Below are 144,179 nucleotides of genomic sequence, written 5' to 3'. Positions count from 1 at the left end.
TGGTTTATTAAATGTCCATAAACCAACCAGGAAAACAAAACATAACAGCCTTTTTCTGGCACAAAAGGTATAACAGAACAAAACTCAAAATAACCCGTCCATATGCCGCACGGCTTCAGCCGCTTAAATGCAGATGCCTTTCTCTGCCTCCAGCAGACTCTGAGCAGCACATGTAAGGTCTGCTCACCTTGCACAACACACAGCACACTGAGACAGGCGCAACTGTCTTAAATCAGGCCTTCCAAGACCTGGACTGGAGGTAAGTGAGCAGCTGATCCCCCCCCACCCCCAGCTCTTTCAGCTGCTCGTAAAACCCGACCCCTTAATCTGGGTCCATTAACTCCATCTCCGCACTATGTGTGCTGGAGCCTGCTTCTCCGGGTCCTACATCACCGAAGGTTGGTACTTCAGGGACACATACCTCCCGTCCACGACCTGTCCGGCAGCAACCTTACAGCGCACAGATATGCACACCTTGTACACACACGGCTCTGCTCAGTACACCTCGCACACACGCGGCTCCGCTCCGTACACCTCGTACACATGCGGCTCCGCTCCGTACACCTCGTACACACGCGGCTCCGCTCTGTACACCTCGTACACACGCTGCTCCACTCCATACACCTTGTACGTGCGTGGCTCTGCTCTGTACACCTCGGACGTGCGTGGCTCCGCTCCGTACACCTCGTACATGCGTGGTTCCGCTCCGTACACCTCGTACATGCGTGGCTCCGCTCCGTACACCTCTTACGTGCGCGGCTCCGCTCTGTACACACGCAGTTTCGCTCCGTACACCTCGTACACACGCGGCTCTGCTCCGTACACCTCGTACACACGCGACTCTGCTCCGTACACCTCGTACACACGCGGCTCTGCTCCGTACACCTCGCACACACGCGACTCTGCTCCGTACACCTCGTACACACGCGGCTCTGCTCCGTACACCTCTTACGTGCGCGGCTCCGCTCTGTACACACGCAGTTTCGCTCCGTACACCTCGTACACACGCGGCTCTGCTCCGTACACCTCGTACACACGCGACTCTGCTCCGTACACCTCGTACACACGCGGCTCTGCTCCGTACACCTCGCACACACACCTCGTACACACGCGGCTCTGCTCCGTACACCTCGTACACACGTGGCTCTGCTCCGTACGCCTCGTACACACGCGGCTCTGCTACATCCACACTGTAAACCCCTCCTGACCCCACACATAAACTTCAGCTCATCCAGCACCATGACAACCAGCACAGCAGAGTCCTGCATCCACTGAGGCCCCTGATCATGTGACCCCTGACTCCTCCCCTCCTGTGACCTCATCACAGCTCCTGTGCGCACAGAGCAGCCATATATGTGGTGGCGGCTCTGCAGGTGGAGGTATGTGGAGACCCCCTATTACTGGGCGCAGGGGGCATTAACCCCTTCAGCACGGAGACTCTTTTGGGGTCTTGTGTTGCCCCTTTATAAGAATCATAAGGTTTTTGTTCTGTTTCCTGTAATAGATACATACGACCCAACTATAGAGACAGGAAGGGAGGAAACGTATTGTTCTCATAGTACAGGACCCCTTTACTGCCCCAAATTGTAATGCCCCCATTTTGCCCCTTATGCAGGATGTATGATGGCCCCACAGTGTAATGTCCCCCTTATGCAGGATGTATGATGCCCCCCACACAGTATAATGCCCCCATTTTGTCCCTTATGCAGGATGTATGATGCCCCCCACACAGTATAATGCCCCCATTTTGTCCCTTATGCAGGATGTATGATGCCCCCCACAGTGTAATGCCCCCATTATGTCCCTTATGCAGGATGTATGATGCCCCCCACACAGTATAATGCCCCCATTATGTCCCTTATGCAGTATGTATGATGCCCGCACACAGTGTAATGCCCCCATTATGTCCCTTATGCAGGATGTATGATGCCCCCCATACAGTGTATTGCCGCCATTATGCCCCTTATGCAGTATGTATGATGCCCCACACAGTGTAATGTCCCCGTTATGCACTTTATGCAGTATGTATGATGCCGCTCACAGTGTAATGCCCCTTATACAGTATGTATGATGCCCCACACAGTGTAATGTCCCCATTATGCCCCTTATGCAGGATGTATGATGCCCCACACAGTGTAGTGCCCCCCGTTATGCCCCTTATGCAGTATGTATGATGCCCCACACAGTGTAATGACCCCGCTATGCCCCTTATGCAGTATGTGTAATGCCCCCATTATGTCCCTTATGCAGTATGTATGATGCCCCACACAGTGTAATGCCTCCATTATGCCCCGTATGCAGTATGTATGATGCCACACACAGTGTAATGCCCCATTATGCCCCTTATGCAGTATGTATGATACCCCACACAGTGTAATGCCCCCATTATGCCCCTTATGCAGTATGTATGATGCCCCACACAGTGCCATGCTCCTTATGCAAGATGTATGGTGCCCCTTATGCAGGATGTATGATGCCCTCCACACAGTGTAATGCCTCCATTATGCCCCTTATGCAGTATGTATGATGCCCCCACACAGTGCAATGCCTCCATTATGCCCCTTATGCAGGATGTATGATGCCCCCACACAGTGTAATGCCTCCATTATGCCCCTTATGCAGGCTGTATGATACCCCCACACAGTGTAATGCCCCTTATGCAGTATGTATGATGCCCCCCCATTATGCCCCTTATGCTGTATGGATGATGCCCCACACAGTATAATGTTCCCACAGTACCGCCTGAGGTCCTGCAGTTGGAATAAGTCCTGAGGTTTTACAGTTGGATTAATCCCTCTGGAGTTGGTTTTCCCTCTGCCTGCTCCCCTCCATGTATACTCTCGAGCATGTATACAGGCATGTAGGGGAGCAGGCCTTACTAGATATTGAGGCTTTGTACAGTAATATATCACATGAAGATGATATCAGAGGAGTAAGATGTTTATAGAAATCGAGATCAATAGAGTGTAGCAGACATAATGACTTCATGGAGGATCTTCTAAAATTCACTCTTACTCATAACTTCTTTCTTTTTGACAGGAAGTACTTCCAACAGCTCAGGAGTACTGCGATGGGGAGCCCCTGTACCCCCTCATTTGCTAATCTATTCCTGGGCTGGTGGGAGGAAACCAAAATGCTCAGGGATGATTATAAGTGGTGGCATCCATATATTGGGGCATGATATAGATATATAGACAACATTTTTATCATCTGGTCAAGGACGAGTGAGCAATGTCTTGAATTTGTCAGGGAACTCAATATCCATAGAATGGACCTTATATTTATATCAGAGTTTAATTATTACTAGTTGCCTTTCCTTGATGTACCAATCAAGAAAGTACGGGATGGGAGCCGGGGCTGTGGAGTCGGTAAGCCAAACCTTTGACTCCTACTCCTAAATATCCATGACACCGTCTCCGACTTCACGACTCCGACTCCCTCATACATGGCTCATGTTTAAGTGATAAATTTACAATAGGACACATTTTTCTCAGCTAAAAGTCTAGACCCTTAGATCAGGAATAGGAAAGACATTTATAGGACATTTCATAACTTTCCCAAATTCTTATGAAAAAATATTCCTCACAAACTGCATTGAACTATTGTACCCAATTTATTATATATTTTAGGCGTCTGTGTGGGTCCATTTTATACTGACTCCAACTCCGACTTCAGCAAAATGGGCACCGACTCCGACTCCACAGCCCTGGTTTGGACCCTAGGGACACTCATCTACCATAAACTATTAAAGTGGGATAGCCACCACCGCATCCTACCAAAAAAAAAAAAACAATATCCAAGGGCCAATGTTTACAGTTGAGAAGAAACTGCTCTAATGTCACAGATATTAATATACAGGCAATAGACATAAACACCAGATTCAAGGAAAAAAGGTACCCACAGTACATTTTGGATTCCGCACGATTGTTTGCAGAAAAACAGGAGAGAGAGACACTCCTACATACCTAACCAAGACACCAAGAAAAATATGGGATAACACAAGTAATAGGTGTAGCGCCGGCGTCCCTGCCCTCTGCTAGGCAGGGACGCTGTTCCCCTCACCTCTCTGCTCCGTGCCCGGCGTCCTCCTCCCGCTCTGCTGGCAGCGCGCGCTCCTTCCCGGCCACTGTGCTTAGGGCGCGCGCGCGCGCGCTCTCCCTCCCTCTTAAAGGGGCCGCGCGCGCCGTCCTAAGGAGTCCCCGGCCAATGGCCGGAGGACTTCACCATATATAAGGCACCTCCTCCAAAATGGAGGTGCCCGAGCAATGTTGTTGCACTGTTCACTACTCTGCTTCAGCCCTCAGGTCCCGTTGCCAGTTACCTGCCAGATACCTGCCAGATTCCTGCCAGCTTGCTGTCTTATTCCTGCCTGATATTCTGCTACCTGCCTGCTAGCCTGAAGTCCGACGGTCTGCCTTACTACTCCTGTCAGTCTGTCTAAGGACCAGCTTGCCCGCTCACCTGGGAGCGCACATCAACTACCTGCCTGCTTGCCTGAGGTCCGACGGTCTGCCTTCCAACTCTTGTCAGTCTGTCTATGGACCAGCTTGCCCGCTCACCTGGGAGCGCTCATCTGCTGCCTGTCTGCTAGCCTACCTGGAGGCTCTGCCGTCACGTGCTGTGACCACCCGCCTGTCCAGTGACTTCTTCCCGCTCACCTGGGAGCGCTCATCTGCCGCCTGTCTGTTGGTCTTCCTGGAGGCTCCGCCGTCACATGCTGTGACCACCCGTTTATCCAGGGACTCTCGCCTGCTCACCTGGGAGCTCACTTCTACCATCAGCCGCCACAGGTCGTACCAACCCTTTACCCAGAGACTGCCCCGGTCACTTGCCGTGACCATCTGCCCGTTCACCCAGAGACTGCCCCGGTCACTTGCCGTGACCATCTGCCCGTTCACCCAGAGACTGCCCCGGTCACTTGCCGTGACCATCTGCCCGTTCATCCAGAGACTGCCCCGGTCACTTGCCGTGACCTCCTGCCCGTTCTTCTAGAGACTGTCCCGGTCACCTGCTGTGACTGCCTGCCTGGTCGCCACCCGCTCCCTTACAAGGACCGCCCCCTTGTATAGTAGCTCAGAGGTTCCGCCTCCCAGACCCGTTACAATAGGAACTTGTGACAATCAGAGTGACCATATCTTTACTATCCTCAGAAAACACTAGGATGTACTTGTGGCCGACCTGGACCTGAGGGTGCTGTGTGATCTACTCCCACAATAACTTTCAGAAAGGGTTGGTCAATTAGAGACCGTTTAGTGCATAGTTTCTAAAAAAAAACTGCACCCAAGTGGACATGGCTAGATAGAAGAATCTGTGGTTTATTTAGATGTGTAGAAAGTTGTACATGTAATTGGATGAGACCATGTAAATCTTTCTTGAGTTCTTCTACAGGTGAAACCTTTTTCCAGAGGGATTATTCCAACTGTAAAACCTCAGGACTTGTATATGTGGCCACATGCACCTACCTCCTAGATTATGTATGCACGACCAAGAGGCAGTCTAAGAGGAGTGTGTAGGGGGCATTTGGGTGAAATACGCCATGGTTGGGTGTCACAGGTGTGTCAGAGGTGACAGACTGTCGCCCTGCAGGGGTTTGCAGGAGATCTCCACCTTTGGCAATGCAGACAGCTGCCTAGATGGGAGGCTTTGTTTAGGACCCAGATTCTACCTCCATTTAGTCTGGGTGTATATATACCTGGCGTGTCTATGTTGGCGTCGCTGGGTATACTCATTTCTACTTGGAACTTGGCTGAAGCAGCATCACGTCCTCTTTGGAGTCTTGAGGCCGTGTGCCCTGTTTGGAGTTTCTTCTAAAGCAAAGTTGTAATTCCCCTGTGTTGTCTTCCCCTTTTGTCTTTAGAGTGCTAGCGGGGGTTGACTAGTGCTCATCTCCTTCCACCCCCAGCTATAGCCTTATGCCAGGGATAGTTGGGCGAGGCATGTGATGGGTGACAGTTGCGGAGGCTGTATAGGGATGTTAGGGGGAGACAGGGTGATGCTAGTCCAGATTAGGAGGTCACCTCTTCCCCCTTTTCCCTAGTATCTGGGCTCCCTTTCCCTTTCTCCTCTGTGTTGCACTCACACCTAGCGTGACTCACTGTGTTGCCCTCACACCTGGCGTGACATCGGGACACCCCATTAGTGAGACACATGAACAGTGCACATTGAGGTGAAACAAGAGACATTTCCTTTTGCATCATTGAGGTGGTTAAACCCAATGTGAGAGGTGGTGATCTCAATAGATGTATCCTCAAAAAGGAAAGTGAGTGGATTTCCAGACTGGATTCACTAGGCCCTAAGGGACTGAATGAGCAAATTTCCTATGCCTGTTTTGTATGAATACAGACCCATTCTGGATTACATTTTAGGATTTTATACTCTACCCATTGCTACTCAGTTCCCTGTGAACGAGGTTCACATATTGTTTTACTTCATCAAGAGATCTGAGCTTCTATATCAGAATTATTTCTTAACAGTTATATCACAAATTCTACTATTTAGTAACTAACAAGTGTGGTGTTCCATGTGTATCTCTAATTATGCAATAGGGGTCAAATATGACCATTTAGGAGTATACTGTGGGCCACCATCCCATATATTTTGTAGTGATAAAGTAGATCCACATGCCGATTGCATGATGGGAGGATGTGCAATACTTGTTTTTAGTCTCCCGTGATACTGATCTCAGAGAGAGGATTTATCTATTGGTGGAATGCAATCCAATACCATATGCGCTCCGGTGTGGAACACAGACATCTGGACATGCACATTTGTGGACAATGATCCTAGATGGAATGATAACTGCGGGCACGCGCAGCCACAGGTACGAGTGGCGCGGCGGCAATCAGTTTATCTGGTGTTTCAGCATAAAGCACATCACTTCCCGACATGCACACTAGGTGATGGACATTATCGAACCTATAGCTCATGAGAAGTAGTGTAGGTGCAGTATATTATTGTAGACAGACTCTATTCTGTATATCCTGTGACAATTCACCTCTAGGAATGGGAATGAGCCTCCTAGTCTGGGAGGGGTTTTGCATGAAGTGGGATATTTAAACATGGACACCTGGCTGTTAGGCACACTATGCTGAACATCATGAATTATCATCCCTCTATCAAACCTCCTAATGAACCTGTTGGGAAAATGCATTGAGGCGGATTATTGCAACATTCTGTGAGTGCCATACCCTTTCCTTTATACATATTGTAGGGGTTTTACTCACTGGGGCACAATGGGAGGAAAACAGGAGGCATGTTCCATTAAAATTTCATGTGGGTTTATTACTTCATAAACCCAGAAGCCAAACAGAAAACCAAATAGCCTTTAGATCAGGCAAACAAAGTAAATGTCCTTAGCAGGTCTCTGCTCAGCCAGGCCTGTGTGGCACACAAGCTGGGGTAGCGTCCAGTGTCCTGGTTTGGTCTGAAGACAAACATACACAGGAGGCCTTCTACCTCCAAACACACAGACCATGTGCCAAACAACAGCCTCCATTTTATAGGCTGTTAACCACACCCAGAGGTGAGGTGTGTGGAGAGCTGGACCTGCCCATTCTCTCCTAGCTACCCGTAACCCGGCTCCCAGGTGCACCAAACGATCCTCTTAGTGCTTATGTGCCCTAGAGAAACACTCAGGGTTACATCACAGAGACCAGCCATCTGTGACACATACCTCCCATCGACTACGAGACCATTAGCCACCTTACATACCCCCCCCTCCACCTAAAGCCGTGGGCTTGACACCTTTTACTACCAGACAGGGGATTCTCGAGAGATCATCGGCATTACCATGTAGCCTCTCTGCTCTATGTTCTACAGGGAAGTAGGAGTCCTGTAGGGCTAAAAACCCGAGGGTGACTCTGGCATTTTTTCACTTTTTTCCCTCATCCATCTGAGTGGAGCATAGTCGGATAATAATCTAAATTTTCGACCTAACAGTACGATAAGGTGTCCACCGCACACTTTATAGCCGAGCGTTCCTTCTCTATGACCGAATAATTTTTCTCGCAGGAGGACAGCTTTCTACTCAGGTAGAGGACAGGGTGCTCCTCCCCGTGTATCTCCTGGGAAAGGACTGCTGCTAACCCGACATCTAAGACATCTGTCTGCAGTATAAACTCTTTCTTGAAGTCCGGGGGAACCAGGACCAGTTGCCTACACAGTTTAATCTTTTGAAAGGACGTCTCCGCCTCTGCAGTCCACTTGGCCTTGGCTGATTTTGTCCCATTAAGGAGGTCAGTCAGGGGTGCGTCCAACATGGCGAAGTTTGAGATGAATTTCCTGTAGTATCCCACGATTCCCAGGAAAGCTCTGACTTGCTTTTTTGACATTAGTCTCAGCCAATTTTGGATTGCTTCTACTTTAGTATTTTGGGGTTTTATCTCGCCTCTACCCACTACATATCCGAAGTACTTGGCTTCTTATTTCCCCATGCCACATTTCTTCGAGTTTATTGAAAACCCCACCTTCCTCAGAGCATCAAACACAGCCTGAATCTTTTCCAGATGACTCTCCCAGTCTGGACTGAAGATAATAACATTGTCCAGGTATGTTGCGGCATATTTCTTATGGGATGCAAAGATGCAATCCATAGCTCTCTGGAATTTTGCAGGGGCCCCCTGCAGTCCAAGCGGCATCCGGGCATACTGGAAGCATCCGTCTAGCGTAGAAAACACAGTCCTCTCTTTGGCTACCTGTGCCATGAGGATCTTCCAATATCCCTTCGTCAGATCCAAGGTGGTTATGTGCCCTGCTTCCCCAAGCCTCTTGATCAGCTCAACCACGCGTGGCATGGGATATGCATCAAATTTGGAGACCTCATTCAACTTCCAATAGTCGTTGCAGAATCTCCACTCACCATTGGGATTTGGGACCAAGACGATCAAGCTCGACCAACTGCTCTTGGATTCTTCAATGACACTGAGCTTCAGCATACAAGCTACCTCTTTTGGATATCAACTCTTGTCGGGCCTCAGGTATCAGATAGGGCTTCAAGTTCACCCGCACATGTGGCTCCGTCAGAACCTTGTGTTCTATGACCCTTGTGCAGCCCGACAATTCCGAGAAGAGATCCCTGTTCTTCTGCATCAACTCCCGACACTGCTGTTTCTTGGCCTTCGTTAGCGTTTCCGCTACTGCGACTCCTCCAACGTCACCTTCTAGCTTGCACAGCAAGCATGGAGCTTCCACAGCCTCTCTGTCTTGCCACGGCTTAATGAGGTTGATGTGGTATATCTGGTACGGCATACGTCGTCCCGGTTGATGAACCTTGTAGTTCACTTCACCCACTTTTTCCACCATCTTATACGGCCCTTGCCACTTGGCCAAGAACTTACTTTCCACCGTAGGAATTAGCATGAGGACTCCAGTCTCCCGGATTGAATTCCCTCACTCTGGCTGACCGGTTGTAGACTCTGGCATGAGCTTCTTGTGCCTGGAGGAGATGTTCTTTTACGATGGGCATCACCTTCACAATCCTCTCCTGCATCAGAGCAACGTGCTCGATGACACTCCTGTGGGGCGTGAATTCGGCTTCCCAGATTTCCTTTGTGACATCCAGAAGACCCCGCGAATGTCGGCCATACAGAAGTTCGAATGGCGAGAACCCTGTAGAGGCCTGTGAAACCTTTCGGTTGGAGAACAACAGATATGGTAGGAGACAGTCCCAGTCTCTACTGTCCCTTTTTATGTCCTTCCTCAGTATACTCTTCAGAGTCTTGTTAAACCTTTCGACTAGGCTATCTGTCTGAGGATGGTATACTGAAGTCCTCAGTTGGGAGATTTGGAGGGTTTTGCATAACTCCCTCATCACCTTACTCATATAGGGAGTTCCCTGGTCGGTGAGTATCTCCCTTTGGTAAGCCTGTTGGGGAAAAAACTTGGACCAACTCACGGGATATATTCTTTGCGGAGGAGTTACTCAGTGGAATCACTTCAGGATAGCGTTTGGCATAGTCCAGGATAACCAATATAAATTGATGCCCACGAGCAGATTCAACCTGGGGACTGACCAAGTCCATAGCAATTCTCTCGAACGGCACTTCAACAATGGGCAATGGCACGAGGGGACTTCAAAAGTGAGAGGTGGGGGCGGTTAACTGGCACGTAGTGCAAGACCTGCAATATTTAAATATTTCCCGGTGACATCCGGGCCAATAGAACCTTTGAAAAAGTTAATGCCTTACCAACACCAGATGCAGCAAGCCTCCATGATAAAGGCGGGGCCAGCACATGTGCAAAATACTGATGCAGACAGCCACTCACTAAAATACCAATTCATGGAGAGGGTGGCTGTCTAGTATTCTACATGCCCACCGATGGAGTCTGCATAGGGCTCCAGTCACACAGATATGTGCGATGCACAGTTTCTGGCTTGCAGCTTGTTGATGACACCCATACTATTAGATCAGGCGGGCTGCCCAGCACTATATACGTGCACCCCCACAAGACAGACGCCCCAATTCACCCAGCCAACATTAAAGAGGCCTGGCCGCATCCTGCAAAAAGAATGTGCAAAAAATATGAAAAATAGTGTAGAAGATAAATACACCACGTGAGGTATTGGTCGATATTTTGGCCAAAATACACAAGCTCGCAACCCAAACGTCAAGGGTCCTCATACTTGCGAGTCCTAACACTAAACATTAAAAATGGTGAACATTGGACATAATTTCAAAAAACATCACAGTAAGGCTGTGTGCCCACTATGCATTTTTTAAGCGTTTCCGCAGCGGCAATTCCGCTGCAGAAACGCTTAAAAACGCTTGGTAGAAGGTCTGCCATGTTCCCCAATGATAATCCCATGTGCTGTGCACATGCTGCGGAAATTTCCGCCGCGGATTATCATTGCGGAAAAATCCGCAGCACTACCAATTATTTTGCGGAAGCGCGGCTTTTTCACCGCCATTGACTTGCATTGGAACGCATGGAATCCGCATCATTGCATCTGCAGATTCGGAATCCATGCGTTTCAATGTGCGGATGGTACCTGGGTTTGGAGAACAGGAGACTCTCCTCCTGACCTGGGTACCATAGAACCTGTAAAAAAAAAGAATAAAATAAAAAATATACATTATACTTACCTTCTGATGGCCCCCGGTGTCCTTAGCGATGCGTCTCGGCTTGCTGGCAGCTCGCGATGGTCTGAAAAGGACCTGCCATGACGTCAATTAGTCATGTGATGGGTCACGCGACCGCTGACGTTGGCAAGTCCTTTAGTCTACTGCGAGCTGCCCACAAGCCAGGACGCATCGGATAAAGACACCGGGGGCCATCAGAAGGTAAGTATATATTTATTTTTTATTTTTTACCATTCTTTCAGTCACCCTATATAAATCCATGCTGGTTGCATGGATTTATATAGTGTTACCAAGTTGTCAAGCACTTTCGAAGTGATGCTAAAATCGCTTGGAAAGCGCTTGACAACCCACATGCGGAAATGCATGTGAAGAACGCTTAACTTCCGTACAATCCGCATGCATTTTTTCTGCCAGGGAGATGCAGAAACGCTCAAGAAAAAATCCAGAGCATTTCTGCATCGTGGGCACATAGCCTAAAAGATAATGCCTTACCAACACCAGGTCAGATTACCAATGCACTGCAGGATGCAGCAAGCCTCAATGATAAAGGCGGGGCCAGCACATGTGCAAAATACTGATGCAGACAGCCACTCACTAACCTACCATTTCATGGAGGGAGTGGCTGTGTAGTATTATACATGCACACCGATGGAGTCTGCATAGGGCGCCAGTCACACAGATATGTGTGATGCACATTGTCTGGCTTGCAGCCTATTGATGACACCCATACTATTAGATCAGACGGGCTGCTAAGCACTATATACATGCAAGCCCACAAGACATATGCCCCAATTCACCCAGCCAACACTAAAGAGGCCTGGTGGGGTATTTATCTTATACACTATTTTTCATCTTTTTTGCACATTTTTTTGCACTGTGCATCACACATATCTGTGTGACTGGCGCCCGCCCTATGCAGACTCCATCGGTGTGCATGTATAATACTACACAGCCACCCCCTCCATGAATTTGGTACGTTAGTGAGTGGCTGTCTGCTTCAGTATTTTGCACATGTGCTGGCCCTGCCTTTATCATGCAGGCTTGCTGCATCCTGCAGTGCATTGGCAATCTGACCTGGTGTTGGTAAGGTATTATCTTTTATTGTGATGTTTTTTGAAATTATGTCCAATGTTCACCAATAGAACCTTTGCACGATCCTTTCCTGCGTTTTTCCACTCCCAGATGTCCCCCCCAAGACATGTGAATGGGCCATGTCCAACACCTTCCATCTAAAGGGGTCCAGCACTATTAACTGCTCCACACTCTCCTCCCTCACTTTCTTGACCCGGTACAACAACTCCTTACTCATCATAAAATGGGGAAACCTTGTGTCAGCCCCCGACTCCTGTGCAACCCCATTTATAATAGTGACATTATTAAAGACTTCCTTCAGAGTTAGGTCCCTATGTTGGGCAGACCCAAAATTCTCACTGGTCATCCCTAACTCTGGAATGGCAGACTCAGTGGGCACTACCTCCTCATCCCCCACAAGGACACAAAAAGGAAACCTGTCTGACTCTGGGTGTGGTGATACCTCATTAGGGTTAACTTTTTTCTTATCAGAGCCAGCGAACCCAGAACCCTTCCCCTAAAGATCCCAAAACAAGCAAAAGTCCCAGCCTATAATAATAGGGTGCAACAAGTCCTGAATGATGCCGACCTCGTGGGACTCTGTACCGTGGGCCATTTCAATGTCCACTCTGGCCTGTAGTGTAGTCTTTAGCATCACCATGAATGCACTGAATGCCGACATTTTTCCCCGGGATAATTTGGAGAAGAAGGGTGGCCCTCATAAGAGTCACCAGGCTCCCGGAATCTAGCAGTGCCGGTATTTCCCATCTATTCACCTTCACGTGACATGCTTGTGACCCCTCGCTGGGTGGACAGTTCACACTGCAGGCCGGATAAGCATAATATGAACATAATATGTTGTCCTATGCTGCAGTCCATTGACTCAAGGGTCAGGGGACAACGGGCGTCTATATGGCCTGGGCCGTGGCACCTCCAGCAAACAACATCATCTGTATGGAACTTGGGCACCACCTCCCTCGTCCATTTGGACCTTGGAAGTCCTACCACCTTTTGGGCCTCCACCCCCTGTTGGGAACTCCAGCATGTAGTGGGCTGCCTTCCCAAGGAACTTCAACCCCCTGGTATCTCTCGATCAGTCCGACCAGTTCATCAGCATACCGGGGATCACCCTGGGCAACCCAAAGCTGTATGGGCCTCAGCAGGGAGTGCACAAACCGGTCCATCACCACCCACTCTACCATCTGCGCAGGCATTGAGGACTCTGGCTGCAGCAGGTGCAGGTGCAGCAAGTCAAACATTTGGGACGGAGGTGGTTTGTTCTGGTGATACGAACCTACTGTGCCCTGATAAGCATTGTCAAACTCAAGGGTGCAAGAATCTCACTTTTTAGCTTGCCATACTCTTTGGCATCCTGCAAAGCTAAATTCTGGGGCTCTCCTAAGTCCAGTATGGCGACAGTACCTCTGCCCACTGTTCTTGTGGAGATTTCTCCCTCTCGGCCACCCTTTGAAACACCATCAGGAAGGTCTCCATGTCATCCCCTGGGGTCATTTTCTGAAAAGCCCGTCATACCGCCTTCCGGACATGGGAGTAATCAGTCGGACCTGGGGTTGGAGTGCTCGTCCTGCCCTGGATGTCGGTTGCTAGAAGCTGCATCTGCTGACGTTGTTCCTGCTAGTGCTGCTGGATCTGCTGTAACTACAGGCTGTTGGTCTCCTGTTGATGCTGCTGCGACTGGACTAGGTGTTTCAGCAGGTTTTCCATTTCGTCTGGCGATGCTTGCTGGCTTGCAACAGACTTCCCCCAGGGCATGCAGTCCATCCTGTAGCACTCACACGTCTCTGCTGGGAACGCTGCCCGCAAGTCTAACACCAATTGTAGAAGTTTTACTCACTTGGGTGTGACAGGAGGAAAACAGGAGGCATGTTCCTTTAAAAGTTCATGTGGGTTTATTGCTTCATAATCCCAGAAGCCAAACAGAAAAGAAAATAGCCTTTAGATCAGGCAAACAAAGTAAATGTCCTTAGCAGGTCTCTGCTCAGCCAGGCCTGTGTGGCACACAAGCTGGGGTAGCGTCTAGTATCCTGGCTTGGTCTGAAGACAAACATACACAGGAGGCCTTCTCCCTCCAAACACACAGACCATGTGCCAAACAGCAGCCTCCATTTTATAGGCTGTTAACCACACCCAGAGGTGAGGTATGTGGGTAGCTGGACTCGCCCATTCTCTCCTAGCTACCCGTAACCCGGCTCCCAGGTGCACCAAACGATCCTCTTAGTGCTTATGTGCCCGAGAAACACTCCGGGTTACATCAGAGACCAGCCATCTCTGTGACACATACCTCCCATTGACTACACAACCATTAACCACATTAGAATACCTTGATACATATCTGGTTTGGTGCCTGTGAAAAAAACACAGAATTTGAGCTTGGTTTAAGTTGGTATCCATGCAGCACATAAATGCATGTTTACTATGGCCATAAATCAGAAAAAAAACCTATAAGAAGAAAAATGATCATAAACTCTGCTGTAAATAAATAAATAAAAAGCAAAAGTGCATTTAAATAAAATAGGGTTCTTAGTAACACTGTTTTTGATCAAAAATAGCATGAAAGCTATCCAACCATGGTAAAATGAACCCATTCGGGATAGTCCTACTCTGTTTAATATTAAAAACCTTACCATGTATCAAAGCCTCAAACTTCTGTGTGTGAATCAGACATGAGATCTAACGTGATAGAAGATTACAGTCCGGGGAAGACGGGAAACATTCATATAGACGGCCGGTGGAGATGTAGTCAGTGAAGAACTCTGGCTAAATATGTTTGTAGAGCCGTAGTAGAATATGAAGATGTCGTAGTCCTTCTCATGAAGTAGTTATTTCTCATGTCACGTATAATGAATATCTCCTGCAGTATTACTAATGCCGATTGTAGTGTCGGTAAATGAGACGAGAATTAGCTTTATGGAAGATGAGTCTTTGAGAAACGTTTTCAGCTACATACTCCAAGGAAGAAACTCTATTTAAGAGAATTTTCCTTATGGACCCATCAAAGATGGATATGAATAGAGACAAGATGGCAGAGAGGATATTAAACCTCACCCTAGAGATCCTCTTCCGTCTTACTGGAGAGGTGAGAGATTCTGATGACGTCACATTACATCATTCTTATCTATGGGAATAACAGATGGACAGAACTGGAGAGGTGAGGACTCTGGAAATGTCTGTAGTGAGATTTATTAATGTGTCTCTCCATAACCAGGATTACACAGTACTGAAGAAGACCTCTAGTGAGCGCTGTCAGGACCCTATGTCTGAGGGATGGGGAAGACCCCTGTGCCCAATCACAGGACCTCCATCTCACCCCCTGATACATGAGGACATCAATGACCAGAAGATCCTAGAACTCACCTACAAGATGATTGAGCTGCTGACTGGAGAGGTGACACTGCTGGGAATGCTGGGACATTATACAGTAACGCTATGAAAGGATCGGGGGGGGGTGACTGTATCATTGTATGTGTCAGGTTCCTATAAGATGTCAGGACGTCACTGTCTATTTCTCCATGGAGGAGTGGGAGTATTTAGAAGGACACAAAGATCTGTACAAGGACGTCATGATGGAGGTTCCCCAGCCCCTCACATCACCAGGTAATAGACAGGACTAAATACACACGGCCTATAATTATCTGTATGTAAGGAATGAATTCAGTCCCTGTATGTGTTTCCTCCAGATCTATCCAGTAAGAGGACAACACCAGACAGATGTCCCCATCCTTTTCTTCCACAGGACTCTAAACAAGAAGATCCCAATGTTCCTCAGGATCATCAGGTAGATGGAGAGAAGGTGTCATGAGATCTCCCCTATGATGTGTAGACGGCTGTGAAGGTCTTGTGTTCAGTCTTGTTTAATCCAGCAGTATTATATGGTTTATACTTGTGTAATGAGAACGGTGGAGATGGCAGGATTAGAGCTGATCATAGATGTGACTTCTCCATCTGTCTGTGACTTTTACAATATTTGTTTCAGGGAGAAGATCTCACCCATATTAATACTATAGAGGCATATGTGAGGGGTGATGAGCGGTGTAAAGAGGAGATTCCTACAGATAACCACCCAGGTGAGTAGTGACCACTAAATGCAGAGAAGTCACAGATTCTTCTCAGTCACCGGCTGTGGCTGCTTTATCGATGGTATAGTCCGGCTGTATCACAATCGTGTGATCACCATTTTGCCTCTAGACCACAACATTCTCTTCCACCCAAAACTGTTCAAATGATTTTGGGCATTGAAACCCTTTACCATAGAACTTACAACCTGGAGGATCCACCTACTCCCTGTGCTTAGGAGATTTTACCTGCCCAGATCTGTAAACCACAAAGCCAGAAAATCACTTAAAAAAAATATTATGATGGGCCTGTAAGAGAAAGTGGAGGGTAATGATGGTGTTGGCTTCCTAGAACCCTGATATCTTGTTGGATGAATCTCCCTTCTCTCCCTTCTGTGCTGCTGAATGTGCTCATATGGTCTCTACAAGACCAGGTCCAGTCTTTCTGGCCAAACTTTACTTTTATTATCTACAACATTAAATGTGCAGTGAGGCCAAGTGTGAATTTCTGTACAATAACAACAGAGTTTCCCTTTATCCTGACTTTTCAGTTTCTTTTAAAACCGACTAACTTCAAACCCTATTGTGATAAACTAAACAAAAAAAACATTACACCTGTGCCATGATATATCTCTAAGCTAAATTTAAGACACCTCAGCTCTGCAGTATTATAAAAAGTTCTCTTTGAACATCTAATATTTCTTCTTGAAACTCATCTGACAGAAAATATTGGCCCTTATGATAGTTTAGATTCCCAAGAGCCACCGAGCCCCATACTCCAATTACCCCAGAGAGGTTTCACCACTAGTTACTCGTTTATTACTGATGGAGACTCTTGAGATTGGTTATTTCAGTAGATGTGTTATTGTCTATAGTCACAGTTTTTGACTACAGTGGTTAGTTCCCAAAATACTCTGATTTAACCCCTTCCCGCAGACAGTTTTGTGTTCCTATCAGGTCTCATTTTTTTAAATCTGACATGTGTCACTTTATGTGGTGATAACTTTGGAATTCTTCACGAAGGATAATGGGAAACAAATGGACCTTACAAATTATTTTCCACCTTTTCTTGAATCCGACAGTACCCCATATACGGTTGTATCCTACTATCTGGGCACATGGCAGGTTAAGAAGGGAAGGAGCGACATTTAGCTATTTGAATGCAGATTTTGCTGGGATAGTGTGCAGACACAATGTATTGGGGACACTGTTCGTTGTCACCTGGCAGCTCAAAAGATGGCTACCACAAACAGGCTTGGCGCTATCTACTCCATTTCCCAGATCCCAGGGTTTGCCTTGCTCATCATCCTTTAACCCCTCTACATGTATTTGGACTTAGACAGAGACCATCTAAGCTTGGGCCACAGTGTTACCTAATGTTCTGTGGTGTGAGATGGCAAGAAGAATAGTCAGATAGCCGGGTCAGAACATGGAGGTCAGAGAAAAGCCGTTAGCTGAGCACAGAGGACTGAACTAGAGGAGAACAAGGCTGTATCTGGCAGCTTCCAGCAATGTGCTTCCAGCTTTAGTAGGGTGTGGTGCTTTCTAGTTGGCTGAAGCAAGGAGCAGATTACTCCAGCTGGACAGCACACACACCCATACTGCCAGACTGGATGGTACTACTGGTCCCAGGCACTCTAATCTTAGTGGCTGGACAGAGCCTGCGCCGCCCAGAGCTTCTGGTTCTGACGTCTCCTCCATCACCAGCGCCGCCTGCAGGATGAATAAGGCAGCTCCTGGTGACAGAAGCAGACGTCGCAGGAGCAGATCCCAGAGGAGATGGGACCCACCATTTACAGAAGCCCTAATATGACATAATAACAGAAAACCAGAGCAGTAGAAATCCCCATAAAGTGACTCCATTTTGGAAATTATAACCCTCAGTGAAATAATCTATAGGAGTAGTGACTATTTTAACTCCACAGTCACTTTCTGGAAATTAGGACGCAGTGGATGTTGGAGGGTGAAAATGACAAATATATAATTTAATTACCCAACACATAGTGCCCAGATTGTGCTCCAGTAGACACACAACATCAAGTGGGTTCTTCTCATTATAGTAATGTCAAATACATGGATGCTGAGTGTGGTTTGGGCGCACTGCAAGGCTCAGAAGTGAGGGGGAGATTAGACTTTGGGAGAGCGGATATTGCTGGATTGGTTTATGGAAGCCATGTTGCTTTTCAAAAGCCTTTGAGCCACTAATAATGTGGCAACCTCTGGTTTTCCATTGACAGATGATGGACCTGAGTGGGGACTTGTTTTTTGTGAGATGAGTAGAAGTTTTTATTGATATTATTTTTGCCTACATAACATTGTTTGGTGGCTTTTTATTCCATATTTGGGAGGCAGAATGAACAATCAGTTGAACACTACTATCCACTGGTTCATCCTATGAGGTTTTCTATTAGACTGTGAGCTGTTATTGTCTTGGTGAATAATGATGGCTAACATAGGGCAAAATTAAAAAAAATCACAGAAAAAGATACAGCCTTACCAACACCAAATCATATAACAAATGCACTAGCAGGATGCCACAGACCCCCATGATAAAGGGGGGGGGGGGGCAGCGCAGGTGCAAAATACTTATGGAGCAATCACTCACAAACCTACCAATTCATGGAGGGTGTGGTTGCCTAGTATTAAAGATGCACACAGATGAAGCTTGCATAGGACACCAGTCACACAGGTAGGTGTGATGCACAGTGTCTGGCTTAGGATAGTGCTTATGCCCATACTATTAGATCAGGAGGGCTGCCCAGCACTATATAAGTGCACCCCACATGGACATACACCCCAGTACACCCAACCAACACTAAAATGCTAATGCATTTGTTATCTGATTTGGTGTTGGTAAGGCTGATTTTTTTTCTGTGATATCTTTTCTTGGTAAATAATGATACTTACTCTGTCGCCTCATTGGGGGACACAGAATCTTGGGTGTTATGCTGCTGTCCACTAGGAGGCGACACTATGCATAATCTTGAAAAGATTAACCGTGGCTCTTCCTCTGCAGTATACACCCCTGAACGGCATCAGCCTTCTCCAGTTTTTGCTTACTGTCGCATAGGAGGCACACCTAAAACCTTTACTCCGTTTTCACTGATGGGATTACAGATGAAGAAAAGTGGGTCTAGTGCTAGACTCCCGGCATGGCTCCTTCCTCGGCCCCTTGTTACAGGGTGCACAATTGAAGTCGAGATGGCTATTCCCCATGTCGCTCCTTCCCCAGCCCCTCGTGTGCTGGTTCGAAGTCGAGACCCCCCTCCTTCCCCAGTTCCTTTCGGTTTCTGGGTTGAGGTCGAGGCGAGGATATACAGTGCCTACAAGTAGTATTCAACCCCCTGCAGATTTAGCTGGTTGACACATGCGGAATTAACTTGGCATTGTGACATTTGTACTGTAGATCAGCCTGGAAGTGGGAAATGCACTGCAGCAAATATTGTTGTTTTTTTTATGTTGTTTTTTTTTTTTAAAACGTTAAAAGTTAATTCAGAGTGTCATTTATTATTCAACCCCTCAAACCACAAGAATTCTGTTTGGTCCCCCTAAAGTATTAAGAAGTAGTTCAGGCACCAAGAATAATGAGCTTCACATGTGTGGATTAAAGATCTCTTTTGCCAGCCTTTTCTGACTATTTAAGACCCTCCCCAAACTTGTGAACAGCACTCAGACATGGTCAACATGGGAAAGACAAAGGAGCATTCCAAGGCCATCAGAGACAAGATCGTGGAGGGTAACAAGGCTGGCAAGGGGTACAAAACCCTTTCCAATGAGTTGGGCCTACCTGTCTCCACTGTTGGGAGCATCATCCGTAAGTGGAAGGCTTATGGAACTACTGTTAGCCTTCCACGGCCTGGACAGCCTTTGAAAGTGTCCTCCCGTGCCGAGGCCAGGCTTGTCCGAAGAGTCAAGGCTAACCCAAGGACAACAAGGAAGGAGCTCCGGGAAGATCTCATGGCAGTGGGGACATTGGTTTCAGTCAATACCATAAGTAACGTACTCCACCGCAATGGTCTCCGTTCCAGACGAGCCCGTAAGGTACCTTTACTTTCAAAGCGTCATGTCAAGGCTCGTCTACAGTTTGCTCATGATCACTTGGAGGACTCTGAGACAGACTGGTTCAAGGTTCTATGGTCTGATGAGACCAAGATCGAGATCTTTGGTGCCAACCACACACGTGACGTTTGGAGACTGGATGGCACTGCATACGACCCCAAGAATACCATCCCTACAGTCAAGCATGGTGGTGGCAGCATCATGCTGTGGGGCTGTTTCTCAGCCAAGGGGCCTGGCCATCTGGTCCGCATCCATGAGAAGATGGATAGCACGGCCTACCTGGAGATTTTGGCCAAGAACCTCCGCTCCTCCATCAAGGATCTTAAGATGGGTCATAATTTCATCTTCCAACAAGACAACGACCCAAAGCACACAGCCAAGAAAACCAAGGCCTGGTTCAAGAGGGAAAAAGTCAAGGTGTTGGAGTGGCCTAGTCAGTCTCCTGACCTTAACCCAATTGAAAACTTGTGGAAGGAGCTCAAGAATAAAGTCCACATGAGACACCCAAAGAACCTAGATAACTTGGAGAAGATCTGCATGGAGGAGTGGGCCAAGATAACTCCACAGACATGTGCCGGCCTGATCAGGTCTTATAAAAGACGATTATTAGCTGTAATTGCAAACAAGGGTTATTCCACAAAATATTAAACATAGGGGTTGTATAATAATTGACCCACACTTTTATGTTTAAAATTTAATAAAATTCAACTGAGCAACATAACTTTTTGGTTTGTAAGATTTATGCTTCTGTTCATAAATCCTACTCTCGTTTGCCGTTTGAAGGCTCTAACTTATTTGCATCTTATCAAACCATTAAAATCTGCAGGGGGTTGAATACTACTTGTAGGCACTGTAGCCCCCTGATGGTGACAGCCAACCTCCCTAATCCCCCCCTGGGGGTATTAGGTTGAAACGCCTCAGGTAGGGCCTGTACAAGCACCAAGGACCCCAGCCCTGCTGCAGGCTCCTGTCAGGACCGGGGGAGCGCATGCGGGCATGATACAACAGAGGCACGGGCCCTCTTGTGCCCTGTTTCTGCGGCAGCACCATTTCTATGGTGCCTCAGGGGGACTCTTCACAGGTTCACAGGGCCCCCCCCCTTTCGCTTCTACCCCACCGCTACCCTGCCTTTAAATCTGGGAAGGTCCGGTTCAGATTCGGCCCCCTCCCGGACTTCCGCGCCGGCCTGGAGTCCCTTTTGGCATCAGGCACCTAATTTAGGCCGAAGCCGCCACCTCCTCTCCCCGGCCCGCCCCCTGGATGACAAATATTACACTTTACAGTGTCATAGAGGGGGCGGATCGAGACTGAAAGGGCGCGATTTTACACAGTTCTGCCGCCCTTTCAGCTCTCCGCCCCCCTTCTTTCTTAACTTTACTCCGGCAGCCATTATCTGCTGCAGAATAAGGGACACAGCCAGTCTCTGCGGGGCACAGGACTGCGGATCTTCGGCGCTGGACCTAGCGGCACACTGGTGGGATAAGATCACAGCTGAAGTTCTTCCTTGGCTGTGAGTCCATTATTCCTTATAGGCTCCTCTGCATAGCCTCCCCTGTAGGGCCCTCTGCATAGCCACCCCAGTGCACTATGCCGGGCTCAAGGTCCAAGAGAACCAGGCAGGACTGCTATTATGCACTCTGTACAGCCTGCAGCAATACTCTCCCCAGCGGCAGCATGTATCCGCACTGCCAGGACTGCATCCAGACTACTGTGCCAGAGCCCCAAGAAGCCCCTGTCAATGCTTCGGTGTCTAATGCCACGCCGGAATGGGTCACTCAGATGTCGCAATCTATGACACAGTCTATAGATAACCTAACTTCCTCATTGCTTCAGGCTTTGCAGAGTCATGCCTCGGCTATGAATGCTACCCAGCAAAGGGAAAGCTCGACTCAGGGACATGTCGACCCGGGCACATCCACGTCTAGGTCAGGACGCAAGCAGACCCACAGGTCACGTTCATCTGCGTCATCCCATAGCACACGGTCATCCCCTTCTAGGGAGACATACCTTAGTTCCAGATCATCTAGACCGTCCCCTCCCAGGGACAAACAATACAGTTCTCCGCAGCGATCCCTGAACAGAGAAGGCCTTCACCCAGCTGGAGACGCCTTAGCGATACACAGGATTCGGAAGGCATCTGTGATTCCGGCTCAGACAACGAAACTGAAGGGTCCCTGATCCCAATTCCCCCTAGCAATACAGCACTAGTTGAGGACGTAAACTCGTCCATCCATCAGGTGCTGGACATTTCTGATCCGCCCCCGGAGGCACCACAACACAAGAAGGAGTTCTGAAGCCGCCTAAGGTCTTCTTTGACCACCCAGAGTTTAAGTCGATCCTTAAAAAGCAGTTCTCACAGCCTGAGAAGAAGTTTACCAATCGCAAATATCTGGAAGCGCTATACCCCTTCCCACAGCAGACCACCAAGGAATGGACAGATCCACCCAAAGTGGATCCCCCAGTCTCTAGGCTAGCAGCACAGTCACTCCTTTCACTGCCAGATAGCTCAATCCTCAGGGGCGCAGCAGACCGGCAGGTAGAAAGCATGGCTCGTTCAATTTTCGAGGCCGCAGGGGCCTCCCTGGCTCCCGCGTTCGCTTCAGTTTGGGTTGCCAAGGCTATCCTGGCTTGGGCCCAAAATTTACAAGCTAGCCTCCAAGTATCTGCTCCTGAGCTGTCGGACCAAGCGGTTCAAATAGCAGTTGTAGCAGATTACATGCTTCATGCAGCTCTGGATTATGCAAGGGGTGCAGCAGGGATAGCATCAAACGCCATCACGATTCGGCGTATCCTCTGGCTACGGGAATGGAAAGCAGACGCAGCCTCAAAGAAGTCCCTTACGCACCTCCCGTACCGCAGTGGTCAACTTTTTGGTGAACAGTTGGACACGATGATATCCAACGCCACCGGGGGTAAGAGTACCTCTCCTCCCCCAACTGAAACCCAAACGCACTTACAATAAGCATAACCAAACTCGATTCCGATCCTTTCGGAACTCTTCGGGCTGGTCCACCTCATGGCCAGCACAAAATAGCAACCACCTCCCACGCAGGGACAACTCGTGGCCGACGCAAAAGTCGGACAAGACCTGGCAGTCAAAAGCAGGCCAGTCAAAGTCCAAAGGAGGAAAACCTCAGACCTTCGCCTCATCATGACTCACGGACTCCGGAAGACACCCCACCTGTAGGTGGCTGACTTTTGCTCTTTCATCAAGTATGGCTGCCTATTACAGAAGACAGGTGGGTCAGGGAACTAGTGTCTTCGGGATACAAGATAGAATTCACTTCCAACCCACCAAACAGACTCTTTATTTCTGTTCCCCCAAAACCGCCACACAAGGCTCGTGCCTTCGACCAAGCGGTCTTCAAGCATTAGTCATAGTACCGGTCCCCTCGGCCGAGCGCTTCCGAGGGTTCTACTTCAATTTATTCGTAGTCCCCAATAAAGGAGGCGGCGTACGGCCCATACTGGACCTAAAGCAGCTCAACAAATATGTACGGGTACATCACTTCCGCATGAAGTCCCTTTGGTCCATCATTGCGTCCATGGAAAAGGGAGAATTTCTCGCCTCCATAGACATACAAGACGCATACCTGCATATACCAATTGCGCCCGCCCATCAGAGATTTCTCAGGTTTGCAATCAACCAGGACCACTACCAGTTCGTGGCTCTCCCGTTCAGACTCGTCACGGCCCCCAGAGTGTTTACCAAAGTCATGGCAGCCACCATGGATGGCCTGCACTCCAGAGGCATAGTAGTCGTTCCATACCTGGACAATCTCCTTATCAAGGCTCCCACCTTCAAGGACTGCGAGCTCAGCGTTTCAATCACAATCGACACTCTGAGTCGCCTGGGCTGGCTAGTCAACCTACAAAAGTCATCACCAACCCCGAGTCAGTCTCTGACCTTCCTGGGAATGCTATTCAACATTTTCAGGGGTCTAGCGCTCCTTCCCAAGGACAAGGCACTGCCACTCCGTCTAGGAGTTCACACCCTCCTCAGCAAACCCCCTTGATCTCTCCGGTTTGCCATGAGAGTCCTTGGCAGGATGGTGGCGGCAATAGAAGCGGTCCCATTTGCCCAGCTTCACCTCAGGCCTCTCCAACTAGCCATCCTCAAGTCATGGGAGAGGAACCCGTCGTCAACTAGGAGGTCCCTCCACTGGTGGCTCAACCCAACCTCACTAACAAAGGGGAAATCTTTTCTCACTGGTCAATGGAAGGTTCTGACCACCGACGCGAGCCTGACTGGTTGGGGTACACCTACACCACAGAGCACAGGGCAAGTGGTCCCCAGCGGAAGCGACCATGCCCATCAACATCTTGGAAATTCGTGCCATCCTCCTGGCATTGAGAGCCTTCAATCACTTACTGGCAGCCTCTCACATCAGAGTACAGTCGGACAATGGCATATGTGAATCACCAAGGGGGGACCCGCAGTGCCCAGGCGATGCGAGAAGTGACACATATTCTCCACTGGGCGGAAGACACAGGTTCGGTTCTCTCTGCAGGCCACATTCCGGGTGTGGACAACTGGGAAGCAGACTTCCTCAGCCGGTAAGGAATGGACTCGGGAGAGTGGTCTCTCCATCCCAAAGTTTTTTGACAGATCTGCCATCGCTGGGGGACTCCGGACGTGGACCTAATGGAATCCTACATCAATGCCAAGGTCTCCAACTTCATGGCCAGAACACACGACCCGCAGGCGCTAGGAGCGGACGCCCTGGTTCAGGACTGGACCCAGTTCCAGTTCCTGTACATTTTTCCACCTCTTCCCCTGATATCCAGAGTGGTGAGGAAGATCAAGCAAAAGGGAGTTCCTACCATCCTAATTACACCGGACTGGTCCAGACGTACATGGTACACCGACATCGTACAGCTCACAGCAGACATCCCCTGGCGTCTCCTCGACCACCCCGATCTTCTGTCACAAGGCCCATTCTACCACCAGAACTCAGGGGCCCTCAATTTGACAGCGTGGCCATTGAGACCTGGGTTCTAACCCAGTCAAGGTTCCCGCCGGACGTCATTGGAACCATGTTCAGGGCACTTAAGCCAACCTCTGCTAAGATTTATTACTGTACCTGGAAAGCCTTCTTTACCTGGTGCAATCTCTCGTGGCCAGATCCCATTCCCTTATTCCCTCCCCAGGGTACTTGGGTTTCTCCAATCGGGTCTGGAGGCCAGACTGTCCCTGGCCTCCCTTAAAAGCCCGGTGTCAGCTCTCTCAGTGCGTTTTCAGAGGTGCATCGCTAACAAGCCGCAAGTAAGGACATTTCTTCAGGGGGTTTCCCGATTGGTTCCCCCCTACAGATGACCACTAGAAACGTGGGACCTCAACCTGGTGCTGACAGCATTGCAGGAAACACCCTTTGAACCCCTTAGGGAAGTCCCACTCCGCCTTCTATCCCAGAAAGTGCTTTTCCTGGTGGCAATCACCTCGCTACGCAGGGTGTCTGAACTGACAGCACTCTCCTGCAGACGGCCTCCCTGGCTTTTCACCAGGACAAGGTAGTCCTCCGTACGGTCCCATACTTCCTCCTGAAGGTTGTGTCCAACTTCCACCTCAATGAGGAAATTTCACTGCCATCCTTCTGTCCGGTCCCTTTTCATAGAGTGGAGAAGGCTCTGCATACGCTTGACCTTGTCCGGGCATTGCGTATCTATGTGTCTAGAACTGTGCCTTTCTGGAAGTCTGATTCTCTTTTCCTTCTTCTGGAAGGCGGCAGCAAGGGTCTGCCAGCTTCCAAAGCTACCCTTGCCAGGTGGATCAAATCCACCATACAAGAGGCCTACCGCCTCAAAACTTCTCCTCTTCCAGCAGGTATTATGGCACACGTGCGGTAGGGGCCTCCTGGGCCATTCGACACCAGGCTTCTGCACAACAAGTGTGTATGGCCGCCACCTGGACTACCCAGTCCTCAGCAGACGCGAGCCTGGGCAGACGTGTTCTGCAGGCTGCGTCCGTCTACACAATGTTCGTCCATTGCTTCCCACCCAGGGACTGCTTTGGGACGTCCCAAGGTCCTGTGTCCCCCAATTAGAGGCTAAGAGAAAGAGATTTTACGGTGAGAACACAAAAATCTCCTTTTTACATAAAGTACATTTTTACGGAGAGTTTAAGTAAAAATATTCAACAATATAAATTTTAAGGATATGTTATTCATAAATAATAATTGATTTTATTCTTGGCAGATGACTGTACCAGGAGTTCAGAGGAACAGCTGACAGCTTCAATTTTCAAACTGGATGATCTTGAGATCCCACAGGATACAATTGAAGTGAATGCCATTACTCCAGATATCCCATCATCCCTTCACAGCAAAGATCTGTCATCTGATCATTTGAAACAGGTCCTGTCTTCTGATTCATTACTGATTACTAAGGAAAATCAAAGTCACAAAATAAGCATTAAAAAACAAATTGCTCCTAAAGCAAAGAAGCCATTTTCATGTTCAGAATATGGAAATAGTTTTTCCCTCAAAGTCTTTTCTTAAACATCAAAGCATTTTAACCAGAAATCAAATCTTGTTAATCACCAGAGAACTCACACAGGGGAGAAGCCATTTTCTTGTTCAGAAAGTGGAAAATGTTTTACAGAGAAATCAAGTTTTATCAGACATCAGAGAACTCACACAGGGGAGAAGCCTTTTTTCTGTTAAGACATGAGATCTAACTTAATAGAAGATTACAGACCAGGGAAGACTGGAAACATTCATATAGACGGCCGGTGGAGATGTAGTCAGTGATGAACTCTGGCTAAATATGTTTCAAGAGCCGCAGTAGAAGATGAAGATGTTGTCCTCATCATGAAGTAGTTATTTTTCATGTCACGTGTAATGAATATCCCCTGCAGTATTGCTAATGCCGATTCCAGTGTCCGTAAATGAGACGAGAATTAGCTTTATGGAAGATGAGTCTTTGAGAAACGTGTTCAGCTACATACTCCAAGGAAGAAACTGCTTGCTGTATGTTGCCTAAAATATATAGGTTTTATTACTAGATGTAAAGAAAACTAAATACTGTAAAATAATATATCTCCTCATGTGTTTCCCCTTATTATCTCCAGTAATTGTATTATTACACAGGATTTTTATGATGTTACATCGGCTCATCATCTTCTCATTCAGGTCTCTACAATATCAGATCCTCTCAGTGAAGATCTTCTACTTAACAGAATTTTCCTTATGGACCCATCAAAGATGGATATGGACAGAGACAAGATGGCGGAGAGGATATTACACCTCACCCTAGAAATCCTCTTCTGTCTTACTGGAGAGGTGAGAGATTCTGATGACGTCACATTACATCATTCTTATCTATGGGAATAACAGATGGACAGAACTGGAGAGGTGAGGACTCTGGAAATATCTGTAGAGAGATTTATTTATATGTCTTTCCATAACCAGGATTACATATTAGTGAAGAAGACCTCTAGTGAGCGCTGTCAGGTCCATGTGTCTGAGGGATGGGGAAGACCCCTGAGCCCAATCACAGGGCCTCCATCTCACCCCCTGATATATGATGACATCAATGACCAGAAGATCCTAGAACTCGCCTACAAGATGATTGAGCTGCTGACTGGAGAGGTGACACTGCTGGGAATGCTGGGACATTATACAGTAACGCTATGAAAGGATCGGGGGGGGGTGACTGTATCATTGTATGTGTCAGGTTCCTATAAGATGTCAGGATGTTACTGTCTATTTCTCCATGGAGGAGTGGGAGTATTTAGAAGGACACAAAGATCTGTACAAAGACGTCATGATGGAGGTTCCCCAGCCCCTCACATCACCAGGTAATAGACAGGACTGAATACACACGGCCTATAATTATCTGTATGTAAAGAATGAATTCAGTCCCTGTATGTGTTTCCTCCAGATCTGTCCAGTAAGAGGACAACACCAGAGAGATGTCCCCATCCTCTTCTTCCACAGGACTGTAAACAAGAAGACCCCAATGTTCCTCAAGATCATCAGGTAGATGGAGAGAAGGTGTAATGAGATCTCCCCTATGATGTGTAGACGGCTGTGAGGGTCTTGTGTTCAGTCTTGTTTTATCCACCAGTATTATATGTTTTATACTTGTGTAATGAGGACGGTGGAGATGGCAGGATTAGAACTGATCATAGATGTGACTTCTCCATCTGTCTGTGACTTTTACAATATTTGTTTCAGGGTGAAGATCTGACCCATATTAATACTATAGAGGCATATGTGAGGGGTGATGAGCGGTGTAAAGAGGAGATTCCTACATATGACTACCCAGGTGAGTAGTGACCACTAAATGCGGAGAAGTCACAGATTCTTCTCAGTCACCGGCTGTGGCTGCTTTATCGGTGGTGTAGCCCGGCCATACCACAATCGTATGATCACCATTTTGCCTCTAGACCACAACATTCTCCTACACAAAACTGTTCAAATGATTTTGGGCATTTAAAACCCTTTTCCATAGAACTTACAATCTGGAGGAACCACCTACCCCCTGGGATTAGGAGACATTACCTTCCCAGATCTGTAAACCACAAAGCCAGACAATCACTTGAAGAAAAATGTTATGATGGGCCTGTAAGAGAAAGTGGAGGGTAATGATCTATTGGCATCCTAGAACCCTGATATCTTATTGGATGAATCTACCTTCTCTCCCTTCTGTGCTGCTGAATGTGCTCATATGGTCCCTACAAGACCAGGTCCAGTCTTTCTGGCCAAACTTAAGACTTATGATCTACAACATTAAATGTGCAGTGAGGCCAAGTGTGAATTTCTGTAAAATAACAGCAGAGTTTCCCTTTATCCTGACTTTTTAGTTTCTTATAAAATGGACTAACTTCAAACAGGATTGTGATAAACTAAACAAAAAAAACATTACACCTGTGCCATGATATATCTTTAAGCTAAATTTAAGACACCTCATCTCTGCAGTATTATAAAAAGTTCTCTTTGAACGTCTAATATTTCTTCTTGAAACTCATCTGACAGAAAATATTGTCCCTTATGATAGTTTAGATTGCCAAGAGCCACCGAGCCCCATACTCCAATTACCACAGAGAGGTTTCACCACTAGTTACTCGTTTATTACTGATGGAGACTGTTGAGTTTGATCATTTCAGTAGATGTGTTATTGTCTATAGTCAGTTTTTGACTATAGTAGTTAGTGCCCAAAATACTCTGATTTAACCCCTTCCTGCAGCCAGTTTTGTGTTCCTATCTGGACCCATTTTTCAAATCTGACGTGTGTCACTTTATGTGGTGATAACTTTGGAATTCTTCACAAAGGATAATAGGAAACAAATGGACCTTAAAAATAATATTCCAACTTCTCTTGAATCTGACAATACCCCATATACGGTTGTACACTACTGTCTGGGCACATGGCAGGTTAAGAAGGGAAGGAGTGACATTTAGCTATTTGAATGCAGATTTTGCTGGGATAGTGTGCAGACACAATGTATTAGGGAGACTGTTCGTTGTCACCTGGCAGCTCAAAAGATGGCTACCACAAACAGGCTTGGCACTATCTACTCCATTTTCCAGATCCCAGGGTTTGCCTTGCTCATCATCCTTTAACCCCTCTACATGTATTTGGACTTAGACAGAGACCCCCTAAGCTTGGGCCACAGTGTTACCTAATGTCCTGTGGTGTCAGATGGCAAGAAGAATAGTCAAATAGCTGGGTTAGAACATGGAGGGCAGAGAAAATACAAAATCACACAAAAGTAATCAGTAAAATGGCCGAGGTCACAACAGGAAGCAAATACACAAGCCGGGAGCTGAGCACAGAGGACTGAACCAGAGGAGGACAAGGCTGTATCTGGCAGCTTCCAGCAATATGCTTCCAGCTTTAGTAGGGTGCGGTGCTTTCCAGTTGGCTGAGGAAGGGAGCAGATTGCTCCAGCTGGACAGCACACACACCCATACTGCCAGACTGGATGGTACTACTGGTCCCAGCAACCCTAATCTTAGTGGCTGCGCAGAGCCTGCGCCTTCCAGAGCTTCTGGTTCTGATGTCTCCTCCATCACCAGTGCCGCCTGCAGGATGAATAAGACTCCTGGTGAGAGAAGCAGACGTCGCAGGAGCAGATCCCAGAGGAGATGGGACACACCATTTACAGAAGCCCTAATATGACAAAATGTCAGAAAACCAGAGCAGTAGAAATCCACATAAAGTGACTCCATTTTGGAAATTATAACCCTCAGTGAAATAATCTATAGAAGTAGTGACTATTTTGACTCCACAGGCACTTTCCGGAAATTAGCGCGCAGTGGATGTTGGAGAGTGAAAATTACAAATATATAATTTCATTACCCAACACATAGTGTCCAGATTGTGCTCCAGGAGACACACACCATCAATTAAGTGGGTTCTTCTCACTATAGTAATGCCAAATACATGGAGGCTAAATGTGGTTTGGGCGCACTGCAAGGCTCAGAAGTGAGGGGGAGATCTGACTTTGGGAGAGCGGATATTGCTGGATTGGTTTATGGAAGCCATGTTGCTTTTCAAAAGCCTTTGAGCCACTAATAATGTGGAAACCTCTGGTTTTCCACTGACAGATGATGGACCTGAGTGGGGACTTGTTTTTTGTGAGATGAGTAGAAGTTTTTATTGGTATTATTTCACCTATATAACATTGTTTGGTGGATTTTTATTCCATATTTAGGAGGCAGAATTAACAAACAGTTGAACACCACGATCCACTGGTTCATCCTATGAGGTTTTCTATTAGACTGTGAACTGTTATTGTCTTGGTGAATAATGATGGCTAACATAGGGCAAAATAAAAAAATTCACAGAAAAACATACAGCCTTACCAACACAAATCATATAAGAAATGCACTAGCAGGATGCCACAGACCCCCATGATAAAGGTGGGGGCAGCGCAGGTGCAAAATACTGATGGAGCAACCACTCACAAACCGAACAATTCATGGAGAGGATGGTTGCCTAGTATTAAAGATGCACACAGATGAAGCTTGCATAGGACGCCAGTCACACAGGTAAGTGTGATGCACAGTGTCTGGCTTAGGATAGTGATGATGCCCATACTATTAGATCAGGGCGGCTGTCCAGCACTATATAAGTGCACCCCACATGCACAGACACCTCAGTACACCCAACCAACACGAAAATGCTAGTGCATTTGTTATCTGATTTGGTGTTGGTAAGGCTGATTTTTTTCTGTGATATGTTTTCTTGGTAAATAATGATACTTACTCTGTTGCCTCATTGGGGGACACACAGGACCTTGGGTGTTATGCTGCTGTCCACTAGGAGGCGACACTATGCATAATCTGGAAAAGATTAACCGTGGCTCCTCCTCTGCAGTATACACCCCTGAACGGCATCAGCCTTCTCCAGTTTTTGCTTAGCGTCGCATAGGAGGCACACCTAAAACCTTTACTCTGTTTTCACTGATGGGATTACAGATGAAGAAAAGTGGGTCTAGTGCGAGACTCCCGGCATGGCTCCTTCCTCGGCCCCTTGTTACAGGGTGCACGGTTGAAGTCGAAATGGCTATTCCCCATATCGCTCCTTCCCCAGCCCCTCGTGTGCTGGTTCGAAGACGAGACCCCCCTCCTTCCCCAGTTCCTTTCGGTTTCTGGGTTGAGGTCGAGGCGAGGATATAGCCCCCTGATAGTGACAGCCCCTGGGGGTATTAGGTTGAAACGCCTCAGGTAGGGTCTGTACAGGTACCAAGGACCCCAGCTCTGCTGCGGGTTCCTGTCGGGGCCGGGGGAGCGCAGGCAGGCATGATACAACAGAGGCACAGGCCTTCCTGCGCCCTGTTTCTGCGGCAGCACAAGTTCTATGGTGCCTCAGGGGGACTCTTCACAGGTTCACAGGGCCCCACCCCCTTTCGCTTCTACCCCACCGCTACCCTGCCTTTAAATCCGGGGAGGTCCGGTTCAGATCCGGCCCCCTCCCGGACTTCCGCGCCGGCCTGGAGTCCCTTTGGGCATCAGGCACCTAATTTAGGCTGCGGCTTCGGCCTAGCCGAAGCCACCACCTCCTCTCCCCGGCCCGCCCCCCCGATGACAAATATTACACTTTACAGTGTCATAGAGGGGGCGGATCGAGACTGAAAGGGCGCGATTTTACACAGTTCTTTCAGCTCTCCGCCCCCCTTCTTTCTTAACTTTACTCCGGCGACCATTATCTGCTGCAGAATAAGGGACATAGCCAGTCTCTGGGGGGCACAGGACTGCGGATCTTCGGCGCTGGACCTAGGGGCACACTGGTGGGATAAGATCACAGCTGGAGTTCTTCCTCGGCTGTGAGTCCATTATTCCTTATAGGCTCCTCTGCATAGCCTCCCCTGTAGGGCCCTCTGCATAGCCACCCCAGTGCACTATGCCGGGCTCAAGGTCCAAGAGAACCAGGCAGGACTGCTATTATGCACTCTGTACAGCCTGCAGCAATACTCTCCCCAGCGGCAGCATGTATCCGCACTGCCAGGACTGCATCCAGGCTACTGTGCCAGAGCCCCAAGAAGCCCCTGCCAATGCTTCGGTGTCTAATGCCATGCTGGAATGGGTCACTCAGATATCGCAATCTATGACACAGTCTATAGATAACCTAACTTCCACATTGCTTCAGGCTCTGCAAAGTCATGCCTCGGCTATGAACGCTACCCAGCAAAGGGAAAGCTCGACTCAGGGACATGTTGACCCGGGCACATCCACGTCTAGGTCAGGACACAAGCGGACCCACAGGTCACGTTCATCTGCGTCATCCCATAGCACACGGTCATCCCCTTCTAGGGAGACATACCATAGTTCCAGATCATCTAGACCGTCCCCTACCAGGGACATACAATACAGTTCTCCGCAGGGATCCCCGACCAGAGAAGGCCTCCACCCTGGTTCACCCAGCAGGAGACACCTTAGCGATACACAGGATTCGGAAGGCATCTGTGATTCCGACTCAGACAAGGAAACTGAAGGGTCCCTGATCCCAGTTCCCCCTAGCAATACAGCGCTAGTTGAGGTATTAATCTCGTCCATCCATCAGGTGCTGGACATTTCTGATCCGCCCCCAGAGGCACCACAACAAGATTTTATTTGAAGGAGTTCTGAAGCCGCCTAAGGTCTTTTTTGACCACCCAGAGTTTGTCGATCCTTAAAAAGCAGTTCTCACAGCCTGAGAAGAAGTTTACCAATCGCAAATATCTGGAAGCGCGGTACCCCTTCCCACAGGAGACCACCAAGGAATGGACAGATCCACCCAAAGTGGATCCCCCAGTCTCTAGGCTAGCAGCACAGTCACTCCTTTCACTGCCAGATAGCTCAATCCTCAGGGACGCAGCAGACCGGCAGGTAGAACGCATGGCTCGTTAAATTTTCGAGGCCGCAGGGGCCTCCCTGGCTCCCGCGTTCGCTTCAGTTTGGGTTGCCAAGGCCATCCTGGCTTGGGCCCAAAATTTACAAGCTGGCCTCCCAGTATCTGTTCCTGAGCTGTCGGACCAAGCGGTTCAAATAGCAGTTGTAGCAGATTACATGCTTCATGCAGCTCTGGATTATGCAAGGGGTGCAGCGGGGATAGCATCAAACGCCATCACGATTCGGCGTATCCTCTGGCTGCGGTAATGGAAAGCAGACGCAGCCTCAAAGAAGTCCCTTACGCACCTCCTGTACCGCAGTGGTCGACTTTTTGGTGAACAGTTGGATACGATGATATCCAACGCCACCGGGAGTAAGAGTACCTCTCCTCCCCCAACTGAAACCCAAACGCACTTACAATAAGCATAACCAAACTCGATTCCGATCCTTTCGGAACTCTTCGGGCTGGTCCGCCTCACGGCCAGCACAAAATAACAACCGCCTCCCACGCAGGTACAACTCGCGGCCGATGCAAAAGTCGGACAAGACCTGGCAGTCAAAAGCAGGCCAGTCAAAGTCCAAAGGAGGAAAACCTCAGACCTTCTCCTCATCATGACTCACGGACTCCAGAAGACACCTCACCTGTAGGTGGCTGACTTTTGCTCTCTCATCAAGTATGGCTGCCTATTACAGAAGACAGGTGGGTCAGGGAACTAGTGTCTTCGGGATACAAGATAGAGTTCACTTCCAACCCATCAAACAGACTCTTTATTTCTGTTCCCCCAAAACCGCCACACAAGGCTCGTGCCTTCCGCCAAGCGGTCTTCTCGCTTCTTCAAGCTGCAGTCATAGTACCGGTCCCCGCGGCCGAGCGCTTCCGAGGGTTCTACTCCAATTTATTCGTAGTCCCCAATAAAGGAGGCGGCATACGGCCCATACTGGACCTAAAGCAGCTCAACAAATATGTACGGGTACGTCACTTCCGCATGAAGTCCCTTCGGTCCATCATTGCGTCTATGGAAAAGGGAGAATTTCTCGCCTCCATAGACATACAAGACGCATACCTGCATATACCAATTGCGCCCGCCCATCAGAGATTTCTCAGGCTCGCAATCGACCAGGACCACTACCAGTTCGTGGCTCTCCCGTTCGGACTCGCCACGGCTCCCAGAGTGTTTACCAAAGTCAAGGCAGCCACCATGGACGTCCTGCACTCCAGAGGCATAGTAGTCGTTCCATACCTGGACGATCTCCATATCAAGGCTCCCACCTTCAAGGACTGCGAGCTCAGTGTCTCAATCACAATCGACACTCTGAGTTGCCTGGGCTGGTTAGTCAACCTACAAAAGTCATCACCAACCCCGAGTCAGTCTCTGACCTTCCTGGGAATGCTATTCAGTACCTTAAGGGGTCTAGTGCTCCTTTCCAAGGACAAGGCACTGCCTCTCTGTCTAGGAGTTCGCACCCTCCTCAGCAAACCCCCTTGATCTCTCCGGTTTGCCATGAGAGTCCTTGGCAGGATGGTGGCGGCAATAGAAGCGGTCCCATTTGCCCAGCTTCACCTCAGGCCTCCCCAACTAGCCATCCTCAAGTCATGGGACAGGAACCCTCTTTCTCTCGACAGGGAGTTCCAGCTGACGTCGTCAACCAGGAGGTCCCTCCACTGGTGGCTCAACCCAACCTCACTAACAAAGGGGAAATCCTTTCTCACTGGTCAATGGAAGGTTCTGACCACCGAAGCGAGCCTGACGGGTTGGGGTGCGGTACACCTACACCACAGAGCACAGGGCAAGTGGTCCCCAGCGGAAGCGACCATGCCCATCAACATCTTGTAAATTCGTGCCATCCTCCTGGCATTGAGAGCCTTCCATCACTTACTGGCAGCCTCTCACATCAGAATACAGTCGGACAATGCCACGGCTGTGGCATATGTGAATCACCAAGGGGGGACCCGCAGTGCCAAGGCGATGCGAGAAGTGACACACATTCTCCACTGGGCGGAAGACACAGGTTCGGCTCTCTCTGCGGTCCACATTCCGGGTGTGGACAACTGGGAAGCAGACTTCCTCAGCCGGCAAGGAATGGACTCAAGAGAGTGGTCTCTCCATCCCGAAGTTTTTTGACAGATCTGCCATCGCTGGGGGACTCCAGACGTGGACCTAATGGCATCCCACTTCAATGCCAAGGTCTCCAACTTCATGGCCAGAACACACAATCCGCAGGCGCTAGGAGCGGACGCCCTGGTTCAGGACTGGACCCAGTTCCAGTTCCTGTACATTTTTCCACCTCTTACCCTGATATCCAGAGTGGTGAGGAAGATCAAGCAAGAGGGAATTCCAACCATCCTAATCACACCGGACTGGCCCAGACGTACATGGTACGCCGACATCATACAGCTCACAGCAGACGTCCCCTGGCGTCTCCCCGACCACCCCGATCTTCTGTCACAAGGCCCGTTCTACCACCAGAACTCAGAGGCCCTCAATTTGACGGCTTGGCCATTGAGACCTGGGTTCTAACCCAGTCAGGGTTCTCGCCGGAAGTCATTGGAACCATGTTCAGGGCACAGAAGCCAACCTCTGCTAAGATTTATTACTGTACCTGGAAAGCCTTCTTTACCTGGTGCGAATCTCTCGTGGCCAAATCCCATTCCCTTATTCCCTCCCCAGGGTACTTGGGTTTCTCCAATCATGTCTGGAGGCCAGACTGTCCCTGGCCTCCCTTAAGAGCCAGGTGTCAGCTCTCTCAGTGCTTTCTCAGAGGTGCATCGCTAACAAGCCGCAAGTAAGGACATTTCTTCAGGGGGTTTCCCAATTGGTTCCCCCCTACAGACGACCACTAGAAACGTGGGACCTCAACCTGGTGCTGACAGCATTGCAGGAAACACCTTTTGAACCCCTTAGGGAAGTCCCACTCCGCCTTCTATCCCAGAAAGTGGTTTTCCTGGTGGCAATCACCTCGCTACGCAGGGTGTCTGAACTGAGAGCACTCTCCTGCAGACGGCCTCCCTGGCTTTTCACCAGGACAAGGTAGTCCTCCGTACGGTCCCATCCTTCCTCCCGAAGGTTGTATCCAACTTCCACCTCAATGAGAAAATTTCACTGCCATCCTTCTGTCCGGTCCCGGTTCATAGAGTGGAGAAGGCTCTGCATACGCTTGACCTTGTCAGGGCATTGCGTATCTATGTGTCTAGGACTGCGCCCTTCCGGAAGTCTGATTCTCTTTTCCTTCTTCTGGAAGGCGGCAGCAAGGGTCTGCCAGCTTCCAAAGCTACCCTTGCCAGGTGGATCAAATCCACCATACAAGAGACCTACCGCCTCAAAAATTTTCCTCTTCCAGCAGGTATTATGGCACACGTGCGGTAGGGGCCTCCTGGGCCATTCGGCACCAGGCTTCGGCACAACAAGTGTGTAAGGCAGCCACCTGGACTAGCCTACACACGTTTACCAAACACTACAGGGTTCATACCCAGTCCTCAGCAGATGCGAGCCTGGGCAGATGTGTTCTGCAGGCGGCGCCCGTCTACACAATATTCGTCCATTGCTTCCCACCCAGGGACTGCTTTGGGACGTCCCAAGGTCCTGTGTCCCCCAATGAGGCGACAGAGTAAAGTAGATTTTTGTGTACTCACCGTAAAATCTCTTAGCCTCTAATTGGGGGACACAGCTCCCACCCTGTTGTCCGTTCCGGGCCGTTGTTATGTTGAGTTCTCATATTGTTTTTCCCTTGAGCTCGTACATAGTTGCCTTCTTATAGGCATGGTTATGTTATCCATGTTACGTTCCTCCTACTGCTTTTGCACAAACTGGAGAAGGCTGATGCCGTCCAGGGGTGTATGCTGCAGAGGAGGAGCCACGGTTAATCTTTTTCAGATTATGCATAGTGGACAGCACATAACACCCAAGGTCCTGTGTCCCCCAATTAGAGGCTAAGAGAAAGAGATTTTACGGTGAGTACACAAAAATCTCCTTTTTACATAAAGTACATTTTTACAGAGAGTTTAATTAGAAATGTTCAAAAATATAAAATTCAAGGATTTTTTTATTAAAAAGATAATAATTGGTTTTATTCTTGGCAGATGACTGTACCAGGAGATCAGAGGGACAGCTGACATCTTTAATTTTTAAATCAGATGATCTTGAGATCACACAAGATACAATTGAAGTGAATGCCATTACTCCAGATATACCATCATCCCTTCACAGCAAAGATCTGTCATCTGATCATTTGAAACAGGTTCTGTCTTCTGATTCATTACCGACTACTAAGGAAAATCAAAGTCACAAAATAAGCATTAAAAACAAATTGCTCCTAAAGCAAAGAAGCCATTTTCATGTTCAGAATATGGAAATAGTTTTTCCCTCGAAAAAGTTTTTTCTTAAATATCAAAGCATTCACACAGCAAAGAATAGATTTTTTTGTTTCAAGTGTGGGAAATTTTTTAACCAGAAATCAAATCTTGTTAATCACCAGAGAATTCACACAGGGGAGAAGCCATTTTCTTGTTCAGAAAGTGGAAAATGTTTTACAGAGAAATCGAGTTTTATCAGACATCAGAGAACTCACACAGGGGAGAAGCCTTTTTCTTGCTCAGAATGTGGAAAATGTTTTAGCCGGAAAACAGATTTGGTTGAGCACCAGAGAACTCACACAGGGGAGAAGCCTTTTTTCTGTTAAGACATGAGATGCCACTTGATAGAAGATTACAGTCCGGGGAAGACGGGAAACATTCATATAAACAACCGGTGGAGATGTAGTCAGTAAAGAACTCTGGTTAAATATGTTTCAAGAGCCGCAGTAGAAGATAAAGATGTCGTCCTCCTCATGAAGTAGTTATTTCTCATGTCACGTGTATTGAATATCTCCTGCAGTGTCGGTAAATGAGACGAGAATTAGCTTTATGGAAGATGAGTCTATGAGAAACGTGTTCAGCTGCAGACTCCAAGGAAGAAACTGCTTGTTGTCTGTGGCCTAAAATATATAGGTTTTATTACTAGATGTAAAGAAGAAAACTAAATACTGTAAAATAATAAATCTCCTCATATGTTTCCCCGTATTATCTCCAGTAATTGTATTATTACACAGGATTTTTATGATGTTACATCGGCTCATCATCTTCTCATTCAGGTCCCTACAATATCAGATCCTCTCAGTGAAGATCTATTAAAGAGAATTTTCCTTATGGACCCATCAAAGATGGATATGGACAGAGACAAGATGGCAGAGAGGATATTACACCTCACCCTAGAGATCCTCTTCCGTCTTACTGGAGAGGTGAGAGATTCTGATGATGTCACATTACATCATTATTATCTATGGAAATAACAGATGGACAGAACTGGAGAGGTGAGGACTCTGGAAATGTCTGTAGTGAGATTTATTAATGTGTCTCTCCATAACCAGGATTACACAGTAGTGAAGAAGACCTCTAGTGAGCGCTGTCAGGACCCTGTGTCTGAGGGATGGGGAAGACCCCTGAGCCAAATCACGGGGCCTCCAAGACACCCCCTGATACATGAGGACATCAATGACCAGAAGATCCTAGAACTCACCTACAAGATGATTGAGCTGCTGAATGGAGAGGTGACACTGCTGGGAATGCTGGGACATTATACAATAGCACTATGAAGGGATCGGGGGGATGACTGTATCATTGTATGTGTCAGGTTCCTATAAGATGTCAGGATGTCGCTGTCTATTTCTCCATGGAGGAGTGGGAGTATTTAGAAGGACACAAAGATCTGTACAAGGACGTCATGATGGAGGTTCCCCAGCCCCTCACATCATCAGGTAATAGACAGGACTGAATACACACTGCCTATAATTATCTGTATGTAAAGAATGAATTCAGTCCCTGTATGTGTTTCCTCCAGATCTATCCAGTAAGAGGACAACACCAGAGAGATGTCCCCGTCCTCTTCTTCCACAGGACTGTAAACAAGAAGATCCCAATGTTCCTCAGGATCATCAGGTAGATGGAGAGAAGGTGTCATGAGATCTCCCCTATGATGTGTAGAAATCTGTGAAGGTCTTGTGTTCAGTCTTGTTTTATCCACCAGTATTATATATTTTATACTTGTGTAATGAGTACGTTGGAGATGGCAGGATTAGAGCCGATCATAGATGGGACTTCTCATCTGTTTGTGACTTTTACAATATTTGTTTCAGGGTGAAGATCTGACCCATATTAATACTACAGAGACATATGTGAGGGGTGATGAGCGGTGTAAAGAGGAGATTCCTACATATGACCACCCAGGTGAGTAGTGACCACTAAATGCAGAGAAGTCACAGATTCTTCTCAGTCACCGGCTGTGGCTGCTTTATCAGTGGTGTAGTCTGGCCATATCACAATCGTGTGATCACCATTTTGCCGCTAGATCACAACATTCTCCTCCACCCAAAACTGTTCAAATGATTTTGGGCATTTAAAACCCTTTTCCATAGAACTTACAACCTGGAAGATCAACCTACCCCCTGGGATTAGGAGACGCTGACCGTTACCTGCCCAGATCTGTAAACCACAAAGCCAGAAAATCACTTGAAGAAAAATATTATGATGAAAGTGGAGGGTAATGATGCTGTTGGCTTCCTAGATCCCTGATATCTTATTGGATGAATCTACCTTCTCTCCCTTCTGTGCTGCTGAATGTGCTCATATGGTTCCTACAAGACCAGGTCCAGTCTTTCTGGCCGAACGTCACTTTTATGATCGACAGCATTAAATGTGCAGTGAGGAACAAGTGTGAATTTCTGTACAATAACAGCAGAGTTTCCCTTTATCCTGACTTTTCAATTTCTTTTAAAATCGACTAACTTCAAACCAGATTGTGATAAACTATACAGAAAACATTACACCTGTGCCATGATATATCTCTAAGCTAAATATAAGACACCTCAGCTCTGCATTATTATAAAAAGTTCTCTTTGAACATCTAATATTTCTTCTTGAAACTCATCTGACAGAAAATATTTTCCCTTACGATAGTTTAGATTCCCAAGAGCCCCTGAGCTCCATACTCTAATTACCCCAGAGAGGTTTCACCACTAGTTACTCACTACTTACTGATGGAGACTGTTGAGTTTGATCATTTCAGTAGATGTGTTATTGTCTATACTCACAGTTTTTGACTTCAGTAATCCTCTGCTTTAACCCCTTCCTGCAGCCAGTTTTGTGTTCCTAATCAGACCCATTTTTGAAATCTGACGTGTGTCACTTTATATGGTGATAACTTTGGAATTCTTCACAAAGGATAATAGGAAACAAATGGACCTTACAAACTTCCAACTACTCTTGAATCCGACAATACTCTATATACGGTTGTACCCTACTGTCTGGGCACATGGCAGGTTAAGAAGGGAAGGAGCGACATTTAGCTATTTGAATGCAGATCTTGCTGGAATAGTTTGCAGACACAATGTATTGGGGGCACTGTTCGTTGTCACCTGGCAGCTCAAAAGATGGCCACCACAAACAGGCTTGGCGCTATCTACTCCATTTTCCAGATCCCAGGGTTTGCCTTGCTCATCATCCTTTAACCCCTCTACATGTATTTGGACTTAGACAGAGACCCCTAAGCTTGGGCCACAGTGTTACCTAATGTTCTGTGGTGTGAGATGGAAAGAAGAATAGTCAGGTAGCCGGGTCAGAACATGGAGGTCAGAGAAAATACAAAATCACACAAAAGTAGTCAGTAAACTGGCCGAGGTCACAACAGGACACAAATACACAAACCGGGAGCTGAGCACAGAGGACTGAACCAGAGGAGAACAAAGCTGTATCTGGCAGCTCCCAGCAATATGCTTCCAGCTTTAGTAGGGTGCGGTGCTCTCCAAATGGCTGAAGCAGGGAGCAGATTACTCCAGCTGGACAGCACACACACCCATACTGCCAGACTGGATGGTACTACTGGTCCCAGCAACCCTAATCTTAGTGGCTGGACAGAGCCTGCGCCGCCCAGAGCTTCTGGTTCTGACGTCTCCTCCATCACCAGCGCCACCTGCAGGATGAATAAGGCGGCTCCTGGTGAGAGAAGCAGACGTCGCAGGAGCAGATCCCAGAGGAGATGGGACACACCATTTTCAGAAGTCCTAATGTGACCATATTGCAGAAAACCAGAGCAGTAGAAATCCCCATAAAGTGACTCCATTTTGGAAATTTTAACCCTCAGTGAAATAATCTATAGGAGTAGTGACTATTTTGATTCCCCAGGCACTTTCCGGAAATTAGCACGCAGTGGATGTTGGAGAGTAAAAATGACAAATATATAATTTCATTACCCAACACATAGTGCCCAGATTGTGCTCCAGGAGACACACACCATCAATTAAGTGGGTTCTTCTCACTATGGTAATGCCAAATACTTGGATGCTAAATGTGGTTTGGGCGCACTGCAAGGCTCAGAAGTGAGGGGGAGATCTGACTTTGGGAGATCGGATATTGCTGGATTGGTTTATGGAAGCCATGTTGCTTTTCAAAAGCCCTTGAGCCACTAATAATGTGGAAACCTCTGGTTTTCCATTGACAGATGATGGACCTGAGTGGGGACTTGTTTTTTGTGAGATGAGTAGAAGTTTTTATTGATATTATTTCACCTACATAACATTGTTTGGTGGCTTTTTATTCCATATTTGGGAGGCAGAATGAACAAACAGTTGGACACTACAATCCACTGGTTCATCCTATGAGGTTTTCTATTAGATTGTGAACTGTTATTGTCTTGGTGAATAATGATGGCTAACATAGGGCAAAATTTAAAAAAAATCACAGAAAAAGATACAGCCTTACCAACACCAAATCATATAACAAATGCACTAGCTGGATGCCGCAGACCCCCATGATAAAGGTGGGGGCAGCGCAGGTGCAAAATACTGATGGAGCAACCATTCACAAACCTACCAATTCATGGAGGGGGTGGTTGCCTTGTATTAAAGATGCACACAGATGAAGCTTGCATAGGACGCCAGTCACACGGGTAGGTTTGATGCACAGTGTCTGGCTTAGGATAGTGATGATGCCCATACTATTACATCAGGAAGGCTGCCCAGCACTATATAAGTGCACCCCACATGGACAGACACCCCAGTACACCCAACCAACACTAAAATGCTAATGCATTTGTTATCTGATTTTTTGTTGGTAAGGCTGATTTTTTCTGTGATATGTTTTCTTGGTAAATAATGATACTTACCAAGTACATTTTTACATAGAGTTTAATTAGGAATATTCAACAATATAAATTTTAAGGATATGTTATTCATAAATAATAATTGGTTTTATTCTTGGCAGATGACTGTACCAGGAGATCAGAGGGACAGATGACATCTTCAATTTTTAAATCAGATCATCTTGAGATCCCACAGGATACAATTGAAGTGAATGCCATTGCTCCAGATATACCATCATCCCTTCACAGCAAAGATCTGTCATCTGATCCTTTGAAACAGGTCCTGTCTTCTGATTCATTACTGACTACTAAGGAAAATCAAAGTCACAAAATAAGCATTAAAGAACAAACTGCTCCTAAAGCAGAGAAGCCATTTTCATGTTCAGAATATGGAAATAGTTTTTCCCTCGAAAAGTCTTTTCTTAAACATCAAAACATTCGCACAGCAGAGAATAGATTTTTTTGTTTCAAGTGTGGGAAATTTTTTAACCAGAAATCAGATCTTCTTAATCACCAGCGAAGTCACACAGGGGAGAAGCCATTTTCTTGTTCAGAAAGTGGAAAATGTTTTACAGAGAAATCAAGTTTAATCAAATATCAGAGAACTCACACAGGGGAGAAGCCTTTTTCCTGTTCAGAATGTGGGAAGTGTTTTAACGATGAATCAAATTTTGTTAAGCACCAAAGAACTCACACAGGGGAGAAGCCTTTTTCCTGTTCAGAATGTGGAAAATGTTTTAGCCAGAAATCAGATTTGGTTAATCACCAGAGAACTCACACAGGGGAGATGCTTTTTTCCTGTTCAGAATGTGGAAAATGTTTTAGCCGGAAAATAGATTTGGTTGAGCACCAGAGAATTCACACAGGGGAGAAGCCTTTTTTCTGTTCAGAATGTGGAAAATGTTTTAGCTGGAAATCAGCTTTTCTTAAGCACCAGAGAATTCACACAGGGGAGAAGCCTTTTTCCTGTTCAGAATGTGGGAAATGTTTTAGCCGGAAATGAGATGTTGTTATACACCAGAGAAATCACACAGGGGAGAAGCCTTTTTTCTGTTCAGAATGTGGAAAATGTTTTAGCTGGAAATCCGCTTTTCTTAAGCACCAGAGAATTCAAACAGGGGAGAAACCTTTTTCCTGTTCAGAATGTGGGAAATGTTTTAGCCGGAAATCAGATTTGGTTAAGCACCAGAGAACTCACACAGGGGAGAAGCCTTTTTTCTGTTCAGAATGTGGAAAATGTTTTTGCTGGAAATCATCTTTTCTTAAGCACCAGAGAATCCACACAGGGGAGAAGCCTTTTTCCTGTTCAGAATGTGGGAAATGTTTTAGCCGGAAATCAGATTTGGTTAAGCACCAGAGAATTCACACAGGGGAGATGCTTTTTTCCTGTTCAGAATGTGTAAAATGTTTTAGCCGGAAAATAGATTTGGTTGAGCACCAGAGAATTCACACAGGGGAGAAGCCTTTTTTCTGTTCAGAATGTGGAAAATGTTTTAGCCGGAAATCAGATTTGGTTAAGCACCAGAGAATTCACACAGGGGAGAAGCCTTTTTTCTGTTCAGAATGTGGAAAATGTTTTAGCTGGAAATCAGCTTTTCTTAAGCACCAGAGAATTCACACAGGGGAGAAGCCTTTTTCCTGTTCAGAATGTGGGAAATGTTTTAGCCGGAAATCAGATTTGGTTAAGCACCAGAGAATTCACACAGGGGAGAAGCCTTTTTTCTGTTCAGAATGTGGAAAATGTTTTAGCTGGAAATCAGCTTTTCTTAAGCACCAGAGAATTCACACAGGGGAGAAGCCTTTTTCCTGTTCAGAATGTGGGAAATGTTTTGTGAAGAAATCATCATTTCTTAGTCACCAGAGAACTCACACAGACGAGAAGCCATTTTCATGTTCTTAATGTGGGAAATGTTTTACACGGAAATCAACTCTTAAACTTCAGAGAAGTCACACTGAGGAGAAGCCTTTTTCATTTTTAACCAAAAATTGCATCTTCATAAAGGGGTTGTCCACTACTAGGACAACTCCTCATTCCTCATGTTTGGCCTTGTTAAAATAAATACACTCATACGCACTTCCTGTTCTGGCGCTGTTCCATCGGTGTCACAAATCGCGTTTCCGTAAGGATGTTACATCACACAAGATTGTTACATCACACAATCCTGCTCCCCATCATGGCCTGGACATAGCACCAAGAGAACGCACACACTGAGAGTATTCTCTTCAGACCGTGTTCCTGGGGGAATTATAAGCAATTTACAGCCTCAAACATGACGTCCGATATGGAAAAGAAAGAAGAGATCAGAGGTTAATCTGAGGTCCTCCACCTCTGTCAGCATGTCTGGTATGCAGCGTTTCTTATGGAAGGTCTTATCTTCCTGCTCTGGAGCTATTACTGCCTCACCTCAGTGTGGAAAAAGAAGCAGTCTAAACCCTCATGATGCCAGACAGCTCCAGCCTGTAAGTCCTGCACCAACTTCTCTCAATGTAGGCCTCACAAGAAAACAGCTCCACAAATCTCCCTGTACTCTCACCAAAGCCCCCATGCTGAGCAATGCTTGCTTCACAGGGACATTTACCCCCCAGCCACAGGTTATTCTGATATGGGGAACAACATAACTTATTTGTATATCAGATTGCGTCTATCCCTACTAAAGAAGATATAGAGCAATATATTCAGAGGCTGGAGACCACATACAATACTGAAATACGTCCCCTCACTTCTATCCTGTCACAGCTTACTGACAAGGTACAGAGATTAGAGGATAATGTCATCCAAGTTAGAGGCCATCATAATGCTCAGAAACTAACACTGGATCTTCACAGCCAGTAAATAAACCATCTGTTTAATATGGTTGATGAGCAATAAATTCACAATAATATCTGGATAAGGGGTGTACCTGAAAGCATCAATGCACAAGTGATTATGCCAACACTGCGATCATTATTCAATAATATTCTTGGTGATCCTATTGATAAGGAGGTGGAGATTTATAAGGCGCACCGTACAATAGGCAATCATGGCCCAGATCCTGAGAGTCCAAGGGACATTATCTGTCGCATACATTTTTTCAATGTAAAAGAGGCCATTGTGAGGAAAGCAGAGGAGTTGGATCCTGGTGATTTCAATGGAAAACGCATATAATTGCTCACATATCTATCCTGAATGACACTTGCTAAAAGAAGGGTATTGAAACCACTACTTGATGCCATCCGGGAAAATGGCCTGATGTACTCCTGGGGGTACCCATTCCAGCTGTATATTTTCAAAGATCCAAGCAACATGAGACCTATTTGTGATGCCCTGGACATTCCATATATCTGACTGGCCACCTGCTCCACCATTGCCACAGAGAGTTCCAGCACGTCACAGAAGGCGTTCAGTGGATCAGGAACTTGATGGTGATGCAGCCAGATGGGAAAGGAACCAGACAATCATATGAGCTCCTGAAATGAATCTTGTCTTCCCTGATGAGAGACAGTTTGCAGATGCTTACTTATTTCTTTAAGCATATAATTAGATATATCTAAATAGAGCATTAGGAGCCACTCTTCCACTATATAGAATGTCTAAGTTCATATAAGATCTTAGACCGGCATATAAGTTGAGTTCACATGATACTACTGTAATATCAGGCTGTATTACTTTACTTGCTTTACATTCCATGGTTCCACCTGATAGGAATCCTAGAACTGAAAGTTTGACTTACGCCTGTAACGACAACCCCCAGTTAGGGACTTGCATTGGGATCTGCTTGTTTCGCAATTTCCTACTGTTTTGATATATTCATAATCTATACTTTTTAGACACTGAGAGGTAGATGTTACTATCTACCGTCTATACTTCCTCTTTGCTCTTAATCTTTCTCTCTTCCATTCCCCCTTTTTTTCATATAATATGGCACAACTCAAAACTTGTTCATTAAATGTCAGAGACTTAATGTTCCAGAGAAAGGAGCTCAAGTGTTTTATCGTAGCCATAAACAGCACGTACATTTTCTCTTTCTTCAGGAGTCACACTTTAGAGGCGATCATATACTGTACCTCAGATTACTAATAGATATTATTCATCTTGGCGTCCCAGAAAAATGCAGTTTTGAAGTCTAAGGTGCTGAGTATAGGCCGCCACAGATCACTGCTGCATACTATTGTAGAAACACTGTCTGACACGGAGAGGAGGTATGTGTTTGTTAAGATCTCCATCTACTAAAAGTTTTGACTTTAGAAAACTTCTATCTCCCTAATTGTGACAAAATTAAGACATGTCGTCATTATTTAAACAAACTAAAACATTTTGCAGAGGACCTTATCATCATTGGAGGTGACTTTAATTTTGTCTTGGATCCTTCTTTAGACGCGTCCCTTGACTGGAGTCACCAATATAAAATACAAACAAAAGCTTTGCTAATTGTGCTTTGGTCTCAACTGGTCGATGTATGAAGGATACTACATCCAGACTTAAAGTATTATACCTATTATTCTCCTTTACACAATATGCATAGCCATATAGTCCTTTTCTTAATTAGCCGTCACTTGCCTACATGGCAAGCTACGTCTCAGGTAGGAACTGCTGTATGGTCAGATCATGCTCCTGTATATTGTAACTAGCTATGGAACCCGTTCTAAGCCCGGGTGGTGAGGATTTTTATTGGTATATGGTCTCCCATGCTGGTATGTGCTGCCCCCCTCCTGGTATTTCTGCTGCCCCCATGCTGTCCCCACCATCCCATCCTGGTATGCATGGCACCCCTCATCCCCATCCTGATATGCATGGCACCCCTCATTCCCAATCCTGGTATGCATGGCACCCCTCACCACCAATCCTGGTATGCATGGCACCCCTCATCCTCAATCCTGGTATGCATGGTACCCCTCATCCCCAATCTTGGTATGCATGGCACCCCTCATCCCCAATCTTGGTATGCATGGCACCCCTCATCCTCAATCTTGGTATGCATGGCACCTCTCATTCCAAATCTGGTATACATTGCACCCCTCATCCCAATCCTGGTATGTATGGTACCCAATCCCTCATCCTGGTATGCATGGCACCACTAATCCCCCAATCCTGGTATGCATGGCACCCCATCCCTCATCCTGGTATGCATGGTACCCCTCATCCCTATCCTGGTATGTATGGCACCCCTCATCCCCCAATCCTGGTATGTATGGCCTCCTCATCCCCCAATCCTGGTATGCATGGCACCCGATTCCAAATCTGGTATACATTGCACCCCTCATCCCAATCCTGGTATGTATGTTACCCAATCCCTCATCCTGGTATGCATGGCACCCCATCCCTCATCCTGGTATACATGGCACCCCTCATCCCAATTCTGGTATGTATGGCCTCATCCCAGAAACCTGGTATGCATGGCACCCCTCATCCCAATTCTGGTATATATGGCTTCCTCATCCCAGAAACCTGGTATGTATGGCACCCAATCCCTCATCCTCGTATGCATGGCACGCCTCATCCCCAATCATGGTATATATGGCTTCCTCATCCCTATCCTGGTATGCATGGCACCCCACCCCCTATCCTGGTATGTATGGCACCCCTCATGCCTATACTGGTATGCATGGCACCCCTCATCCCTATACTGGTATGCATGGTACCCCTCATCCTTATTCTGGTATGCATGGTACCCTTCATCCTGGTATGCATGGTAACCCCCGCATTCCTATCCTGGTATGTATGGTACCCCTCATCCCTATTCTGGTATTCATGGTACCCCATCCCTATCCTGGTATGCATGGTACCCTGCATTCCTATCCTGGTATGCATGGCACCCCATCCCTCATCCTGGTATGCATGGTCCCCCCCATTCCTATCCTGGTATGTAGGGTACCCCTCGTCCCTATCCTGGTATGCATGGTACCCCATCCCTATCCTGGTATGTATGGTACCCCTCATCCCTATTCTGGTATGCATGGTCCCCTCACCCACCAATCCTAGTATGCATAGCACTCCTCATCCCTATACTGGTATGCATGGCACCCCTCACTCCCCCCCCCCCCCCCCAATCCTGGTATGTATGGTACCCCTCATCCTGGTATGCATGGCATCCCATTCCTCATCCTGGTATGCATGGTACCCCTCATCCCCCAATCCTGGTATGCTTGGTACCCCTCATCCCCCAATCCTGATGTGTTGCCCCCTCACCCCCAATCCTGGTATGTATGGCACCCCTCATCCCTTTCACGCTGCACACATACAATAAAATAAACACTTAATCTCACCTTTCTTCTCTGTGCTCCAGCGCTACGGTGTTCTGTTCTGCCGGAGGCTGGGGGAGGAGTGCAGCACCAGAGTATGCGCATGCCCATACCGCGCTGTCCGGCGCCATTTTGCTGAAGACACACTGCAAATAGCGCTATGTGCATGTGCTGATTCGACACCTTCACTCCTACCCCGGTCTCCGGCGAAGAGAGGCTCCGCGGCAACGCTCCTCCCGGTCAGGTAAGTATGGCACCGGAGATCGCGGTATGCATTCAGTGTCTACGCATACTGTGATCTCTGGCACCATATACTCTCCTCTTACCTGTAACGGCTCCATGCCTGCTTCTGTCTGGAGCCAGTCTGCGCAGGCGTGTCGCGCTTGCGCAGTCTATAAAGGTATCAGACAGAGACATGCATCTCCCGTTGTATTATAGTTCTGACTATGCCGGACTCCACAAAGGCTTCAGATGTTGGAACCTAAATGATAATCTGCTGAAAGACTCACTCTGTGTCTCAGACCTTCTTGAGACTATAGACTCCTTCAAATATATGAGCATGATGAAACTGCCTTACCATTTAATTGGGAAGCACTCACATGCGTCCTCAGAGGTATAATAATAAAACATAGATAAAAGCTCAAAAAAGGAGAGAACAGCTAAAGTCTCCTTTGCTTGAACAGATTGATCTCCTTGACAAACGACATAAACGATCTGCTTCCCTCCAGGTATACGCAGACCGGCTTAACGCTAGAAGGGAGCTAAAGTAGTTTCATGGATGGGGTACTTGCAAATATTGTGTAATTTCAGGGCACCTACTTATGGAAGGAACCAAGTGGAAGCTTCCATTCTCGGTACTAGATATAGGGCCTTCTTCAGAAAATTAGTTAAAATGTCGTACACTAAAGTTAATATATAAGGTGTGGGATAGGGGTAAAAATATTCTGGGGATTGGAAAGTACACAATCTATACTCCTTTATGGCACAACTCTAACTTACCAGAGCTACAGAAACTAAAAAATGTTAGTGAGTGGGGGGATAGGGGTACTAGAATAAACGTCATACTGATTGATGGACATCACCCAATAGATACTATTGCTAAAGCAGAGGATACAAAAGGTCTATTAACCCTTATTTATAGGCAGTTACTGGCCCTATATTTGGATAATATTGATAGTTAAGACAAAATGGAAGGAGGATGTGGGTCCGTTATCTGAGGAGCAATACTGGATTTGACACAGAATCTGTCATTGTCAGAGTCACAAAGATTGTCCCGAATTCTTCTCATTCATAGGGTATATAGATCCCCAAGTATTTTATTTAAAATTGAAATACAAACGGATGACACATGTCCTAGATGTGGTCAAAATGACGCCCACCTGATGCATATGACATGGGAATGTGTAAATATTGGCGACTACTGGAAGGGGGTGATCGCTCTTGTACTATCTGTATTTGGGATACAACTTCAGTTGGAACCTAAAATCTGTATCCTAGGACTCCTGGGAGAAGACGTAGATCCAGACTCCCATATGGCAGTAGCTAGCTCAAGAATATTATTCCAAGCCAGAAAGTTGGCACTACATTGGATAGACGATTCTCCCCCAACGATAACCGAACTAAAATCCAGGATAAATAACACTCTATGCTTGGAAAGTGGAGCTTATATAAAAAGGAAAGCTCTCAAGAAATCCATATACATATTGGAGCAATGGTTAATTACCCCAGGTATTGCTTCAGAAATACTATACTGGACCATTTGTACATATCCCTGCAGTAAACCAGGAATTTATATCCTTATACCCAAGGTGTCAGCAAATGATAATTGTCTCAGTCCACACAATTGCCCCTTCTTAGATAGATTCTTTTTCTTTCAATGTCCCAATAGGGGAAAATAAGCCGTCAGGAAGTATTCAGATATTTATGTACAAATGTAAAATTACTATTCCAAAACATTGTACTATACAGCGATATTGGGATTTATATCATTGTAAACCGGTTCTTGTATTGTTTAATAGGTTTTTCTTTCTTTTTATTGTTTTTCTCACAATGTTTGTATGACAAAAACAAAATATTGGTAATTCTTTGTTTTGCTCAATAAACACGATCTGGTTGGAAAAAGAAAGGAGCGAAGGTTTTTAATAGATCAAACGTATAGAAAATACCAAGATCGCATGTGAAGGTACTCGTAGGAATTCACAGATAAATGTGGTCTCTCATTGACAAGGAGGTTACATCCACACGTGTAAAGGACATACGTATCCAACATAAAAGGGGCACCCGGGCCAGAAATTCATAACCCCTCTGACATAGCTGACGCATTTCATTGCTGTTATAGCTCACTATATAATATTCATGGAAAATACCACGACATGCCACCTAATATTCTTGAAACAAAAAATGACAAATATATTATGGACACTGCCGTTCCTTCCTTACAGACCCCTGAGCAGGAGATACTAGACAAAGCTTTCACTGAACAACAGATAGGGAATGATTTATTGGCCTCTCCTATCGGGAAGAGCCCTGGACCAGATGGATTCAATAATAGATTTTATAAGATGTTTTCCCCCCAGTTATTACCATTTTTAGCCAAAGTGTTCGATAATATCTCAGAAGACTCCCCCTTTTGCCCCCCAATCACTTAAGGCTCATATAACAGTTTTATCAAAGTCTGGAAAAGAACCAAATACCTGCCCTAATATTCATCCAATATCATTAAATAATGTAGAGGTCACCATATTCTCTAAAATGATTACACCACGGCTCTCCCACTGTCTACCCTCAATTGTCAGCACCGATCAGGTTGGTTTTGTTAAGGGCAGAGAGGCTCGTGATAATACAGATAAAACAGATGGAGACAGAAAGGAAATGTGTGTGTTTATGTACTTATATTTTCTGTATGTTTAATGTCAGTTAATTCATATGAACCCAATTACGTCTCTATCTCTGAAGTCTCAACCCTTGGCAATATAGATTATGCGATATATGGGTAAAACAATTTTAATTCTATTTTTTTATTTTATTTTTATTCATTTATTTTATTTTTTTTGCACAGTGTTATTTTTGTATGCACTATATATTGAACAGATGGATTTTAGTAATTTAACCTTTCCTTGTAGCTGAAAAATATAAAACAGGATGAGGGTGAGGGTGCCACAGTGTAAATATGGTTCCAAACAAAAGTACAGAGCAAGGATTAAATAGGCAAATGATTAAACCTTCCCTTCCCCTGTTCCCCTCCCTTATCCATTCCTCCCACTTTCTGGTGGTGGAAGATGGAAAGTTGGATAAGTATATTTTTATTATGCACCTGATGAAGGCTTTAAGCAGCCGAAACGCGTTGTGTAAAGCAGTCTTTTAATAATATTTTATTTTTAAATTAATACTCATTGAGGAAATCAAAAAAGACACCGTCCTTAATTCAATCGTGGCAACAGAAAACAGTGCTGATCCTGGTCTCCATTTCTGATTCTTCCACTCTGGGAAACTCTTGACCAGGTCAATTTTTACAATTATGACCAGTGTCACTTCATGCGGTAATAACTCTGGAACGCTTCAACAGATCCCAGTGATTCTGCGTTAGTTTTTTCGTGAGATATTGTACTTCATGATAGATGTAAAATTTCTTCGATATCACTTTCGTTTCTTTGTGAAAAAATTGTAAATTTGGCAAAAATGTTGAAAATTTTGCAAATTTCAAAATCTGAATTTTCATGCCCTTAAATCAGAGAGAGATGTCACTCAAAATAGTTAATAAATAACATTTCCCACATGTCTACTTTACATCAGCACAATTTTGGAACCAATATATTTTTTTTGTTAGGAAGGTATAAGGGTTAAAAGTTGACCTGCAATTTCACATTTTACAACAAAATTTACAAACCATTTTTTTTTAGGGACCACATCAAAATGAAGTGACTTTGAGAGGCCTTTATGAGAGAAAATACCTAAAAGTGACACCATTCTAAAAATTACACCCCTCAAGGTGCTCAAAACCACATTCAAGATGTTTATTAACCCTTCAGATGCTTCACAGGAATTTTTGGAATGTGGAAGAAAACAATAAACATTTAACTTTTTTTTCACAAAAATGTTACTTTAGACACAATTTTTTTTATTTTTGCAAGGGTAACAGGAAAAAATGGACCTCAAAATTTGTTGTGCAATTTCTCCTGAGTAAGCCGATACCCCATATGTGTGAGAAAACCACTGTTTGGGCGCACGGCAGGGAAGAAGCACCATTTGACTTTTTGAATGTAAAATCTGCTTGAATAATTAGTGGACACCATGTCACGTTTGGAGAGCCTCTGATGTGCCTAAACAGTGTAAATTCCCCTCAAGTGACCCCATTTTGGAAACTAGACCCCTCAAGGATTTTATCAAGGGGTATAGTGAACATTTTGAACCCAGAGGTACGACACAGAATTTGATAACATTACTTCATCATATTGAATAAGTTGTCATTAGTCTTGAGCACAAGTGCTCACTACTTGAGTTTGCATCGGGTATTCAGGTATGCACCAAGTATCGCAAGTGCTCGAGTGACATGCTCGAGTCCCCACCCCACACGTTTCATGGTTGTTAGACACCCAAATAAAACATGCGGGGATTGCCCGTTCATGGCAGGCAATCCCTGCGTGTTTTTTTTGGCTGTATAACAGCCGCAGAGCATATGGGGAGGAGACTCGAGCATGTCACTTGAGTATCCGCTATACTCGGTGCATACCCGATCACCTGATGCAAACTCAAGTAGTGAGCACTTGAGCTCAACACTAGTCGACATATCGTCATTTTTTTTTTTTACATTTGAAAAAACGCAACCCTAACCGTAACAAATAACTCTAAGCATTGTCGCTGTGGCGGTGGTTGGCGCACGGCTCCACTCCCGTTCAGGTAGGAAATGTTAGGACCCACTATGAGGTTTGCCGTGACATGGCAGTGGGCTTCATACAGTCTGATCAGAATGTTAAACTAAGAACCTCATGTTCAGTTATATATATTTTTGCCGAGAGCATTAGATCAAATGTATGATTTTTGGAGGTGCGGTCCATGCTCCTTTTTTTTGCATTAATAAGGCAGCGTTATTCTTCAGGTCAGTACGTTTACAGCGATACTACATTTACATTTTTTTTATGTTTTGGCACTTTAAGGCTATGTGAACACGAAGCGTTTTTACTGCGTTTCCGCGGTGGTATTTTCCGCCGCAGAAACGCTCAGAAAAAGCTTGTTAATAGGTCTGCCAGGTATAGCAATGGTAATCCGGATGTGCTGTGTACATGATGCGGAAATGTCCGCTCCAGATTACCATTGCAGTAAAAACCGCAGCATGACCAATGTTCGGGCATTTCCGCCGGAAATTTGCGTCCATTGACTTGCATTGAACTGCAGTAAACCCGCAGGTATATTATCTATACTTGCGAATTTGCTGTGTTTCAATTAAAGCCAATGGGCGCAAATTCGTGCTGGAAACACGATGCGGCTGAGGAGGACTACAACTCCTCTCATCCGACCCTCGCTCCCACTGAGGACAGCGAGAGCAACGTGGCTGGGAGGAGCAGTAGTCTGCTCTGCCCAGCCCGCGGTCAAAAAAAAAGTAAAAATAAAAAAAAACCTTATACTCACCTGTCCGGTGGCCCCCGGTGTCCTCCTGGTCCCCGGCGGCGATCCGATGCTCCTGGCGGCCAGCGGTACACTGTGGGGGCCCGCTCACTCCCAGCAGTGTACTGAGTTGCCAGAACCTGCGGTGACGTGACCGATCAGCTGATGCTAACGTGACCTCCCCGTGGGAACATTCTCAAGAATGCTCCCACAGTGGTAAGTTCACCGGGGCTGATCAGCTGATCTTCAGCTGATCAACCCCAGTGACCTCCTGCAGCCGCATGTATACTGACAGGAGTGATTTTACACTCCTGTCAGTATACACTGCTGTCTTCTACAGCAGTGACATCAGTGATTGCTGATGTCACTGCTGTAGAAGTGAACCGGATCACCGTTGGACAATCGTTGGCGGTGAGGGATATGGTTGTTTGTTATTTTACGTTTTTTTCAGAAGATAGATGGCTTTGCGGACAGAGGGTAATAAAAAAAATTGTAGAACCGTGTGTTTTTTATTTAATTAAAATACTTTATTCTGGCCATGTCTTTTATTGAAAAAGAGGCAACCATTTTATTACGCAGTTAGCAATGGGGGCGTCTTATAGACGCCCTCCATTACTAACCTGGGCTTCCCGTCAGCCACCGATACAAGGCTGCCGTGAACCCCAACCCCATTACCCCACTCACCACCGGTACAGGGCAGTGGGAAGAGCGGAGGCTAAGCGCCAGATTTGGCACATCTTATGGACGGGTGATATTAATAACCGCGGAGGGGGCTAGTATTCATGCCCCTTCCCTGGCTATTAATATCAGCCCTCAGCTGTCTGTTTAGCCTTTGCTGGTTAGATTTTATAGGGGGACCCCACGTCAATATTTTTATGGAGTCCCCCTGTAATCTAGCCAGTAAAGGCTAAACAAACAGCTGTGGGCTGATATTAATAGCCAGGGAACATTGTTGGCTAATGGCCCCTTCCCCGGCTACTAATATCAGCCCCCAGCGGTTGGCTTTCTCTCTACTGGTTATAAAAATTACACGGGAGCCCACGCCATTTTTATTTTAATTTTAGGTTCTGTGCCCACGATCCGGATATAGCAGCGCTTTGGACGCATACTTTTGCTGCGTCCAAAGCGTTGTATTCTATTGAACGCAGGTAGATCTGCATGTGTTCACTGAACCATGTGGATTTACCGCATTCTATACATTCTAGTGGTCAAATTTCTGTTGCGGAGACTAGACTTCAAACCCGCAGCTGCTCCTAATCGTGGCCACATACCCAAAGTCACCCGCAACCTGTCAATTTCTGTAGCAGACACGCCAGTCTCCACTGCAGATTTTGACCGACTGAAGTGTCATTATATGCGGTGGATTCACATGTACCGACATCAAAAGTGCGGCATTAGAACACCGCGTTTTGGGCGCAACAAAAATATGCTGCGTCCAAAGCGCTGCTGAGTGCTGATTGGGGGGGATGTAGCTGCTAACGAACCAGCTGTGAGCAGCCGCATAAATTATTTGAATAGAAATGCTAATGAAGATTGGTTGAATGGGATTAGCTGACACCTAGCTCTTTTCATGACCAAACCTAATTAAAGTAAAGAGTTAAATAAACACACAGACACAGAGTAAACACTTTATTTGAAATACAACAGACACATTCTTTAATCATTTAAATTAACCAATATACTCACCCAAGTTCTCAAGGTAACCCAAGGGTTTTAGCAAATAACTTTATTTAGCTCCAAAAAGCATTCATTGATGTACAAAAACGCTTCAAATAATACGTCAAAAACACGCAGAATTTCCGCATGTATTTTTCCTGCCAAGGAGATGTGGAAATGCACAGGAAATTTCTGCTTCAAATCATGATCTTGCGCATATAGCCTTACACCATAAAAACTATTTTAGAGAAAAAAATTTTTTTTTGCACAGCTTTCTTCTGAGAGCTATAACTTTTTTATTTTCCGGCTGATGGAGCTGTATGCCAGCTTGTTTTTTGGGGGACAAGATGACGTTTTCAGTGGTACCATTTTTATTTACATTCATATTTCTGATTGAGTTTTATTCCATTTTTCGTTTGGCGGTATGATGACAAAGCATTGTTTTTTGCTTCTTTTTTTTTTTACAGTGTTCACTAAAGGGCTTAACTAGTGGGACAGTGTTATAGGTCAGGTCGTTCTGGCAATACCAAATATGTGTACTTTTTCTTTTTCATAATATTAATTTATGCATACAGTATATTTTTATTTTTTTTGGATTATGTTTTCATTTTTTTATATACTTTTACAATTTTTTTTTCACTTTCTGACACTTTTTTGCACTTTTACACTTTGTCCCACTATGGAACTTTCATTTTTTGCTGGCTGATCGCTTGCATAGCATAGGGATGCAGACGCATCCCCTATGCTATGCAGGCTGTCAGCACTGTAGACACAAATTAGATCGTGCGCAGTGCACAATCTATCTAACTTTCTAGTGCCTGGTTACCGGATGTCGTCATGACAACATTGGGTCACCATGGTAACGATTGGACCCCGTGCTCACAGCACAGGGTCTCCGATCCAAGGTAAGAGGGGCGCTATTATCTCTGCCTGTCCCAGAAATGCTGCGATGGACTTTGATCGCAGCATTTCGGGGATTAATGTGCTGGGTAGTGGTAGTGTCTGCTCCCGCTGTGTCCCTGTGTAAAACTAAGAATAAAATGATAAAATCCATATACTCACCTCTCCTAGGTGTCCCCCACTGTAATCCTCTGACGCCGAGGAGCCGGGGAGAATGAGTGGCTCCGGAGCTGAGCTCAGAAGCCGTGTCCTGTCACTCACTGAGAGCAGCTCCGAAGCCGCTCATTCTCCCCGTGGAGCGCACTGACACATGGTCTGTGGAAACACATTGAGATGTGCACAGACCAATTCATTCATCGTGTATCGATGTCTCCAGCACGTGTGGAAACTGTCACCACTCGTACTGGAGATACTGACATGTGAAAGCACCCTTATAAGCAAGAGCAAATTTTGGTTGCAGAGAAAACACTGCAAAAACGTAATGTGTGATCAAAGCCTCATGATGAATAAAAAATAATAAACGCACCAAAAATGTAGCTTTTCCATCATACTGTCAGAAAATAGAATAAAAAATTATCAAAAAGTCATATACCAAAAATGGTATAGCTGAAAACGTCAGATACAGGAATAATCTGCAGGTAAATAGTGTTACAATGTTTCCTGGCAGCTTTACTAAAAGTTCAGCTACTGGGAGAAGCTGAACTATATTTCTTTCAAGAGCCATCGGCTTTCAGTCATGCAAGGAGTTGCTTAAGCCTGCTTACTACACTATGAGTAGTTGCTGTAAGCACGCTCCAGCACTTGGGTTGCCAGCTCAGTGTGCAGCGCATCTGTGCGGAGAAAATCAGAAGTTCTGGGGCGTGCTTACAGTATAGTGAGCAGTGCTGTGAGCGATGAATGTAACTTCTATGACTGAAAGCCCATAGCTCCCGGGAGGAAATAAGTTAATTCTATCCTGGTAGCTGCACTTACAGTAAGACGGCCATGTAGCATTGTGAAGATATTTACCTGCAGATTGACTCTATATCACCAGGTAAATAGCGTTTTCTGACATTACAGGTTCTCTTTAATATTGACATGTATGGCATTGCTATGGTGAAACTACATAAAGAGATTCTGCAGGACTTAAAGGGATTGTCCATTGCTTTTATATTGATGGGCTCTCCTTTATAATGGCTGCAACTGGGTAATGCAAATCTACGCCTAATCAATAAGAGTGGATATGAAGTGCCCAGCCGTGGCCACTATGCAGTTGATGGAGCTGTGTAGTTCCTCTCCGCAAGTGAGCACATACCACGGGCACCGGGAACTGCTGATCAGTGGGGGGAGCTGGATGTTGCATCCCACCGATCAGATATCCATCACCTGTCCTAATGATAGGCCATCAAAATAAAATTGTCTGACAACCCCTTTAATGATTAAATGGCCACTTCATTGAATAAATCAGTGATATGAAATCAGTGGGGTGCGGGCGCCCGGCACACCCCTTTATCAGCTGAAAACTGCTCTGGCAGTGAACTAAGCAATGTATGGGCAGAACACAGCAGCCTCATATATTGCTGACGCCCCTTTCACATTGTGTTCTTCCCCATGTTTGTCGGTCCCGTCGGGGCTTATGTCCGAACCAATATAAAATGGGATTTGGACGTATGTGCCGACGAGGCCATAGAATATATAATGGTGCTGACAGAGTCAACGTGTGCTCTGTCCTGCATCATTTTCGGGCGTATACACCTACTGGACGCAGTCTACTATGGCCGAGTGTCGGCCTCAAGTAGGCGATGCACGACAGAGCGCATGTTCACTCGGCCAGCACCATTATAGTCCGTACTCTGCATACGCCCACGGACTATGATGCATTTCTATGGGAGCAGGACGGAGTTGCTAACAGACATATTTTTCAATACACAGAGCACCTGTTTAACATCATAAATGGCATCGTCATCAAAAAAGCTCAAGATTGCTGAGGAAAAACGAATATTTCAGGAAAAGTGGGAAAACTTATATTTTGTCACAGAGGTCGGAGAGAGAGCCCGGAGTCTGATTTGTCTTCAGTTTGTCGCAGCTTAAGGACTACAATGTGCGTGGACATTACATGACGCAGCATGGAGGACAGCATGGAGCAATGTCTGGCAAACAGAGGAAAAGCTTCAGCAGCTGAAAGCGTCTCTTCAAAAACAGCCAAACTTCTTCCCAAGTATTAACGGGTCAAGTGAAGCTTCTGGAAAAGCGAGTTACTCAGTAACATGAGAGCAAATCATTCACCACCATTTACTGAAGGTAACAGATACTCCATACTGTGCTGTGTTCATTCGTGGGGTTGATGAAAACCTAAACATAACCGAGGAATTATTGGATTTATTACCAATGAAAGGCACAACGACCGGTCGGGACATTTTTAAAGAACTTGAAGGTTGTATTAACCCAGCAGGACCGCCATGGGATAAACTGGTGTCTGTGGTAGCGGATGGGGCACCAGCAATGTGTTCTGAAAACATTGGTGTTGTGGGATTATTGAAAGCAAAACGAGGCCAGCGTTCATTGTCAGGTCCTTTCAGTGCTATACACTGCATTCTGCATCAGGGGGCGCTGTGCGGAAAAAGTGTACAAATGAAAGAAGTTATGGACTTTGTGCTTAAGACTGGTAACTTTATACGGGCAAGAGGTCTTAACCATAGGCCGTTCACTTCATTCCTGTCTGATATGGACAGTGAATATGGAGACTTGCTGTAGCATACCGAGGTCAGATGGTTGAGTCGGGGAAGAGGGTTGAAAAGATTTTTTGCTTTGAGGCAGGAGATAGATTTTTATGGCGCTGAAAGATAAAGACGCTTTCCAACTTTCCTTCCCAGCTTTTCTATCTGACCCAGCGTTTCTAACAGACGTCACAGAACACCTCAACGCACTCAACCTGAAGCTCCAGGGCCCAAAGCAGATGATTACAATGATGATTGCTGGTATAAAAGCAATCAGATGTAGCTGTCTTTGTGGCCCAGCAGCTGCAGTCTGGCAATTTGGCTCATTTCTCAGCTGTGCAGTCGCTGGTACGAGCTGAACCAGAACGCTTGAACTACTCTTCCAATATAATTTCTCAGTTACTACAAGAGTTTGATAGACGTCTTCATGAGTTTCAGGATCTTGAAGCTGAATTTCCACTCTTCGCCACTCCGTTTGCGGTAGACATTGCTTGTGTTTCAGAAGATCTGCAGATGGAGATTGTGGACTTGTAATGCGACGCTGTTCTTAAACAGAAGTATATGGACATTGCTGTTCCAGATCTCTATAGGTTTGTCGCATGAGAAAAATTTCCAAATCTTCTTAAAGCCGCTGCCAGGATCATGGCCATGTTCGGAAGTACATACGTATGCGAACTGTTTTTCTCTTCAATGAAGCTGAACAAATCAGCATTACGGTCAAGACTTACAGATGAACATCTTCGTGCAACATTGCGATTGGCCGACACTCATGATTTCAAGCCCAATCTTGACATTCTCGTATCTGGCAAACGCTGACAACTGAGCAGCCAGACTGAATTCTGCGACACTTGAAGTGGAAAACTGGATTGTTAAAATAAGCATGTGGAGTAAGCCGGCAAATTTCCGTTAAGTTTAAACCTAGCAGTATTATAGTACAGTAATGGAGAATTGTTATAGTAGAGCAAATAAATAATTGTTTAACAATAATTTTGTACTGTATTAAATTGGAAAGGAATGCGGCCCGCCAGCTTAAATTGTTTTTTATGTGCGGCCCATTTACTCTATCGAGTTTGAGACCCCTGTACTAGTGGGAGTCACGAGTGCAAGGCTTCAAGGGTGCCAGTAGTGGAAGACATAGTGCGCGAAACCGAAGAACAAGTAAGCCGACCTGCTGATCAGCACTGCAGTGCTGAGGCCGAGTTATGGAGAAATAGGGAGCGACAGTGCGCCTCACCAGTCCTGGAGTATATTACAGAGGAAGGATACTGTGTGGAAAATGCTTCATACTGTAAAGGAAACGTCCAGAACACTTTGTGCCCCCCGATATCCCTTGTATGCCGGGACGTTGCTAGGGTCCTAAAAGATCAGGGGCCAAAGCCCCAAAGTAGGTGTTTCCCCATACAACCTCCCCGCCACTTAAAAGAGGACCTATACATATATAATTACAGTACACCATTGTTGCTAACCTAAAATACACAACTGAAAGACCAATATTCCCAAAATTACTTCTATACAAGGCAATAATAATCCCGCTACACAATGCCCTCTACCATCAACACTACACAGTGAGTACATAGTATTATGATATGACCATTGCCTCTACATAAAAAAACACCCTGTACAGAGACCATCTGACTTCTCACATTTCCAGCACCGTCCCCATCTATTCCCACCCTGCACAACCTCCCCATGCTGCCTGCTCTTCCGACGTGGAATAGGAACCTCAATACTTCAAAAATTATGTCATTACTATGATTACCCTCCACCAATTAATGCTACAAAGACTGTGTGCCAGATAGAGGGGACCTAGAAAAATAATAGCGTCCCATAGAAAGTAGTAAAGACCCCACTGTGCTACCTAGCAAGTAATAATGCCAGATATGCTCTTATGAAAGTTTCAATATCTGAAGTGTTCCCTCCAAGCAACAAATACCGTTGAGTATCCCCTTTAAGTAATAATGCCCCCTTAAAGCCACAATCAAACTACACCCAACTACAAAGTTCTTCTTCAAGTCTATGGACGATGATTTCGGGGTGGTGAAAGAAGAAATTTCTGATGATGCACCCATATAAAAGAAATAATGTCCTGAGTGCCCCCATAGCACCCTGTATATTGTATGATAGTCCCACAGCTCACTACACACTGTATGATGGTTCCCACAGCTCCCTATGCACTGTATGATGGTCCCCACAGATCCCTATACACTGCATGATGGTCCCCACAGCTCCCTAGACACTGTATGATGGTCCCCACAGCTCCCTATGCACTGTCTGATGATCCCCACAGCTCCCTATACTCTGTATGATGGTCCCCACAACTCCCTATGCACTGTATGATGGTCCCCACAGCTCCTCAGATACTGTATGATGGTACCCACAGCTCCATATGCACTGGTATCATGGTCCCCACAGCTCCCTACGCTCTGTATGATGGTCCCCACAGCTCCCTATACACTGTATGATGGTCCCCACATCTCCCTACACACTGTATGATGGTCCCCACAGCTCCTTAGATACTGTACGATGGTCCCCACAGCTCCCTAGACACTGTATGATTGTCCCCACAGCTCCTTAGATACTGTATGAGGGTCCCCACAGCTCCCTAGACACTGTATGATGATCCCCACAGCTCCACCATGCACTGTATGATGGTCCCCACAGCTACCTATGCCCTGTATGATGGAACCCACAGCTCCCTATGCTCTGTATGATGGAACCCACAGCTCCCTATGCTCTGTATGATGGTCCCCACAGCTCCCTATGCCCTGTATGATGGAACCCACAGCTCTCTATGCTCTGTATGATGGTCCCCACAGCTATCTACGCTCTTTATGATGGAACCCATAGCTCCCTATGCACTGTATGATGGTCCCCACAGATATCTACGCTCTGTATGATGGTCCCCACTGCACACTATGCACTGTATGATGGTCCCCACAGCTCCTCAGATACTGTATGATGGTCCTCATACTTCCCTATACACTGTATGATGGTCCCCACAGCCCCCTACACACTGTATGATGGTCCCCACAGCTCTTTAGATACTGTATGAGGGTCCCCACAGCTCCCTAGACACTGTATGATAGTCCCCACAGCTCCGTATGCTCTGTATGATGGTCCCCACAGCTCCCTATGCTCTGTATGATGGTCCCCACAGCTCCCTACGCTCTGTATGATGGTCCCCACAGTGCTCTATGCACTGTATGATGGTCTTCACAGCTCCCTATGCATTGTATGATGGTCTCCACAGCTCCCTATGCATTGTATGATGGTCCTCATAGCTCTCGACGCACTGTATGATGGTCCCCGCAGCTCCTTATGTACTGAATGATGGTCCCCACGGCTCCTTATACACTGTATGATGGTCCCCATGGCTTCTTATGTACTGTATGATGGTCCCCGCAGCTCCCTACGCTTGGAATGATGGTCCCCACAGCTCCCTATGCACTGCATAATGGTCCCCACAGATCCCTATGCCCTGTATGATGGTCCCCACATCTCCCTATGCACTGTATGATGGTCCCCACAGCTCCTCAGGCACTGTATGATGGTCTCCACAACTCCCTATGCATTGTCTGATGGTCCCCACAGCTCTCTACGCACTGTATGATGGTCCCCGCAGCTCCTTATGCACTGTATGATGGTCTCCACGGCTCCTTATACACTGTATGATTGTCCCCACGGCTCTTTACACACTGTATGATGGTCCCCACGGCTCCTTATGTACTGTATGATAGTCCCCACAGCTCCCTACGCTCTGTATGATGATCCCCACAACTCCCTATGCACTGTATAATGGTCCCCACAGCTCCCTACACACTGCATAATGGTCCCCACAGCTCCTTATGCCCTGTATGATGGTCCCCACATCTCCCTATGCACTGCATATTGGTCCCCACAGCTCCCTATGCATTGTATGATGGTCTCTACAACTCCTTATAACTGGCATGATGGTCCCTACAACTCCCTATATTCTGTATAATGGCCCTCACAGCCCCATATATACAGTACTGTATGATGGCCCCCGCAGCCCAATATATACTGTATGATGGCCCCCATACCCACTTGTACACTATATTATGGCCCCTACAGCTCCCTTTATACTGTATGATGGCCCCACGGCCCCTTATAAACTGTATTCTGGCACCCACTCCCCATTTTATATAATATGATGGCCCCACTGCCCCTTATATATAGCATGATGACTCCCATAGCCCCTTATAGTATGATGGCACCCACACCCCTTATATATACAGGTGCATCTCACTAAATTAGAATATCATCAAAAAGTTTATTTATTTTAGTTCTTAAATGCTGAAAATGAAACTCATATATTATATAAAGTCATTACAATCAAAGTGATCTATTTCACGTGTTTATTTCTATTAATGTTGATGATTATGGTCAGGGGCGCACATAGAAATCATGAGGCCCCATAGCAGAAGCTCTAATTGGACCCCACCAAAAAAATAAATAAATATTTGTCTGTGTCACAGAAGAGCCGATCTCACAACTTTCCAGCCTTTACTTCATTTTTCTAATTTTCCTCCTACTGAAGTCCTAGATCCCTCTTTCATTGCCCCCATGAAGTATGATGCCAATAAAAGTGCCCCCCAAACACAGTATGATACTCCCATTAGCCTCTACATGAACAGTATAATGACCTTATTGTACCCCACTTCAACTCCCAAGGCAAAGTATCGTGACCCTAACACAGTATGATTCCCCCAACTGTGACTCCCACACAGCCCTCCATACAGTATAATGGGCCTACATACAGTATAATGGCCCACACTAGCCCTCCAAACAGTATAATGGCCCCACACAGCCCTCCAATCAGTATGATGGGCCTACATACAGTATAATGGCCCACACTAGGCCTCCAAACAGTATAATGACCCCACACAGCCCTCCAAACAGTATAATGACCCCACACAGCCCTCCATACAGTATAATGGCCCACACTAGCCCTCCAAACAGTATAATGGCCCCACACAGGCCTCCAAACAGTATGATGGGCCCCACACAAACCTTCACACCGTATAATTGCTTTCATACAGTATAACGGCCCCCCACATAACCCTCAAAATATCATAATGGCCCCACATACACTGTGTGCAGAATTATTAGGCAAATGCGTATTTTGATCACTTTGATACTTTTTATACATGTTGTTCTACTCCAAGCTGCATAGGCTTGAGAGCCAACTACCAATTAAGTAAATCTGGTGATGTGCATCTCTGTAATGAGGAGGGGTGTTGACTAATGACATCAACACCCTATATAAGGTGTGCTTAATTATTAGGCAACTTCCTTTCCTTTGGCTAAATGGGTCAGAAGAGAGATTTGACGGGCTCTGAAAAGTCCAAAATTGTGAGATGTCTTGCAGAGGGATGCAGCAGTCTTGAAATTTCCAAACTTTTTAAGCGTGATCACCGCACAATCAAGCATTTCATGGCAAATAGCCAAAAGGGTCGCAAGAAGCGTGTTGGCCAAAAAAGGCGCAAAATAACTGCCCATGAATCGAGGAAAATCAAGCGTGAAGCTGCCAAGATGCCATTCGCCACCAGTTTTGCCATATTTCAGAGCTGCAACGTTACTGGAGTTTCAAAAAGCACAAGGTGTGTGATACTCAGGGACATGGCCAAGGTAAGGAAGTCTGAAAAACAACCACATTTGAACAAGAAACATAAGATAAAACGTCAAGAATGGGCCAAGAAATATCTTAAGACTGATTTTTCAAAAGTTTTATGGACTGATGAAATGAGAGTGACTCTTGATGGGCCAGATGGATGGGCCAGAGGCTGGATCAGTAAAGGGCAGAGAGCTCCACTCCGACTCAGACGCCAGCAAGGTGGAGGTGGGGTAATGGTATGGGCTGGTATCATCAAAGATGAACTTGTAGGACCTTTTCGGGTTGAGGATGGAGTGAAGCTCAACTCCCAGACCTACTGCCAGTTTCTGGAAGACAACTTCTTCAAGCAGTGGTACAGGAAGAAGTCGGTATCGTTCAAGAAAAACATGATTTTCATGCAGGACAATGCTCCATCACATGCATCAAACTACTCCACAGCGTGGCTGGCCAGTAAAGGTCTAAAAGAAGAAAAAATAATGACATGGCCCCCTTGTTCACCTGATCTGAATGCCATAGAGAACCTGTGGTCCATCATAAAATGTGAGATCTACAGGGAGGGAAAACAGTACACCTCTGGGAACAGTGTCTGGGAGGCTGTGGTGGCTGCTGCACGCAATGTTGATTGAAAACAGATCAAGCAACTGACAGAATCTATGGATGGAAGGCTGTTGAGTCTCATCATAAAGAAAGGTGGCTGTACTGATCACTAGTTTTTTTGGTTTTTGTTTTTGCATGTCAGAAATGTTTATTTCTAAATTTTGTGCACTGATATTGGTTTACCTGGTGAAAATAAACAAGTGAGATGGGATTATATTTGGTTTTTATTAAGTTGCCTAATAATTCGGCACAGTAATAGTTACCTGCACAAACAGATATCCTCCTAAAATAGCCAAATCTAAAAAAAAAACACTCCAACTTCCAAAAATATTAAGCTTGGATATTTATGAGTCTTTTGGGTTGATTGAGAACATAGTTGTTGATCAATAATAAAAATAATCCTCTAAAAAACAACTTGCCTAATAATTCTGCACACAGTGTAGACTTCCATATAGTATAATATGCCACCCATAATCCTCCATATAGTATAATGCACCCTCCAAAATCCTCCATATAGTATAATGGACCCCCCATAATCCTCCATATAGTATAATGAACTTCCCATGGTCCTCGATAGAATATAATGCACTCCCCATAGTCCTCCATACAGTATATTTCACACCCCAAAGGGTAAAATGCAGCCCCCATATAGTATAATGCACCACACGGTCCTGCAGTATTATGGGCACCACGTACTCACTGATTTTAAAATACCGTATGTTTTAAATAAGACGACTCGAGTATAAGCCGAGGCCCCTAATTTTACCACAAAAAAACTGGGAAAACGTATTGAGTTCAGTATAAGCCTAGGGTGGGAAATGCAGCAGCTACTGGAAAATTTCACCATCCTGGTATGTATGGCTCCCTCATCACCAATCCTGGTATGTATGGCACCCCTCATCCCCCAATCCTGGTACATATGGCATCCCTCATCCCCCAATCCTGGTATGCATGGCCCCCCTCATCCCCCAATCCTGGTATGCATGGCCACCTCTCATCCATCAATCTTGGTATGCATAGCACCCTTCATCCCCCAATCCTGCATGCATGGCCCCCCCCTCATCCCCCAATCCTGGTATGCATGGTCTCCTCATCCCCCAATCCTAATATGATGGTCTCCTCATCCTCCAATCCTGGTATGTATGGCCTCTTCATTCCCCAATCCTGGTATGCATGACCTCTTCATCCCCCATTCCTGGTATATATGGCCCCCCTCATCCCCAATCCTGGTATGCATGGCAGCCCTCATCCCCCAATTCTGGTATGCGTGCCCCCCCTCATCCCCCAATCCTGGTATGCGTGGCCCCCTCATCCCCCAAAATTCATATGCGTGGCCCACTCATCCCCCAATGCTGGTATGTGTGGCCTCCTCATCCCCCAATCCTGGTATGTATGGCCTCCTCATCCCCCAATCTTGGTATCTGTGGCCTCCTCATCCCCTAATATTGGTATGTGTGGCCTCCTCATCCCCCAATCCTGGTATCTGTGGCCTCCTCATCCCCCAATCCTGGTATGTGTGGCCTCCTCATCCCCCAATCCTGGTATGTGTGGCCTTCTCATCCCCCAATCCCCTGGTATGTATGGCCCCCTCAACCCCCAATCCTGGTATGCATGGCCCCCTCATCCCCCAATCCTGGTATGTGTGGCCCCATCACTGCATACTGTCTGTCATCACTGTATTCCTGTGACAGCCAGCCTGTTGCTAGTGTTCATAGGACATCGTGATTTCTGCTATATATAGCAATGTTGTATATAGCACAAGCAATCAGATGACTGCAGGTTCAAGCCCCCTAAAGAGACTAACAAATACAGTGAAAAGTAAAAAAAAAAATGAAAAAAGTATAAAAGTTCAAATCATCCCAGTTTTCCCCCCATTAAAAATTAAGAAATATAAAACATTTAAAAAATACACATATTTGGTATCGCTGCATTTGTAAAAGTCAGATCCATCAAAATATAAAATAAATGAATCCATTTAGTAAACGGCGTAACTAGAAAATTAAATAAAATGCCAGAATTACAGATTTTCAGCCGTTGCAACAAGAAAAAAAATATATAATAACAGACAATCAAAACATTGTATATACCCCAAAATGATATCAATATAACCATCAGTTTGTGGTGCAAAAAACTAGTCCTCACGCAGCCCCATTCCCGAAACATGAAAACGCCGCGGCTTTCAGATCTCGGAAAGTGGCGACAAAAGCAAATTATTTTTACAAATTTCTGAATTTTTTTTCATCACTTAAATATAAATCCTATAAATCGTCACTTAAGTAGAAGAGATGAAGCTTTACTACCTCCTGCTCCAGCTCCAGCACTTCACCGCTGCCGCTGATCTTTAGTCATTGGCTTCAAGGGTGACATCATGACTGCAGCTCTGCAGCCAATCACTTGGCTCAGTGGGCCATGCTGACAGAGCCTCTAAGCTCAGTGATTGGCTGCAGCAATGATGTGTGCTGAAGTTGAGCCATCACCCCTGCAGCCAGTCACAATAGAGCACAGGAAGCGCTGAAGATCCAGAGCTGGAGCAGCAGGAGAAAGTAAAGCTCTGTGTGTTTTCTCTACCACTGGGAACCTCCTATATATTACATAAAAACATTCCTGAAAACCCCTTTAATCTGACTTTATAGAAAAAGTCTATATCCGGCTACTGTCCTCCCCTCATGAATCACAAAATATGCCAAGTGTGAACAACTCCTGTCCCCAAATGAGGACTTGCAGGCGATCAGTTGATAGTCGGGGGTCTGGCAGTGAACACCCTCAGCAATCAGCTGTGTTTTGCTGGACGTAGTGGCCTCTCCAGGACACATGTGGTATTACATGGTGCTCTTTCAGAATAATATGTAATATGTAATACATGATATCTTGAAGTCTTCCAGAACAAGACATTGGCAGACAGGTAATGACTTATTACCTACCAGCCATTGTCTCCTTTATCACTCGCTAGTTCTTATACACATTTGGATGATTTCACATCTTCGTTGGAAGCCGTATTAGGAACCTCCATCGCAGATTTTATCATACAGGACGAGTTCTCAGCCAACAGCTATTTGGCCATTGTTCACATAACGTAAGCCTATGCTATACACAGCAATATGCAGCAGGATACACGAGATCCAGGAAAATATCCAATCGCCAGAAATGGGGTCAGGAATGGTATGTGTGGCCCCCTCATCCCCCAATCCTGGTATGTGTGGCCCCCTCATCCCCCAATCCTGGTATGTGTGGCCCCCTCATCCCCCAATCCTGGTATGTATGGCCTCCTCACCCCCCAGTCCTGGTATGTGTGGCCCCATTACTGCACACACAAAAAATAAACACTTATACTCCCCTTCCTTCCTCACCTCTGCTCCAGAGCTGCTGTCTTCTGTCTGCCAGCAGCTCATGTTGGTATCTGAGCAGCGCGCGCTCTCAGTTGCCTAGGTGAGCTGGTGCTGCTGCCGGCATATTCACTCCTCTCCACGCCGGGACTATGAGCGTTGACAAGCGTGAATATACATTCTCTTTAGTAAACAGGAGCCACGGCTCAGCGCTCCTCCGTGCCCGCTACTAAAGAGAATGAATATTCCTTCTTCTCCACGCCCATGGAAGTGGAGAAGAGGGAATATTCATGTCCCTTTAGCAGCGGGCACACGTGGTAGCTACAGCAGCCGCTACTGCATGTGCCCGCTCCTCCGCCACCGCAACCTCCCACCCCCCCCCAATACTCACCTATCCTCCTCACTCCCCCAAGGCTCACGGGCCCCATAGCAGTGGTGTGGCCTGCCACCATTGGCGGTACGCCACTGATTATGGCTTACAGCCAATGAAATCACAAAAGTCATTATCTCAGTAAATTAAAATACTTTATAACATCAGCTTGAAAAATGTTTTTAAAATCCGAAATATTGGCCTACTGAAATGTATGTTCAGTAAATGCACTCAATACTTGGTCAGGGCTCCTTTTGCATCAATTACTGCATCAATGCGGCGTGGCATGGAGGCGATCAGCCTGTGGCACTGCTGAGGTGTTATGGAAGCCCAGGTGGCTTTGATAGCAGCCTTTGTTGGGTTTGGTGGGTGCTTTGTTGGGTTTGGTGTCTCTCATCTTCCTCTTGACAATACCCCATAGTTTCTCTATGGGGTTAAGTTCAGGTGAATTTGCTGGTCAATCAAGCACAGTGATGCTGTTGTCTTTAAACCAGGTATTGGTACTTTTGGCAGTGTGGACAGGTGCCAAGTCCTCCTGGAGAATGAAATTTCCATCTCCAAAAAGCTTGTCGGCAGAGGGAAGCATGAAGTGCTGTAAAATTTCCTGGTAGACGGCTGAGCTGACTTTGGTGTTGATAAAACACAGTGGACCTCCACCAGCAGATGACATGGCTCCCCAAACCATCACTGATTGTGGAGACTTCACACTAGACCTCAAGCAGCTTGGATTGTGGCCTCTCCACTCTTCCTCCAGACTCTGGGACCTTGATTTCCAAAGGAAAATTGGAACTCTGGGACCTTGTGGATGGTGTCAATGACTGCCTTCTTGGCATTTGTCAAGTCAGCAGTTTTCCCCATGATTGTGGAGCCTACTGAAACAGACTATGGGACATTTTTAAACACTTAGGAAGCCGTTGCAGGTGTTTTATGTTAATTATTCTAATTTACTGAGATAATGACTTTTGTGTTTTCATTGGCTGTAAGCCATAATCGTCAACATTAAAAGAAATAAACACTAGAAATAGATCTCTCTGTCTGTAATGACTCTATATAATATAGGAGTTTCACTTTTTGTATTGAAGAACTCAAATAAATTAACTTTTTGATGATATTCTAATTTAGTGAGATGCACCTGCATATGATGACTGTTGCCCCCAGTGGAATATGTGCGGTGTCTATTTTGGGATATTTTAGTACACCCATGATGATACTATAGACAGCCATTATACCTGGAATGGCCCCTTCCTTGCGTGCCTTGCTTTTTTTGGCTTACATGTCTAACAATCACATATGTGTTGCGTCTCTTCCCCCATCATCTTATTGTTCTATTGCTGAATAAATATGATAGATTTTATACTCCCTGGACTCCTTTGATGGTCTTTTACCCTGCGGGGTTTTCTTTCATATATGGAGTCACTGTGTGGTGGTGATGGTAGAGGACATTGTGTAGCAGGATCATTTTGGCCTTGTATAGTAGTAATTTTGGGAATATTGGTCTTTGTATAGTGTATTTTAGATTAGTAACAGTGGTATACTGTAATTATATATGTATAAATCCTCTTTTAAGTGACAGGGAGGTTATATGGGGAAACATGTACTTTGGGGCTGGGGTCCCTGATCTCTTAGGACCCCAGCAACGCTCCTGCACTGGGGAAAAGCAGGGTCTGGAGGCCACTTTTATATCATCATTTTATGGATATGACGCCAAAGAAACTAATGAAGTGCTTTGCAAAGTGCCATAATTAAAAAAATAAAATGGCGCAATTTTACAAGACCCGTAGCGTCTCCATTTTTCGGGATCTGGGACCGGGTTTATTTTTTGCACACCGAGCTGAAGTTTTTATTGATACCATTTTGGGGTAGATCCGATGTTTTGATCACCCGTTATTGCATTTTATTGCAATGTTGCGGCGACCAAAAAACATAATTCTGGCGTTTAGAATTTTTTTCTCGTTATGCCGTTTACCGATCGGATTAATTCTTTTTTATATTGATAGATCGGGCGATTCTGAACACGGCGATACCAAATATGTGTATGTGGGTGGTATTTTTAGAATTTTATTTTGAATGGGACGAAAGGGGGGTGATTTAAACTTTTATATATTTTTTATTTTTTTATAATATTTTCAAAAACATTTTTTTTGTACACTTTTTGCTTGCTTCTATAGTCTCATTAGGAGACTAGAAGCAGCAACTGTCCAATCACCTCTGCTACATAGAGGGGATGAGCAGGTCAGCTCTATGTAGCAGAAATGCTCCTGTGCTATGAGCGCCGACCACTAGGTGGCGCTCATAGAGTCAGTACATGACAATCACTGGGGTCTGCTGCAGACCCAGAGTTGTCATGCCCACCCATCAGTGACCCGCGATTACGTGACGGGGTCACCGATGGGCGGGGTAAGTGATGCGCTTCCGGCACAGCGCTGTTAAATGCCGCTGTCAGAGATTGACAGTGGCATTTAACATGTTAACAGCCGCGGGTGGATTGTGATTCCACCCGCGGCTGTTGGGGGCACATGTCAGCTGTATAAATCAGCCGACATGTGCCCGGTTCAGTGGGGGCTCAGCGCCGGAGCCCTCACTGAACCGGGGGTGATAGCCTAGTGCGTACTATTACGCCCCATGCTTTAAAGGGGTTAAATGGAGTATAATATTTGACAGTTCCCAAAAATTTCAGGATGTTTACGGCAGTAATATGGGATCACGTCTGATGACCACGGTTTTAGGCACTGGCCTTGTAGTGTGGTATTGGTCTGCGACCAAGTGTGAATAGGTTCAAGAAAACACAGCTGGCAGACTTTAAATGGAGAGTAGTATTTGGCACGCTCCACAAAATGTCACGGTTATTAGGTAAGGTGTGTATAGGAAAATGTTATTTAAGGAAATAAAATGTACATTTTATTGGGGATTCCACCGCAGTCAGTGATTTTAGTCCAGTGTTTTCCTGTAACTCACATAGCAGTAGAAGACAAAGACAGAAACACAATACACAAATCCCCTGCAGTAAAATAAACCGCAATAGTGCATGAAAATAACAAAGGGGACTTAGTTAACAGAATTGTGATCAAAATAATGTGAAAGCCATCGGTAAAGTTTTAAATATTAGAGTTAGGACTGTCCCATAAGGGTCGCCGTGACGAGGCGGGATGGCTTTCGCATTATTTCAATCAAAATTATGTTAACTAAGTACGCTTTATTATTTTCATGCACTATTGCGATTTATTTATTTACTGCAGGGTGTTTGTGTATTGTATTTCTGTCTTCGTTTTTTTTCTGGCTAGTGGCCATGTGTGAACATGCTCTTACATGCTGCATGCACGACAATTAAAATTCCAGTTCAGGTCTCGAGTGTTTTTCATATAGCAGTAGATTATATGGATTAAAATAAAGGTTCATTTAAATAGCTGTCATGAATTATAACATGGGGCTGTGGGATATTTGCAGTCTGTGACTTTTTTATTAAGTAATTTATTTCCTGAAGTGTAAACTTGATACATAAAACAGCAGTGTCTGTTATGATGACATCACAAAGCACATGACAGCACCGAGAACATGACATCATAGACCTCACATGACATCATAACGGCTACAGAATGTACAAAGTTCTATTCCTGAGCCATCTTGTGTCACAGCTTGAAGAGGACCAGTCCAGGTAAGTAGCTCATCACTGAACGCTGGGGATCGGGTCACATCGGAAAGGGAGGAGGACTGGCTGCACAGCATTGTGTCACAACACAAACAGCAGAGTAGGATCAGGAAGAGATCTGCAGTGTGTGCTGTATGGACTGTGTCCTCATCCCCATGATATTTCCAGATGATTATTAGCTGCATTGTTTTCTTTCTTCCTGACCTTCCTCAAGGCTGTTCTGAGATCTGTGGAGTAACTATCATACGTCTGGCAATTATCAAGTGAGTAGACTTTTTGGGATTCAGCAAGAAGGTAGGTGTGCGTGCATGTGACTGTGTGTGTAGGCACAGCATTGAAGGTTTGTGTGACCCCAGATCTAAAGGGAAGTGTGTCTGTGACCCCAGCACTAAAAGGATGTGTGTCTGTGACCCCACCAATAAAGGCATGTGTGTCTGTGACCCCAGCACTAAAAGGATGTGTGTCTGTGATCCCACCAATAAAGGGATGTGTGTCTCTGACCCCACCAATAAAGGGATGTGTGCCTATGACCCCACCAATAAAGGGGTGGCTGTGTGATGGCTTGTGTGTCCCTGCACTAATGGGGTGTGTGTTTGTGTCCTCAACACTGCAGCACTGAAGGGGTGTGTGCACGTGTGTTTGGCACATGTGTACATGTCCCTGAAATGCAGCACTGAAGGGATGTGTGTGTGGCCCCAGCACTGAAGGTGTGTGACTGTGTCTGTTTGTGTGACCTCAGCACCAAAGGGATGTGTGTCTGTGACCCCAGCAATAAAGATGTGTGTCTCTATGGCCCCATCAATAACGGGGAGGCTGTGTGATGGTTTGCGTGTCCCTGCACTAATGGGATGTGTGCTTGTTTCCTCAACACTGCAGCACTGAAGGGGTGTGTGCACGTGTGTTTGGCACACGTGTACATCTCCCCTGAAATGCAGCACTGAAGGGCTGTGTGTGTGGCTCCAGCACTGAAGGTGTGTGTCTGTGTCTGTTTGTGTGACCTCAGCACCAAAGGGATGTGTGTCTGTGACCCCAGCAATGAAGGGCTGTGTCTCTATGGCCCCATTAATAAAGGGGTGGCTGTGTGATGGTTTGTGTGTCCCTGCACTAATGGGGTGTGTGTTTGTGTCCTCAACACTGCAGCACTGAAGGGGAGTGTGCACGTGTGTTTGGCACACATGTACATGTCTCCAGAAATGTAGCACTGAAGGGCTGTGTGTGTGGCCCCAGCACTGAAGGTGAGTGTCTGTGTCTGTTTGTGTGACCTCAGCACCAAAGGGATGTGTGTCTGTGACCCCAGAAATGAAGGGGTGTCTCTGTGACCCCATCAATAAAGGGGTGCATGTGTGATGGTTTGTGTGTCCCTGCACTAATGGGGTGTGTGCTTGTTTTCTCAACACCGCAGCACTAAAGGGGTGTGTGCACGTGTGTTTGGCACATGTGTACATGTCCCTGAAATGCAGCACTGAAGGGATGTGTGTGTGGCCCCAGCACTGAAGGTGTGTGACTGTGTCTGTTTGTGTGACCTCAGCACCAAAGGGATGTGTGTCTGTGACCCAAGCAATAAAGATGTGTGTCTCTATGGCCCCATCAATAACGGGGAGGCTGTGTGATGGTTTGCGTGTCCCTGCACTAATGGGGTGTGTGCTTGTATCCTCAACACTGCAGCACTGAAGGGGTGTGTGCACGTGTGTTTGGCACACGTGTATATTTCCCCTGAAATGCAGCACTGAAGGGCTGTGTGGGTGGCCCCAGCACTGAAGGTGTGTGTCTGTTTGTGTTACCTCAGCACCAAAGGGATGTGTGTCTGTGATCCCAGCAATGAAGGGGTTGTGTCTCTATGGCCCCATTAATAAAGGGGTGGCTGTGAGATGGTTTGTGTGTCCCTGCACTAATGGGGTGTGTGTTTGTGTCCTCAACACTGCAGCACTGAAGGGGTGTGTGCACGTGTGTTTGGCACATGTGTACATGTCCCCTGAAATGCAGCACTGAAGGGCTGTGTGTGTGGCCCAGCACTGAAGGTGTGTGTCTGTTTGTTTGACCTCAGCACTAAAGGGATGTGTGTCTGTGACCCCAGCAATAAAGATGTGCGTCTCTAGGGCCCCATCAATAACGGGGAGGCTGTGTGATGGTTTGCGTGTCCCTGCACTAATGGGGTGTGTGCTTGTTTCCTCAACACTGCAACACTGAAGGGGTGTGTGCACGTGTGTTTGGCACACGTGTACATCTCCCCTGAAATGCAGCACTGAAGGGCTGTGTGTGTGTGGCTCCAGCACTGAAGGTGTGTGTCTGTGTCTGTTTGTGTGACCTCAGCACCAAAGGGATGTGTGTCTGTGACCCCAGCAATGAAGGGCTGTGTCTCTATGGCCCCATTAATAAAGGGGTGGCTGTGTGATGGTTTGTGTCTCCCTGCACTAATGGGGTGTGTGTTTGTGTCCTCAACACTGCAGCACTGAAGGGGAGTGTGCACGTAGGTTTGGCACACATGTCCATGTCTCCAGAAATGTAGCACTGAAGGGCTGTGTGTGTGGCCCCAGCACTGAAGGTGGGTGTCTGTGTCTGTTTGTGTGACCTCAGCACCAAAGGGATGTGTGTCTGTGACCCCAGAAATGAAGGGGTGTCTCTGTGACCCCATCAATAAAGGGGTGCATGTGTGATGGTTTGTGTGTCCCTGCACTAATGGGGTGTGTGTTTGTGTCCTCAACACTGCAACACTGAAGGGGTGTGTGCAAGTGTGTTTGGCACACGTGTACATCTCCCCTGAAATGCAGCACTGAAGGGCTGTGTGTGTGGCTCCAGCACTGAAGGTGTGTGTCTGTGTCTGTTTGTGTGACCTCAGCACCAAAGGGATGTGTGTCTGTGACCCCAGCAATGAAGGGCTGTGTCTCTATGGCCCCATTAATAAAGGGGTGGCTGTGTGATGGTTTGTGTGTCCCTGCACTAATGGGGTGTGTGCTTGTTTCCTCAACACTGCAATACTGAAGGGGTGTGTGCAAGTGTGTTTGGCACACGTGTACATCTCCCCTGAAATGCAGCACTGAAGGGCTGTGTGTGTGGCTCCAGCACTGAAGGTGTGTGTCTGTGTCTGTTTGTGTGACCTCAGCACCAAAGGGATGTGTGTCTGTGACCCCAGCAATAAAGATGTGTGTCTCTATGGCCCCATCAATAACGGGGAGGCTGTGTGATGGTTTGCGTGTCCCTGCACTAATGGGGTGTGTGCTTGTTTCCTCAACACTGCAACACTGAAGGGGTGTGTGCACGTGTGTTTGGCACACGTGTACATCTCCCCTGAAATGCAGCACTGAAGGGCTGTGTGTGTGGCTCCAGCACTGAAGGTGTGTGTCTGTGTCTGTTTGTGTGACCTCAGCACCAAAGGGATGTGTGTCTGTGACCCCAGCAATGAAGGGCTGTGTCTCTATGGTCCCATTAATAAAGGGGTGGCTGTGTGATGGTTTGTGTGTCCCTGCACTAATGGGGTGTGTGTTTGTGTCCTCAACACTGCAGCACTGAAGGGGAGTGTGCACGTGTGTTTGGCACACATGTACATGTCTCCAGAAATGTAGCACTGAAGGGCTGTGTGTGTGGCCAAAGCACTGAAGGTGTGTGTCTGTGTCTGTTTGTGTGACCTCAGCACCAAAGGGATGTGTGTCTGTGACCCCAGAAATGAAGGGGTGTCTCTGTGACCCCATCAATAAAGGGGTGCATGTGTGATGGTTTGTGTGTCCCTGCACTAATGGGGTGTGTGTTTGTGTCCTCAACACTGCAACACTGAAGGGGTGTGTGCAAGTGTGTTTGGCACACGTGTACATCTCCCCTGAAATGCAGCACTGAAGGGCTGTGTGTGTGGCTCCAGCACTGAAGGTGTGTGTCTGTGTCTGTTTGTGTGACCTCAGCACCAAAGGGATGTGTGTCTGTGACCCCAGCAATGAAGGGCTGTGTCTCTATGGCCCCATTAATAAAGGGGTGGCTGTGTGATGGTTTGTGTGTCCCTGCACTAATGGGGTGTGTGTTTGTGTCCTCAACACTGCAGCACTGAAGGGGAGTGTGCACGTGTGTTTGGCACACATGTACATGTCTCCAGAAATGTAGCACTGAAGGGCTGTGTGTGTGGCCCCAGCACTGAAGGTGTGTGTCTGTGTCTGTTTGTGTGACCTCAGCACCAAAGAGATGTGTGTCTGTGACCCCAGCAATAAAGATGTGTGTCTCTATGGCCCCATCAATAACGGGGAGGCTGTGTGATGGTTTGCGTGTCCCTGCACTAATGGGGTGTGTGCTTGTTTCCTCAACACTGCAGCACTGAAGGGGTGTGTGCACTTGTGTTTGGCACACGTGTATATTTCCCCTGAAATGCAGCACTGAAGGGCTGTGTGGGTGGCCCCAGCACTGAAGGTGTGTGTCTGTCTGTGTGACCTCAGCACCAAAGGGATGTGTGTCTGTGACCCCAGCAATGAAGGGGTTGTGTCCCTATGGCCCCATCAATAAAGGGGTGGCTGTGTGATGGTTTGTGTGTCCCTGCACTAATGGGGTGTTTGTTTGTGTCCTCAACACTGCAGCACTGAAGGGGTGTGTGCACGTGTGTTTGGCACATGTGTACATGTCCCCTGAAATGCAGCACTGAAGGGCTGTGTGTGTGGCCCAGCACTGAAGGTGTGTGTCTGTGTCTGTTTGTTTGACCTCAGCACTAAAGGGATGTGTGTCTGTGACCCCAGCAATAAAGATGTGCGTCTCTATGGCCCCATCAATAACGGGGAGGCTGTGTGATGGTTTGCGTGTCCCTGCACTAATGGGGTGTGTGGTTGTTTCCTCAACACTGCAACACTGAAGGGGTGTGTGCACGTGTGTTTGGCACACGTGTACATCTCCCCTGAAATACAGCACTGAAGGGCTGTGCGTGTGGCTCCAGCACTGAAGGTGTGTGTCTGTGTCTGTTTGTGTGACCTCAGCACCAAAGGGATGTGTGTCTGTGACCACAGCAATGAAGGGCTGTGTCTCTATGGCCCCATTAATAAAGGGGTGGCTGTGTGATGGTTTGTGTGTCCCTGCACTAATGGGGTGTGTGTGTCCTCAACACTGCAGCACTGAAGGGGAATGTGCACGTGTGTTTGGCACACATGTACATGTCTCCAGAAATGTAGCACTGAAGGGCTGTGTGTGTGGCCCCAGCACTGAAGGTGTGTGTCTGTGTCTGTTTGTGTGACCTCAGCACCAAAGGGATGTGTGTCTGTGACCCCAGAAATGAAGGGGTGTCTCTGTGACCCCATCAATAAAGGGGTGCATATGTGATGGTTTGTGTGTCCCTGCACTAATGGGGTGTGTGTTTGTGTCCTCAACACTGCAACACTGAAGGGGTGTGTGCACGTGTGTTTGGCACACGTGTACATCTCCCCTGAAATGCAGCACTGAAAGGTTGTGTGTGTGGCTCCAGCACTGAAGGTGTGTGTCTGTGTCTGTTTGTGTGACCTCAGCACCAAAGGGATGTGTGTCTGTGACCCCAGCAATGAAGGGCTGTGTCTCTATGGCCCCATTAATAAAGGGGTGGCTGTGTTATAGTTTGTGTGTCCCTGCACTAATGGGGTGTATGTTTGTGTCCTCAACACTGCAGCACTGAAGGGGAGTGTGCACGTGTGTTTGGCACACATGTACATGTCTCCAGAAATGTAGCACTGAAGGGCTGTGTGTGTGGCCCCAGCACTGAAGGTGTGTGTCTGTGTCTGTTTGTGTGATCTCAGCACCAAAGGGATGTGTGTCTGTGACCCCAGAAATGAAGGGGTGTCTCTGTGACCCCATCAATAAAGGGGTGCAGGTGTGATGGTTTGTGTGTCCCTGCACTAATGGGGTGCGTGTTTGTGTCCTCAACACTGCAGCACTAAAGGGGTGTGTGCACGTGTGTTTGGAACACGTGTACATATCCCCTGAAATGCAGCACTGAAGGACTGTGTGTGTGGCCCCAGCACTGAAGGTGTGTGTCTGTTTGTGTGACCTCAGCACCAAAGGGATGTGTGTCTGTGACCCCAGAAATAAAGATGTGTGTCTCTATGGCCCCATCAATAACGGGGTGGCTGTGTGATGGTTTGTGTGTCCCTGCACTAATGGGGTGTGTGCTTGTTTCCTCATCACTGCAACAAGGGGTGTGTGCACATGTGTTTGGCACACGTGTACATGTTACCTGAAATGCAGCACTGAAGGGCTGTGTGTGTGGCCCCAGCACTGAAGGTGTGTGTCTGTGTCTGTTTGTGTGACCTCAACACCAAAGGGATGTGTGTCTGTGACCCCAGAAATGAAGGGGTGTCTCTGTGACCCCATCAATAAAGGGGTGCATGTGTGATGGTTTGTGTGTCCCTGCACTAATGGGGTGTGTGTTTGTGTCCTCAACACTGCAGCACTGAAGGGGTGTGTGCACTTGTGTTTGGCACACGTGTACATGTTCCCTGAAATGCAGCACTGAAGGGCTGTGCATGTGGCCCCAGCACTGAAGGTGTGTGTCTGTTTGTGTGACCTCAGCACCAAAGGGATGTGTGTCTGTGACACCAGCAATGAAGGGGTTGTGTCTCTATGGCCCCATCAATAAAGGGGTGGCTGTGTGATGGTTTGTGTGTCCCTGCACTAATGGGGTGTGTGTTTGTGTCCTCAACACTGCAGCACTGAAGGGTTGTGTGCACGTGTGTTTGGCACACATGTACATGTCTCCAGAAATGCGGCACTTAAGGGCTGTGTGTGTGGCCCCAGAAACTGAAAGTGTGTGTCTGTGTCTGTTTGTGTGACCTCAGCACCAAAGGGATGTGTGTCTGTGACCCCAGCAATAAAGATGTGTGTCTCTATGACCCCATCAATAACGGGGTGGCTGTGCGATGGTTTGTGTGTCCCTGCACTAATGGGGTGTGTGCTTGTTTCCTCATCACTGCAACACTGAAGGGGTGTGTGCACGTGTCTTTGGCACACGTGTACATGTTCCCTGAAATTCAGCACTGAAGGGCTGTGTGTGTGGCCCCAGCACTGAAGGTGTGTGTCTGTGTCTCTTTGTGTGACCTCAGCACCAAAGGGATGTGTGTCTGTGACCCCAGCAATGAAGGGGTTGTGTCTCTATGGCCCCATCAATAAAGGGGTGGCTGTGTGATGGTTTGTGTGTCCCTGCACTAATGGGGTGTGTGTTTGTGTCCTCAACACTGCAGCACTGAAGGGGTGTGTGCACGTGTGTTTGGCACACATGTACATGTCTCCAGATATGCAGCACTGAAGGGCTGTGTGTGTGGCCCCAGCAATGAAGGTGTGTGTCTGTGTCTGTTTGTGTGACCTCAGCACCAAAGGGATGTGTGTCTGTGACCCCAGCAATGAAGGGCTGTGTCTCTATGGCCCCATTAATAAAGGGGTGGCTGTGTGATGGTTTGTGTGTCCCTGCACTAATGGGGTGTGTGTTTGTGCCCTCAACACTGCAGCACTGAAGGGGAGTGTGCACGTGTGTTTGGCACACATGTACATGTCTCCAGAAATGTAGCACTGAAGGGCTGTGTGTGTGGCCCCAGCACTGAAGGTGTGTGTCTGTGTCTGTTTGTGTGACCTCAGCACCAAAGGGATGTGTGTCTGTGACCCCAGAAATGAAGGGGTGTCTCTGTGACCCCATCAATAAAGGGGTGGATGTGTGATGGTTTGTGTGTCCCTGCACTAATGGGGTGTGTGCTTGTGTCCTCAACACTGCAGCACTGAAGGGGTGTGTGCACGTGTGTTTGGCACACGTGTACATGTCCCCTGAAATGCAGCACTGAAGGGCTGTGTATGTGGCCCCAGCACTGAAGGTGTGTGTCTGTGTCTGTTTGTGTGACCTCAGCACCAAAGGGATGTGTGTCTGTGACCCCAGCAATAAAGATGTGTGTCTCTATGGCCCCATCAATAACGGGGAGGCTGTGTGATGGTTTGCGTGTCCCTGCACTAATGAGGTGTGTGCTTGTTTCCTCAACACCGCAGCACTAAAGGGGTGTGTGCACGTGTGTTTGGCACACGTGTACATGTCCCCTGAAATGCAGTACTGAAGGACTGTGTGGGTGGCCCCAGCACTGAAGGTGTGTGTCTGTTTGTGTGACCTCAGCACCAAAGGGATGTGTGTCTGTGACCCCAGCAATAAAGGGCTGTGTCTCTATGGCCCCATTAATAAAGGGGTGGCTGTGTGATGGTTTGTGTGTCCCTGCACTAATGGGGTGTGTGTTTGTGTCCTCAACACTGCAGCACTGAAGGGGAGTGTGCACGTGTGTTTGGCACACATGTACATGTCTCCAGAAATGTAGCACTGAAGGGCTGTGTGTGTGGCCCCAGCACTGAAAGTGTGTGTCTGTGTCTGTTTGTGTGACCTCAGCACCAAAGGGATGTGTGTCTGTGACCCCAGCAATAAAGATGTGTGTCTCTATGGCCCCATCAATAACCGGGAGGCTGTGTGATGGTTTGCGTGTCCCTGCACTAATGGGGTGTGTGCTTGTTTCCTCAACACTGCAGCACTGAAGGGGTGTGTGCACGTGTGTTTGGCACACATGTACATGTCCCCTGAAATGCAGCACTGAAGGGCTGTTTATGTGGCCCCAGCACTGAAGGTGTGTGTCTGTGTCTGTTTGTGTGACCTCAGCACCAAAGGGATGTATGTCTGTGACCCCAGCAATAAAGATGTGTGTCTCTATGGCCCCATCAATAACGGGGAGGCTGTGTGATGGTTTGCGTGTCCCTGCACTAATGAGGTGTGTGCTTGTTTCCTCAACACCGCAGCACTAAAGGGGTGTGTGCACGTGTGTTTGGCACACGTGTACATCTCCCCTGAAATGCAGCACTGAAGGACTGTGTGGGTGGCCTCAGCACTGAAGGTGTGTGTCTGTTTGTGTGACCTCAGCACCAAAGGGATATGTGTCTGCGACCCCAGCAATGAAGGGGTTGTGTCTCTATGGCCCCATCAATAAAGGGGTGGCTGTGTGATGGTTTGTGTGTCCCTGCACTAATGGGGTGTGTGTTTGTGTCGTCAACACTGCAGCACTGAAGGGGTATGTGCACGTGTGTTTGGCACACATGTACATGTCTCCAGAAATGCAGCACTTAAGGGCTGTGTGTGTGGCCCCAGCACTGAAAGTGTGTGTCTGTGTCTGTTTGTGTGACATCAGCACCAAAGGGATGTGTGTCTGTGACCCCAGCAATAAAGATGTGTGTCTCTATGGCCCCATCAATAACGGGGTGGCTGTGTGATGGTTTGTGTCCCTGCACTAATGGGGTGTGTGCTTGTTTCCTCATCACTGCAACACTGAAGGGGTGTGTGCACGTGTGTTTGGCACACGTGTACATGTTCCCTGAAATGCAGCACTGAAGGGCTGTGTGTGTGGCCCCAGCACTGAAGGTGTGTGTCTGTGTCTGTTTGTGTGACCTCAGCACCAAAGGGATGTGTGTCTGTGACCCCAGCAATGAAGGGCTGTGTCTCTATGGCCCCATTAAGAAAGGGGTGGCTGTGTGATAGTTTGTGTGTCCCTGCACTAATGGGGTGTGTATTGTGTCCTCAACACTGCAGCACTGAAGGGTTGGGTGCACGTGTGTTTGGCACACATGTACATGTCTCCAGAAATGCAGCACTGAAGGGCTGTGTGTGTGGCCCCAGCACGGAAGGTGTGTGTCTGTGTCTGTTTGTGTGACCTCAGCACCAAAAGGATGTGTGTCTGTGACCCCAGAAATGAAGGGGTGTCTCTGTGACCCCATCAATAAAGGGGTGGATATGTGATGGTTTGTGTGTCCCTGCACTAATGGGGTGTGTGTTTGTGTCCTCAACACTGCAGCACTGAAGGGGTATGTGCACGTGTGTTTGGCACACGTGTAAATGTCCCCTGAAATGCAGCACTGAAGGGCTGTGTATGTGGCCCCAGCACTGAAGGTGTGTGTCTGTGTATGTTTGTGTGACCTCAGCACCAAAGGGATGCGTGTCTGTTACCCCAGCAATAAAGATGTGTGTCTCTATGGCCCCACCAATAACGGGGAGGCTGTGTGATGGTTTGCATGTCCCTGCACTAATGAGGTGTGTGCTTGTTTCCTCAACACCGCAGCACTAAAGGGGTGTGTGCACGTGTGTTTGGCACACGTGTACATGTCCCCTGAAATGCAGCACTGAAGGACTGTGTGGGTGGCCCCAGCACTGAAGGTGTGTGTCTGTTTGTGTGACCTCAGCACCAAAGGGATGTGTGTCTGTGACCCCAGCAATGAAGGGCTGTGTCTCTATGGCCCCATTAATAAAGGGGTGGCTGTGTGATGGTTTGTGTGTCCCTGCACTAATGGGGTGTGTCTTTGTGTCCTCAACACTGCAGCACTGAAGGGGAGTGTGCACGTGTGTTTGGCACACATGTACATGTCTCCAGAAATGTAGCACTGAAGGGCTGTGTGTGTGGCCCCAGCACTGAAAGTGTGTGTCTGTGTCTGTTTGTGTGACCTCAGCACCAAAGGGATGTGTGTCTGTGACCCCAGCAATAAAGATGTGTGTCTCTATGGCCCCATCAAAAACCGGGAGGCTGTGTGATGGTTTGCGTGTCCCTGCACTAATGGGGTGTGTGCTTGTTTCCTCAACACTGCAGCACTGAAGGGGTGTGTGCACGTGTGTTTGGCACACGTGTACATGTCCCCTGAAATGCAGCACTGAAGGGCTGTGTGTGTGGCCCCAGCACTGAAGGTGTGTGCATGTGTCTGTTTGTGTGACCTCAGCACCAAAGGGATGTGTGTCTGTGACCCCAGCAATAAAGATGTGTGTCTCTATGGCCCCATCAATAACCGGGAGGCTGTGTGACGGTTTGCGTGTCCCTGCACTAATGGGGTGTGTGCTTGTTTCCTCAACACTGCAGCACTGAAGGGGTGTACGCACGTGTGTTTGGCACACGTGTTTATGTCCTCTGAAATGCAGCACTGAAGGGCTGTGTCTGTGGCCCCAGCACTGAAGGTGTTTGTCTGTGTCTGTTTGTGTGACCTCAGCACCAAAGGGATGTGTGTCTGTGAACCCAGCAATGAAGGGGTGTGTCTCTATGGCCCCATCAATAAAGGGGTGGCTGTGTGATGGTTTGTGTGTCCCTCCTCTAATGGGGAGTGTGTTTCTGTCTTCAACACTGCAGCACTGAAGGTGTGTGTGCACGTGTGTTTGGCACATGTGTACATTTCCCCTGAAATGCAGCACTGAAGGGCTGTGTGTGTGGCTCCAGCACTGAAGGTGTGTGTTGGTGTCTGTTTGTGTGACCTCAGTACCAAAGGGATGTGTGTCTGTGACCCCAGCACTGAAGGTGTGTATCTGTGACTCCTTCAATAAAGGGGTGGCTGTGTGATGGTTTGTGTGTCCCTGGACTAACGGTCTGTGTGTTTGTGTACTGAGCACTGCAGCACTGAAGGGGTGTGTGCACGTGTGTTTATTGTATGTGTATAGAGGTGAGTGTGTATTTGTGTCTGTGTGTTTGTGTGTGTATGTATGTGTGTGTTGAAGTGAGTGTGTATGTGTGTGAATGTTCATGTATGTATTAAAGGTAACCCATCACTTCATTTCAGGCCCCTAAACCACCACCATTGTGAAATACCACTGTGTAATGAGTTTATAAAGATGCCCCTGTATAAATCATTCATTTCTACATTGTGTAGAAAACGAGCTTATAATGAACCAACAGTTTATACAAGGACATATTTATTATTCTGTTGGTGCCTTGGTGGTGATTTCATTCCCAGTCCCCTTAAAGGGTTATTTGGGACTTAAGAATTGATGACCTATCTGTAAGATAGCTCATCAGTATGAGATCGGAGGGTCTGACACCTGGCGCCCCCTCGATCAGCTGAAATCTGCTCCGGCAGGTGCCAGACACATGATAAGCATACTTGATAGGATGCTGCTTCTGGTCTATAGGACGCACACAATACTGAGCACGATTTTTTGTTGTTAAAAAGTGCGTCATATAGTCTAGAAAATACAGTTAATGACGGTCACTCTTTAACTAAGAAATGCATCTTAACTTATGAAGGACTATATCCGTCATAATTCTGCTCCCCGCATTTCTTGCAGGCTCACACGCCGAGTCTGCATCTTTCTCGGCAGATGATGGCTGTGTTATTCAGCAATCATATGCCTCTAACAGTCGCAGGTTGAGCGGAGCTCTGCCCACGACAGTTAGCCTATTAAATCTTGCTATCAGTGTGTGACAGCGGCATTTAATGTGCGCCAGCAGGGGGTGCACCATTCCATCTCTTCATTGGCGCACCCGTGACTTGATCACTGAAGATCCCTGTGTCTGTCATCACTGGATTCCTGTGACAGCCAGCCTGTTGCTAGTGTTCATAGGAGACCGTGATCTCTGCTATATATAGCAATGCTGTATATAGCACAAGCAATCAGATGATCGCAGGTTCAAGCCCCCTAAAGAGACGAACAAATACAATGAAAAGTAACAAAAAATGAAAAAAGTATAAAAGTTCAAATCATCCCAGTTTTCCCCCCATTAAATATTAAGAAATATAAAAGATTTAAAAAATACACATATTTGGTATCGCTGCGTTTGTAAAAGTCAGATCCATCAAAATATAAAATAAATTAATCCATTTAGTAAACGGCGTAACTAGAACATTACATAAAATGCCAGAATTACAGATTTTCAGTCGTTGCAACAAGAAAAAAAAATATAACAACAGATAATCAAAACATTGTATATACCCCAAAATGATATCAATATAACCATCAGTTTGTGGTGCAAAAAACGAGCCCTCACGCAGCCCCATTCCCGAAACATGAAAACGCCGCGGCTTTCAGATCTCGGAAAGTGGCGACACAAGCAAATTATTTTTACAAATTTCTGAATTTTTTTTTCATCACTTAAATATAAATCCTATAAATCGTCACTTGAGTAGAACAGATGAAGCTTTACTACCTCCTGCTCCAGCACTTCACCGCTGCCGCTGATCTTTAGTCACTGGCTTCAAGGGTGACATCATGACTGCAGCTCTGCAGCCAATCACTTGGCTCAGTGGGCCATGCTGACAGAGCTTCTAAGCTCAGTGATTGGCTGCAGCAATGATGTGTGCTGAAGTTGAGCCATCACCCCTGCAGCCTGTCACAATAGAGCACAGGAAGCGCTGAAGATCCAGAGCTGGAGCAGCAGGAGAAAGTAAAGCTCTGTGTGTTTTCTCTACCACTGGGAACCTCCTATATATTACATAAAAACATTCCTGAAAACCCCTTTAATCTGACTTTATAGAAAAAGTCTATATCCGGCTACTGTCCTCCCCTCATGAATCACAAAATATGCCAAGTGTGAACAACTCCTGTCCCCAAATGAGGACTTGCAGGCGATCAGTTGATAGTCGGGGGTCTGGCAGTGAACACCCTCAGCAATCAGCTGTGTTTTGCTGGACGTAGCGGCCTCTCCAGGACACATGTGGTATTACATGGTGCTCTTTCAGAATAATATGTAATATGTAATACATGATATCTTGAAGTCTTCCAGAAGAAGATATTGGCAGACAGGTAATGACTTATTACCTACCAGCCATTGTCTCCTTTATCACTCGCTAGTTCTTATACACATTTGGATGATGTCACATCTTCGTTGGAAGCCGTATTAGGAACCTCCATCGCAGATTTTATCATACAGGACGAGTTCTCAGCCAACAGCTATTTGGCCATTGTTCACATGACGTAAGCCTATGTTATATACAGCAATATGCAGCAGGATACACGAGATCCAGGGAAATATCCGATCGCCAGAAATGGGGTCAGGAAGGAATTTTTTTCCCCCCTGAATCAGAATTCTTTTGGGGGGGTTTCTTTGCCTTCTTCTGGATCTTTGGGTCCCAATGACTCTCAGGTGGTCCCCAATGACCGCAGCTCGTTTTGTGGTCTCCACCGGGGCCAATCTGAGAGTGACTGTGACCATAGTTTAATTTCTTAAAGGACCAGTAATATTTTCATTACAATGTTGCTTATTGCTATTTCAATAAAAAAATTAATTATATATATATATTGTTTTGTGTCTTTTTTTCCTGGATTTCACCTTACACTGAGAATGATAAGAGTAATCACAAAATATGGGGGGGCTCCATACACAGAGAGAAATCTGGTACCAAATTCCATGACAATTGTTCTGGGGTTCAGTCTGTGATGGAGCAGTAACATTGTATCCAGGACGTCGTACACACCATGCTACAGAAAGAAGACTGAAGAACGGGACGCAGCTGCAGAATACAGGAGACACAGGGTCTTGTGTAACAGTAAAAAACAGGAAAGATGTTCAACAAGTGGCCGGGGGGCTCCAGGACCAAACCAGGAGGGAGGCCTCAGTCATCAGTGGCCAATATTCCCATGAAGTGGCCACATTTACCAACCGTTCTGCAGCCACTCGTTTACCTTTCTCCAACACCTCCGTCGCTCCTTGCAGTTATTAGGCCACCACTGAAACTCTTTTCTGACTACACACAGACACGTCCATAGAAACCGTGCATGCCGCCATCACCGTACACAACCAGAGTCCTGGTCCAGACCAGTGGCCTTTCCAATTCAAGTCTACTTGGGTTTAAACAAGGGTCCTGTCTCTAAGAGAACCATGTGCTTGCCACTTGGAACAGCAGTAATACAGTAACACCAGGTTAATATTCTTCGGGCACAGATATGCACAGACAGTGAACCCTCTTAAAAAGAAGAATTGGACTGACATTCCCTAAGCAATAAGTACCCACACAATTGGAGGGACAGATTGCTAGCCCTTGCTGCACCATGGTGTATGCCCAGTGGTGGCCACTCTTAGTCTAAGTTGGCTCTTCAGATTGCATGGTGATAAAGAACCTGAGGGCCTACAAGAAAAAGATCTCATAAGGACACGTTGCCTTGAATTGTGAAGAACACAATAATGTTTCCATACAATTCTATTGTGTTCTATTCAGGATATATTAAAAAAAAGTCTGGTCCTTAGAAGTTAAAATGAGGTCAATACAACCTCAGGTGAACAACACATCACAAATTACACCAGGTCATCGAATATTTACCAAAAAATAGACTGAAATGCAGAAACAGGGTGTGAAAAATTAAAGGGGTTGTCCAATGAAAACAAGCTCCAATCTACAGGAACCTTCATCCCCTTTAGATTGGAACGGTGGTCCGCATGCTAAAATGCTGCTCCATTCATTCTATATGAGGCGGCCATGAAGTGCGCCTGACTTTTTTGGACCGATGAGACAGAGTGGCCTTACAGAGAAGGGTCCTTGGATTGGACGCCGAGTTACGGACCCCAAAGCAGCACTGAATATGATGTACTAGTGGGAGTCACGAGTGCAAGGGTTCAAGGGATCCAGTAGTGGAAGACATAGTGCGCGAAACCGAAGAACAAGTAAGCAGACCTGCTGATCAGCACTGCAGTGCTGAGGCCGAGTTATGGCGAAATAGGGAGCGACAGTGCGCCTCACCAGTCCTGGAGTATATTACAGAGGAAGGATACTGTGTGGAAAATGCTTCATACTGTAAAGGAAACCTCCAGAACACTTTGTGCCCCATATCCCTTGTATGCCGGGACGTTGCTAGGGTCCTAAAAGATCAGGGGCCAAAGCCCCAAAGTAAGTGTTTCCCCATACAACCTCCCCGCCACTTAAAAGAGGACCTATACATATATAATTACAGTACACCAATGTTACTAAACTAAAATACACAACTGAAAGACCAATATTCCCAAAATTACTTCTATACAAGGCAATAATAATCCCGCTACACAATGCCCTCTACCATCAACACTACACAGTGAGTACATAGTATTATATGACCATTGCCTCTACATAAAAAAACACACTGTACAAAGACCATCTGACTTCTCACATTTCCAGCACCGTCCCCATCTATTCCCACCCTGCACAACCTCCCCATGCTGCCTGCTCTTCCCACGTGGAATAGGAACCACAATACTTCAAAAATTATGTCATTACTATGATTACCCTCCACCAATTAATGCTACAAAGACTGTGTGCCAGATAGAGGGGACCTATAAAATAATAGCGTCCCATAGAAAGTCGTAAAGACCACACTGTGCTACCTAGCAAGTAATAATGCCAGATATGCTCTTATGAAAGTTTCAATATCTGAAGTGTTCCCTCCAAGCAACAAATACCGTTGAGTATCCCCTTTAAGTAATAATGCCCCCTTAAAGCCACAATCAAACTACACCCAACTACAAAGTTCTTCTTCAAGTCTATGGACGATGATTTCGGGGTGGTGAAAGAAGAAATTTCTGATGATGCACCCATTTAAAACAAATAATGTCCTGAGTGCCCCCATAGCACCCTGTATATTGTATGATAGTCCCACAGCTCACTACACACTGTATGATGGTCCCCACAGCTCCCTATGCATTCTATGATGGTCCCCACAGATCCCTATACACTGTATGATGGTCCCCACAGCTCCCTATGCACTGTATGATGGTCCACACAGATTCATATACACTGTATGATGGTCCCCACAGCTCCCTAGACATTGTATGATGGTCCCCACAGCTCTCTATGCACTGTATGATGATCCACATAGCTGCCTATGCACTGTATGATGGTCCCCACAGCTCCCTATGCACTGTATGATGGTCCACACAGATTCCTATACACTGTATGATGGTCCCCACAGCTCCCTAGACACTGTATGATGGTCCCCACAGCTGCCTATGCACTGTATGATGGTCCCCACAGCTTCCTATTCACTGTATGATGGTACCCACAGCTCCATATGCACTGGTATCATGGTCCCCACAGCTCCCTATGCTCTGTATGATGGTCCCCACAGCTCCCTATACACTGTATGATGGTCCCCACAGCTCCCTACACACTGTATGACGGTCCCCACAGCTCCTTAGATACTGTACGATGGTCCCCACAGCTCCCTAAACACTGTATGATGGTCCCCACAGCTTCCTACACACTGTATGATTGTCCCCACAGCTCCTTAGATACTGTATGAGGGGCCCCACAGCTCCCTAGACACTATATGATGATCCCCACAGCTCCCCCATGCACTGTATGATGGTCCCCACAGCTTCCTATGCATTGCATAATGGTCCCTACAGCTCTCTATCCTCTGTATGATGGTCCCCACAGCTCCCTATGCACTGTATGATGGAACCCACAGCTCCCTATGCACAGTATGCTGGTCCCCACAGCTATCTACGCTCTGCATGATGGAACCCACAGCTCCCTATGCACTGTATGATGGTGCCCACAGCTATCTACGCTCTGTATGATGGTCCCCACAGCTCACTATGCACTGTATGATGGTCCCCACAGCTCCTTAGATACTGTATGATGGTCCTCATACTTCCCTATACACTGTATGATGGTCCCCACAGCTCCCTACACACTGTATGATGGTCCCCACAGCTGCTTAGATACTGTATGAGGGTCCCCACAGCTCCCTAGACACTGTATGATGGTCCCCACAGCTCCCTATGCTCTGTATGATGGTCCCCACAGCTCCCTATGCTCTGTATGCTGGTCCCCACAGCTCCCTACGCTCTGTATGATGGTCCCCACAGTGCCCTATGCACTGTATGATGGTCTTCACAGCTCCCTATACATTGTATGATGGTCTCCACAGCTCCCTATGCATTGTATGATGGTCCTCATAGCTCTCTACGCACTGTATGATGGTCCCCGCAGCTCCTTATGCACTGAATGATGGTCCCCACGGCTCCTTATACACTGTATGATGGTCCCCACAGCTCCTTATGTACTGTATGATGGTCCCCGCAGCTCCCTACGCTCGGTATGATGGTCCCCACAGCTCCCTATGCACTGCATAATGGTCCCCACAGCTCGCTATGCCCTGCATGATGGTCCCCACATATCCCTATGCACTGTATGATGGTCCCCACAGCTCCTTAGGCACTGTATGATGGATGATGGTCTCCACAGCTCCCTATGCATTGTCTGATGGTCCCCACAGCTGTATACGCACTGTATGATGGTCCCTGCAGCTCCTTATGCACTGTATGATGGTCCCCACGGCTCCTTATACACTGTATGATTGTCCCCACGGCTCCTTGTACACTGTATGATGGTCCCCACAGCTCCCTATGCACTGCATAATGGTCCCCACAGCTCCCTATGCACTGTATGATGGTCCCCACATCTCCCTATGCACTGTATGATGGTCCCCACAGCTCCTTAGGCACTGTATGATGGTCCTCACATCTCCCTATGCACTGTATGATGGTCTCTACAACTCCTTATAACTGGCATGATGGTCCCTACAACTCCCTTTATACTGTATGATGGCCCCCACACCCACTTGTACACTATATTATGGCCCCTACAGCTCCCTTTATACTGTATAATGGCCCCACGGCCCCTTATAAACTGTATTCTGGCACCCACTCCCCATTTTATATAATATGATGGCCCCACTGCCCCTTATATATAGCATGATGACTCCCATAGCCCCTTATAGTATGATGGCACCCACACCCCTTATATATACAGGTGCATCTCACTAAATTAGAATATCATCAAAAAGTTTATTTATTTTAATTCTTCAATGCTGAAAATGAAACTCATATATAGAGTCATTACAATCAAAGTGATCTATTTCAAGTGTTTATTTCTGTTAATGTTGATTATTATGGCCATGGGCGCACATAGAAATCATGAGCCCCCATAGCAGAAGCTCTAATTGGACCCCCCCACCAAAAAAATAAATAAATATTTGTCTGTGTCACAGAAGAGCCGATCTCACAACTTTCCAGCCTTTACTTCGCTTTTCTAATGTTCCTCCTACTGAAGTCCTAGATCCCTCTTTCATTGCCCCCATGAAGTATGATGCCAATAAAAGTGCCCACCAAACACAGTATGATACCCCCATGGTGCATTCCTCCACATTAGCCTCTACATGAACAGTATAATGACCTCATTGTACCCCACTTCAACTCCCAAGGCAAAGTATGGTGACCCTAACACAGTATGATTCCCCCAACTGTGACTCCCACACAGCCCTCCATACAGTATAATGGGCCTACATACAGTATAATGGCCCACACTAGCCCTCCAAACAGTATAATGCCCCCACACAGCCCTCCAAACAGTATGATGGACCCCACACAAACCTTCACACCGTATAATTGCTTTCATACAGTATAACGGCCCCCCACATAGCCCTCAAAATATCATAATCGCCCCACATAGACTTCCATATAGTATAATATGCCACCCATAGTCCTCCATATAGTATAATGCACCCTCAAAAATCCTCCATATAGTATAATGCACCCCCCATAATCCTCCATATAGTATAATGCACCCCCCATAATCCTCCATATAGTATAATGAACTTCCCATGGTCCTCGATAGAATGTAATGCACTCCCCATAGTCCTCCATACAGTATATTTCACACCCCAAAGGGTAAAATGCAGCCCCCATATAGTATAATGCACCACACAGTCCAGCAGTATTATGGGCACCACGTACTCACTGATTTTAAAATACCGTATGTTTTAAATAAGACGACCCGAGTATAAGCCGAGTCCCCTAATTTTACCACAAAAAAACTGTGAAAACGTATTGAGTTGAGTATAAGCCTAGGGTGGGAAATGCAGCAGCTACTGGAAAATTTCACCATTCTGGTATGCATGGCTCCCTCATCACCAATCCTGGTATGTATGCCACCCCTCATCCACCAATCCTGGTACATATGGCACCCCTCATCCCCCAATCCTGGTATGCATGACCCCCCCCCTCATCCCCCAATCCTGGTATGCATGGCCACCCCTCATCCACCAATCCTGGTATGCATGGTACCCCTCATCCCCCAATCCTGGCATGCATGGCCCCCCTCATCCCACAATCCTGGTATGCATGGTCTCCTCATCCCCCAATCCTAATATTTATGGCCTCTTCATTCCCCAATCCTGGTATGCATGGCCTCTTCATCCCCCATTCCTGGTATATATGGCCACCCTCCTCCCCAATCCTGTTATGCATGGCACCCCTCATCCCCCAATCCTGGTATGCGTTCCCCCCCTCATCACCCAATCCAGGTATGCGTGGCCCCTTCATCCCCCAATCTTGGTATGCGTAGCCCCCTCATGCCCCAATCCTGGTATGTGTGGCCTCCTCATCCCCCAATCCTGGTATGTATGGCCTCCTCATCCCCCAATCTTGGTATCTGTGGCCTCCTCATCCCCCAATCTTGGCATGTGTGGCCTCCTCATCCCCCAATCCTGGTATCTGTGGCATCCTCAAACCCCAATCCTGGTATGTGTGGCCTCCTCATCCCCCAATCCTGGTATGTGTGGCCTCCTCATCCCCCAATCCTGGTATGTGTGGCCTCCTCATCCCCCAATCCTGGTATGTGTGGCCTCCTCATCCCCCAATCCTGGTATGTGTGGCCTTCTCATCCCCCAATCCTGGTATGTGTGGCCTCCTCATCCCCCAATCCTGGTATGTGTGGCCCCCTCATCCCCCAATCCTGGTATGTGTGGCCCCCTCAACCCCCAATCCTGGTATGCATGGCCCCCTCATCCCCCAATCCTGGTATGTGGGGCCTCCTCACCCCCCAATCCTGGTATGTGTGGCCCCATCAGTGCACACTGTCTGTCATCACTGTATTCCTGTGACAGCCAGCCTGTTGCTAGTGTTCATAGGAGACCGTGATTTCTGCTATATATAGCAATGCTGTATATAGCACAAGCAATCAGATGATTGCAGGTTCAAGCCCCCTAAAGAGACTAACAAATACAGTGAAAAGTAAAAAAAAAAATTAAAAAAGTATAAAAGTTCAAATCATCCCAGTTTTCACACCATTAAAAATTAAGAAATATAAAACATTTAAAAAATACACATATTTGGTATCGCTGCGTTTGTAAAAGTTAGATCCATCAAAATATAAAAATAAATTAATCAATTTAGTAAACGGCGTAAAATAAAATGCCAGAATTACAGATTTTCATTTGTTGCAACAAGAAAAAAATATATAATAACAGACAATCAAAACATTGTATATACCCCAAAATGATATCAATATAACCATCAGTTTGTGGTGCAAAAAACTAGCCCTCACGCAGCCCCATTCCCGAAACATGAAAACGCCGCGGCTTTCGGTTCTCGGAAAGTGGCGACACAAGCAAATTATTTTTATTATTTTTTTTACAAATTTCTGAATTTTTTTCATCACTTAAATATAAATCCTATAAATCGTCACTTAAGTAGAAGAGATGAAGCTTTATTACCTCCTGCTCCAGTTCCAGCACTTCACCGCTGCCGCTGATCTTTAGTCACTGGCTTCAAGGGAGACATCATGACTGCAGCTCTGCAGCCAATCACTTGGCCATGCTGACAGGGCTTCTAAGCTCAGTGATTGGCTGCAGCAATGATGTGTGCTGAAGTTGAGCCATCACCCCTGCAGCCAGTCACAATAGAGCACAGGCAGCGCTGAAGATCCAGAGCTGGAGCAGCAGGAGAAAGTAAAGCTCTGTGTGTTTTCTCTACCACTGGGAACCTCCTATATATTACATAAAACATTCCTGAAAACCCCTTTAATCTGACTTTATAGAAAAAGTCTATATCCGGCTACTGTCCTCCCCTCATGAATCACAAAATATGCCAAGTGTGAACAACTCCTGTCCCCAAATGAGGACTTGCAGGCGATCAGTTGATAGTCGGGGGTCTGGCAGTGAACCCCCTCAGCAATCAGCTGTGTTTTGCTGGATGTAGTGGCCTCTCCAGGACACGTGGTATTACATGGTGCTCTTTCAGAATAATATGTAATATGTAATACATGATATCTTGAAGTCTTCCAGAAGAAGATATTGGCAGACAGGTAATGACTTATTACCTACCAGCCATTGTCTCCTTTATCACTCGCTAGTTCTTATACACATTTGGATGATGTCACATCTTCGTTGGAAGCCGTATTAGGAACCTCCATCGCAGATTTTATCATACAGGACCAGTTCTCAGCCAACAGCTATTTGGCCATTGTTCACATGACGTAAGCCTATGTTATATACAGCAATATGCAGCAGGATACACGAGATCAAGGGAAATATCCGATCGCCAGAAATGGGGTCAGGAATGGTATGTGTGGCCTTCTCATCCCCCAATCCTGGTATGCATAGCCCCCTCATCCCCCAATCCTGGTATGTGTAGCCCCATCATCTCCCAATCCTGTAAAGTGCTGCGGAATATGTTGGCGCTATATAAATAAAAATTATTATTATTATTATTATCCTGGTATGCATGGCCACCTCATGCCCCAATCCTGGTATGTGTGGCCTCCTCACCCCCCTCCTCACCCCCCAATCCTGGTATGTGTGGCCCCCTCATCTCCCAATCTTGGTATGCATGGCCCCCTCATCCCTCAATCCTGGTATGTATGGCCTCCTCACCCCCCAATCCTGGTATGTGTGGCCCCATCACTGCGCACACAAAAAATAAACACTTATACTCACCTTCCTTCCTCACCTCTGCTCCAGAGCTGCTGTGTTCTGTCTGCCAGCAGCTCATGTTGGTATCTGAGCAGCGTGCGCTCTCAGTTGCTGAGGTGAGCTGCTGCCGGCATATTCACTCCTCTCCACGCCGTGACTATGAGCGTTGACAAGCGTCAATATGCATTCTCTTTAGTAGCGGGCACTGTAAGCAGGAGCCATGGCTCAGCGCTCCTCCGTGCCCGCTACTAAAGAGAATGAATATTCCCTCTTCTCCATGCCCATGGAAGTGGAGAAGAGGGAATATTCATGTCCCTTTAGCAAGCAGGCACACGTGGTAGCTACAGCAGCCGCTACTGCATGTGCCCGCTCCTCCGCCGCCGCAACCTCCCACCCCCCAATACTCACCTATCCTCCTCGCTCCCCTGAGGCTCACGGGCCCCATAGCAGTGGTGTGGCCTGCCACTATTGGCGGTACGCCACTGATTATGGCTTACAGCCAATGAAATCACAAAAGTCATTATCTCAGTAAATTAAAATACTTTATAACATAAGCTTGAAAAATGTTTTTAAAATCCGAAATGTTGTCCTACTGAAATGTATGTTCAGTAAATGCACTCAGTACTTGGTCAGGGCTCCTTTTGCATCAATTACTGCATCAATGCGGCGTGGCATGGAGGCGATCAGCCTGTGGCACTGCTGAGGTGTTATGGAAGCCCAGGTGGCTTTGATAGCAGCCTTCAGCTCGTCTGCTTTGTTGGGTTTGGTGTCTCTTATCTTCCACTTGACAATACCCCATAGATTCTCTATAATAGATTCTCTATGGGGTTAAGGTCATGTGAGTTTGCTGCCAATCAAGCACAGTTATACTGTTGTCTTTAAACCAGGTATTGGTACTTTTGGCAGTGTGGACAGGAGCCAAGTCCTGCTGGAGAATGAAATTTCCATCTCCAAAAAGCTTGTCGGCAGAGGGAAGCATGAAGTGCTGTAAAATGTCCTGGTAGACGGCTGCGCTGACTTTGGTGTTGATAAAACACAGTGGACCTACACCAGCTGATGACATGGCTCCCCAAACCATCACTGATTGTGGAGATTTCACACTAGACCTCCAGCAGCTTGGATTGTGGCCTCTCCACTCTTCCTCCAGACTCTGGGACCTTGATTTCCAAAGGAAAATTGGAACTCTGGGACCTTGTGGATGGTGTCAATGACTGCCTTCTTGGCATTTGTCAAGTTATCAGTCTTCCCCATGATTGTGGAGCCTACTGAAACAGACTATGGGACATTTTTAAACACTTAGGAAGCCGTTGCAGGTGTTTTTTGTTAATTATTCTAATTTACTGTGATAATGACTTTAGTGTTTTCATTGGTTGTAAGCCATAATCGTCAACATTAACAGAAATAAACACTTGAAATAGATCTCTCTGTTTGTAATGACTCTATATAATATATGAGTTTCACTTTTTGTATTGAAGAACTCAAATAAATTAACTTTTTGAGGATATTCTAATTTAGTGAGATTCACCTGCATATGATGACTGTTGCCCCCAGTGGATTATATGCGGTGTCTATTTTGGGATATTTTAGTATACCCATGATGATACTATAGACAGCCATTATACCTGGAATGGCCTCTTCCTTGCGTGCCTTGCTTTTTTTTTCGCTTACATGTCTAACAATCACATATGTGTTGTGTCCCTTCCCCCATCATCCTATTTTTCTATTGCTGAATAAATATGATAGATTTTATACTCCCTGGACTCCTTTGATGGTCTTTTACCCTGCGGGGTTTTCTTTCATATATGGACTCACTGTGTGGTGGTGATGGTAGTGGACATTGTGTAGCAGGATCATTTTGGCCTTGTATAGTAGTAATTTTGGGAATATTGGTCTTTGTATAGTGTATTTTAGATTAGCAGCAGTGGTATACTGTAATTATATATGTATAAATACTCTTTTAAGTGGCAGGGAGGTTATATGGGGAAACATGTACTTCGGGGCTGGGGTCCCTGATCTCTTAGGACCCCAGCAACGCTCCTGCACTGGGGAAAAGCAGGGTCTGGAGGACACTTTAATATGATCATTTTACGGATATGACACCAAAGAAACTAATGAAGTGCTTTGCAAAGTGCCATAATTTTCACAATTCTGAAAAAAAATTGTAAGTTTAGTTCCACTATAAGTGATGTTAATTCTGTTATGAGAGCTAACCTTCTGAGACAATTTATCACTGCGGTGTGTGAATTGTCACATTAAGCTTTGCTACTTCTATACATAGTGAAGTTCAGGATCAAAATGCTGCAGGTCCCATCTCTTCTACAGAACAATCCCATGGAAATAAAGCTGATCATTTTATCAGATGGGATCATTAGAACTTACCTGGTTGGATCCTTTGTTTCTGGTGGTTTCTTTCCCAGGTCGTCATTAAGGCCCTTTACAATAAGCTCCAAAAACTCATCGGACTTTCTGAATCTTTCAAGCATTTTCTCCATCACAGAAAGGACAGAAAGGAGGCGCTTATCCTGGCAGAAGAGGATCAGAGATATATTGTTCTACATCTTCCAGATGTTTGGATTTATTTACAGACTAATGATTAATCTCACATGAAGAATCATAATATTATAAGAGATCACAATTTTGGGGTAAAATTATCAATTTAAAAAAAATATATATAGCAATTATATTATTCTCACAAGACCAATTTTTTGTTTTTTTCCTCCCCTTTTTCAATAACATAGACGAAGGGCTTGTGTTTTGTGGGACTAGTTGTTGTTTGGAATGACAACATTCAATTTAGCACATAAAGTATTGAAAAATGGGGGAAAAAATCAAAGTAAGGTTATTATTTTTGTTTGGGTTTTTTTTATGAACATTTAAAAAAAAATGTGGTTTGTGAGACCATTTTCATCTTGCGAAGACCTAATTTTATAAAGTGATCCCATTGATGGAGTTGTCGGCTTTTTCTTGTGGAGAGATCAGTAGTTACAAGTTTCTGATTGCATTTTTGGGAGGGAAGTAGAGAGACCCAAAAACCACAACCACAACCATGGCACTTTACTGTCCTTTACAGCATTGACCCGACGTGTAATAGATTTATATATAATGAAAGATTGTACTTATGTCAATGCAGCAGAAACAAATATTGTTTTACGCTTTTTCTTTTTTATAGTTGGCCAGAAAACCGCAGAACCTTAAGCAGAAAATGACATGAATGAGAACATCTGCCCGGCTTGTACCGGATCCGGGGGTGTTACGTACAAGGCGAAGTTCCCAGAATAAGGATTTGCTTCATTTTGGTGCAGAGTTTCTAGTAGTTTCTGGTGGCTACTGTAAGGCTATGTGCCCACGATGCAGAAATGAAGCAGAAAATTTCTGCAGCATTTCTGCATCTCCCTGGCAGAAAAAAACGCATGCAGATTGTGCATGCGTTTTTCCTGCAGAATACATGCGGATCCACATGCGGGTTCACATGCGTTTCCGCATGCAGATTGACAAGCACTTTCCAGGCGATAGCATCACTTGGAAAGTGCTTGACAACTAGGTCACACTGTATAAATCCATGCAAACAGCATGGATTTATACAGTGTGAACCGTAAAAATAAAACAAATAAAGCTATACTCACCCCCGATGCCCGGCGTGGCTGCAGCGCTGCTTCCTGGCTGGTTCCCGGCTGCCGGCATATCGCGAGACAGAGCGGTGAAGGGCCTGCGGTCACATGACTGTGACGTCACCGAAGGTCCTTCAGCGCTGCTGGCATTCAGAGAGAAGACGCCGGACAGGTGAATATAAACTTTATTTGTTATTTTATTCTTTTTTTACAGGTACAATGGTACCCAGGTCTGGATGAGAGTCTCCTCTCCTCCAGAACTGGGTACCATCCGCACATAGAGACGCATAGAAGCCGCTTGTACAAATGTACAGTCGCGGTTTCTATGCGTCTCAATGCAAGTCAATGGCGGGAGTTCCGCTGCGCTTCCGCAAAATTAAATGACATGCTGCGGATTTTTGTACGTAGCATAAACGCTGCGGAAAAATCCGCAGCATGTGCATAGAACTTGCGGAATCCCATTGGGGACCATGGGGTGCGGATATACTTGCGTTTTTCAAGCGTTTACGCTGCGGAAATTCCGCAGCATATACGCTTGAAAAATGCTACGTGGGCACACAGCCTTACAGGCAGATGCCGTCTGCATAATACAGCCAGCACCGCCTCAACCCCTCCATGCATGTGGACCCCGGCACAAACACTCCGGTCCATCCTTTTATGCTAAGACATTAATAATTCTACAATTATCACGCATGCTGCTGTGATCGCTCCTGGAGAGGGGCAGCATTCGCTCCGCACGCCTCGTACACGCCCGGCTCCGCTCCGTACACCTCGTACACGCCCGGCTCCGCTCCGTACGCCTCGTACACGCGCGGCTCCGCACGCCTCGTACACGCCCGGCTCCGCTCCGCACGCCTCGTACACGCCCGGCTCCGCTCCGTACGCCTCGTACACACACGGCTCCGCTCCGTACGCCTCATACACACGCTGCTCCGCTCCGTAACGCCTCGTACACGCGCGGCTCCGCTCCGCAAGCCTAGTACACACCCGGCTCCGCTCCGCACGCCTCATACACGCCCGGCTCCGCACGCCTCGAACACACACGGCTCCGCTCCGTAAGCCTCGTACACACACGGCTCCGCTCCGTACGCCTCGTACACACGGCTCCGCTCCGTACGCCTCGTACACGCGCGGCTCCGCTCCGTACACCTCATACACGCCCGGCTCTGCTCCGTGCACCTCGTACACACGCCGCTCCGTACACCTCGTACACGCGCGGCTCCGCTCCGTAAGCCTCGTACACGCGCGGCTCCGCTCCGCACGCCTCGTACACGCGCGGCTCCGCTCCGCACGCCTTGTACACGCGCGGCTCCGCTCCGTACGCCTCGTACACGCGCGACTCCGCTCCGTACGCCTCGTACACGCGCGGCTCAGCTCCGTACGCCTCGTACACTCGAGACTCAGCTCCGTACGCCTCGTAAACACGCCGCTCCGCTCCGTACACCTCGTACACGCGCGGCTCCGCTCCGTAAACCTCGTACACGCGCGGCTCCGCACGCCTCGTACACGCGCGGCTCCGCTCCGTACCTCTCGTACACGTGCGGCTCCTCTCCGTACACCTCGTACACGCGCGGCTCCGCTCCGTACACCTCGTACACGCGCGGCTCCGCTCCGTACACCTCGTACACACGCGGCTCCGCTCCGTACGCCTCGTACACACGCGGCTCCGCTCCGTACGCCTCGTACACACGCGGCTCCGCTCGGTACGCCTCGTACACGCGCGGCTCCGCTCCGTACGCCTCGTACACGCGCGGCTCCGCTCCGTACACCTCGTACACGCGCGGCTCCTCTCCGTACACCTCGTACACGCGCGGCTCCGCTCCGTACACCTCGTACACACGCGGCTCCGCTTCGTACACCTCGTACACACGCGGCTCCGCTCCGTACGCCTCGTACACGCGCGGCTCCGCTCCGTACACCTCGTACACGCGCGGCTCCTCTCCGTACACCTCGTACACGCGCGGCTCTGCTCCGTACACCTCGTACACACGCGGCTCTGCTCCGTACACCTCGTACACACACGGCTCCGCTCCGTACACCTCGTACACACGCGGCTCCGCTCCGTACACCTCGTACACACGGGGCTCTGCTCCGTACACCTCGTACACATGGCTCTGCTCCGTACACCTCGTACACACGCGGCTCTGCTACATCCACACTGTAAACCCCTCCTGACCCCACACATAAACTTCAGCTCATCCAGCACCATGACAACCAGCACAGCAGAGTCCTGCATCCACTGAGGCCCTGATCATGTGACCCCTGACTCCTCCCCCCTGTGACCTCATCACTGCTCCTGTGCGCACAGAGCAGCCATATATGTGGTGGCGGCTCTGCAGGTGGAGGTATGTGGAGATTCCCCATTACTGGGCGCAGGGGGCATTAACCCCTTCAGCACCGAGACTCTTTTGGGGTCTTGTGTTGCCCCTTTATAAGAATCATAAGGTTTTGTTCTGTTTCCTGTAATAGATACATACGACCCAACTATGGAGACAGGAAGGGAGGAAACGTATTGTTCTCATAGTACAGGACCCCTTTACTGGCCCCACAGTGTAATGCCCCCATTATGCCCCTTATGCAGGATGTATGATGCCCCCACACAGTGTAATGCCCCCATTATGCCCCTTATGCAGGATGTATGATGCCCCCCCACAGTGTAATGCCCCCATTATGCCCCTTATGCAGTATGTATGATGCCCCCACACAGTGTAATGCCCCCATTATGCCCCTTATGCAGGATGTATGATGCCCCACACAGTGTAATGCCCCCATTATGCCCCTTATACAGGATGTATGATGCCCCCCACACAGTGTAATGCCCCCATTATGCCCCTTATGCAGGATGTATGATGCCCCCATTATGCCCCTTATGCAGTATGTATGATGCCCCCACAGTGTAATGCCCCCATTATGCCCCTTATGCAGTATGTATGATGCCCCCACAGTGTAATGCCCCCATTATGCCCCTTATGCAGTATGTATGATGCCCCCACAATGTAATGCCCCCATTATGCCCCTTATGCAGTATGTATGATGCCCCCACAGTGTAATACCCCCATTATGCCCCTTATGCAGTATGTATCTTGCCCCCCACAGTGTAATGCCCCCATTATGCCCCTTATGCAGTATGTATGATGCCCCCACACAGTGTAATGCCCCCTTTATGCCCCTTATGTAGTATGTATGATGCCCCCACACAGTGTAATGCCCCCTTTATGCCCCTTATGTAGTATGTATGATGCCCCCACACAGTGTAATGCCCCCATTATGCCCCTTATGCAGTATGTATGATGCCCCCGCACAGTGTAAGCCCCCATTATCCCCTTATACAGTATGTATCATCCTCCACACAGTGTAATGCCCCTTATGCAGTATGTATGATGCCCCCACACAGTGTAATGCCCCCATTATGCCCCTTATGCAGTATTTATGATGCCCCCACACAGTGTAATGCCCCCATTATGCTCCTTTTGCAATATGTATGATGCCCCCCACACAGAGTAATGTTCCTACACTACCACCATCCCCCCACACACAGTACAATGTTCCCAAAGTATCGCCTGAGGTCCTGCAGTTGGAATAAGTCCTGAAGTTTTAAGTTGGAATACTCCCTCCAGACAATGGTTTTCCCTTTGCCTGCTCCCCTACATGTATACCCTCGAGCATGTATACATGCATGTAGGGGAGCAGGCCTTACTTGATATCGAGGCTTTGTACAGTAATATACCGCATATGGATGGTATCAGAGGAGTAAGACGTTTATTGAAATCGAGATCAATAGAGTGTAGCAGACATAATGACTTCATGGAGGATCTTCTAAAATTCACTCTTATTAATAACTTCTTTATTTTTGACAGAAAGTACTTCCACCAGCTCAGGGGTACTGTGATGGGGAGCCCCTGTACCCCCTCATCTGCTAACCTATTCCTGGGCTAGTGGGAGGAAACCACAATATTGTGGGATGATCATAAGTGGTGGCAGCCATATATTGGGGCATGGGATAGATATATTGACAACATTTTTATCATCTGTTCAAGGACAAGTGAACAATTTATTGAATTTGTCAGGGAACTCAATATCCATAGATACAGTTTAATTGTTACCAGTTGCCTTTCCTGGATGTACCAATCAAGAATGTATGGGATGGGAGCCGGCGCTGTGGAGTCGGTAAGCCAAACCTTCGACTCCTACTCCTAAATTTCCATGACACCGACTCCCTCATACATGGCTTATTTTAAGTGCTAAATTTACAGTAGGACACATTTTTCTCAGCTAAAAGTTTAGACCAGGGGTCTCAAACACGTGGCCCGTGGGCCGCATGCGGCCCCTGCAGCTGCTTCATGCGGCCCGCAGGCACATAGACCCCTTGATGATCGCGGCCCGGTCCAGGAGCCGCCGACATCAGCGGTGTAGTGCAATGTATTGCCGTGCAGAGACGGGCTCTCTGCACAGCAATATCAATGGCAGCCGCCGGCCTATCGGAGGCCAGCAGCTGATATCTGCGTCCCAGCGCAGCAGTTTATGAGCTGGACCTGAGGGTGCTGTGGGATCTACTCCCACAATAACTTTCAGAAAGGGTTGGTCAATTAGGGACTGTTTAGTGCATAGTTTCTATAAAAACCTGCACCCAAGGGGACATGGCTGGATGGAAGAATCTGTGGTTTCTTTAGATGTGTAGAAAGTTGTACATGTAATTGGATGAGACCATGAAAATCTTTCTCGAGTTCCTCTACAGGTGAAACCTTTTTCCAGAGGGATTATTCCAACTGTAAAACCTCAAGACTTGTATGTGTGGCCACATCACCTGCCTCCTAGATTATATATGCACGACCAAGAGGCTGTCTAGGACGATTGTGGGGGGGGCATTTGGGCGAAATTACGCCATGGTCGGGACACCCCATTAGTGAGACACATGAACAGTGCACATTGAGGTGAAACAAGCGACATCTCCTTTTGCATCATTGAGGTGGTTAAACCCAATGTGAGAGGGGGTGATCTCAATTGATGTATCCTCAAAAAGGAAAGCGAGTGGATTTCCAGACTGGATTCACTAGCCCCTACGGGACTCAATGAGCAGATTTCCTATGCCTGTTTTGTATGAATACAGCCCAATCTGGATTACATTTTTGGATTTTATACTCTACCCATTTCTACTCAGTTCCCTGTGAATGGGGTTCACATATTGTTTTACTTCATCAAGATATCTGAGCTTCTATATCAGAATTATTTCTTATCAGTTATATCCCACTTATACTATTTAGTAACTAACAAGTGTGGTGTTCCTTGTGTATCTCTAATTATGCAATAGTGGTTAAATTTGACAATTTAGGAATATACTGTGGGCCATCATCCCATATCTTATGAAGTGATAAAGTAGATCTACATGCCTATTGCATGATGGGAGGATGTGCAATACTTGTTTTTAGTCTCCCATGACGCTGATCTCAGAGAGAGGATTTTTCTGTTGGTGGAATGCAATCCAAAACCATTATACGCTCCGGCGTGGAACGCAGACATCTGGGCATGCGCATTTGTGGACAATGATCCTAGATGTGCTCTGTCGTGGAATGATAACTATGGGCACGCGCAGTCACAGGTACGAGTGGCGCGGAGGCAATCAGTTTATCTGGCGTTTCAGCGAAAAGCGCGTCACTTCTGGACATGCACACTAGGGGATGGACATTATCGAACTTCTTGCTCATGAGGAGTAGCGTAGGCGCAGTACAGTATAACCTGTGACAATTCACCTCTAGGAATGGGAATGGGTCTCCTAGTCTGGGGTTTTGGATGAAGTGGGATATTTAAACATGGACACCTGGCTATTAGGCACACTATGCTGAACATCATGAATTATCATCCCTGTATCAAGCCTCCTAATGAACCTGTTGGGGAAACGCTTTGAGGCGGATTATAGAAACATTCTCTGAGTTCCATACCCTTTCCTTTATACATATTGTAGGGGTTTTACTCACTTGGGCACAACGGGAGGAAAACAGGAGGCATGTTCCTTTAAAAGTTCATGTGAGTTTATTGCTTCATAAACCCAGAAGCCAAACAGAAAAGCAAATAGCCTTTAGATCAGGCAGACAAAGTAAATGTCTTTAGCAGGTCTCTGCTCAGCCAGGCTTGTGTGGCACACAAGCTGGGGTAGCGTCCAGTGTCCTGGCTTGGTCTGAAGACAAACATACACAGGAGGCTGTCTACCTCCAAACACACAGACCATGTGCCAAACAACAGCCTTCATTTTATAGGCTGTTAACCACACCCAGAGGTGAGGTATGTGGGTAGCAGGACCTGCCCATTCTCTCCCAGCCACCCGTAACCCGGCTCCCAGGTGCACCAAACAATCATCTTAGTGCTGTGTGCCTTAGAGAAACACTCCGGGTTACATCACAGAGACCAGCCATCTCTGTGACACATACCTCCCATCTACTACTCTACCATTAGCCACCTTACATATCTACCCCCTCTGCCTAATGCCGTGGGGCTTGGCACCTTCTACTGCCAGACAGGGGATTCTCGAGAGGGCATGGGCAGTACCATGTAGCTTCCATGCTCTATGTTCTACATGGAAGTAGAAGTCCTGTAGGGCTAAAAACCAGAGGTTGACCCCTCATCCATCCGATTGGGGCATAGTCGGATACTAATCTAAATTTTCGACCTAACAGATAGTACCGTAAAGTGTCCACTGCCGACTTTATGGCCAAGCATTCCTTCTCTATAACCAAATTATTTTTCTCGCAGCAGGACAGCTTTTTACTCAGGTAGAGGACAGGGTACTCCACCCCATGTATCTCCTGGGAAAGGACTGCTCTGAAGCATCTGTCTGGAGTATAAACTCTTTCTTGAAGTCCGGGGCAACCAGCACCGGTTGCCTACACAGAGCCAGTTTCATCTCTTGAAAGCCCGTCTCCTCCTCTGCAGTCCACTTGGCTATGGCTGATTTTGTCCCTTTAAGGAGGTCAGTCAGGGGTGCGGCCTTCATGGTGAAGTTTGGGATGAATTTCCTGTAGTATCCCACGATTCCCAGGAAGGCTCTGACTTGCTTTTTTCGACAGTGGTCTATGCCAATTTTGGATTGCTTCTACTTTAGTAATTTGGGGTTTTATCTTGCCTCTACGCACTACATATCCAAGGTGCTTGGCTTCTTCTTTCTCCATGCCACATTTCTTCTGGTTTATTGAAAACCCCACCTTCCTCAGAGCATCAAACACAGTCTGGAATTTTTCCAGATGACTCTCCCTGTCTGGACTGAAGATAATAATATCGTCCAGGTATGTTGCGCCATATTTCTTATGGGATGCAAGGATGCGATCCATGGCTCTCTGGAAGGTTCAAAATGCAGCAACGGGGATAATAGAAACAACTACACAAAAGTAAATATAGATGCCAGCAGGTGTAGTTCTATAGAAACTTAAAACTTAACGTTTAATACCATTAGATAAAATATATGCCAAATGCAAGGACCTAAAAACACACAGTTTGACTGCCTGTGGTATATAATAACCAAGAGAACTTCCATATATTGTTACTTCCAGAGATATAGATATATGTCATATAAGCATATTACATCTCTAACACAAACCAGGGAAGGAATGGCAAATATGAAAAAAGATAATGAAGCCCACAGTACACTATATCAACTTATTGTACCCCAATATGTGGGAACATGAAGGCATTCACCCTGAGATATGGGAACATGAAAACACTCGCCCCATCAGTGGTGACCATTTAACTCTGCTATATAGAAATGGAACATCCTCACCAATTTTGATGACTGTCCATGCTCTCGGATCTCAGAGGGGGCTCCATGTGATGGTGGTGAACCGAAATTCATAAGGTCACCAACCAAATACCGCTCCCGACGCGTTTCTTAGCCTTAGCTATTCATCAGGGGAAAGAAAAAAGAGGACATGCGGTATGCACGCTGCCCAAAGTTGCGCAGCTCATTCACCAGACAGCGCTACTTCATGCTCTATTATATCCTCTTTTGAATCCTAATCGCGCTCTGTTCATAATCGTGTCACTTCCGGTTCCGGTCACCTGACATCCGGTATGTGGAACGCAGATGCCGGCCGTGACACGCAGACGTCACTTCCGGTATGCGCGTCATAGACAAGGAAAAATCGCACATAACGGAGCGATAGCTAGGGGACACGCAGGATCACCAGCCGGCATCCTGCTTTGGATGTCACCATAAAAGGAGTCTCATCCATGAATATCCCAAGCCATGGAAAGTGTCCAGAACATATAATAACTGGCACTTATCCTGGCAACATACCATATGTACCGCGGTATATATAAAACACGCGTTCATTTTACCCCAGTGGTTAGAAAGCTGGAAATGCTTCATAGGTCCAGAATCGCACAGTGAAGCTACGGCCCAGCCCCAGGAGCGCACTTTAAACCCAAAATAGTGATGGAAGAAAAATGACAAAAACAGAAACAAAAGAATATATAAAAATAGGAAGGAGAGGGGCATGAAGGGATATGAGGGAACAATGGAGAGGGACCGCACCTCATAGAATTGGAGAGTTAGAGGAATGTATGTAGGGAGCCAGGGGACCTATAAACATCCCTATTCAGCACCTGAAGTAATATCCCTACCTGACAGTGGAGGTTGGCACCCTATAAACCTGCGCAAATGGCGCCCCCACTCCTCGACGGCTATCCCTACACTCCTCTCCCTAATTCACCCTATATCTATAGGAACGGCCTGTAAGACAGCTGCTCATTGAGGCCGTAGGGAGCCGTTGTCCGCATTCTGAAGATCCACTTCGTCTCTCTTTGCAGGATCAGTTTGTCCCAGTCGCCCCCTCTTGGTGGGGCCGTAACTTTGTCAATTCCCATGTAGCGTATTATATCCCTACTGTTCGGATGTACGTTATTCACGTGTTTTGCCAGGGGGGTATCTCTTTTCAGGGCGATATCTCTTTGGTGCTCTCCTACTCTTCTTCTCAATTCTCTCTTTGTCTTCCCTATATATTCCATTCCGCAGACACATTTAGCCATATAGATAATTCCCTTCGATCTACAATTAATGAAATGTTTGACAACAAATGTTTTTCCGGTGACATTACTTATGAAGTCTTTCCCTTGCGTAATAACTTTACATGATACGCATCCACTACATCTAAAACAGCCAGTTATGGAGCTTTTCAGCTTTTTGTTCCCCATATGGCCCATATAGTGACTGTGGACCAATCTGTCCCTAAGGGATCTGCCCTTTTTATATGTAATCATAGGTCTTGAGTCAACCATGTTACCAATATCCTCGTCCATTAATAGAATCGGCCAATGTTTTTGTAATATCCTACGGACTGTATACGACTGATTAGTGAAAGTAGTGATGAGTCTGCAGAAGGTGTTGTCCTTATCCACATTTGGGGATGGGTGTAAAAAGGAGGAGCGGTCCCTGGCCAGAGTCCCCCCATAAGCCTCAGCTATCACCTTCTTAGGGTAACCCCTCTCATGAAATCTCTGACAGAGATCGGTGGCCTGGGCTCTAAAAGTGGCATCGTCCGAGCAGTTCCTCCGGACCCTCATGAATTGCCCCTTCGGTATGCCCCTCTTAAGTGGGGCTGGATGGTTACTTTCCCACCTGAGGAGAGAATTCGAGGCAGTTTTTTTCCTATATGTACTGGTCTCTATCTCCCCATCCTTTCCTATCCGTATCAAGATGTCCAGAAAGGGCAACTCCTGGGGGCCAAACTCAAAAGTAAAGTGTAGGTTAAGGTCATTATGATTAAGCCTTTCTACAAGGTTTCCAAAGGATGTTTTGTCCCCATTCCACAGAACTAGGACGTCGTCGATATATCGAACCCATAGCAAAATGTTTTCACCACCTTCAATAGGGATGTCTCCAAAAACCACGGTTTCCTCCCACCAACCCAGGTATAGATTAGCATACGATGGGGCGCATGGGCTCCCCATCGCAGTACCCCTGAGCTGGTGGAAGTACTTCCCACCGAAAAGAAATACGTTTCTTGTCAGGCAAAACTGAAGGGCCTTCATCACAAAGTGATTGTGTCGCTCAAATTGTTTGCCTCTCCCCATAAGGAAAAAACGTATCGCCTCCAGACCCCTATCATGGGGAATTGAGGAGTATAATGACTCCACATCAATGCTAGCCAAAGTCACGTCTTTGTCAACCGTCATACCTTCTAGTTTTCGAAGCAGGTCATTGGTGTCACCGACAAATGAGTTCAAGCTTACAACAAAGGGTTTAAGTACCTTCTCCAAATATATTCCCAAATTTTGCGTTAGGTTGTTAATTCCCGATATTATGGGTCGTCCTTTCAGTGGATTCAGGCCCTTATGTACCTTTGGGAGACTATAGAAGGTAGACATAACTGGATGGATTGGACAGATAAAGTCTCTCTCCTGTTTATTTAGGGTACCATCCCTCATGGCCTCTCTGGAAGGTTGCAGGGGCCCTCTGCAGTCCCAACGGCATCCGGACATACTGGAAGCATCCGTCAAGCGTAGAAAACACAGTCTTCTCTTTTGCTACCTGTGCCTTAGGGATCTGCCAATATTGGTCTGGTAGCGCACCCATCCTTGGTGCCCCTGTGTTTCCCTTCTAATATTGTTCTTCTACCAGCTGGAGTTACATTATCGCCATCTGGATATTTTTTTAAAAAAAATCTAAATAAAAGACATTTGTTTTTACCATTGGAGTCTGTGGAGCTGGATCATCGTTTTTTCTATTACCTGTCTACTGAGTGCAAGCAGCAGCTCTGATTACGGAGACACCCAGCTGGTTCATGGAGGTGAGCTGTTTTTTTTTATTTTCCCTTTCCATCTGCCAATATCCCTTTGTCAGATCCAAGGTGGTTATGTGCCTTGCTGGCCCAAGCCTCTCGATCAGGTGATCGACGCGTGGCATGGGATATGCGTCAAATTTGGAGACCTCCGATAGTCGTTTCAGAATCTCCACTCACCATCAGGATTTGGGACCAAGACGATCGGGCTCTTCAATGACACCGAGCTTCAGCATACAAGCTACCTCTTTGTAGATCAACTCTCGTCGGGCCTCAGGTATCTGATAGGGCTTAAAGTTTACCCGCACATGAGGCTCCGTCAGAAACTCGTGTTCTAAGACACTTGTGCATCCTGGCAATTCCGAGAACAGATCCCTTTTCTTCTGCATCAACCCCCGACACTGCTGTTTCTGGGCCTTCGTTAGCTTTTCCGCAATTGCGACTCTTCCAACGTCACCTTCTGGCTTGCCCAGCAAGCAAGGAGCTTTCACAGCCTCTCTGTCTTGCCACGGCTTGATGAGGTTGACGTGATATATCTGGTACGCATTACGTCGTCCCGATTGATGAACCTTGTAGTTCACTTCACCCACTTTTTCCACCACCTCATACAGCCCTTACCACTTGGCCAAGAACTTACTTTCCACTGTAGGAATTAGCACGAGGACTCAGCCTCCCGGATTGAATTGCCTCACTCTGACTAACTGGTTGTAGACTCTGGCATGAGCTTCTTGTGCCTGCAGGAGATGTTCTTTTACAATGGGCATCACCTTCGCAATCCTCTCCTGCATCAGAGCAACGTGCTCAATGACGCTCATGTGGGGCGTGACCTCGGCTTCCCAGGTTTCCTTTGTGACATCCAGGAGACTCCGCGAATGTCGGCCATACAGGAGTTCAAATGGCGAGAACCCCGTAGAGGGGCTAGCCTGAGAACTCTACCTAGAAAAGAAAGAAACAAAATGAGATAAGAAGAATGATAATTATGGACTTCCTGTGGCCTTATATTAATATATCAAATTAATAATATATAGTGACAATTATTGATGTAATCATACTGTATGTGTTTTTTTTTTGTGGGTTTGGACAATTTATTATTGTGGTGCATTTTTGGGAAAAGAATAGTTTTCTTTCTAATTTTATATTGTGCACCTTGGAAATTATTATGTTTCACGTACTATACACAATTGCAGTGTATTAGTTATTATCTTAAGCTATTTATTCACTCCTTTAAAATATGAGACACACAATATATATCAAAATTATTGTGTGCCCCATTATACACATTTTCACACCATATATGCTTACTATGATATTTTATATTTTTTTCATGAATCTTTTCACATTAAATTTTCACATATTTCCAACACATTCCTTGCACTCTTACATCAATTTTACTATATAAAACATATACCCATTAGATATCTCTTAAATCAAGAAGTTTATACTTATCAAGTATCAGAAGCATTCCCTAATGGATGATTGGGGTTCAACTAATTATTATATAGAACAGGGTTCCCCAACTCCAGTCCTCAAGGCCCACCAACAGGTCACGTTTTCAGGATTTCCTTAGTATTGCACTGGTGATAATTCCATCATCAGCACAGGCAATAGTTACATCACCTGTGCAATACTAAGGAAATCCTGAAAACATGACCTGTTGGTGGGCCTTGAGGACTGGAGTTGGGGAACCCTGATATAGAAAACGCAAAAGAATGTAATGAAGGCGAGTATCTATATGCCTAAATGTATTTACGATCTCCGTTACATTGACACGCCCCTTCCAAGCTCCGCTACTCCTATATGGAGATTCCCAACAGAGAGTGCGCATGCGCACGTGAACGGGCCCGTCGGACTTCCGGTCCTGCACAAGAGACACTTCATGCGTTCCACCGCATGCGTGTCAGCCGCAGTGACTCCGGAAGTCCTTTTTGTTTACGGGGCACCTACGTAACTAACGCATGCGCCATAATCACTCTGGTCTATCAGATTAATTACATACAGCTGGTGGGAGGAATACATAAACGGTACACTGTGCACACAAACTAACGCCCCCCATTGAAGAAGCCCAAGGCGAAACGGCGGCGTCAGGGTAGACCGCAATCTCATCTCCACAGGCTGGATACTGAAATATTTAAGTACTCTCCTTAGGACCTTGCTGCTGTTAACTGTGAATCCTGAATGAATCTGTCCCTATATGCACAGTTCCCTGTTTAGGGTATTAAATCAATTGTTGCTGGCTTTATTTCCCTATCTTTCAGTCATTACTTTGTCTGAAAGATATAATGTAAAACATAACAAAAATTCACTTATTTATATACTCACAAGTATATTTATATTTATACATCTTTCAATACAGAGAGGAAAATACCTTTTTGCACTTTGTCTCTGGATTTTTTTGAATAAAGGGGTTCAACTTTTTCAGCACCTTATTATTAGGGAAAGGGTGCAATAAAAACGGAATAGAATTTCTTGATACATCAGAGGAGGTAGCTTACTGTAATAATATAAGCCTCTAATGGAGATTTCATTTTGTGAATTTTGAAGGTACCTGTTTTTTACAAAAAAATTCTTTTAATTATTGAAATAAAAATGATTTAATTTTAACAAATAATTGTACTCATATCTTCCTTAAATCGGGCTCATGTAGCTTGAGTTTGTTTGTGGATAAGGTCAAATATTTGGTAGCGAGGTGGTTTGTTCCGGTGATACGAACCCGCTGTTCCCCGATAGTCATTGTCACCCCCAAGCGCGCGAGAATGTCAGTTTTTAGCTTGCCATACTCTTTGGCATCCTGCAAAGCTAAATCATAGTACACCTTTTGGGCGTACTATGCAAAGCTAAATAGGACGTACTATGCAAAGCTAAATAGGGCGTCCTGCAAAGCTAAATCTTAGTACGCCTACTAGACGTACTTCTGGGGCTCTCCTGTCAAGTATTGCGCCAGTACCTCTGTCCACTGCTCTTGCGAAAATTCCTCCCTCTCGGCGACCCTTTCAAACACCGTCAGGAAGGCCTCAACGTCAACCTCCGGGGTTATTTTCTGCAAAGCCCGTCATACCGCCTTCCGGACATGGGAGTTATCAGTCGGACCTGGGGTTGGAGCGCTCATCCTGCCCTGGATGGCGGTTGCCAGAAGCTGCTGGATCTGCTGTAACAACAGCCTGTTGGCAATGCTTGCTGGCTTGCGACAGACTTCACCCAGGGCATGCAGTCCATCCTGTAGCAGTCACACGTCTCTGCTGGGAACACTGCTCGCGTGTCTAACACCAATTGTAGAGGTTTTACTCACTTGGGTGCGACGGAAGGAAAACAGGAAGCATGTTCCTTTAAAAGTTCTTGTGGGTTTATTGCTTAATAAACCCAGAAGCCAAACAGAAAAGCAAATAGCTCAAGCAAACAAAGTAAATGTCTTTAGCAGGTCTCTGCTCAGCCAGGCTTGTGTGGCATGCAAGTTGGGGTAGCGTCCAGTGTCCTGGCTTGGTCTGAAGACAAACATACACAAGAGGTCTTCTCCCTCCAAACACACAGACCATGTGCCAAACAACAGCCTCCATTTTATAGGCTGTTAACCACACCCAGAGGTGAGGTACGTGGGTAGCTGGACCCGCCCATTCTCTCCTAGCTACCCGTAACCCGGCTCCCAGGTGCACCAAACGATCCTCTTAGTGCTTATGTGCCCTAGAGAAACACTCCAGGTTACATCACACAGACCAGCCATCTCTGTGACACATACCTCCCATCGACTACGCGACCATTAGCCACCTTACAATACCTTGATACATATCTGGTTTCATGATTACCCCACGGCTGATGAAAGGGAATCTGTCACCCGCTGGGACTTATCTGACCTCTAATATGGGCATACAGGTGATAGAAATGTGAATCTATACATACCTGAATGCCTCATATTAGAGGTCTGTTTGCTGAGAAATGGCTTTTTATTCAGTGAAGATTCTGATGCTTGCTGGCCGTGGGGTAGTCGGTGGAGTGGATTCCCTTTAATAAATACTCACTTAGCCCCATTCTTCATGCAGATACTAATAAATCCAGGACCTATGAGATTTTTACCATATGATAGTTGGATAGTTAGGGGTGTATCATCCATAGCAGCAGCCCACAGGGCCACTATGGTGCCCGTGAAAAAACACAGAATTTGAGCTTGGTTTAAGTTGGTATCCATGCCGCACATAAATGCATGTTTACTATGGCCATAAATCAGAAAAAAACTATAAGAAGAAAAATGATCATAAACCCTGCTGTAAATAAATAAAAACCAAAAGTGCTTTTAACCCCTTTACCCCCGAGGGTGGTTTGCACATTAATGAGCAGGCCAATTTTTATAATTCTGACCACCGTCACTTTATGAGGTAATTACTCTGGAACGCTTCAACGGATCCCCCTGATTCTGAGATTATTTTTTCGTGACATATTGTACTTCATGATTGTGGTAAAATTTCTTTGATATCACTTGCGTTTATTTGTGGAAAAATCGGAAATTTGGTGAAAATTTTGAAAATTTGTCAATGTAATTTTTATGCCCTTAAATCAAAGAGATGTCACGCAAAATAGTTAATAAATAACATTTCCCACATGTCTACTTTACATCAGCACAATTTTGGAACAAACATTTTTTTTTTAGTAGGGAGCTATAAGGGTTAAAAGTTGACCAGCGATTTCTCATTTTAACAACAAAATTTACAAAACCATTTTTTTTAGAGACCACATCACATTTGACGTGACTTTGAGGGGCCTTTATGACAGAAAATACCCAAAAGTGACACCATTCTAAAAACTGCACTCCTCAAGGTGCTCAAAACCACATTCAAGAAGTTTATTAACCCTTCAGGTGCTTCACAGGAATTTTTGGAATGTGGAAGAAAAAAATTAACATTTAACTTTTTTCACAAAAATGTTACTTTAGACCCAATTTTTTTTATTTTCGCAGGGGTAACTGGAAAAAATGGACCCCAAAATTTTTGTGCAATTTCCCCTGAGCACGCAGATACCCCATATCTGAGGAAAAAACACTGTTTGGGCGCACAGCAGGGTTTGGAAGGGAAGGAGCGCCATTTGACTCTTTGTAAAATTTGCTTGAATAATTAGCGGACACCATGTTGCGTTTGGGGAGCCCCTGATGTGCCTAAACAGTGGAAACCCCCCACAAGTGACACCATTTTGGAAACTAGACCCCTTAGGGAACTTATCTAGATGCGTGGTGTGCACCTTGAACCCCCAGGTGCTTCACAGAAGTTTATAACATTGAGCCGTAAAAATAAAATTTTCACATTTTTCCAACAAAAATGTTTTTCAGCCTCCAATTTTGCATTTTCATAGGGGTAACAGGAGAAATTGCACCATGCATTTTGTTGTGCAATTTCTCCTGAGTAAGCCGATACCCCATATGTGGGGGAAAACCGCTGTTTGGACGCACGGCAGGGTTCAGAAGGGAAGGAGCACCATTTGACTTTTTGAATGTAAAATTTGCTTGAATAATTAGCGCTTGTGCCTCTGATGTGCCTAAACAGTGGAAACCCCCCACAAGTGACACCATTTTGGAAACTAGACCCCTTAGGGTACTTATCTAGATGTGTGGTGAGCATCCTGAACCCCCAGGTGCTTCACAGAAGTTTATAACATTGAACCGTAACAATGAAATTTTCACATTTTTTCAACAAAAATGTTTTTCAGCCCCCAATTTTGCATTTTCACAAGGGTAACAGGTTGCGTTTGGGGAGTCCCTGATGTGCCTAAATAGTGGAAACCACCCCACCCTCCCCCCAGTGACTCCATTTTGGAAGCTACACCCCTCCAGGATTTTATCAAGGGGTATAGTGAACATTTTGAACCCAGAGGTACGACACAGAATTTGATAACATTAGGTCATCATATTGAATAAGTTGTCATTAGTCTTGAGTGCAAGTGCTCGCTATTTGAGTTTGCATCAGGTACTAGGGTATGCACCAAGTATCGCGGGTGCTCAAGTGACATGCTTGAGTCCCTGCCCCGCATGTTTTTTTATTAGACACCCAAAAAAAAAAACATGCTGGGATCGCTCGTGCATGGCAGGCAATCCCCATAAGGTTTTTTTGGCTGTATAACAGCTGCAAAACATTTGAGGAGGAGACTCGAGCATGTCACTCGAGCACCTGCCATACTCTGTGCATACCCAAGCACCCGATGCAAACTCAAGTAGCGAGTACTTGCACTCACTAGTCGCCATATCGTCGTCATTTTCTTTTTCTTTACTTCTGAAAAAATCCCAACCCCAACCCAAACTTTAGCCCAAACCTAACCCTAACCCTAACCTTAGCCTAACCCTAGCCTAACCCTAATCCCAATCCCTAGCACAACCCTAACCATAGCACAACCCTAACCCTAAAGTTTATTTTTTACGCCGTTCCTCGTGTGGTATAAGTGATTAGAAGACGTTATTCTTCGGGTCGGTGCAATTACAGCGATACCAGAATCTTATCGGGTTTTTATGATTGACAGCTGTCACACACTAAAAGACACATTTTTTTGCAAAGACTAGTTTTTGCATCGCCATATTTTGAGAGCTATAATTTTTCCAGATTTCGGCCGACAGTCATGTGATGGTTTGTTTTTTTACGGGACAAGTTGATGTTTTTATCGGTATCATTTTCGGGCAAATGACATTTTTTGATCGCTTTCTATTCCGATTTTTGGGAGTCAGGATAAACAAAAGCCAACAATTCAGGAATTGTTTTTTTTGTTTTTTTATATGCCTTTCTGCGTGTGGTAAAATTGATAAGGCAGCTTTATTCTTTGGGTCAGTACGTTTACAGTGGTACCGCATTTTTTTTTTATATATATATATATATATATATATATTGGCGCTTTTACACAATAAAAACTATTTTATAGAAAAAATAATTGTTTTTGCATCGCTTTATTCTGAGAACTATAACTTTTTTATTTCTCTGTTGTTGGAGCTGTATTGCGGCTTGTTTTTTGCGGGACAAGATGACGTTTTCAGCTGTACCATTTTTATTTACGTTCGTCTTTTTGATCGCATTTTATTCCATTTTTTGTTTGGCGGTGTGATGATAAAACATCATTTTATGTTTCGTTTTTTTTTTACCGTGTTCACTAAAGCGGTTAAGTAGTGGGACAGTTTTATAGGTCAAGTTGTTCCGGACGTGGTGATACCAAATATGTGTACTTTTATTGGTTTATTTTTTTTTTCATAAGATTATTTATTTATGGGTACAATATATAATATAATATTTTTACAATTTTTATTTTTTTTTTTCACTTTCTGACATTTTTATTACTTGTTCACATTGTCCCACTATGGCACTTTCACTTTTTGCAGCCTGATCGTCTGCATGGCATAGAGAGCAGCAGCTCCCTATGCCATGCAGCCTGTCAGCGCTGCACAGGGAGAAAGTTACTTTGGTCGTGCACTGCACATGACCAAAACAACTTCATGCCTCCTGGTGACCCGGATGTTGTCATGATGACGTCGGGTCACCATGGCAACATCCGGGACTGGATTTGGACGCCGGCAGAGAAAGTAAGTATCGCGCTTACCTCCTCTTGCCACCGGAATGCTGCAATCGATTTCAATCGCAGCATTTCGGGGGTTAATGTGTCGGGAGCGGTGCGGGACCGCTCCTTGCACATAACACCGGGTGTCAGCTGTGACAATCAGTTGACACACGGCGGCGATCTCGCCCGCACCGCTTGTGTGCGGACGAAATCGCCAGGCCGTATTAATGCGTATCAGGCCCATAAGGCCCAGGGCACAGATACGTACTAATATGCCCTGGGTCAGAAAGGGGTTAAATAAAATAGGGTTCTTAGCAACACTGTTTTTGATCAAAAATAGCATGAAAGCTATCCCACCATGGCAAGATGAACCCATTCGGGATAGTCCTACTCTGTATAATATTAACTCCTTTAAAGCCCATGACGTACTAATACGCGTCTGTGCCCTGGGACTTAAGAGCCTGACCCGTATTAGTACGTCATCGCGATCGCGCGCGCACACAGGCTGTGCGGGCGCGATCTCCGCTGGGTGTCAGCTGATTGTGACAGCTGACACCCGGTACTATGTGCAGGGAGCGGTCCCACACCGCTCCCGGCACATTAAACCCCGCAATGCTGCGATCGAAGTCGATCGCAGCATTGCTGTGGCTAAGGGGAGGTGATCGCAATACTCACCTCATCTTCCGGCCTCCAGCGCTGTCTGCCACGGCTTCCCGGGTGTTGCCATGACGACCCTATGTCGTCATGACAACATCCGGGTCACCAGACAGCAGGAAGATTTTTTGGTCATGCGCAGTGCATGACCAAACAATCTTCTCACTGTGCAGCACTGACTGCCTGCATGGCACAGGGATGGTTCTCCATCCCTATGCTATGCAGGCGATCAGAATAAAAAAAGTGAAAGTCCCAGAGTGGGACAAAGTAAAAAAACTCTCAGAAAGTGAAAAAAAAAAAAAATTGTAAAAATATAAAAAATAATCCACCAAAAATAAAAATATAATGTACCAATCAATAAATATTATGAAAAAAAAACACCAAACAATAAAAGTACACATATTTGGTATCGCCGCGTCCGTAACGACCTGACCTATAAAACTGTCCCACTAGTTAACCCCTTCAGTGAACACGGTAAAAAAAAAAAAAAACGAAGCAAAAAGCAATGCTTTATCATCATACCGCCAAACAAAAAATGGAATAACACGCGATCAAAAAGACGAATATAAATAAAAATGTTACAGCTGAAAACGTCATCTTGTCCCGCAAAAAACAAGCCGCCATATAGCTCCAAATCAAAAAGTTATAGCTCTCAGAATGAAGCGATGCAAAAAAATATTTTTTTCTATAAAATAGCTTTTGTTGTGTAAAAGCGCCAAAACATAGAAAAACGATATAAATGTGGTACCGCTGTAAACGTACTGACCCAAAGAATAAAGCTACCTTATCAATTTTACCACACGCGGAGCAGAATAAATTTTTAAAAAAAAAAAACAATAATTCCTAAATTGTTGGTTTTTGTTTATTCTGCCTCCCAAAAGCTGGAATAGAAAGCGATCAAAAAATGTCACGTGCCTGAAAATGGCACCAATAAAAACGTCAACTCATCCCGCAAAAAAGAAGCCGTCACATGACTCTGTCGGCCAAAATATGGAAAAATTATAGCTCTCAAAATATGGCGATGCAAAAACTAGATTTTACAAAATATGTGTCTTTTAGTGTGTGACAGCTGTCAATCATAAAAACCTGATATCATTCTGGTTTCTCTGTAGCCGCACCGACCCGAAGAATAAGGTCGTCTAATCATTTATACCGCACTAGGAATGGCGTAAAAAATAAACGCTGGGGTTGGGGTTAGGGTTGTGCTAATGTTAGGGTTGGGGTTAGGGTTGTTGTTATTTTCAAAAGTAAAAAAAAAAAAACGATGACGATCTGGCAACTAGTGTTGAACGCAAGTGCTCGCTACTTGAGTTTGCATCGGGTGCTCGGGTATGCATTGAGTATCGCGGGTGCTCGAGTCTCCGCCCCATATGCTTCGCTGCCAAAAAAACCTCGCGAGGATTGCCTGCCATTCACGAGCGATCCCCGCATGTTTTTTTGGGGGTGTCTAATAACCGTGAAACATGCGGGCGGGGTCTCGAGAATTTCGCTTGAGCATCCGTGATACATGGTGCATACCTGAATACCCAATGCAAACTCAAGTAGCGAGCACTTGCGCTCAAGACTAATGACAACTTATTCAATATGATGACCTAATGTCATCAAATTCTGTGTCGTACCTCTGTGTTCAAAATGTTCACTATACCCCTTGATAAAATCCTTGAGGGGTGTAGTTTCCGAAATGGGGTCACTTGTGCGGGTTTCAACTATTTAGGCACATCAGGGGCTCACCAAACGCGACATGGCGTCCGCTCTCGATTCCAGCTGATTTTGCGTTCAAAAAGTCACACAGTGCTCCTTCCCTTCTGAACTCTGCCGTGCTCCCAAACACTGTATTTTCCCCACATATGGGGTATTTGCGTACTCAGGAGAAATTGCACAAAAGTTTTTGGGGTCCATTTTCTCCTCTAACCCTTGTGAAAATAAAAAATTTGGGGCTAAAACATCATGTTTGTGGAAAAAGTTAGATTTTTTATTTTCACGGCTCCATGTTATAAACTTCTGTAAGGGACGTGGGGGTTCAAGATGCTCACCACACATCTAGATAAGTTCCCTAAGGGGTCTAGTTTCCAAAATGGTGTCACTTGTGGGGGGTTTCCACTGTTTAGGCACATCAGGGGCTCCCCAAATGCAACATGGCGTCCGCTAATTATTCAAGCAAATTTTACATTCAAAAAGTCAAATGGCGCTCCTTCCCTTCCGAACCCTGCCGTGCGCCAAAACAGTGGTTTTCCCCCACATATGGGGTATCTGCTTACTCAGGAGAAATTGCACAACAAAATGCATGGTGCAATTTCTCCTGTTACCCTTATGAAAATGCAAAAGTGGGGGCTGAAAAACATTTTTGTTGGAAAAATGTGAAAATTTTATTTTTACGGCTCAATGTTATAAACTTCTGTGAAGCACCTGGGGGTTTAAGGTGCTCACCACACATCTAGATAAGTTCCCTGAGGGATCTAGTTTCCAAAATGGTGTCACTTGTGGGGGGTTTCTACTGTTTAGGCACATCAGGGGCTCCACAAATGCAACATGGCGTCCGCTAATTATTCAAGCAAATTTTATATTCAAAAAGTCAAATGGCGCTCCTTCCCTTCCGAACCCTGCCATGCGCCCAAATAGTGGTTTTCCCGCACATATGGGGTATCTACTTACTCAGGAGAAATTGCACAACAAATTTTGGGGTCCATTTTTTCCTGTTAACCCTGCGAAAAAAAAAATTGGGTCTAAAATAACATTTTTGTGAAAAAAGTTAAATGTTAATTTTTTTCTTTCACATTCCAAAAATTCCTGTGAAGCACCTGAAGGGTTAATAAAGTTCTTGAATGTGGTTTTGAGCACCTTGAGGGGTGCAGTTTTTTAGAATGGTGTCACTTTTGTGTATTTTCTGTCATAAAGACCCCTCAAAGTGACTTTAAATATGATGTGGTCCCTAAAAAAATTGTTTTGTAAATTTTGTTGGAAAAATGAGAAATCGCTGGTCAACTTTTAACCCTTATAGCTCCCCAATAAAAAAAAATGTTGGTTCCACAATTGTGCTGATGTAAAGTAGACATGTGGGAAATGTTATTTATTAACTATTTTGTGTGACATATCTCTCTGATTTAAGGGCATGGAAATTCAAATTTTGAAAATTGCAAAATTTTCTACATTTTCTCCAAATTTCCATTTTTTTCACAAATAAACGCAAGTGATATCGAAGAAATTTTACCACAATCATGAAGTACAATATGTCACGAAAAAACATTCTCTGAATCTGGGGGATGCGTTGAAGTGTTCCAGAGTAATTACCTCATAAAGTGACAGTGGTCAGAATTGTAAAAATTGGCCTGGTTATTTACGTGCAAACCACCTTGGGTTGTAAAGGGGTTAAAAACCTTACCGTGTATCAAAGCCTCAAACTTCTGTGTATGAATCAGACATGAGATCTAATGTGATAGAAGATTACAGTCCGGGGAAGACTGGAAACATTCATATAGACGGCCGTTGGAGATGTAGTCAGTGAGAAATCTGGCTAAATATGTTTCTAGAGCCGTAGTAGAAGATGAAGATGTCGTCCTCCTCATGAAGTTGTTATTTCTTATGATACGTGTAATGAATATCTCCTGCAGTATTGCTAATGCCGATTGCAGTGTTTGTAAATGAGACGAGAATTAGCTTTATGGAAGATGAGTTTATGAGAAACGTGTTCAGCTACAGACTCCGAGGAAGAAACTGCTTGGTGTCTGTGGCCTAAAATATATAGATTTTATTACTAGATGTAAAGCAGAAAACTAAATACTGTAAAATAATAAATCTCCTCCTATGTTTCCCTTATTATTCCCAGTAATTGTATTATTACACAGGATCTTTATGATGTTATATAGGCTCATCATCTTCTCATTCAGGTCTCTACAATATCAGATCCTCTCAGTGAAGATCTTCTATTTAAGAGAATTTTCCTTATGGACCCATCAAAGATGGATATGGATAGAGACAAGATGGCGGAGAGGATATTCCACCTCACCCTAGAGATCCTCTTCCGGCTTACTGGAGAGGTGAGAGATTCTGATGAGATCACATTACATCATTCTTATCTATGGGAATAACAGATGGACAGAACTGGAGAGGTGAGGACTCTGTAAATGTCTGTAGTGAGATTTATTTATATGTATTTCCATAACCAGGATTACATATTAGTGAAGAAGACCTCTAGTGAGCACTGTCAGGACCCTGTGTCTGAGGGATGGGGAAGAACCCTGAGCCCAATCACAGGGCCTCCATCTCACCTCTTCATACATGAGGACATCAATGACCAGAAGATCGTAGAACTCACCTACAAAATGATTGAGCTGCTGACTGGAGAGGTGACGCTGCTGGGAATGCTGGGACATTATACAGTATGAAGGGATCGGGGGGGTGACAGTATCATTGTATGTGTCAGGTTCCTATAAGATGTCAGGATGTCACTGTCTATTTCTCCATGGAGGAGTGGGAGTATTTAGAAGGACACAAAGATTTGTACCAAGACGTCATGATGGAGGTTCCCCAGCCCCTCACATCACCAGGTAATAGACAGGACTAAACACACACGGCCTATAATTATCTGTATGTAAAGAATGAATTCAGTCCCTGTATGTGTTTCCCCCAGATCTATCCAGTAAGAGAACAACACCAGAGAGATGTCCCTATCCTCTTCTTCCACTGGACTGTAAACAAGAAGATCCCAATGTTCCTCAGGATCATCAGGTAGATGGAGAGAAGGTGTCATGAGATCTCCCCTATAATGTATAAATGACTGTGAAGGTCTTGTGTGAGAACTGTGGAGATGGATTAGAGCTGATCATAGATGTGACTTCTCAATCTGTCTGTGACTTTTACAATATTTGTTTCAGGGTGAAGATCTGCCCCATATTAATACTACAGAGACATATGTGAGGGGTGATGAGCGGTGTAAAGAAGAGATTCCTACATATGACTACCGAGGTGAGTAGTAATAGCCACTAAGTGCTGAGAAGTGACAGATTCTTCTCTGTCACCGGCTGTGGCTGCTTTATCGGTGATGTAGTCCGGCTGTATCAGTCGTGTGATCACCATTTTACCGCTAGACCACAACATTCTCCTCCATCCGAAAATGTTCAAATTACTTTGTGGATTGACAGAAATATGAAACTGGGCTTCGAGAAACAGGTAGACACCATGAAATCTACTTTGGAAGCTTTTGGTCTTAAATTGGAGGAAAATACTAAAAGACTTGAAACGGTGGAGGGAAGGGTAGAGTCTGTCTCTTCTGATAATCTAGAAATTAAATCTGAGCTTAAAAGACTCAGACTAAAAGTTGCGGATTTGGAGGATAGAAGTAGAAGAAATAACTTGAAGATTAGAGGCATATCTGAGGACGTTTCTCCCTCAGATATTTCGGCTTTTGTCAAAGACTTATTTCACAAGACAATCCCATCCCTTTCTGAGCAGGATCTTATCATTGATAGGGCCCATCGCTTATTTCGTCCGACCTCCATCTCCTCGGATCTTCCTAGGGATGTAATAGCTAGGTTACATTTTTTCTCGACCAAAGAGAGAATCTTGAACTATATTAGGGAAAACAGGACTTTTCCAGAGCCTTTCTCGCACCTAAAAATCTTCTCAGATTTTTCCAAAGAAACCATGGATACGAGAAGGTCATACAAATTGACCACAGATAGACTGAGGGATATGAATATCCCGTATAGGTGGGGCTTTCCAGTAAAGTTGCTGATTTTCTTTAACGGGAAAACATTTACTCTTACAGATCCTGATGAAGGCCCTAAATTTTTTGATTTTATAAAAGACATTCCCTACAAAGTTACAAAGGCACCCCACCGCTGAAATGAGAAACACTACTCCCTCGGGAGCCCTCTTTAAAAATAAACTCATTCTATCACCTCACCTAACATGCTATAATAAATTTATCATTCTTCTTTACATTTAGCCTTCATGGTTTGTCCACATTATTTTTCCCCCCAATCTGAGGGAGAACCTTTACGGTGAAGGTTCCCTCAGGAGATTTTTTGATTCGTTTTTTCTTTTTTCTTTGAATACTTGGTTATTGTTATTACTATCTTTGAATTAATATTAGAGATATTGTATTCCAGCTTTGATTGTCGGTTGATTTTTATTTTTTGGGAATTTGTTGGACCAACTGACCCCTCTCCCTTTGGTTTACTTTGATTACCAATTTACCTATGCCTATCAAGATCATCACCTATAATGTAAGAGGCCTAAACAGTCCCAATAAGAGATTCTCCCTTTGGAAGGAATTGGGTCATCTTGGTGCTGATGTTGCGTGTCTTCAGGAGACCAGGTTTGCCGAGGGGAAACACCCTACCTTCACCCACAAACGCTACCCTCATATATTTGAATCCACTAGCGACCGGAAAAAAGCCGGTGTAGCTACAGTGATCAGAGATTCTGTCCCATTTGAGTTTTTAGATCAGCATAAAGATGTCAATGGAAGGTTCCATATATTGCTCTGTAAACTGAATAATCATGAGTGCACTGTTGTTAACTTATACGCCCCAAATAAAAAGCAAATACCCTTTTTGAACAAGGTTTTTAGAAAAGTTAAAGAGGTTAGGAGAGGCGAATTGATTTTTTTAGGAGACTTCAACATGGTCCCGGACGGGCATATGGACTCTTCCTCCCCCAGCCGTCACCTATACCCGACGTTAAATAATTGGCTTTATAAAAATGAACTATTTGATACATTTAGATGTCTGCAAACTACCTCCAAAGAATTCTCCCACTTTTCGGATGCGCACCAAACGGCCTCTAGAATTGACTTAATAATAACTGATGTCTTTTCTTTACCCAAATTTTCTAACATATCTATAGGCCTTAGGTCTTTATCAGATCATGCCCCTACGTCATGTGAAATTCATATTGGTCCTCTTATTAAAAATAGATTTCTTTGGAAATGTAGATCTTCACTTATTCATAACCCCAAGAACAAAAAAATTATTGAAAAAGCTATTTCTGATTATTTTAGGGAAAACGATACCCCAGATTTATCTAATCCCTTCTCCAGCTGGTGCGCTCACAAGGCTGTCCTTCGGGGTGTACTAATGCAGATATCCTCATCTGAAAAAAAAGAAAAAAGAACAAAAATTAATTCTCTTCAAAAACTGATTAGGGAAAAAGAACTAGAACAAATAAATCTTCCTTCCCCTTCCCCAATAATTCAAAAAGAGCTCTCAAATTTAAGGGTAGAGCTAAAATCAGAAATTTCTTCCTCCTATGATGCGATTATTCGGAAATCAAAATTTAATTACTATGCGGCTCTAAATAAACCTACCCGCTTTATGGCTCGCCTAGTTAAATGTAAAAGAGCGATTAATAGAATAGATAAAATAAAAAACAATAGTGGAATAACGTTTTGCCACCCTAAAGATATAGTGAACCAGTTTGCAGACTTTTACAAAAAACTCTACAACATCAAAACTGACCCTCTAATTCCCCATCCTCACCCAGATGCAATCAACAAATTTTTATCCTCCATTAACCTACCGAAATTGAGCCCTCTGGATCACGAGTCATTGAATAAGCCTTTTTCTAACCTTGAAATTATTAACACAATAAAGCAACTTAAAGATTTCAAGGCTCCGGGTCCAGATGGGTTCATCAATGAGTATTATAAAACTTTTTGTGACCTACTTTCTTCCCCTCTCACGAAAATTTTCAATCATGCTTCCTCAATAAGCTCCTTCCCCTCAGAAATGCTGGAAGCCACCATTACCCTAATACCCAAGTCTAAGGATGAGAGAGATAATGTTAAAAATTATAGGCCCATTTCGCTAATTAACACTGATATTAAGATATATTCGAAAATTCTGGCCAATCGTTTATCGACTATTCTCCCATCTCTCATCAACGACGATCAGATTGGCTTCGTTGGTGGGAGGCAAGCAACTGATGGCTCTAGAAGACTTCTGAATATTATTAAAGTGATAAATACGGCGAAACTCCCAACTTCATTGCTTGCTTTAGACGCTGAAAAAGCTTTCGACAGGTTAAATTGGCTATACCTTAAACTCACCCTTATTAAATTCGGTTTTGATAACAAATTTCTCTCTTCAATTATGGCCCTCTATTCTAACCCCCAAGCAAAAATTTATGTTAACAATTATCTCTCAAACCCAATCCCTATCACAAATGGTACTAGACAGGGTTGCCCACTTTCCCCCCTTCTCTTTGTCTTGGCTATGGAGCCTTTGGCACAGAGGATTAGAGAAAACACTGACATTAGGGGGATTTCTACCCCATCTCGAGAATTTAAAATTGGCCTCTTTGCAGATGATGTTATGCTTTCCTTGCTGGACCCAGTAAATTCGGTTGCGGAAGTTTCGAAGGTTCTAGAACTATTCTCTCAGATTTCTTATTTTAAGATCAATAATGAGAAGTCTAAACTTTTAAACATTAATCTGGACCGCCAGACGAGAGAGGTTTTACACTCGAGATTTTCCTTCGGTTTGGCTAAACGCAATCTGACTTATTTGGGGATCAGTATTGGTAAAACTATTAACTCAACAATTTCTGACAACCTGGTTCTGATTGAGGATATCGTCCGCGGAGATTTGATGGATTTTTTGAAAAGAGACTTGTCATGGTGGGGTAGAGTCCTCTCTATTAAGATGTTTGTTCTACCCAAAATCTTGTATTTTTTCCGCAACTTACCTTTGACTATTTCTCACATCTTTATTCAAAAAATTCAAAATCAGATTAATTCCTATGTCTGGGATAATAAACGTGCGAGGATATCTGCAGATATATTGTACAAGAATAAATGTAACGGAGGTCTGAGCCACCCTAATATTTCCGCTTACTATTTGGCAAACCTCATCAAACAGAGCAGTAATTGGTTTAATTCTGACAGTCCCCCAGCTTGGATGACTCTGGAGACCTTTTTAAATAATGGCTCTTCTCCCCGTGAATTGTTACTTAGGCATCTCTTTAAACAGTGCACTCATGATTCTTCCCATCCTATTTTCCAGGCGATTATTGACGCCTGGAAAAAAATCGCCAAAAGAAAGAAAAAGAGTCCCCTAAGAGATTCTGATATGGATAAGTTTTCTTTTGTCAAAAATTTTCCAATTGGTTTTGTTGCTGATCTGTATAACTCTTCCATTCCAGATCAGTGGGACAATAAAGGGTTAAGGAAAATTGGAGACTTTTATGAAGCTTCTGCCTTTATTCCTTTCCAAATTCTTAAAAAAGATTCAACTTACCTTCTTCTGATTTCTTTTTATACTCTCATTTAAAGAGCATTATTCTGGAATTTACTTCTGGTAAACTTATTGTTTCTGAAACCTCGGTGAACCTGTTAAGCAACCCATCCCACAAAATTTTTTGGAGCCTGAGACACATATATAACAGCTTCAATAATGATCTTTCCTTCCAAAAACACCTCTACATGATACGTTGGGAAAAAGACCTAAAACTCAACTTCCAATCCGATCAATGGGAGAGTGCTGTTCTTTTTTCTCAAGCCTCTAATATATCTATGCCCTTACAAGAGGCCTACTTCAAAATTCTAACCAGATGGTATTACACTCCAATCAGGCTCCACCATATAAAGCCCAGCAACTCTCCCCTTTGTTGGAGGGAGTGCGGCCTTAGGGGAGATCTTTTACATCTCTTTTGGAGCTGCCCTAAAATCCGGAATCTATGGGCTCAGATCTCTTCTTTGGTAGATGATCTTTTAGGCAGACCTTTAGTATTGACCCCTCAAATGGCTTTACTATCCTTGGATCTCGAATCATATAAGTCGTTTGAAAGATCCTTGGTGATTCACTTATTCTCAGTATGTAAGAACGCATTGGCTTTTTATTGGAGAAAGTCACATGTCCCCACTTTGGAGGACTTAGTTGATAAGATGAATCTCCATAGAATATTTGAACTCAGATTTGCCCTTATCAACAATAACTTACTTAAATTCTCTAGGAAGTGGGATATTTGGCTCACTAAGTTCCCTCAACCCTCTCATAATGCTGGAACATCTTAATGTGTGTCATGCTTAGCTCATTAATATGTTTAATTTTTGCTAATGTTAGTAATGTGTGTTTATATTGTTCAAGTTTATGTACTATCGTATATACTATTTGACGAACAAATTTCTCCCATCTTTCCTGCTTATCCATTCCCGTTTGTACCCTTTCCCTTTCCCCTTCCCTCAGAATTTATCCCTTATTACGAATATTCTTTTGTCACTATTTTTATGCTACGATTGTTATTCCCCTGTTAAATTGTTTATTAAAAATAAAAAAATATGGTAAAACAAATTACTTTGTGAATTGGGAAAGCCATTTTCTAGAGAACTTACAACCTGAAGGATCCACCTACCCCCTGGGATTAGATGACCCTGACCGTTACCTTCCCAGATCTGTAAAATGCAAAGCCAAATGACCGCGTACGTAGAATGTGCTGACAAGTGAGAAAATCACTTGAAGAAAAATTATAATGGGCCTCTGAGAGAAAGCGAAGGGTGATGATGCTGTTGGCTTCCTAGATCCGTGATATCTTATTGGATGAATCTACCTTCTCTCCCTTCTGTGTTGCTGAATGTGCTCATATGGTCCCTACAAGACCAGGTCCAGTCTTTCTGGCCAAATGTCACTTTTATGATCAACAACATTAAATGTGCAGTGAGGGCCAAGTGTGAATTTCTGTACAATAACAGCAGAGTTTCCCTTTATCCTGAATTTTAAATATTTTTTAAAACCAACTAACTTCAAACAGGATCATGATAAACTATACAAAAAAAAATTACACCTGTACCATGATATATCTCTAAGCTGTGCGTGGCTGATGGCTGTAATATACATTTATTCCCGCCTGCAGGAGATGTGTTGGCATGGCTCGACCCCTGGTTTCATGGATTCACTCCACGTCATAAATTCCATTATGTTTTCAATCCTAAGGAATTCAGATTACTGCACAATCTCTCCTGAAATGGGGGCACTAATACTTTCTCTACTCTTCTGGTCAGGACTCATAGTAGCTCCAATGGTCCACCATAAATGAGTGCAACTCCCATTTAGTCTTGATGCTCTCCTCTCATACATAAGTTCTTATTGCAGATGTAGCATATTTTTTTTTATTCTGTCTATTTGTTTTGTGGGATTATCCTGCCTCACTTATGTGAGTCTGCAACTCCCTGGTAGTCTTTAAAAGAAGGTCTCCATTGTCTCTTCCAAATGCCCGAGGTCTAACTTTACAGGCTGTTCTGTGGTGTTAGATGGGAAGAAGAATAGTCAGGTAGTTGGGTCAGAACCAGGAGGGCAGAGAAAATACAAAATCAGAAGACACAAAAGTAGTCAGTAAACGGGCCGAGATCACAACAGGAGACAAATACACAAGCCGGGAGCTGAGCACAGAGGACTGAACCAGAGGAGAACAAGGCTGTATCTGGCAGCTTCCGGCAATATGCTTCCAGCTTTAGTAGGGTGTGGTGCTTTCCCAATGGCTGAATCAGAGAGCAGACTACTTCAGATGGACAGCACACAACCCATACTGCCAGACTGGATCGTACTACAGGTCCCAGGCACCCTGACCAGAGTCTGTACCGCCCACAGCTTCTGGTTCCGACATCTCCTCCATTACCATCGCCGCCTGCTGAATGAATAAGGTGGCTCCTGGTGAGAGAAGCAGACGTTGCAGGAGCTGATCCCAGGGGAGATGGGACACACCATTTGCAGAAGCCTTAATATGACAAAATGTCAGAAAACCAGAGCAGTAGAAATCCCCATAAGGGGACTCCATTTTGGAAATTGTAACCCTCAGTGAATTAATCTATAGGAGCAGTGACTACTTTGACTCCACATTCTCTTACTGTAAATTAGCACACAGTGGATGTTGGAGAGTGAAAATAGCACATTTGCCATTTTATTGCCCAACACATAGTGCCCAGATTGTGCTCCAGGAGACACACAGCGTAAATTAAGTGGGATTTCCTCACTATACAACCCCTGGCAAAAATTATGGAATCACCGTGCTCGGAGGATGTTCATTCAGTTGTTTAATGTTTTTTGAAAAAAAGCCGATCACAGACATGGCACAAAACTAAAGAAACACTAAAAGAAATCAAGATTAAAAATGTGGTACTCAGTAAGGGTAATTTTTTTCAGACCAAGCAGAGGGAAAAAATTATGGGATCACTCAATTCTGAGGAAAAAATTCTGGAATCATGAAAAACAAACACACAAAAAAGCACTCCAATACATCACTAGTATTTTGTTGCACCACCTCTGGCTTTAATAACAGCTTGCAGTCTCTGAGGCATGGACTTAATGAGTGACAAACAGTACTCTTTATCAATCTGGCTCCAACTTTCTCTGATTGCTGTTGCCAGATCAGCTTTGCAGGTTGGAGCCTTGTCATGGACCATTTTCTTCAACTTCCACCAAAGATTTTCAATTGGATTGAGATCCGGACTATTTGCAGGCCATGACATTGACCTTATGTGTCTTCTTTCAAGGAATGTTTTCACAGTTTTTGCTCTATGGCAGAATGCATTATCATCTTGCAAAATGATGTCATCATCCCCAAACATCCTTTCAATTGATGAGATAAGAAAACTGTCCAAAATATCAATGTAAACTTGGGCATTTATTGAAGCTGTAATGACAGCCATCTCCCCAGTGCCTTTACCTGACATGCAGCCCCATATCATCAATGACAAACAACAACCTTGCACAGGCACCTCCATTTTGGAGGAGGTGCCTTATATAGGGGAAGTCCTCCGGCCATTGGCCGGGGACTCTTTAGGACTGCGCGCGAGGCCCCTTTAAGAGGGATGGAGCGTGCGCGCCCTAAGCACAGTGCTCAGGAAGCTGCGCGCACCAGCAGCAGCAGGGGAGCAGGAGGACGCCGGATCGGGACCGCGGCGGTAAGGGGGTGCTACAATCACCTTGCCCAATGCAGATTCGTGATTCATCACTGAATATGACTGTCATCCAGTCATCTACAGTCCACGATTGCTTTTCCTTACCCCATTGTAACCTTGGTTTTTTCTGTTTAGGTGTTAATGATGGCTTATGTTTAGCTTTTCTGTATGTAAATCCCATTTCCTTTAGGCAGTTTCTTACAGTTCGGTCACAGACATTGACTCCAGTTTCCTCCCATTCGTTCCTCATTTGTTTTGTTGTGCATTTCCTGTTTTGGAGACATATTGCTCTAAGTTTCCGGTCTTGACTCTTTGATGTCTTCCTTGGTCTACCAGTATGTTTGCCTTAACAACCTTCCCATGTTGTTTGTATTTGGTCCAGATTTTAGACACAGCTGACTGTGAGCAACCAACATCTTTTGCAACATTGCGTGATGATTTAACTTCTTTTAAGAGTTTGATAATCCTCTCCTTTATTTTAATTGACATCTCTCGTGTTGGAGCCATGATTCATGTCAGTCCACTTGGTGCAACAGCTCTCCAAGGTGTGATCACTCCTTTTTAGATGCAAACTAACGAGCAGATCTAATTTGATGCGGGTGTTAGGTTTGGAAATGAAAATTGACAGTGTGATTCCATAATTTTTTCCTCAGAATTGAGTGATTCCATAAATTTTTCCCTCTGCTTGGTCTGAAAAAAATTACCCTTACTGAGTACCACATTTTTTATCTTGATTTCTTTTAGTGTTTCTTAAAGCCCTAAAGTTGCCATTTGAAATGACTTTAGTTTTGTGCCATGTCTGTGATCTGCTTTTTTTCAACAACATTAAACAACTGAATGAACGTCCTCCGAGCCCGGTGATTCCATAATTTTTGCCAGGGGTTGTAGTAATGCCAAATACATGGATGCTAAATGTGGTTTGGGCACACTGCAAGGCTCAGAAGTGAGAGGGAGATTTGACTTTGGGAGGGTGGATATTACTGTATTAGTTTATGGAAGCCATGTTGCTTTTCAAGAGCCTTTGAGCCACTAATAATGTGGAAACCTCTGTTTTTCCACTGACAGATGATGGACTTGAGTGGGGGCTTGTTTTTTTGTGAGATGAGTAGAAGTTTTTATTGATATTATTTTCCCCTACATAACATTGTTTGGTGACTTTTTATTCCATATTTTGGAGGCAGAATGAACAAACAGTTGAACACCACGCTCTACTGGTTCATCCTATGAGGTTTTATTATACTGTGACCTGTCATTGTCTTGGTGAATAGTTCAGTTTTTTACAGACAGTCTAAGTAGAAATGCTCAAAAATATAAAACTCAAGGATATTTTATTCAAAAGTAATAATTGGTTTTATTCTTAGCAGATGACTGTACCAGGAAATCAGAGGGACAGCTGACATCTTCAATTTTTAAATCAGATGATCTTGAGATCCCACAGGATACAATTGAAATGAATGCCATTACTGCAGATATACCATCATCCCTTCACAGCAAAGATCTGTCATCTGATCCTTTGAAACAGGTCCTGTCTTCTGATTCATTACCGACTACTAAGGAAAATCAAAGTCACAAAATAAGCATTAAAAAGCGAACTGCTCCTAAAGCAAAGAAGCCATTATCACATTCAGAATATGGAAATAGTTTTCCCATTGAAAAATCTTTTCTTAAAGATCAAAAAATCCACACACAAGAGAATAGATTTTCTTTTTCCAAGTGTAGGAAAAGTCTTAACCAGAAATCAGATCTTGTTAGTCACCAGAGAACTCATACAGTGGAGAAGCCATTTTCATGTTCAGAATGTGGGAAATGTTTTAACCGGAAAGCGCATCTTGATAGCCACCAGAGAACCCACACAGGGGAGAAGCCTTTTTCCTGTTCAGAATGTGGGAAATGTTTTAACCGGAAAGCGCATCTCGATAGCCACCAGAGAACCCACACAGGGGAGAAGCCTTTTTCTTGTTCAGAATGTGGGAAATGTTTTAACCGGAAATCAGTTTTTGTTAGTCACCAGAGAACCCACACAGGGGAGAAGCCTTTTTCCTGTTCAGAATGTGGGAAACGTTTTAAACAGAAATCAGATCTTGCTATTCACCAGAGAACGCACACAGGGGAGAAGCCTTTTTCTTGTTCAGAATGTGGGAAATGTTTTAACCGGAAATCAGTTTTTGTTAGTCACCAGAGAACCCACACAGGGGAGAAGCCTTTTTCCTGTTCAGAATGTGGGAAACGTTTTAAACAGAAATCAGATCTTGCTATTCACCAGAGAACGCACACAGGGGAGAAGCCTTTTTCTTGTTCAGAATGTGGGAAATGTTTTAACCGGAAATCAGTTTTTGTTAGTCACCAGAGAACCCACACAGGGGAGAAGCCTTTTTCTTGTTCAGAATGTGGTAAATATTTTAACCATAAATGGAATCTTATGATACACCAAAGAACTCACACAGGGGAGAAGCCTTTTTCCTGTTCAGAATGTGGGAAATATTTTAACCATAAATGGAATCTTATGATACACCAAAGAACTCACACAGGGGAGAAGCCGTATTCATGTTCAGAATGTGGGAAATGTTTTAACCAGAAATCAGATTTGGTTGCGCACCAGAGAAACCACACAGGGGAGAAGCCTTTTTCCTGTTCAGAATGTGGGAAGTATTTTAACCATAAATGGAATCTTATGATGCACCAAAGAACTCACACAGGGGAGAAGCCTTTTTCCTGTTCAGAATGTGGAAAATGTTTTGTGAAGAGATCCTCTCTTCTTAGTCACCAGAGCAGTCACGCAGGAGAGAAGCCTTTTTCATGTTCTTAATGTGGGAAATGTTTTACACTATAATCAACTCTTAATAAACATCAGCTTAATAAACATCAGAGTGTCACGATTCCTCCGCTCAGAGTGTCTTGGACGCTGTGACTGATACCTCAGTCGTTCATTCTGGTGCGGGGTGTGCTCAGCTGTCGGTGCTTTGATGGACAGCTCAGCTGTCCAATCTGAGTCTGAGAGGTGCTGAGCTTCTTTCAGGTGTTCACTGTTCCAGGTGATTACCCAATTACTTAGCTGAGCTCTCTTTCTCAGACCTCTGCCAGACTTACCATCTGCTCAGTGGTTTGTCTTGTATTTCAATGCTCTGATTGTTTATCCTTTGCTGTCTGACCTTGGACGTAGTTCTGACAATTTCTTTGTCTAGCCTATTTGCTCTGATCCGCTATCTTCCTGGTATTCTGACCTCAGATCATGACTTGACTTCACCTTTGTCTTTTCACTTTAGTTTTCTATGTGCTTTCTTGGTATTTGACCTCAGAATGTTTGACTATCCTGCCTCACTGCCTGTCCATGAGTGACATTACGTCTGGCCGATACTTTTTTTCCCACCAATGGATCCAGTTCGTACACTCTGTGATCACTTGGAAAATTTAACCCAGATGGTCCAGGATCTGGCCCAAACCAGTAGTATGTGGAAAGGAAAGAAAAGTTGAAAATCCGTGCTGCTAGTAGATAACAGTAAATCCAGTTCCACACTAGAATAATATGCTTTTTTTTATTGTCTAAGCGTTTTGAAGAAGCATACTAGCGACTCATGACAAATAAACATATGCCAAGTGACAGAACGCAGCCATATACAGTATATACACTGGTGAATTTGAAAAAATGTGTAGCCAAAAAAGAACACATGATATGTGAAAGTTCATCTTGGGCAGTTTAACATTGTAAATAATTTAAGAAGAAATTATAAAACATTTCAAAATATATAATTACATATTGTTTATAAGATGAATGAAATTGAGAAAATAATAATAAAATGCACGTTTGTGGTGATAAGTTTCATCCAAAAATAAATATAGCATGATGTAAAAATATCAGTAAGTAAGTCGGGCTAGAAGTCACAGAATCAAAGTATCAAAATTGGTGTGAGTGATGTGATGTTGGCGTGCCACGGAGAAGAGTGAATGAACCAGAGGATTAAAAAAGAAGGGGGGTTGGGATGTATAGAGCCTATTGATGGGTGAGCATTAAAATGCTCGGGTGCTCATTGCTCGGATCGAGCAAATCAATCGACCCAAGCAATGAGCCCAATATAAGTCAATGGGAAACTCGAGTATTTTTAGGCGGTCCCCCCCTCCCCCAGAGGTCTGGAGGGGGCCTAAAAATTGGCCAAATTGATGGGAACAGTGCTCAAATGATATGGGAACAGCATGGGCAAGACCCCTGGAAGCATCTCTGACTCCCAGGCCACTGCTGTGAACAATGTCAGAGTATTACGCCACTTTTACAGACTCACAATAAAACATACAAAAATGAATCCAAAATTGATTTTACTGGAAAAAATGTTAAGGAACATTCTTTCTAGGGTAATGACTTGTATATAAGGCAAAATAAATAACCAAAACCAAAAATGCTCCTCGACACCTTGGGTTATGTTTATACGTACTGTTTTTGATGCGTTTTTCACTTTTGCATTGCCTTCAACGGTGAAAAATATATTCACCGGTAAATGTCATTTTAACATTTTATTACCTTATCTGGTCATGTGGTGTGTGAGTGTCACGGGTGTGTTGCCACGAAGATCGTCACGAGTACACAGCCTGACTTCTCGCAGCTGACTTGTTGGTGCTTTGTGTTTTTTCGGCAGTGAAGGAGTTAATTCTCTCTCTCTCTCTGGGCTAGCTGAGGTCCAGCCTCGCCCAGCTGCAATCAATGCTTCTTTAGTGAGACTCCTTCATATCCCTGCAGGTCTGTTTGGGAGGTGTCGGTGAAAGCTTTTCATTCAGACTTACAGAGCGGATCGTGGTGTTTGGAGTTGCTGAGATAAGTGTATTTGGAAGTGTTTTTTCCCTTTCCTCGCTTTATCATTTATCTCCTTTCCCGTTGGTGTTCCCTCTGTTGTAGTTGTGTAGAAGTTGTATGCAAGGTGGTTTTGGTTTTTCCCTTGTACTGTCTCGTTCGTCTAAATACTGTGTGTGGGCATATTATTTCTGGTTCCCAATTGTTGTGATCGGGGTCCTTCTCAGGACTAGATTACTGAGGTGCAGGGATCCTCAGGAGGTAGGGGTTACGCTGGCGGCCTGGACCTCTGTACCTTTAACAGTACCTCCAGGTTGAGGGATTAGTCAGGGCCCCAGCTTAGGGTCAGCTTAGGCCCCCTACCTCCAGTATTCTGTGACAGTGTGACATTTTCACCGACCCACTTAGTTTTTCTCCAGCTACCATGGATCCAGTAGCCGGTCTAGCTCGGCAGTTGCAGAGTTTGTCCATGGGGCTGGCGGACGTTAGGTCCAAGGTTTTGCATCCTCTGGAGCAAGCCGGACCAGAACCTAAAGTAGCTCTCCCTGACAGGTTCACTGGGGGGCGGGACAAGTTTTTTGTTTTCCGGGAGGCATGCAAATTGTACTTTCGGCTGCGGCCTCGGTTATCGGGCAGCGAAGAACAAAGGGTGGGAATTGTCATCTCGCTCCTACAAGGGGACCCACAATCTTGGGCGTTCTCTCTTCCCCCAAGCTCCCCGGTTCTCCAGTCAGTGGATAGGTTTTTCGCTGCTCTGGGACTCGTATATGATGACCCAGATCGGATCTCCCTTGCTGAGTCTAAGTTACGTAGGATTCAGCAGGGAGATCGTCCGGCGGAGGAATTCTGTTCGGAGTTCCGTAGGTGGGCCACGGACACCCAGTGGAATGACCCGGCTCTTAGGAGCCAGTTTTGTCATGGTTTATCCGACAAATTACAGGATGTGTTGGCACAGTATGACTCTCCCGCGTCACTGGAAGCCGCTATGGCCCTTGCCATTCGCGTTGACAGACGGCTTCGGGAGAGGTGCGGGATAACTCTACCCCCTGTAATGTCTCCACCTCCTACAAGGTCCCCTCATATGGTGGTTCCCCTGGTCAGTCCGGAGGAGCCTATGCAATTAGGAGGGACATCATTTCGGGGAAGGGGACCGGTGGAGCGCCATAAGACAGGAAGGTGTTTCCTCTGCGGGAAAAAGGGACATTTTATTGGGGGGTGTCCATCCCGTCCCTTGCAGAGTAAAGAGTCGTCGAAAAAACTGTTGATCCCAGGTTGTGTGGTGGACGGCAATCTGGGAGTAGGTATTTCGTCCCTAGGTTCGTCTCAGTTTCTCGTACCGGCGGAGGTGGTGGTGGGTGCGAGAACTGAGAGGATATCTGTTCTTCTGGATAGTGGGGCCGGGGCTAATCTGGTTGATGCTCGGTTTGCCCGGGTTCAAGGTATGCGATTGAGTGAGTTGGCTAAACCCATCCCCATATTCTCGATCGATGCCAGGCCTCTCGGTCAGGGAAGTTTTTTGCAAGCTGTGCATGGCGTAAAACTTCAAGTGGGGGCAATACATAAAGAACTGTTGTCTTGCTACGTGTTGGAGGGTCTTCCCACTCCTATAGTGTTGGGCCTTCCTTGGTTAGCTAAGCATAACCCGGTTATTAATTGGCAAACCAGAGAGATAAGCCAATGGAGTAAATTCTGTAATAAAAACTGCATGAACACGGTCATCGGTGCGGTTACTCCTTGGGTCTTACCTCCATTTCTGGCGGACTTTGAGGATGTATTCTCGGAGAATGGGTGTCAGGAACTACCTCCTCATCGCGAGTATGACTGTTCTGTAAAACTGCTCCCTGAGGCCAAGTTACCTAAAGCTAGGTTGTATAACCTTTCTGGTCCTGAGAGGCAGGCCATGAAGGATTATATTTCTGAAAGTCTGGCTAAGGGGCATATTAGACCTTCATCTTCACCGGTGGCCGCGGGGTTCTTCTTTGTTAAGAAGAAAGATGGAGGCCTACGCCCTTGCCTGGATTTCCGTGAACTTAATCGGATTACGGTCCGAGATCCGTATCCGCTCCCACTTATTCCCGATCTCTTTAATCAGATCGTGGGCGCCAAATGGTTCTCTAAGTTGGATCTCAGGGGGGCGTACAATCTGATTAGGATGAAGGAGGGGGATGAGTGGAAGACGGCTTTTAACACTCCGGAGGGGCATTATGAGAACCTTGTCATGCCATTCGGTCTGACTAATGCCCCGGCGGTGTTTCAACACTTTGTTAATGATATTTTTCGCCACCTGGTGGGACAGTTTGTTGTCATTTATCTGGATGATATCTTAATTTACTCGCCGGATCTGGTGTCTCATCAGGAGCACGTTAGACAGGTGTTACAGATCTTGCGGGATAATAAACTGTATGCCAAGTGGGAAAAGTGTGTGTTCGCCGTACAGGAACTCCAGTTTTTAGGCTTCCTGGTTTCAGCGTCCGGTTTTCGTATGGACCCTGGGAAAGTGCGGGCAGTTCTTGAGTGGGATCGGCCGGAGAATCTTAAGGCACTACAACGTTTCCTGGGGTTTGCTAACTATTACCGGAAGTTCATTCGTAATTTCTCGTCCATGGTTAAGCCTCTCACAGACATGACTAAAAAGGGGACGGATTTTTCTAGGTGGTCTGACAAGGCTTGTCAAGCATTCTCCTCCTTGAAAAAATGTTTTGCCTCGGCACCCATACTCATTCAACCTGATGCGTCTCAGCCATTCTTTGTAGAGGTAGACGCTTCCGAGGTAGGGGTGGGAGCAGTATTGTCACAGGGTTCGTCCCCTGGTAAGTGGCATCCGTGCGCCTTTTTCTCTAAAAAATTGTCGTCCGCTGAGAGGAATTACGATGTCGGCAATAGGGAACTCTTGGCCATTAAGTTAGCTTTTGAGGAGTGGCGCCATTTTTTGGAGGGGGCAGTTCATCCGGTCACCGTCATCACCGATCACAAGAACCTGCTATATCTGGAGTCCGCTAAACGTCTGAATCCCAGACAAGCTAGGTGGTCATTGTTTTTTACCAGGTTTAATTTCGTCGTTACATATCGTCCTGGGTCTAAAAACGTAAAGGCGGATGCCTTATCTCGTAGTTTCCCTGGGGCCGGGAATACGGACGACCCGATTCCTATTCTTCAGGAGGGGGTGGTGGTTTCGGCAGTATGCTCTGAGCTGGAGGAGGAGATATTGGAGGCTCAGGGGGACGCCCCTGTTGGACCTCCGGGGAGACTGTTCGTTCCAGATCAGTTGCGACAAAAGGTGATCGAGGCACACCATAACTCAGTTTTTGCAGGACACCCGGGGAGTAAAGCAACTGTGGATCTCCTCTCGCGTCGGTTTTGGTGGCCTAACTTACATAAGGAGGTGGTAACTTTTGTCGCGTCCTGTGGGGTTTGTGCGCGCTCTAAGACCTCACATACCCGTCCGTCTGGGGCCCTCTTACCTTTGAAGATCCCGGAGCGTCCTTGGACTCATCTGTCTATGGACTTTATTACGGACCTCCCTCCGTCTTCGGGTAAAACGGTCATACTCGTTGTAGTGGACAGGTTCAGCAAGATGGCACATTTTATCGCTCTTCCGGCTCTCCCTAATGCTAAAACTCTTGCGCAGGTGTTCATTGGGGAGATTGTGAGGCTTCACGGGGTACCCTCCGAGGTGGTGTCTGATCGGGGTTCTCAGTTTGTGTCCAAGTTCTGGAAGGCGTTTTGTGCACGGCGGGGGATGCATTTGTCATTCTCGTCGGCTTTTCATCCTCAGACCAATGGTCAGACGGAACGTATGAACCAGAGCTTGGAGACATATCTTCGGTGTTTTGTGTCAGAGAACCAGGAGGACTGGGCTTCTTTCCTACCTCTGGCAGAGTTTGCTCTCAATAATAGGCGGAGCGAGTCCACTGGTAAGTCCCCGTTTTTTGGGGCATATGGTTTTCACCCCCAGTTTTGTACTTTCAGTAGGGGGGGCTCTTCGGGGGTTCCGGAGGAGGAACGATTTTCCTCATCTCTCGCTTCAGTATGGAGAGGGGTGCTGAAGAATCTGAATACTATGGGGAACCGATACAAACGTATGGCTGATAGGAGGAGAGTGTCTGGTCCGGACCTAAGTGTGAACGATCAGGTATGGTTGTCTACCAGGAATATTAAACTTAAGGTTCCCTCCTGGAAACTGGGTCCCAGGTTCATCGGGCCGTACAGAATCAGTTCTGTTATTAATCCGGTGGCATTCCGTCTTGACCTCCCCCCTACGTTTAAAATTCACAACGTGTTTCACAGATCATTGCTTAAGAGGTATGTGGCGCCGGTGGTACCGTCACCTTTACCTCCCCCTCATGTGGTTGTCAATGGTAACTTGGAGTTCCAGGTATCGAGGGTCATTGATTCACGCTTTAATCGCCGGTCCCTTCAGTACTTGGTTCATTGGAAGGGGTATGGTCCTGAGGAGAGGATGTGGGTTCCTGCGTCGGATATTAACGCAGACCGATTAGTTCGGGCCTTCCACACGACTCACCCGAATAAACCTGGCCCTGAGGGTCCGGAGGCCCCTCGTAGAAGGGGGGGTACTGTCACGGGTGTGTTGCCACGAAGATCGTCACGAGTACACAGCCTGACTTCTCGCAGCTGACTTGTTGGTGCTTTGTGTTTTTTCGGCAGTGAAGGAGTTAATTCTCTCTCTCTCTCTGGGCTAGCTGAGGTCCAGCCTCGCCCAGCTGCAATCAATGCTTCTTTAGTGAGACTCCTTCATATCCCTGCAGGTCTGTTTGGGAGGTGTCGGTGAAAGCTTTTCATTCAGACTTACAGAGCGGATCGTGGTGTTTGGAGTTGCTGAGATAAGTGTATTTGGAAGTGTTTTTTCCCTTTCCTCGCTTTATCATTTATCTCCTTTCCCGTTGGTGTTCCCTCTGTTGTAGTTGTGTAGAAGTTGTATGCAAGGTGGTTTTGGTTTTTCCCTTGTACTGTCTCGTTCGTCTAAATACTGTGTGTGGGCATATTATTTCTGGTTCCCAATTGTTGTGATCGGGGTCCTTCTCAGGACTAGATTACTGAGGTGCAGGGATCCTCAGGAGGTAGGGGTTACGCTGGCGGCCTGGACCTCTGTACCTTTAACAGTACCTCCAGGTTGAGGGATTAGTCAGGGCCCCAGCTTAGGGTCAGCTTAGGCCCCCTACCTCCAGTATTCTGTGACAGTGAGACATGATCAGACACATCCTGTTTCATTTATGAAGGAGGAACTGTGAAAGTCACAAAGCCTATTTTTACAAGGCCATCAGCCGGCCTTTACTATTGTTAGAGGGCCAGCAGTCGTCCCTCACTATTGTTAGAGGGCCATCAGCCGGCTATGCTTTGTTGTTCCCATTATTAAGGAGTGGGTCTGCTATAGTTGTAATGCCCATGCAGTGTCTGCAAGGGCTGCCAAAAAATTGGACGCACTCCCAATACCCCTTTAAAGAGACGTAGAGGAGGTCCTCATTAAAAAAATTGTTCCTATGGGCATCATAAACAACACTCTTAAGAAAAATTATGTGGGTGTTGCATCACGTTCACCCTGGTGATATGGTGGTGGAGAAGGAGGAGTACAACATAAAATGGACAAAATCAGGAAGCGAATACCCATGTCTGGGTGTGAAGAGGTGCATGGGAGTAGACCCCCCAAAAAAACACTGGATTTGACTTTATGTTCCACTGCTATCATCCGGTGGTGTTGAGAAGTCTGGCCCAATCCAGCTTTTGTTCATTTTTATAAGAGTTAGCCTGTCAGCATTTTCAGTTGACAAACTGATGCGCCTATCAGTTATAATGCCCCCGGCGGCACTAAAAACCCTCTCTGACAAAACGCTAGCGGCAGGGCAGGCCAGGAACTCCAAGGCGTAGAGAGCCAGTTCATGCCACGTGTCCAGCTTGGATACCCAATATTAATAAGGCACAGAGGAATCACGGAGGAGGCTGGTATGGTCGGCAAGGTACTCCTTCAGCATCTTCCAAAAATGTTCCCTCCTTTGTCAGAGTACTCCGCGCATCAGGACCTGAGCGCTGGGAGGGTCTGAGAAAACTGTCCCACACCTTTGACAGTGTTCCCCTGCCTCTGCTGGATTGGATTTGTGTCTCTCCTGTACTCCTTGGTTGTCCAACTAACTGTGACCTCTGCCCCCAGCGTTTTCAGATAGGAATTTTTTAAATAATTCTTCAACAAGGGCCTTCTGGTACTGCAACATTTTATTACACCTCTCCGCCACAGGAAGGAGAGTTAGCAAGTTCTTCTTCTAGCGTGGGTCTTGAAGTGTGGCCAACCTGTAATTACTGCCATCCAAAATGCATACAACACAAAGGGTCACGGGAAAGGCAGCGGAACATAAACTCAGCCATGTGTGCCAGACTGCCAACAGGCAAGACTTCCCTGTCCTGACCAAAAGGACAACTGTCCATGCTCTCCTCCTCCTCCTGGTCCTCCTCCTCGTTCTCCCTCTCCTCAGGCCATCCACGCTGAACAGACTATATGAATGTTGTGTGGGTATTACCATCTGTAGCGCAGGAAAGCAGCTCCTGTTCCTCCTCCTTTTCCTCCTCATTATCACCCAATCCGCATTGAGATGAGATGAGGCTGGGCTGTGTGGCATCACCCTGCACAGTTCCTTGCTCCATCTCATCATGCTCCTCCTGCAATGCCTGTCCATTCCCCTTCCCTGGCTATTAATATCGGCCCACAGCTGTCTGTTTAGCTTTTACTGGTTAGATTTTATAGGGGGAGCCTACGTCAATTTTTTTCTGGGGGTCCCTTGGAAACTATGTATCTATTATCCATTTATCTATCAATCTATTATCTATCTAGCAGTCTATCTTTCTAGTAGTCTATATGTCTATCTATCATCTATATATCTATTACTTATCTATCTCTCTATATAACTATCCATCTACCGATAGACTGATAGATAATCGATAGATAGATATATGGATAGATAGATATATGGATAGATGATAGATATATGGATAGATGATAGATATATGGATAGATAGATAGATATATGGATAGATAGATAAACACAGATACATAGATAATAAATAGATATATGGATAAATAGATAGAATGATAGATAATTAGATAGGTCAATAGATATATGGATAGATCATAGATAAATAATAGAATGATAGATAATAAATAGATACATAGATAATAGATTAGATAGGTCGATAGCTAATACATAAATAAATATATACATGGACAGATAGATATATGGATAGATAAATAGATTAATAGATATATAGATAGATAGATATATGGATAGATAATAAATCGATAGATACAGATATAGATAAATGGATAGATAGATATAAGAATAGGTAGATAGATAAATATATATATATAAGGATAGCTAGATAGATAGCCCCAACACAGTGTAATGCTCCCATTATATCACTTATGTAGTATGTATGATGTCCCCCACAGTGTAATGCCCCCATTATGCCCCTTATGCAGGATGTATGATGCCCCCACACAGTGTAATGCCTCCATTATGCCCCTTATGCAGGATGTATGATGCCCCCACACAGTGTAATGCCCATTATGCCCCTTATGCAGGATGTATGATGCCCCCCACAGTGTAATGCCTCCATTATGCCTCTTGTGCAGTATGTATGATGCCCCCCACAGTGTAATGCCCCCATTATGCCCCTTATGCAGGATGTATGATGCCCCCCACAGTGTAATGCCCCCATTATGCCCCTTATGCAGTATGTATGATGCCCCCCACACGGTGTAATGCCCCCATTATGCCCCTTATGCAGTATGTATGATGCCCCCACACAGTGTAATGTTCCCACAGTACTGCCTGAGGTTGGAATAATCCCTCTGGAAAATGGTTTTACCTTTGCCTGCTCCCCTACATGTATACCTTTGAGCATGTATATATTCATGTAGGGGAACAGGCCTTACTAGATATTGAGGCTTTGTACAGTAATATACCGCATGAGGATGGTATCAGAGGAGTAAGACATTTCTTGAAATCGAGATCAGTAGACTGTAGCAGACATAATGACTTCATGGAGGATCTTCTAAAATTCACTCTTACTCATAACTTCTTTCTTTTTGACAAGAAGTACTTCCACTAGCTCAGGGGTACTGCGATGGGGAGCCCCTGTACCCCCTCGTATGCTA

At 45.7% G+C, this 144,179-nt stretch overlaps 2 protein-coding genes across 2 annotated transcripts; both read left to right on the top strand.

Annotated features, from left to right (window-relative positions):
• The first annotated feature begins 28,045 nt into the window (after positions 1–28,045).
• LOC141192351 (uncharacterized) lies at positions 28,046–134,529 on the top strand. The gene is made up of 10 exons (XM_073661868.1): positions 28,046–28,079; positions 28,163–28,275; positions 39,351–39,390; positions 39,474–39,586; positions 39,769–39,859; positions 42,890–43,128; positions 44,377–44,598; positions 61,650–61,661; positions 101,668–101,678; positions 133,162–134,529. Exons 1-10 carry the CDS (start codon positions 28,046–28,048, stop codon positions 134,045–134,047), a joined length of 1,761 nt encoding a protein of 586 aa, XP_073517969.1. The 3' UTR covers positions 134,048–134,529.
• LOC141192370 (uncharacterized) lies at positions 103,558–125,099 on the top strand. Its single transcript, XM_073661887.1, has 7 exons — positions 103,558–103,590; positions 122,234–122,383; positions 122,513–122,692; positions 122,770–122,893; positions 122,977–123,074; positions 123,221–123,311; positions 124,114–125,099. Exons 1-7 carry the CDS (start codon positions 103,558–103,560, stop codon positions 124,188–124,190), a joined length of 753 nt encoding a protein of 250 aa, XP_073517988.1. The 3' UTR covers positions 124,191–125,099.
• Positions 134,530–144,179: the final 9,650 nt, after the last annotated feature.

This window comes from Phyllobates terribilis, unplaced genomic scaffold (assembly GCF_046119375.1).
Source record: "Phyllobates terribilis strain yellow unplaced genomic scaffold, ASM4611937v1 Scaffold_60__1_contigs__length_8166268, whole genome shotgun sequence".
NCBI classification, from domain to species: Eukaryota; Metazoa; Chordata; class Amphibia; order Anura; family Dendrobatidae; genus Phyllobates; species Phyllobates terribilis.
Note: the sequence above shows the minus strand (reverse complement) of the source record. Positions and strands in the feature narration are given on the sequence as shown.

Excerpts from the sequence above, each read along its gene's own strand:
- LOC141192351 (XM_073661868.1), top strand. The coding sequence starts at position 28,046 with ATGATGGAGGTTCCCCAGCCCCTCACATCACCAG. Across the intron at positions 39,587-39,768 it reads ATCAGGTAGATGGAGAGAAG|GGTGAAGATCTGACCCATAT; the intron begins GTGTCATGAGAT and ends TATTTGTTTCAG. Across the intron at positions 43,129-44,376 it reads AAGAACAAACTGCTCCTAAA|AGAATTCACACAGGGGAGAA; the intron begins GCAGAGAAGCCA and ends CTTAAGCACCAG.
- LOC141192370 (XM_073661887.1), top strand. The coding sequence starts at position 103,558 with ATGTATGGGATGGGAGCCGGCGCTGTGGAGTCG. Across the intron at positions 122,693-122,769 it reads TTGAGCTGCTGACTGGAGAG|GTTCCTATAAGATGTCAGGA; the intron begins GTGACGCTGCTG and ends TGTATGTGTCAG. Across the intron at positions 122,894-122,976 it reads CCAGCCCCTCACATCACCAG|ATCTATCCAGTAAGAGAACA; the intron begins GTAATAGACAGG and ends TGTTTCCCCCAG.